The following is a 144179-nucleotide window of genomic DNA, read 5'->3' as shown; positions in this document are numbered from 1 at the left end:
TAAGACAGAGAAAAATGTTCAAGGCAATGATAATGTCCCACTTTAAAGTTCTTGCGTGTCTGCTTAAATAGTTATAATAACACATGCTGTAGACATTTCCTATATTTATTTTAGAATTACTGCTATGTGCATATGTATTATTCTTGGTAGGATGGGCATCTTCATATCTAGGGCATCCCACTCTGATGACTGATTATGTTCCAGCTGGTCTTTCTCTACTTCGGAATGAAATTTTTTACTGGAGTAAATTTAATCGGACAATCTTGTTAAACATGGCACTGGTCCCAATCAGTTGAGATTTTCAGAAAGAGAAAGTATAAAAAGAAAGACAAAAGCTACGGTCTTTAATAACCTATACTTCTCCAGTATGAGCTCTGAAGTTGGACAGTCTTTATTCCTATCCTGAATCCATCCTTACTAGCTCAACAAATTTCAAAATACTATAAAATCCCTCTAATGCTTGGTTTTCTGTTACTTGAAGTAATAGAATTAATAGCTACATTTTAGGCTTACTATAAGGGTAAAATGACATACTATGTGCATGCTTTTAGCCAAGTGGCTGTGTTTCCTTTTATTGTTACCATTATATATTACAATCAGTGTCAAAGAATGATTTGTAAACCATTTGCATTGTTATTGCTTGAAGTATTTATTAAAATAAAAATTCTGGGTTTCTCTCAGGAAAAATTGTTTCGAGATTTCTAGGATTGAGGCCCAGAAATCTGTATTTTTCACAAGAAGCCCAGCTTATTCTTATGTACATTAAAGTTTTTTTTCATTCTTAGTTTTTTTTTTTTTTAATTGGAGTAGAGTTGATTTACAGTGTCACATTAGTTTCAGGCATAGAGCAGTGATTCAATTGTATAGATACATATATGTTTGTTATCTATCTAATATTTTTTTCTTTTTAAGATTCTGTTCCATTATTGGTTATTACAAGACATTGAATATAGTTTCCTGTGGTATACAGTACATTCTTGTTGGTTATCTATTTTATATATAGCAGCACACGTATATGTTAATTCCAATTTATCCAACTTATCCCTTCTTTCCCCTTTCTTCTTTGGTAACCATAAGTTTGTTTTCTATGCCTGTGGGTCTATTTCCATTTTGTAAATAATTACATTTGTAACCTTTTTTTTAGATTTCATGCATAAGCAATATCATATTATACTTGTCTTCCTCTGTCTATTTTACTTGGCATGATAATTTCTAGGTTCATCCATGTTGCTGCAAGTGACATTATTTCATTAGTTTTGATGGCTGAGTAATATTCCACTGTATATATTTACCAATTCTTCTTTATCCATTCCTCTGTCTATGGACCCTTAGGCTTCTTCCATGTCATAGCCATTGTAAATAGTGCTGCCATGAATATTGGGGTGCATGTATCTCTGGGGATTATGGTTTGCTCTGGGTATATGCCCAGGAATGGGATTGCTGTATCAAATGGTAGCTCTATTAAGAAACCTCATACTATTCTCCATAGTAGTGGCACTAATTTACATTTCCACATAATAATGTAGGAGGGTTCCTTTTTCTCCACACCCTATCTAGCATTTATTATTCATAGACTTTTTTTTTTTTTGCTATTTCTTGGGCCGCTCCCACGGCATATGGAGGTTCCCAGGCTAGGGGTCGAATCGGAGCTGTAGCCACCGGCCTACGCCAGAGCCACAGCAACGCGGGATCCAAGCCGTGTCTGCAACCCACACCACAGCTCACGGCAATGCCGGATCGTTAACCCACTGAGCAAGGGCAGGGACCGAACCCGCAATCTCATGGTTCCTAGTCAGATTCGTTAACCACTGCGCCACAACAGGAACTCCTATTCATAGACTTTTTGATTATGGACATTCTCAATGGTGTGAGGTAACATCTCATTATAATTTCGACTTGCATTTCTCTAATAATTAGCAATGTTGAGCATCTTTTCATGTGCCTGTTGCCCATCTGTATATCTCCTTTGGAGAAATGTCTTTTTAGATCTTCTATCCATTTTTTGATTGGGTTGTTTGATATGGAGCTATATGAGTTTGTATATTTTAGATATTAACCCCTTGTTGGTGACCTCATTTGCAAGTATTTTCTCCTATTCTGTGGGTTGTCTTCTTGTTTTATTTATGGCTTCCTTAGCTGAGCAGAAGCTTTTAAATTTAGGTCCCATTTGTTTAGTTTTGTTTTTCTTTCCATTACTCCAGGAGACAGATCCAAAAAAATATTGCTGTGATTTTTGTCAGAGTGGTTTGCCTATGTTTTCCTCTAGGAGTTTTACAGTATCCAGTGTTACATGTAGGTATTTAGTCCATTTTGAGTTTATTTTTGTGTATGGTGTTTGAGAACATTCTAATTTCATTCTTTTCTATGTAGCTGTCCGGTTTTCCCAGCACCATTTATTGAAGAGACTGTCTTTTCGCCATTGTATATTCTTGTCTCCTTTGTCATAGATTAGTTGACTTCAGTGCATGAGTTTATTTCTGGGCCTTCTCTTTTGTTCCAATTATCTATATTTCTGTTTTTATGATAGTATCATACTGTTTCAATGACTATAGCTTTGAGGTATAGTCTGAAGTTGAAGGCCTGATTCTTCCAGCTCCATTTTTATTTCTCAAGAATACTTTGGTTGTTCAGGGTCTTTTTGCCTTAGTTTTGTGAAAAATATAATTGGTAATTTGATGGAAATTGCATTAAATCTGTGGATTGTCTTGAGTAGTATAGGCATTTTGACAATATTAATTCTTTCAATCCAAGGACTAGATTAGCATGTTTTAAAATATTGATGGATTTGGATTTTGTTTTCTGTTTGTACCAAACAGAAAAATTAAAATCTATACTTTTTAATCTGTAATAATAAAATTCATAAAAAAATTGCTTAAAAATCTGAATTTTTAATTTATTCAAGTTGACTTTGATGCATGCTACCCAAAATCAATTACAGTTAACACTTCCCTAAGAGGCAAACTTCATGGAACATGTTTATATAACTACTCTGTAGAATATTTTACACATTTAAAGTGACTTCCACAGTTCTGCTGTGGCTCAGCAGTAATGAACCCAACTAGTACCCATGAGGGTGTGGATTCAATCCCTGCCTTTGCTCAGTGGGTTAAGGATCTGGTGCTGCTGTGAGCCATGGTGTAGGTTGCAAACATGGCTCAGATCTGGCATTGCAGCAGCTGCAGATCCAATTCAATCCCTAGCCTGGGAACTTCCATATGCCTCAAGTGCAGCCCTAAAAAGACCAAAAGAAAGAAAAAAAAAAAGAAAAAGAAAAAAGTGTCTTCCATCTAAAAATGACATCCTTAAAAAAATTCAACATTTATTAATTTTACCAAATTCTAGCCTACTGAATGATTGCTAGTAATTGCCTATAGTCTAAGCAAGATATTATATAAGAAACAAAATATTATATATTATGCAATACTGCTTTAAAAAGCTTACTACTTTTCAAAAAGCCATGATACTTAGTAAGATCTATTACTATACATTTAGCTGTACTTTTTGTTAGTAATACTGAGATGGTCAAACAAATTTCTTTCATGCCTCATATAAAAGATTGAACAATTTTAGAAAGCTCAAAATAATGAGAATTTAGGGCTTAGTTAACTGGGTTTTTTCTTGGAAATTAATATACAACTAATAGCTATTATACAACAGTTATACTTATGATGAGTATTTGTTGCCAGGGGTGGAGTTGTGGGTGGGAGAGAAGGATGAACTGTTTGTTTGAGGGTTTTTTTAAGTTTATTCATTTATTTTTATTTTTTTATTTTTTGTCTTTTTGCCTTTTCTAGGGCCGCACCAGTGCCATATGGATGTTCCCAGGATAGGGGTCTAATTAGAGCTGTAACCGCCGGCCTACGCCAGAGCCACAGCAATGCGGGATCCGAGCCGCATCTGCAACCTACATCACAGCTCAAGGCAATGTTGGATCCTTAACCCACTAAGCAAGGCCAGGGATTGAACCCGCAACCTCATGGTTCCTAGTTGGATTCATTAACCACTGAGCCACAACGGGAACCCCAGAGGGTTTTTTTAAGTTTAAATAAATTGAATTAAAAAACAAAATAAAAAAATTAAAATGTACCTTATTTTTTGTGAAAAAAAAAAAATGTGGGCTTGGTTACTGAGCATATCATTAAAATCATGCTTGACTAAAGAACTGAGGCTCTTCCCCATTTTCCAGTCTTCATAAAACTTCTGCATTCTTGTGTGGTCCTAGAAAGGCAGGTGTATGGTGGCAGAATGACAGAACTTGGATCTCTTACCAGCCAAACAAGAAGATGGTTAGAGTCTGATTCAATTTGATTTAATGACAAAAAAGATAATGTATCATTTCTTGCTGGTGAGTTTAGAAACTGAAAATTATAATGGCAGCAAGTATTGAGCAATAAAATCTCCTTTGAAAATTAACTATAAACATAACTCCGAATAATTAAATTAGAATTACTTTCCTCTGTTGTAAACATCAAAAGGCAGAGTTCAAATATTATATATCAAATGGACATATATGTGCCAATAGAGTAAAAATATGTTTGTTAGAATGCATCACTGTGGGTATAAACTCTCTAGGACTTTTTTTTTTTTTGTCTTTTGTCTTTTTAGGGACGCACTCGTGGCATATGGAGGTTACCAGGCTAGGGGTCGAATGGGAGCTGTAGCCACTGGCCTACACCACAGCCACAGCAATGTAGGATCTGAGCCGCATCTGAGGCTCACACCACAGCTCACAGCAATGGCAGATCCTTAAACCACTGAGTGAGGCCAGGGATAGAACCCCCAACCTCATGGTTACTAGTCAGGTTCGTTAACCACTGAGCCACGACGGGAGCTCCTCTAGGACTTTTCAATGCACAGAAAATTTTAAAGATCTCAAATTTATTTTTACAAACCCAAGGGGTAAAACCTAACATAAAAGGAATACAGCGTTCTTTAGCCCTTATCTGCGAACATCACTACACAGTCAAGAAATTTGCCTCTACAGAGCTGTTATTTTGAGACACAGCCCAATGAACTTGTCACCATTCATGACGCAGTGTTGGGAAGAGAACTCCTCTGTGTGTCAAGTACCCTGAGAATAGTCCCAATTTCTGATTTTACATCTGTGGACTGGGTTAAATTGCTTAACTTCTTTGATTCTCAATGGTATCCTCTATAAGTTAAAAAGATTATATTGAGAGGCTCCAAAGCTTCAGCCAACCTGAATTTTCTCTTATGATAATTTTGCTAATTTTTTTTATTTCCCTGGACTTTAGCCAAATATCCTAAGTACTGCCATCTTCACTGCCATTCATGTATTAATGTTGCTTGTTAAAGGAGTTACTAAAATAATTCTTCTATCAGCTGACAATTTCAGAAGTCCCTTTTCTTATTGTCTTCAGAGGCTGAGTTACACAACAAAGTGAGACTCAATGCTCGCATGTTAAACTTGCATCAGTATTTGAACAAGAGTAAGATTACCCCACTCCGTTTTATTCACGAGATACCCTCCAAAAGGTTAAAGCTGTTTCAGAGAAAATCCGTATTCAAATACTTCCTTATATTAAAATTATTCAATAAGGTTATGCTTCCAGCATTGATGTCAGCTACACAAAATGAGATCTGTAAGTGTTTTAGGCAATGGCATTGTCTTTGAAGTAAATATCATCCCTTATTTTATATATTTAATTTAGTTCTCTAAATATAAGGAATGTATATTTGCCTTATTTATGATTTTCTTCAAGAAATGCCATTTTCTAGAGGCATCTGTTAGGCATGTGCCCCCTGCTACCCAAGATATAAGAGTGCCAGCATTCTTTTGAATTGAAAGATCTAGAAATCACTTCAATAACAGTACAATCACAATGTGCGTATTTCTTGCACCTAACCCTTTATCAATGGGAATTGTTTGCAATACTTTAATGAGACTAAAACAAAGGTATTCCTTTGAACTCTGAATAACTCAGGTAAGTCCACAGGATTTAAAGGCAGGAAAGAAAACAGAGAAAGGAGGTAATTCCACTTTATAGCTAGGAAAACTGAAGCAGATATAATTGAGTTCTAAAAGTTACAGAGTAGGCAATGTTAAATCTAGAACATAAAGATTTATTTTTTTGAGTCATCGCCAGTTTTATTGCAAAAGGATATCCTATATATATTTATCGGGTTCTAGTACTTTCATAGCTACCTAACAAGTCATTTCGGGGGGAAAAATATAAATATATAAATAACAAGAACATTTAAATTAATATAACTCTAATATTGACTAATCTCTTTCTATTTGACTTAAAGATCAATGTCCCAAGATACCCCAAATAAAATCCATGTAAGGAAGTATAATATGCATGTGAGACAAATGTAGCTGCATGTTCCATTGCTCTTCCTTTCAGCCAGGAAAGATAGTTGTCTGGTTGTTGCCTAGCACCCATTAAGAAATTCTAGAGCCCCCTTCACATATCAGGACCAAAATTAAAGATTGTGAGAAGTCAAAAGCAATCCATGTGGACTTAACACGTGGCATCAATAGAATTGCAGAAAATTTCAGTGGAAATATTACAAACATATTGTACAGCAACCATACTTCCAGTCCAGAAAAAAAGAATATCAAGGCATTTATCTTCTACTGCAATAAAATAAAATAAAATGATTAATTCTCTCAGTAAAACTTTCTGGCTACATTTTATACTTACTGAAGTATAAGAATATTTAGCCAACAAGACAAGTTTTTGCCCACTCCCTCAAGTAACAGTAATACAAATAACTAACACAAAATAGGTAATACAGGAAGTATAGGGGAATGCATTTTTACATCTAAACACCAAAGAAAATCATATCATCGTTTTTTTTTTAACACACACAAAATAAACAGTCAAATTGTAGGAACTTGTATGAATAGATAAATGTGTCATAAATATTTTTCTTCTCCCCATATTATAAAATGTATTTATACTTATATATTTATACACACATGGACTTACCCTAAATTACTCATATTTTCAACCCCTGATTTAAAATTCTCAACTGCTCCCTTTACAAACTTAAAAATTATGTCTGTATATATGATTTTAGTTGGAAAACAAGTCTTTTGTAATAGCATATATCTACCTGCTGATAATATTAGCAGCCACTTCCTAAATTCTATGCATTGTATTCATTTTACCAAACAGGAAATGCAAATGACTCTTCTTTGTTCTTGCATTAAAGATATGCCACTTCTTTGGATTGTAGACTTTTGTTGAGCATAAGCCAACCATTAAAATGAGATGATGAACATCAAACATACATATGCTGCAACACAAGACCCTTAACCCACTAGCCCTTAACCCAGGGATCAAACCTGCATCCTCATGGGTTCTTAACTTGCTGAGCCACACAACGGGAACTCTGAGAAAGAGAATTTTTTAATGATAAAAATGTTTTGTTTATTTTGAAGGATTTCCTTAGTTTCATATTTCCTTATGCTCTTTAGATCAAGGGATGAACAGGGGGCTACTCTTGGTTCTCCCCAAACCACAGCTGTCACTCCATAGAGTGGGGGCCATGAGGCCAACATTCTGGATTCCAAGAAAAGATGGTAGTAATAAGGGAGAACTAAGGTACAAAACAGCTGGTAGAAAGTTAACAATTAAAAATAATTGTTGATAGTATGTAGCTCCTATTATTAAGTGTATCATAAAATGGTCATTTAAACTAACAAAAACCTTATAAACTGGATGCTATTTTTATCCACATTTCAAAAATTTTGAAACAGAGCTTAGATTAAGCAACCTGGCCAAGATCACACACTATTAAACGACAGAAGCAAGTTCAGATTTGGGCAATCTAACCCCAGGAATTTCCTCCTCTCCCATCTTCTGTCAGCTAAATCCAATGTATTCTTTTATTATTTGTCTTCCTAGTCAAGGAGAAACCTGTTTCTCAACAGATTTCTTCAGCTCCAATATCAGCTCTTTTTAAAATAAGTTGGTGAAGTCTGCCAGAAAGTGAATGTGTCAAGCATTGATTTAAGCACATGACAAAAGATAATTCCTTTCATCAACTCTGTGATGGAGGTATCTTATTATCCCCATTTTTCAGGAGAACAGATAAAGGCATAGAAAAGTAAAGTAACTTGCCACAGGTAACACGGCTGCTAAATAGAGAAGCCAGGATTTGCAACAAGGCAGTTGGCTCCAGAACCTTCATTCCTAAACAGATCTGACTTCTCCTCTAGGCACATAAACTAAGTGCCAAGGGTTTGCCATATTTTAGAGGACCGTAAAAGAGTTTCATTTTAAGTTTCTTCTAAAATCAGAAGCAAGAAATGAATTTAATAATGTCAAATATATAATAAATATAAGTGATATAATAATATAGAATATATAGTGATGATTTCTTATGTCAACACAGTCTTAAAATATAATATAGTTATATTTTGTTATTATTAATTTTTAATGGAGGAAGGAGCCCATGAAAGCAAAGATATTCAGGATCCTCAGAAGTCAAATATAGCCACAATCTTAACCACTTTGCTATGCTGCCTCTCATTAATAAATAAACTTCACCGTCAAACACTCTCAAGTTAAGTTGTGGAAATAACTTTCCCCAATAGTCATCTGCTTATTATTTAGCATCTTTTGTATTTCCCAGACAATGGCATACCATTATCTCTTCCCAAGAAAAACACAGTAAGAAATAGGAAACTTCCTTTTCATGCAAATATCTCTTATTACTTCTAAACCCCATACTGGGAGTTCCTGTTGTGGCTCAGTGGTTAACGAACCTGACTAGTATTCATGAGGAAGTGGGTTCGATCCCTGGTCTCGCTCAGTGAGTTAAGGAACCCGCAATGGTGCGAACTGTGGTGTAGTTCACAGATGCGGCTTGGATCTGGCGTTGCTGTGGCTGTGACCTAGGCTGGCAGGTGCAGCTCCACTTGGACTCCTAGCCTGTGAACCTCCATGTGTCACAAGTGCGGCCCTAAAAAAAAAAAGACCAAAAAAAAAAAACAAAACTGAAAATTATAGGAAAAGTACCTCTAGACACAATAAAACACAGCTGAGATCATGTTCACAAAGCATAGGACTCAAGTCAAACACATGATTTTACAAGGCCTCATTAATTTAATGGAGATCCAGATTATTTTTTGAAAAAGAAGGATGGATGGTAGAAGTTTGAAAATATTCTGAAAACTAAAATGTAGCTTAGATGTTGCATCCTGATTGGCGGGCTTTGTTATAATCTATAATTATTTGATTTCTTTTGAGTTTATGAATATCCATGCTTTACTGTAGAAATGTACTATGTTAGATTCCAGGGTTCCACGCTCTTTGAGTATCATGCAATATACAGTACATTGTGATATGTATTTCTTCCCTATACCCTGAAAAATAACAAGGATTTCAAATAAGAGATTGTGGCCTCATTCTTTGGTTTGGGGATTCAGATTAGAATAGTATGTTCCCAATTCTTTCCTCCAGTTTAGTGCCTATACACAAAAATCTTTCCACAAGTTGTTATGCCTTGAATATTTACGTTGCCTCGAAAATCATATGTAGAAACCCTATCCACCAGAGTGATGACACTGAGGAAGGGCCTTTGAGAGAATTAGGATTTCATAAGGTCATGAGGGTGCAGCCCTCATGAATAGGATTAATGTCCTTATAAAAATCACAAGGAGATCTGTCATGGCTCAGTGGTAACAAACCTGACTAGGATCCATGAGGATTTGGGTTTGATCCCTGGCCTTGCTCAGTGGGTTAAGGACCCAACATTGTCATGAACCATAGTGTAGCTTGCAGATGCAGCTTGGATTTTGCATTGCTCTGTCTGTGGTATAGGTTGGAAGCTGTAGATCTGATTCTATCCCTAGTCTGGGAACTTCCATATGCCACAGGTATGGCCCTAAAAAGCAAAAAGAAAAAATCACAGAAATGCTTGCTTACTGTCTCTGCTCTCTGCTGCTATAAAGATACTAGGAGAAGCGGACAGTCTTATAATTCAAGAGAGGGCTCTGGAATTCCCATTGTGGCTCAACAGGTTAAGGACCCAATGTTGTCTCTGTGAGGATGTGGGTTTGATTCCTGGCCTCACTCAGTGGTTAATAATCTGAAGTTGCTGAGATGGTGGTATAGGCCTATAGCTGCAGCTCCGATTTGACCCCTGGCTGGCAAAGTACCATAAGCCACAAGTACAGCCATTAAAAATAAATAAAAATTTAAAAAGAAGTCTCTCACTGACATGATCATGTTGGAAGTTTAATCTCCAACTTCTAACATTCAGAACTGTGAGAAATAAATTTCTGTTGTTTATAAGCCACCCAATGCATGAGTTTGTTACAGCAGCCTGAACAGATTAAGAAAAAAAGCGTAAGACAAAGTGAAACACCCATATACATATTTAAATACCTAATACATAGTAGATGTTATGAGGTGATGATGTTTAATTTATAGACTTATTCTAAGTATATGCTCCTTATACCTAAAAATGTTTTTTTGTTGTTGCTAAAATATACTTTCCTTTTACAAAATAATTTAACAGTCAAAGTAAGTAGGACTCTTCCCCTTGATATCAAGCTCCTGCTTTTTTTGATATTATCTGGCAAAATAAAGAGCTGTTAGCTTTATGTTGATCCTAAAATAGTTTTTTGTTGTTGTTAACTTTATCAGTCCAAAATCTGAAGGACCTGATCAGCTTTACAAGAACCATTAAATCACTACAAAGGACACTCTCTCTGGCATTCTAAGTGAGAAACAATTTTTGCATTCCTGTGTCAACTCTTTAAGGCTATAGGAGCCTGATAGGTATGATGCAAAAGAAGAACAAAAAAAATAGAGAGATGGAAAAAAAGGGCTGGAGTTGGAGGGGGGAGTGGGGAGAGCTCCAACTATCAGCTCATTAATATTAATTGATACCAATTTTCTACTATTCTTTATTTTTTCTTTTTAGGGTGGCGCCTGTGGCATATGGAAGTTCCCAGGGTAGGGGTCAAATCAGAGCTAAAGCTGCCAGCCTACGCCACAGCAACGCCAGATCTGAGGCGTGTCTTTGACCTACACTGCAACTTTCAGTAATGCCGGATCCAATGCCCTGAGCGAGGTCAGGAATTGAACGTGCAACCTCATGGGAACTAGTCAGGTTCTTAACCCACTGAGCCACAATCCGAACTCCTCTACTATTCTTATCACAATCTTTTTTAAAGAAAGGCATCTTTTTTAAAAAAATTATTTTATTGAAGTATGATTTACAGTGTGTTAATTTCTGCTTTACAGCAAAGTGATTCAGTTAAATATATATTATAAATATATACACACACATTCTTTTTCATATTCTTTTCCATTATGGTTTATCACAGGATATTGAATATAGTTCCCTGTGCTATCCAGTAGGACCTTGTTGTTTTTCCACCCTATATATAATAGTTTGCTTGTGCTAATCCCAAACTCCCACTCCTTCCCTCCCCCACCCCCACCCACTTGGCAACCACAAGTCTCTTCTCTATGTCTCTGAGTCCATTTCTGTTCTGTAGATAAGTTCATTTGTGTCATATTTTAGATTCTACATATAAATGCTATCATATGATATTTTTCTTTCTCTTTCTGACTTACTTCACTTAGTATGAGACTCTCTAGTTGCATCCATGTAGCTGCAAATGGTATTATTTCATTTTTTTTGTATGGTTGAGTTGTACTCCATTGCATTTAGGTATGACATCTTCTTATCCATTCATCTGTAAGTGGACATTTAGATTGTTCCCATGTCTTGGCTATTGTGAATAGTGCTGCTGTGAGCATAGGGGTGCATATAACTTTTTGAATTATAGTTTGTTTGTTTGTTTGTTTGTTTTGCTTTTTAGGGCCACATCCATGGCATATGGAGTTTCCCAGGCTAGGGGTTGAGTCAGAGCTGTAGTCGCTGTAGCTGATCAAGCTGTGTCTGTGACCTACACCACAGCTCATGGCAACGCTGTATCCTTAACCCACTGAGTTAGGCCAGGGATCAAACCTATGTCCTCTTGGAGGCTAGTCAGATTAGTTTCCACTGAGCCACAGTGGAACTCCTGAATTACAGTTTTGTCTGGATATATGCACAGGAGTGAGATTGCTGGATTATATGGCAATTCTATTTTTAGTTTTTTGAGGAACCTCCTTACTGTCTTCCATAGTGATTATACCAACTGACATTCTCACCAACATTTGTAGGAGGGTTCAGAAAGGGCATCTTTTGTGTCCACATGGTAATATCTATCGAATTAGTATAACTAGAAGCCCTCATTTTAAACTCCTTCAAAATTGCTACTTTGATTTTGCAAGTATATTACAAACTGTAACCCAAAGAGCTTTAGTCCTATAAGATGTTCCAAGAGGGAAAAGTGTTAGGTGGTCAAATACTTTTGTAAAGTTTAGTGTACTGTCTCAATCCAGGCTGTTACCTACCCCATCTCTATGAGGCTCTAAACCACCTACTTTGAGATTTAATTCACAGGGAGCATTAGTATAGTGACGTGCCCAAGGGTTTTTTTGCTTTGTTTTATTTTAAAATAATTTGTGTTCCCCTCAGCATTTCTAAAACTTTCAAACCTACCCTGGGAAGTTTTTCTTGTCCAGATATCTATTAGTATTCCAAGGTAAAGTCCTTCCCTCAAGACAAACTTTGGGAAACTCAGTTCTGTTTACTGTGTAACCACATTTGTCCTCACTACCTGTATGAAAGTGCTTGAAATCAGTCTTGAGCAATTATTCACGGTCTTGAGGTGCACAGGTGTCATGTGAGCTATGGTTTGCCTCTCTCTTCCTCCCCTTGCTGGAGCTATGATTTTGGGTGAAATCTTTCACTTTTTTTTAAAAATCAGTTACCTAGACTGTAAAACAGAACACCAATATTGTTGTTGCAGTATTGTTCTTTACATCTAGTGAGAGAAATCACATAGTATACAATATGCCCAGTGCAGAGTGGCGTTTTTTGTTGTTGTTGTTGTTGTTGTTGTTGTTGTTTTAGGGCTGCATGCATGGCATATGGAAATTCCCAGGCTAGGGGTCAAATTGGAGCTGCAGCTACCAGCCACAACCACAGCCATAGCAATGCAGGATCCAAGCTACATCTGCAACCTATACCACAGCTCGTGGCAATGCTGGATCCTTAACCCACTGAGCAAGGTCAGGGATTGAATCTGCATCTTCATGGATACTAGTCAGGTTCATTTCCCCTGAGCCACAATGGAAACTCCCCATTGCACAATTTAGCATAGAGGAGAACTCAGTGGTTTTTTGTTTTTGTTTTTCAGATAAAAGCAGTTAGATATTAACCTAAAAATTCTAATTTAAAAAAAGCCCCTTTTATCCCAGTGTTTATAAATTCCTAGGAAATAATCTACTTTACTCAGGTTAGTAAGCTACCTTGTGATTCCCATGCCTACTGAAAAACACTTTTACTAATGCCAAAGCATATCAGTTTTAATAACAAATGCCCTTGAAAACATCTCTTTAACTTCTATTTAATTTGAACATATTCATTTGCAAAAGTCCCGTTGATATCACTGTGTTCTAAACTAAAGTAGGTGAGATAAATGATAAAGCATTATCACTGATCAGACACAAGAATATTGTGCTCATGTTGTAGTTCTTCAGCTTCAAAAGCTGGAAGAAGAGGACTCTGTGAAAGAACAAAACAATGATCAAAATGTTGAAAGGTCAGAACTTTCAACAAAATGTGAAAGTGTAAATGAACAAAGTAGAATTTTAGGCTTTGTCAAGGACAGTTGGAGATAGGATTTACAGAAAAAAAAGTAATAGATTCCATCTTAACGTGAACATACCTCCAGTTAGCTGTATTCATTCAATGTGTATTTGGTGAATCCTTAGTTTGAGCCAAGTCCAGTTCTAGGTGGGCTTGTAAATAATGAACAAGACCACCAGGCTCCACCCTACTTTCCTAGAGCTAACATTGTGTAGTGGGGAAGAAAGAGTCAGGAAACAAAAACCAGGGCACATAAGTAAATAAGTGGGAACATTTTAAATAAGTTAAATCCTGTGATGAGTAAAGCAGATTAATATTTTGGAGAGATGGTGAGTTGGGGCAAATATGGGGTGAGACCCTGAAGGCCCCTCTAAGAGGGTGCTTTGCTGTTATCTCAACATATGATTTCTCTCTTTTATACTTTCATTGGCAGGGGTGCTCTGGTAATTGTGTCTTCCTAGTATAATGCAGTGCCTGGTACTTTGTAATTCTCAATACCAAGTGCTGAGAACCACTGGTAGCAGCTGCACATCTCCATTTGCTGAATAGAGAATTTAATAGGAGGAAATAAGTTTCAACTTCAGCATAAGGGATTGAGTTTAGTTATTACTAAGCATAGCCCAATCCTGAAGTGTTAAACCCCTGAATGGTATTGTAACTTGAAATCTCAATTTCCTTTGGATTTTAGCTTGCTTGGGCTACCATATGAAATGCCACAGACTGGCTTAACAATCAAAATTTATTTTCTCACTGCTCTGAAGATTGGAAATCCAGCCAGGTCACATCCTGGTGAGAGCGTCCTTCCTGCCTTGGCTTTTCACTGTGTGCTCAGGTGGAGAGAGGGAGAGGTGAAAGGGGAGGGACAGGGAGAGACAACAACACAGAATCCCTCTTTCTCATCTTCCTCCTCTTATGGGGAACACTAAACCCATCATCAAGGCACTACCCTCATGAACTAATCTTTCCATAATTACTTCCCAATATCATCAGATTGGGGGTTAGAGCTTCAACAATTGGAATTAGGAGGAGGAGGGAACAGAACACAAACATTCAGTCCATACACTATTTTTTTTTTTAGCATCTTTAAAAATAGGATGTGCTTCATAAGTCCTTTAATAGTCATCCCTCAGCTAGGAGATAGGAATACAACCATGAGCAGGGTAAATTCCTTGTTCTTCTGGAAGCTTGGGTCTGATTGTGGAAACCATTTTGATGAATTAGAATGGCAAATAATTCAGTTCAATCTGTGATGGGTTGGACACTTAAAGAAGTTCTTGTAGTTAGCCTCTAATATAGCCCCCAGTGATCACAGCTTCCTGATAGCCACACTTTGTGCCATCCCTCCCTCACACTGTATTAGTCTGTTTGACCAATGGCCTATGGCAGAATTGATGGTTAGCCACTTCTAAGGGTAGGTTATAAAAGATGGTGATGCCCCTCTTGAGCTGTCTCTCTGGGATGATTTGCACTGGGAAGTCATGTCATCAGCAATCTGATGGAGGGACACACACCTGGTGAAAAACTGAGCTATGTGACCAAGAGTCATAAGGAACTGAGACCACTAGCCACCCACCACATGAGTGAGCTTGGAAGCAGATTTCCTAGCTCCAGATGATTGCAGCTCCAGCCCACAGCTTGACTACAACCTTAAGAGACCCTGAGCCAGAAACACCCAGCTAGGTTGCTTCTAGATTCCTGATTCATAGAAACTGTGAGATAATAAGTGTAGCTTGTCCTAAGCCACTAAATTTGAGGATAGTTTTTTAACTCAGTGATGGATCACTAATGCGGGACTTTCAGTGCAAATAATTTGAGAGACATTGATCTAGAGTATTCTTGATCAATGGTCAGATATGGAAAGCTTAAATGAGAATTGATAAGCTCTAAGTAAATATGGTTCTATGTGTTGGGAAATAAGAACAGTGGTGATGGCAAGGATAACAAATTAAATGCCTCTTCCAGCTATAAGATTGAATTTCTAGAATCCAAGCACTGATATCTTGCATTACATCACAAATGAGTCAAATAACAAGAGTTTTTTATAATGAATGTCGTGGCCTTTTCCTCTTTTTAAACTGATAACACTTATTAAGAATTCTGAGATTTCAGTAGGAGTAAGTGTGAGAACCTGTATATGTAGAGGAAAGAATATCTTTGTCTTAACTGTAAATGCAAAGATTATTTTTAGGTCTCATCCATACACAAACTTGCTTCCTGAATGCCATTCTGGTAATGTCTTCCTTTATTGACTCAAATGATGTCAAGAGTGTAAGATACAAGTCTTTCCTAACAAAGGTAAAGCTCTCATCATAAATCACTTATTTTTCTTGGTGGACAGTGTTGCTGCCAGATATATTTGATAAACCAATGAGCAGTCATATTATTTGACACAATAGAAATAGGAAGTAATTGCAATCTAGAATATAAAAGTGAACCAAGAATAAAAACCTGAAGTTGTATTTAGAGTGTGTCACACAGATACAAAGAAGATTTGTAGCTTTCTTTGATGTGCTCACTTGAAATGCCTGTAGTCAAAGGGCTATTTTTAAACTTGAGAAGAAATTCAGGACAAAAGGAACATTTTAAATATAAAAGAGAATTCAGGAAGATCACAAAGAAGTGAAATCACTATTACCACGTTCAAAGACAGCATTGTTCTTCAAATACCAAGACTTAAGTTTCATTGGTGACCCTCACTCAGGGGAGACTTTCTAGGTTTTTCAGGAAGTGATGGACGCGAGGCCATTCTTTTGCCCCCTTTTCAGAAACTGTTCTCTCTTGGACCACTTTTTGTTTTACTTTTTTGAGACTGATTTCTCTGTTGTGCATTGCTGTCAAACAACATTTTCTCTCTCCTTGAACTAACAATGCTATAGTGTTTGAACTCAGCAAGGAGATCTTAACTGCAAGGTTGTATCAGGCATCCAGTTGGCTGACCACCAGAGTCCAGGGAGAGGACTGTGACATGTCAGTCCCCTACTTGAACAGGATACGTCCTGGAGACCAGGAATTGCCCTCACATAGTTAGGAAGCAAGGAAATTATTTCGAACATGGATAGGAAGTCAGGTTGACTGTTCCCAGGTATTAAGGACAGTTCTAAAAGTCCGAGGGATAGATTTCTGACATCAGGCCAATGAGGACTGACCCAGGGAGAAGAGACCCATTGTCTTACGTCGGAAAGAAGCTCTAACAAACAGGACAAGAAAGGCAACTTCTATGAGCCTTCAACTCTGGGAGGGAGTTTAAATACATTAACTCATTTCTTTGTCATGGCAATTTTGGCAAATAGGTTTTATGCCCATCATATAAATGTGGAAACTGAGACTCAAAGAGATGAAGTAATTTGGCCTGTGTTGGAGCCAGCATTCAAATCCATGACTATCTGATGTCAAATCCTCTTTCCAATACACCACTTTTTTCTGTTTTTTTCTCTATGAGTGACTTTAACATAGTCAGAAAAATAAGAAAATCAGGGCACTTATTTTATGAGACATCTCAAAGGCATCTAGCACAAACCCTTTGCTTAATACATTTAAAAATGAAAGAAAGGTCACATTGGTACAAGTTATGATTCGGAATTAATATACTTCAGATACTTTGCTGTTGGTCACATAAGCATCAGGTCCTTAGAAATCACGAAGAATTTTCTGTGTGTCAAAAAAAAAAAAAAAAAGTGAAAGAAGCCTATACACCGGAGAAATATAATTAGCTCAGCACAGCTTTTAATTTTCTTTTTGACAATTTTAAGAACAAACTTGTATCTAAAAGCCATTTATACTTAAGTAATCAGCCCTTTTCAGTTGTCCAGTAAATTTTTGTTTTCAGAATAGTCATTGCCTATAACATAGCTTAGTTAATATTTGAAATGTATTTATATTTGTAGAGTAAGGCAGTTCAGTAACATGCTATCCATTGACTGATTCATTCCTCTTGAAACAAGCATTAAACCCTCCCCCCCCTTTTTTTTTCTTTTTAGGGCCACACCTGCATCATATGGATGTTCCCAGGTTGTGGGTCAAATTGGAGCTGCAACTGCTGGCCTATGCCACAGCAACAAAGATCCAAACCATGTCTGTGATCTACACCTCAGCTCAGGGCAACTCAGGATACTTAACCCACTGAATGAGGCCAGGGATTGAACATGCATCCTCATGGATACTAGTGGGATTGGTAATCTGCTGAGTCACAATGGGAAGTCCACATTAAATACCTTCTATATGCCAGTGGCTAAGAACACAATTGTAATCAAGGTCCTAAGGAGTTTATTGAAAGAAGGACTGTAATTAGCATTTACACAGGATTTAGAGCTATGAAAAAACACCAGGTCTGAGAGGCCACAAAAAGGAATTCTCCTAATGCTACCTTGGGGTTCAGAACTGGGGAAAACAAACTATTTGAGGATTTGACATCAGATAGTCATGTTTCCACATTTATATGATGGACATAAAACCTATTTGCCAAAATTGCCATGACAAAGAAATGAGTTAATGTATTTAAACTCCCTCCCAGAGTTGAAGGCTCATAGAAGTTGCCTTTCTTGTCCTGTTTGTTAGAGCTTCTTTCCGACGTAAGACAATGGGTCTCTTCTCCCTGGGTCAGTCCTCATTGGCCTGATGTCAGAAATCTATCCCTCGGACTTTTAGAACTGTCCTTAATACCTGGGAATAGGTACCCAGAGGAAATACTTTGGGAAATCAGCCTGGAAATATTCCTTCCAGTGTGTAATACACACAAAGATTCCCTTTATTGCTAGTGATTTAAAAGATTCTAAATCAAGTTGTGTCCCAGAAAATAAAATTCGGTTTCTAAAACAGACATTTAGGAGTTTCCGTCGTGGATCAGTGGTTGACAAAACCTACTAGCAACCGTGAGGACACGGGTTCGATCCCTGGCCTCACTCAGTGGGTTAAGGATCAGGCGTTGTCACAAACTTGGTGTCGGTTGCAGAAGAGGCTCAGGTCTGGCATTGCTGTGGCTGTGGTGTAGGCTGGCAGCTACAGCTCTGATTTGACCCCTAGCCTGGGAACTTCCATATGCCTCAGGTGTGGCCATAAAAAGAAATAAAAAAAATCACTATGATACATGCATGTTGTAACAAACCATTCCAAATGCTAGAAGAAAAATTTAATTATCTTTTGCTTCACAACGCAGTGAGACCTAATAGAGGCATATGTAACTGTTTTTAAAAGGTGGATGTATATTCTTCTTTTGGATGATTAAAAAAATCAATATTTATAGGTAAACATTATACCTATAGAAAGAAAAAAAAAGTATTCGTATATATTATACATTCTCAGTGGGGGTGATATTGCCCCATGTGTTGAGAATTGGTTCTTGGAGGGATAGATATTAGGTGTTACACTAATTTGTGACCTTCCAAAGGATTACAGGGCATAAACAGATATAGTACACCTGTGGTATTAAAGTTTAATGGGAGGAAGGTAGTTAGGAAGAAAAAATGCCCGCAAAGACTCTTTGGGGGGCAATTATGAAAAAATATTCATAAATACTGGTGTATAGGTATATATACATATGTCTCATATATGTGTATACAGGCCCCTTTATGCACACTGTTTTTTCTTTTGAACAAAAACAGAGTATGTGGTACTCTATATTCTGTTCCTTGCTTTTATTACTTAACATCCTATGTCACATATAAATCAGGATTAATGCATGTATATGCTTACTGGGGTCTGGTGGATGACAAAAAGAAGAAAAACAGGTATTAGGGGAGAGTGTAGACCATGGTAAATTTGAGAGCCATACTCCTTTACAAGAGATAGTGGTATTCAGCTCCAGCTGATGGTTGCTGAGTGGAAATTTGGTCTCAGTGTTTTCACATTCTCTGATTTGCCATGCAATAGTAGAAACTTGAATTTTAAACGTTGACAGTGAATCTTCCAAGTGCATCATCATGATGTGGGTCAGTCAAAACATGTCCAAACTAGTAAACATGGTAGGTCTCCCTTTGAATTTCTGGTAGAGGTACAACCTGGGGTTTCCCCAGAAAGATTCAGAGGGCAACTACAATAAAATCTTTTGCAACAAAATTTTTATGTGATGTACTTATTGGGCCCAAGTTCAGGCCTAACTGAATCAGAAATTCTCTGGGTCTATCCAGGAATCTGAATTTTTAACAAGGAGTTTCTTATGTAACTTCAAGTTTGAGAACCAAGAACATAGCATACTTTTTAACAGCTACAAAACCACCATAACTGAATTCCAAAGTATGAATGATCATACTATGTTAAAAATCATTTCCTTATTGGTGGATATTGAAGCTGCTTCTAAATTTTCCCATCTATAAATAATACTTCAGTCATTGTCCCTATGCACATTGCTTTTATTTTTATAAGATAGATTTACTAAGTCAGGATTATTGGATCTACTTTTTTTTTGTCTTTTGTCTCTTTAGGGCCGCACCTGTGGCATATGGATGTTACCAGGCTAGGGGTCTAATCAGAGCTGTAGCCACTAGCCTATGCCAGAGCCACAGCAACTTGGGATCCGAGTCGTGTCTGCGACCTACACCACAGCTCACGGCAACGCCGGATCCTTAACCCACTGAGCAAGGCCAGGGATTGAACCCGAAACCTTATGGTTCCTAGTCGGATTCGTTAACCACTGAGCCACGATGGGAGCTCCCTATTGGATCTAATTTTAAGATCTAACAGATATTGTACACTTTAGGGTCTAGGTGATGTTGTGAACAGACTTTAAAAAGGTTGCAAAAAGTCACATTTCAATCAGCAATATATGTGAGTGCCTTTATCCTAACACCAGCATCCCTGGACATTAGAATATTCTTTTCAGGAGTTCCTGTTGTGGCTCAGCTGGTTAAAAACCCAGTATAGCACCCACATATTTCTGTGAGGATGCAAGTTCAATCCCAGGCCTCACTCAGTGGGTATTGCTACAAGCTGCTGTGTAGGCCAGCAGCTATAGCTCAGATTAGACCCACCAACCCGGGAACCTCCATATGCCACAGGCGCGCCACCAAAAAGAAAAAAGAAAAACATTTACATTTTTTTTTTCTTTCCAGCTTGGGATAAAAACATTAAAAAAAAAAATTTAAAACACATAATACTCTGACTTCTAATGCAGTTAATTTTTTAAATCTCATGTTTGCATTTCCTCTCCTTGGGGAGTTTGGTGATATTCTTCTACTGACAAAGGCAGAGTTGGAGTCGGAGCTATGCCTTCTACACAGTGTGAGTCTACTTGGTACCCTTACCTTCTTCCTAGGGTTTACCCTCGGAAATCCCTGCTTCTCTTTCCACAGGGAGCCCACTAAAGCCACCGATTATCTTTCAGCATTCTGGCAGGTTTCTAAGTTTTCTTTTAAAATTATATTCACCTGTTCATCCTTATGCCCACTATTAGCTACTTAATAGTTTATCTTATCCTTTTTATGTAGCTCTGTGCAAACAAGGCCATTAACAATTGCTTTATAGAGTATTTTTAAAAATTATGAAAGTTACTATTCTCTTTAATAATCAACCTGATTTGAACACATTTTATTTAATTTTAATCACCTTAACCATTTAAAACCATAAGTACCACTTTAGTTTTTTTTTTTTTAGAAATGTACTTTCTTGAACATTATTCATTTTCAGTATAATGCTATAAGTTAATTTCAGAAGAGCCACTAATGAATATTATTTTATTGTATTAAATAACAGCAAAGGTACTATAAAGATTTAAATAGCTTTATGTGCAAGTTAAAAACTTTCCAAACTCAAAAGTGGATTTTTATGGGGGGCGGGGTGTGTGGGGGAGGGTAGAAGGAGGCTTTCTCTCAAGACCTCTAATTTCAAAACCCAAATGGAATTTCAAAATACAAGCAAATAAATGTCAAAGCCTCTTGGCCTCTGCTCTGCCATTCTATGCCTGAAATCTTGCCAAAATGAAATTTTCCATTCAAGAAGGACTGGCATTAACTAAGCTGATTTTAAAAGACTCACTTTCAGAAATAGTGGAAACTTTGTGCAACTTTTGAGGTTCCTCTCTGTGGATAGAAGTGCTGCCTCTGTAGACATTTTCCACAATGGTAATATTTTCTAAAAGAGAATTTTTAGCCTTTCCAATGTCTTTAGCCACTAGGTCTACTAGTTTTTCCCAGCACCAAGCAGAGAAGAGAAACAGCAGCCAAACTAAAAGCTGGTGTCTCACTAAGTATCAAGGCACAAAAAGGGACAGAAAGAGAAAAGATGGAAGAGAAATTGGGTGAGGGGAGGGAGTATGGTCTCCACTGATCACTTGCTAGAGGTAAACATTTATCTCAAAATTGGATGCTATTTCAACAAGACTGAGCTGTAGTGAGACTGGCTTGTCTGCTTATTCACACACCATCATGTTCAATTACAGCTAAGATTAAATAGTTGAAAGCTGAGTTCATTTAAAGACTCCAAAGGGGAAATAGGGGCCCCCTGCAATGTACAGTAAAATCCTAGAATTCTACTTCATCCTCTGCTAAAATTCTCTGCTTCAGTTTGTTAGTTCAACATTGGTGGAGAGAAGGGGCAGTGCTTTGGCGGCGGGTGTATGAGAAAGAGTAAAGACTTGGGAAATGGAAACTAAAACCGTCAGGCAGAGAAAACCTGCAGTGTTAAGAAGCTTTAAAAAGAAACGATGGATAAATCTAAGGTAGAAATGAAAATTACTGAATGTTGTGAAAAACTGAAATCCATTAACTCTGTGTCTAAAAGCAATGACTTCAAGCAGGAAGCAAAAAAAGTTCCTGTTTATCCTTAAAATGTTCTCCAATCTCCTTAATTTTCTTCCTTTCCTCTTTTGCAGTTTTACTCGTACGCAGTGCACCCTGGAATTAATCCCCTATGAGTCTTCCTTTAATTTCGGACTCATTTTTCTCTCCTCTTTTTGTTGCTCTCAGACCCAAGACTCCTTTTCCTCTTCTAGTATTTGTTCGTTGACGGGCCATAGAAGAGGTAGCGAGGCAGAAAAAAGTTTTGTAGTTTGGAAAACTTGGGCCTTTGTTGTGTCATTTCCCCTGCCCCTCCACGCCCCCAACCACGTGACCAAGACAGGGCGGAATTTTGTGAATGGAACTGAAAAGAGGCTGCAGGGGCGGGAGAGGCCCCGCCTCCTCCCCTAAAGCAGCCAATCTCCTAGTGGAGCGCTGCGGGGTCAGCAGTAAACAACAATGGGCTGGGAATATACGGTATGTTATTGGCTGCGGCGAGAACCTCGCGGGGGCCGAGCCTGAAGCTCCGCCCCCGCCTGGTTACCCTGGATACCCGTCGCAGAGAAGATCTCTGGAAACTGTTGCTCACATTACAGGGTCTGGGTTATCCTGAGAGTGCTGGGCGGCGGGACCCCGTTGCCATTGGCTCCCACCTGACTGCACCTTCAGAAATACCCTAGAGTCTCACTATGCCAAGCCTCCAGGCCAGGCTGCGCCCGAACCCTCTCCAGCAGGGGTAAACAAGCATTTCCCGCTCAAAATGCTTTTTCGTGCGCGCAACCCTGATGTACTACTTTCAGGGAATGCATGATGTGTGCCCTTGCTGTCCACAGTTATTGGGTGTTTCTCCAGTAATGAAAGTTTTTTTTTTTTTTAATTAAAAACTTTATGACCCGCAACCTCCAGGAATCCAGAATTGAATAACGTGCACTCACACTTTATTTTCATACGGGCACCATAACTTTGCATTTAAGGAAGGAAACTTTCAATTAGAAATTGAGCACTGCAGCACGTTTCCCAACCCGCAGAACAGCTGCCGGAAACGTCCTTTGGTCTCCAGCGCTTGTCGCCACCAGGATCACAAATGAATTTCAACATCACTGAGTTCCCGGTCCCATCCCCGAGGCCTCTTATCCCTGGTTGGGCCGAGGCTTCTTAAGTGACTCTCTACAGCTTTAAGTCCAGTAGGAGGGTCAGGGCATGTGGTTTCAGAATTGCAGCCTTCACTTTTTAACGTCCTAGTCATTGTCCTTGAAATCCGAACCTCTGGCCTCTCGCCCCCAACCCCCCGCTCTGGCTGTTTAAAAGCTGGAGAGGAAGTGAAAGCGTCAAGTACAGTAAGTGACACCCTCCGCCTCCGTGTATACATAACAAAAGCTCAGGAAACGTGCGGGTCCCTAGTATATCGGAGCCAACCTAACCAATCCCCTGCTCTTCCCCTCCTCCCTCGAGGACTGGAAACACCTTGTCCCAATGCACACGTGGGACAAATATTATTTTTATACATTTTCTCACCTAGACTGTAGTGTTGTTTTCCCAGTTCTCCCTTCCAACGCAACCTCGTCTAAGAAGCAATTCCTCTGCTTCTCCCAGGTGCTTTCTCCCTAGATTTTACTGTCCCATGAAAGATTTGAGGAAGACCGTCAAAAGAAAAAAAAAAAAAAAAAGGTTTTGATAAACTGTAATGGTGGTGGTGAGTGTTGAGAAACGAGAAGAGAACTTGGGTCAAAAGCTAGGGGGAAGTAAGTTATAGAGAGCAAAGTGGGCTCCTTGTCCGGTTTCAAGTCTAGGGGCTGGATATCTTGAGGGAGGAAGGTGGGGGACTAAAGAGGCACGGTCTCGGTGGATCGCGATTCACAAACGAAAAGAGGCACGGTCTCGGTGGATCGCGATCCACCAAACGAAAGTGCTTTAGGAAATCAGCCCAGTAGTGGACCAAACACACCAGTAAGGAGAACTCGAGACTAGGATACGCATGGCTTCGGTGTCCCTGGGCGCCTTGACAATAAGCAGCGGGTTATGAGGACAGTCGATTTGCTCTGTGGCATTTCCAGGCTGTGGACCCCGCGTCAGTCGCCAGAGCACAGCCTTGGGCAGAGGGGCGCGGGAGATTCACGAGAAGGGGCAGCAAGCTTCCTGATTGACAGCCCGAAATCTGATCTTGTGAAAGAGACGCGGAGCCAATGGGAGGCAGCGATCCATCAGTTTGGATTGGAGGCCCCTGGAGGAGAAGTAGAGGAAAAACCACCGAATTGAGCTCTGTCAGAGGCGCTTTCGGCTTCCAAGGGGAAGTGCTGGGCAATAATTAATGTTTTTATTAAAATTGGAGGGAATTTTTTGCAGCCGTTCGCCCAGCGTGGCCTTCAGGTGGGTCTTTCCAACAACTTTTTATGTCTCTCCAGATAATTGCATGGTTGTGGGTTGCAAAAACTATCCTTATGAAAGAGGTGTCTCCGTCTCTTTAGTCCCGTTAGGTGCAAAGCAAGTCTCGTTGATCGCCATTGCTAGTTTTGCACACGTTTGCGAATCAGAGCTGCCCGGGGTACACCGACCGTGCAGGGAAACATCGAGAGTGTAAATAAATACATCGCCTCTTGTTCGGATTTTTGCTACTGCCGAAAATATGTAAATTGTGAACTCTCTGGGCTCTCTTTGGATCCAGGTGAAGGAGGCGGTGTAGGGAGGGTTATTTTTGTGAATGGGACTGTCGGAGGGTAATTAGCTATGCAAATTCAAGAGCTTCATTCATGATTTTTTTTTTAAGTCTAAAAGCCATCTTGTTCCCCTCTAGGTTGATAGAAGTCCAGATCCCGAGGAAATCTCCAGCTAAATGCTCAAAATATAAAACACTGAGCTGAAATTTGCGAAGAGCAGCAGGATGGATGGATTTTATGACCAGCAAGTGCCTTACATGGTCACCAATGTGAGTGATCAGTTCGAAAGTTGCTGTTTATAAACTTGACTCCTACGGAGGGGGTGGGGGGAGGAGGGAGAGCATGAGCAGGGAGGGGGCAAGAGGGTTGGGATTGCAGATACTTTATCTGCTTTGTTGCCACTGTAGGGCGACTCTGCTTCTAGAAGCCCAATCTTCAAAATGAGCTTACCTTTCAGTGATTTGGATAAGGCATAGTTTTGTTTTTAAGACCCCTTTTTCTGATTAAAGTGCTCAGGATGAGCAGAAGAGGAGATGGAGGGCAGCAGCAGCTGCTGCACTCAAAGTTTTTGGCTGGGTTTGTCTGCCACATTGAAAAGAATGAAGTTGAGACAAAATGCTGACACTTTTTGTTTACATGGGGTGTTTTTGTTTCTTTTTTTTTCTCATTTTCTCTCGTGGTTTTTTTCATTTCACCACTCTCTTTTTGTTCTTTTTCTGGAGGGTAGTAGAGAGAAGAGGGAATAAAACTCATTGTGTTTTAATCTATCTTTGATCCAGCCTAAAAAACAACTTTAAGTATAATTGCTTAATGTTGTTTTGATGCTGAGATACCATGAATATATGACTGATAAACAGTAGTGTGTTCTGATTGGTGATGGGGAGCAATTCCCTCTGACTGTTGAATTCTCAGCATAAGCTTTCACTGTCAAGTGAATGCAGAAAATAAATATTAGAATAGATACTATGGACTTTTATTTTTCTATTTAGGGAGAGGATCCAGTAGACTTATGTATGCATGTGAGGTTTTTTGGTGTGTGTGACATTTGAGGTCTACATTCTTTTAAAGAATTTTATCTTTCCCTTTGTAGAATCAGCGTGGGAGAAATTGTAACGAGAAACCAACAAATGTCAGGAAAAGAAAATTCATTAACAGAGATCTGGCTCATGATTCAGAAGGTGAGGTTTGATTTTGAGCTGAATCCCCCGTCTTTACCTGTACTTCGCACCCTCATAAGAGAAGCACCTCAGTCTTACCTTAAGAGTAATAAACTTTCGAATTACTGCGTTTAGCCAAGACTTTTATTTGGAGCAATTAACATGATGTGACCGTTTGTGTTGGGGGATATATTATGGCCCTGTCACTAATGAAAGAAGGAAATAAAAACTTAACAGTGACTTCCTTCTTTTAATCATTTTTTATGTTTAATTACCTTTGTCCATATGGCATATAAGTAATCCATACACTAAGGTAACAATTTTAAAATATCTAACACAGTGGGACAAATTAGACAACTGTGTACACTACTTAATTTCTTCTCCTTTCTCCTATATTTTAAGTTGAGCAATATAAGTGATCGATTTCTCATCCCCTTACACTAAAGCCAAATACTATTATCAAACTTTTCAAGGATGATTTTGATGACTTCATGGTGAGGTCAGAAATATCTTTTTTTTTTTTAATAGGCCTTGAAGTGTTCACTGAATCATAATTAATTAATAATTATAACAGCTATTTGGGAAATTAGGATATAGGTTCTTTATATGAATTGTTAGTAGGAGGTCAGTATATTATAAATTACTCCAGCCATACGAGGGCATTTAAAATAAATTTAATATACTTAGAATTAATTATCAAAGTTCAGTTTGACGTCTAGATTAGGTATAGCGAACTCTGAAACTTCTTCAAATCTTTACATAAGAACAAATAGTTACACACCTCTTCCTCCCCTCTCTGACAGAAGATATAATTTTGGACTTGATAATAAACAGGTGCCGGGGAATTATCTCTCTGACTTTTGTAAACCTATTAATGCAAAACTTTTCCTCTAAAATTTTGTATTTAAAAAGTTGTCCCTTCTAGTTTTGAGGCATTCAACTTGAAGACATATAGTACTTTGAGACTCAGAAGATAAAATGATTTTTGGTCTTTTTTATTATTTCACTGCCACTATTTTAGTAAGAGTTGAATACATTTAAGAAAGGTTTCCACAGATGGACACACCTCCTCAGCCTTTTTGAGTTCTGGTGTATGTGTGTTGTTTGGTATCTCTGAGCTTATTTATTAAGCTATTTATTAAAGTGGGGGTGGGGAGAAGAAGATAATTGAGAAGTATTGCCTAATAGGTATCAAAATGGGCAGGATTATTGGTATAATGAAGTTATGAATCCTGTTTTCTTTTTATATTGACCACCCCCTCCCCCAATTAAGTTGATATTTAATACTGATTTCATGACAAACATTTCCATTTAATGAAGCCTAAAGGTTTGTAAATCTTTTATGTCTCTGACTTGTTTTTTAGAACTCTTTCAAGATCTAAGTCAATTACAGGAAACATGGCTTGCAGAAGGTAAGGCAAAAATTGCTTTCAAAGGAGGGGGAAAGCAACTCTAGAAGGGAAAAAAAAAAAAAAAAAAAAAGTCCTGAACTTGCTGTCTTAATGTTCAGCCCAATTAATTGAGCTCTAAAAGAGCCACCTCATGTGTCATGCATACATTAGAGCCTCTGATGAGTTTGTCTTTGGGGAATCTGGGACTGCACTACCCAGTGTCATCACAAATTACCAGGAGAAATTGCTTCCAGCTCACAATCACATCTGCTTTTGGCAAGAACTAATGCACCAAGACTTCAAGTTCTAAGCCTCTGTTCAGATTTTAATTGCAATTGATCAGGTTTATATTATTGTACCTCGAGAGACCTCCTAGAGCCAGAACCCGGCTTGCTGTTTCCTTTAGAGCAGCGCATATCATTATTTGGTGTTCTGGTGGAGGACTTTTCTGATGGCAGAAATTAGTTTCTCTGGGTTCATCAGGACGGGATGCTTCAAGATTTAAGTGCAAGTGGCTTCTTTCCACCTTGTTCAGAACACAGAACATTAGGTGTGTATCCAATGCTGAGGAAAACTCTGACTTTAAAATAAATCTTGGGCAATTCTAGGGTTTTTAAACTGTTTTCTGTTTGTTACTGTGATGTGATGTTTGTTGAAACTGACCTTTGCTGTTATGTCACTTTTATTAGGATTTATTTAAAATAGTAAGGAGACATTTAAAGGCATTACCTTTATTTTTGATTGCTTTTTGATGAAATTTCGTGTTGTAATCTGTTGTATTTTTTATTGTGTGAAACTTTATTTTATAGGAACAATGAGATATTTCTTCAGTGCAGCTTTATACAACTTGAGAAATTCCTAATGTGAGGGACTTTTTTTGGTGTCTGTAATTGGAATTTTTTTAATTTGTTATACTAAATGTGAAACATTAATTTTATCCTATGATGTGTTTTGTTGGAAACACAAAGAGATATTATAGATATTTAAGCATTGAGTATAATTGTGTTATTTCTGTCTTTATATGGGAAACATGCAGTTTTTGAAAGAGATTTTTTTTAGGTGGTTAAAGGAAGAGAGAGGGTCTCTTTAAATGGAACCCAAGTATTGCTATTGCTACCTTGAGGCAAACTGCTGGGTTTTTTTTTGGGTGGTCTGGCTTTAGTTGATCAAGTTGCTGTTAGCATGTAAAAGAAGTTTCTTTGTTTTGCTGATATTCTAGTTCTTCCAAAGGGCTTCAGCTATCTTTATGAACCTTGTAAGTTAAAGAGCTTTTCCCGTAGTCCTTTGAAAGGGTGATTGTATTTGTATGTTAATGAAGGGTAAGTATTAATGAAAGTTTTAGTTATATTTAAAGGTCATTTTGCTTGTCTCTGTAAATGAAACTTATTGCAATAAGTTACTTATTATTGCAACTTAAGCCACATAGTCAAACGTAACTTTCTCAAGAAAAATTTGTCCGGTGACTCTTGAATTAACTTTTATCTGTTAAGTTTTGCAAAGCTGAAGGTTGTGAGGACATTACATTTATGAGGGAATTTATTTGCTTATCCAAAACAACTTCAAATATCTATTTTAATTGTTCTGGAAGGTTTGTTGGTTCTTCAGATGTTTAAGTCTCATTGATTCCAAGTCAGTGCACTTGCTGGCAGATTTTGATTATGCATAGCAACTCTGTTCCTGGAATTAAAAAATGTGGAATCTGTGACAGACTCTTACCATTTTATAATCAGTTTCAATGCAGTGTTTTACTTTTGACTTGTTTGGCTTCTTTGTTGCTCATATAATTGATTTGGTAATTTATCTGAATTTATTTTAAAACTGCACAGAATATTCTTACCTGTGATAATTAACTTACCTGTAAATTAGGTCTGATGATTTATTTAGCTTTATATATAAAGTAAATGTAGAAAATGACTGATGTACTTGGAAGAACATGGACTTTGACTTAGAATTTATAAGCTTAAGTAAGTTGAGGAGTTATTCTTGAGGGTTTTATTGGGTACCCAGGTGGGCTGTTATTTACCAACTCTGAATAAGATTGCATTTTAGAATAATTTAAACATTTTTTCAGAGTGGTTTACATTAATGTCTCCTATCATGATATAAGCATAACATTAATTTAATTTTTAAAATCTAGTATGAAGAAGAGAGGTTTTTTTTTTTTTAAACTGTCCATGGATAGCACATTTATTTTTACTTTTAGCAATTTTATAGAATTATATTATTCGCATTAGCATTTTAACTTATCCCACATCTTGAGCAATATTAGCCAAGAAGAGATCTCAAAATTATAATAGTTTATTCACAGCTAGATTTGTCCATTTATGTCCTTCTGGACCTGCAGCAATTAAAACATGGCCAAACTGGCAGACTATGAACCGTTTACATATTTCTTTTCATAATGCTTTGTCGCCAAGAAAGGGACCATGAAATTTTAAGACGTCTTGATCCTTTTAAAAAAGATCATTGGCAATTAACCAAGTTTCTCCCGTGAATTAGAATCCCACTGGGAAGTTAAACAGGTCTAAAAATCTTATTAGACATGAGAGTCAAGTTAGTTGTAATGTGTCATATACATTTAAAAAAAATTATTGAAGTCCTTTAAATACTGGGGAAATGATATATATTCTAGCAGGTTTAATTTTTTTTTTTTTCCAGTAAGAATTTTTAGAAGGTAGATCCAGAGTGTAACAAGAATTAGTCATAGGTAAATTATTATGGATTATGAAGTGTGTTTTATGTCTAGGGAGAAATTTGAATAGGTAACACAGGACTAATTTGAAGGTGGGGTTGGAACCAGTATTTTCAATTCACTAAAATTCTCTCCAAAAAATATACTCCCCCCCCCTCCAAATTTCTAAAAAGAGATCAAAAATATGTTTTGGAAGAATATAACTTTATATTAGTATCATCATTTTTGAAGTACTAACACTGAAATTGAAAGGTTTTTAACATAATACATTACAATTTAAAATAATCACATCTCTTTCGGAAGCAAATTGAAAAAGGAATGTTTTCAGTGATCACAATAGCAGTTAAAAAAGTGGAAAATGTGCTTATTTAAATTTTGCCATAGCCACTTTATATTATAATTTTACTGTGTACAATTCTTTATTGATTCTTTGGCTTTTGAATTAGATTGACACTGACAGAAAGGCAATTCCAATTATTTGATCCCATGAAATAATGAGTTCAAATATAAATTCTATCAACATCATAGTTAACATCCTATTTTAAGTGGTGCTTTAAGGAGTGATGTCCTAATAATTCATAGTTAAAATGGAGCCTTTTTGTGTGTGGGGTGGGCTGAAATAGAGGATGTAAAAATGAGTTAAAAGAAGATTGCATTCTTCTAAAGCTTTTTATTAAAGCTTATCTGCTAACACAACTTAAAAGAAATGATACATCTCATATGTATCTGGTATAATACATAGTAGCTTTCGAGTGCTATTTTTGATGTGGGTCTAGATGTCCTTGAGGTTTCCTTTGATCAGCATTATTAAGAAAAAAACGTCGAAGGTGCTTCGCCAAGGTCAGGGTAAAAGTTTTTCAGTTGTGTTAGTTAAGTTTCATGCTGCCACCACACTTGGGTCAAAGTCTTGTCTCCAAGAACAACCTTTCTACCCCTAAGGTTATTGTCTCATGCCCTCATGCAGACAAGCTGTTTTTTGCTTGTTTTATGTGAGCTTCCAGTGACAGGTTGACTTAAAAATGGACATATCATTCTATCTCTTCAGATCACTTCAGGAGCTGACACTAAATTTATATTCAAAATTGTTTCTTATGAGTTTCCTTAAATAATATGTGATATTGTTACTCACCATACATAATGTGATCTACAATACACAGCAGTCATAATGTGCTCATTTTTATTTTTCAAAAGCTATTTTTAGGCTCTTTCTTTTTGAAATAGAGCATAAATTGGATAAGTACTGATGATTTTTTTTTTAATATGATGCAATAAGGAGAAAAGGCTTTACAAACTACATTATTTTATGTGGTTTAAATAAAAAAGTAATTGAGAATGAAGCATCAAATTACAGAAGTCCATACTATTTCTTAGAGTTGAGCAAGAGTCATTTTGTGGGTGGAAAGGGGGAGCTGCTCCCCATCTTTTTCTTATACCAGGAAATACTCTAAAATATGGAACAAAGACTTCCCATTTGGATTTGATTAAAGGCTAGCAGGTAGAGTAAATGTATTCTATTTCTAAACATTTATTGGAATTATGTAAATGCCTGTTCACTATGCTCTATTTGCAAAATAGAAAAATTTGTTAGAATTGGGATTTGGTGTCAACTAGATACAGTTTTTCCAGAGGGTCCTAAAGCGTGTTAATGAAATGTTGCTAAGCTTTTCTACTTCAGTTAAGGAAAATGTGTACTATCTTGAATTTCATAATAAAACTTTGTTTCCTTTGACTTGTGTGCAATATCGTAATTAGAGTAATAATGATAATAATAATATGTCACCTCTCAGCGTTAGAGAAAACATTTGGCTAGTAACAACAGCTCTGACCTACCCTTAAGTTTTCAAGTCACTGTATAGGCTAGTTAAGAGTTAGGAAATTGAAGTTGATTTGAGAACTTTGGACAACTAAACCTTACTGTTTTCTTTCTTCTGGGCCATTTAGAAAGAATGTGTTTCTCAAATATTAAAGATGTTCCTCTTATAGAGAAATAGCCTCCCCCCCCTTTTTTTTGTCTGTTTAAATATGTTTATACTACTGCTTTAATTAATGCTTTGACATTGTTACAATCATTTTAATGTTAAAAGCGGATGTGGTATAAAACCAGGCTTAGCTCTCATGATTATTTTGTTCCATGGCCTGAAGCTTCATTTTAGGATTAAACAAAATACCACTGTGTGAAGGTTGATTTTCTTGTTTTATTTAAGAGAAAATGTACATTTTTTTCAGAGAAACTTGTTTCTCACCCTGTGATTCAGTGTTAAATGCTACAAAGTTCAGCAGTAAACTATTATGATCTTAGAATAAAGAACGTTTGAATAATAGGCAAAAAAAATAAGGCATTTCTTTAATGGTTTTTCTTTTTCCTTCATCCCTTCTTCCTTCTCTCCAGTCTTCCGTCCTTCCCTTCCTTCCTTCTTTCTGTCCTATCCATCTATCCATCTTTCCTTCTTAGCTTGGCACAAATTTTTGTGACAAGTTACTCTATAAAGCAGGATGGGTTAAATATATGTAAATATATATGTGGATTTAATTTTGTTCTTTATTTAAACATGTAACTTAATGGATCTGAGCTGTGTTTGAGATAGAGCAATAAAATTGGTGTGTTTATATTGCAAGTTCAAGTTGACTTGCTTTAGCTCTCTGGAAGGGTGTGACATGAAAAGATTGCGGTTGGGCCACATGGCTCATGCTGGACCGTGTTTTTGTGAATGGAGGCAGAACTCCAGTTCTGCCTGCTTGTCTGGAGGAATTGCTGAGGAGATCAGCTGTCTCATTCACGGGCAGAAAGAATGACTCATACATCTTCCGCCTTGTTTGGCTCCAGGTCATTGTTACAGTGGATAGAACTGGTTTTAATTAAATATTAACCCCTTTCAAACTTGACATTTTGTTTCATGTGTAATTTTTCCACTTTTTCCCTAGCTTTAAAAGAAAACCTGACAGGCGCCAATTTGTAAGAAGAAGGGGGTTTTTACTTGCCTGCAGCCAAATTTGGAAAATATTTCACTATTTATCTTTTCTTAAATGATGATGATTATTTTATTTGGAGGCTTAAAAGATGCACAAAATAAAGCCAAACTCTGTTCAAAAATTGCCCAGTCCCCACACCTTCCACTGCCCAGGAAATGTTAGTTAAGAAAGTATATTTAAATTCAAAATGCAGATTAGTGATTCTGTGACATCCAGGCCGTGATTAATATTTCCATGAGTTTCTTTCTTATAAAAGTATTGCTATGTAGTAAAAAGAGAGAGAGAGAAACTTTGGATAATAATCAAGGTAAATCAAAATAGCTGAGAGTGCAGCAGATACTACCCTTTTAAAGCTGAAGTCCTGAGACTTGATGGCAACTTGTCTATTAATGTGCAGTGAGCTGATAGAAGTGCTCCAGCTATTACCAATAAAATCCACATGCTTCATCTTCTTGAAAGCCTTTTATTGGTCTTTTGGTATATACTTTCTCTTCTCCTTTCTTACTCTTCCCTTTCCTCTTTAATTACAGAGAGTGGGGAAACATTTTCATTCCCCAAAGGTGATTATCCCAAGCATAGTTTATAATAGTTAGCAGGGAAAAAAGTTTTTTTTTTTTTTAGATTGGCCTCTATTGTTAATTTTCCACATTGGAGTTGGTGTGGCTTGCCAGAGGCAGCTGCAGTTTGCTACTTCATAGAATTCCTGTGAATTGAGGGGAAAAAAAGGAAATGTATGATAGGAGTGTGGCAATCCTTTGTCATATTTTCCTAGCCCAGATCCAACTTGTGTTTTTCGTTAACTACTTTCCTTTTACTCTAACTTGAAATTAGAGGTATACTTAAGCCTTTGTCTATTTAAGTAGCATGCTGCTTCATTTGGTCTATTCAGTTTCTTAAGATTAGCTTCTGTGAAAATGTGAGTCATATGTTTTTTGTTAAAATTCTGTAATATGTTCAGGCATAAGTGTGAAGTATTTATTCAGTATGCTAAGGAGTTAGAACAGAAATAGCAACTCTTATTCTTTTTACAAATTATACGTAGCTATTTTCTGTATATTTGTGAGCTATAACTTCTGGTTTCTTCTGTTTCTAAAGTTTTGCCTTCTCTGCCCCACCCCACTCATATCCCAACATAAACCACTTATCCATCAGTGATTTTTATGCCTTGCAGTGATGTATATATCATGGAGCTGCAACTTTTTCTTTTGATAGTAAGAAAAAAAAAGAAAGTCTGGCCTTTAGGACATTCATACCGGCATATTCTGTTACAAATATATTTTTGTTACTCACCAGCTATTTTTAACTATTCCTGTAAAGGGGTATTACATTTTTATTAGATTCTTGTAAATGTTGGCTTTTTAAAAGCATAGTAATTGCTGTGGTTGATAATTTTGCATCTCAAAAGTTATATCGGTTTAGTTGTTAATTTAGAAGGGAAACCAAAACATGTGGATATGATGGAAACAATGTGTAGGATTTGATTTTGTCGGCCTGCTGTTATTTAGTAAATAGATAATAAAAACATTTTTATAATTTTTTTGGTGAAAAGACTTATTTTAAAGGATACTCCTCCACTTATCATTTGTGAGCTCTGAGAAAAATCAGGCTTACTGCAATGTCAAATGTTTATAGCAACGAGAATGCTAATGTACAAATTTTAGCTGTGATTTTTATCCATCCCAACTATAATTCATTAGAAGTAGAGATATTAAATTTGCATTGCAATGATTAGAGTAATTTTTTTTGTGTGAATTGGAAAATATGGGTGAGTGGTGGAGGTTTGGAATGAAGAAAGTACGTAACGTTTCTTGAGGATCTGGTATTGTGTTTGGCATTGTGTTTAGACTGTTTCATTTAATCCTTACGAAAAAACCTGTATTATCTCTGTTAAACTAAAGCGTAAATGGAGTTAAAAGAGGTTAAATAATGTTACACAGTTTACACAGCATAGCATAGAACAATGATTTGAAGTTTGCTTGACTTTGTTAACCTTGGTATCAGATGTTAGTAGAATCCTTTGAAAAAAGTACCTCTCACTCCAGTATAGGCTGATCAAATAGGCATCTGATCTAATTTGGCAAAAAAAGTTCTTGTTTGGTTTCATTTAGTGGAAGTAGATGGAATTTGTCTTTTATAAGCTTAAGTATTGATGTACAGAGGAAAGTTGTTACAAGATAGTTGAATGTCAAACTGCATGTATTTCGTTAATAGATAAGATTATCATTGTTTCTGTTCTTGATAATATGTTTTATTCAGCTAAATGTTTTTAAAAATATTATTAAATAAACTGATAAACGACATCTTAATTCTATATAGAATTACCCTTTTTATGTAGAATTTTTAAATATACAATTTCTTTTTATATGGATTTTTTAACTCATTCAACTGCCAAATCAAAACTTTTTCAACAGAAACTTATTATTGTAATAAGAATTCCCCATACAGAATACGCACTTAAAAATTAATTGACATCTGTTTTAATATGACACGATTGGGTAAGAAGTTTCTATATTAGATAATACTAGTAATGTAATACCAGCTAATCAGATTGTAGCTAAAGTTAATTAGGGTGATAACCCATTATATTTTTGCCACATTACAAGTAACCCCACTTCTATTTTATGTAGTTTGTATGTGTGTGTGTGTATTTGTTTGTGCACGTAGAAACTAGTTTTTGTAATATTCTCTCAACTTGAAATAAGTTATTTTGATGTCTACATCCCAACTGCGATGAAAATACTCTAGAATTGAAAAAAATACTTGTGCTTTTACTGACAAATACATTAAGTTCTTGCTATTCAGTATTTTTTTACTGTACTAAAAACAGGGAAGTTGTTTGACATTAGGACTGATGAAATAGTGATATTCTTTTTGTTAGTGCTGAAGAGTCACCAGGAAAATATTTTGTGTGAAAAGATGGAGTTTATTTTTATTATTGGGACCATAATCGTTGAGATAAAATATTTTATTATATATTTCCAGATCAATGACAATCTTTAATGTAAAAACTTTGTCACCTATTTTGGCTAAATTTAGGGCAAAGATTTTTAATTATGGTCATCTCATTTGCAATAGACAGAATACATCAACAGAAGACATTTCTAAAAAGCAGAGGGATGAGTGTAATAATTGCACAGCATTTGAAAGAAATGTGTGGCTAATTTAAATGGGCTGCTTAAGCACTGGCTAGGTGAATTGAAGTACTTCTTACTCCATTCTCACAAAAAGAAACACTGTAGCTAATAGAACTCCTGTAGCTTCTTTTATTTTGCATGTTTCTTTTATTTCCATCTGGCAGGTGGAATTCAGAGGTACTACAGCTGCCACCATTATATTTCTGAAATATGTGTTCTGATTGGCATTGACCGTCACTTCTATTTCTCCTCCTGAATATTGCTGTCAATACCATTTTAAATAGGAGCTCATTGGCAAATAATCAGAGGTTTGGTCTCAGCCTAAAAGGATCTTTCATGAAAGATCTTACTTGACCTTCCTTATGCCTTGGCAGTTTCTCTCTTAATTTTTTTTAAATTTTTCTTTTCTTCAGCTCAGGTACCTGACAATGATGAGCAGTTTGTGCCAGACTATCAGGCTGAAAGTTGTAAGTATAGTATGACTCATCTCTTGAGTTTTTCTTTGTTTTTGTTTCCTCCTTTCCTTCTTTCCCTTTGGTTGGTCTCCACTTCCAGTGTTTGTTCTTGCCTTGTGTCCTGGCCTTATAGTCACGAGGTGATGTTGTTTGTCAGGGTGTGGCATGAGTATGCCTGTATGATCTGAGCAGAGCTCCGAGTAGTGGCCACAGACAATGGATTTGATTAAAAGTTGGTCCTGTTGTCTATTTGGTTAAAATCCTTGGAGAAGAAACAGGGTGTGATCCATGAATGTGTGCAAGTGTTTACTTCCAATTTTTCAGTAGGTTTACCAGGAAAGGTCTAAATGATGATGGGAGGTAATATGTGGTTAAAATCCTTGTGAGACTACTTATTGTATAGCCTAAAAATCCCAGAGCTAACATTCTCTGGCATATTGTATTATTTTGCATCATGAACTTTCACCTGCTTTGATTTAATTTTCAGCCTCATTTTCTGCTTCCTGGTCGCAGTGACACAAGTTGAAGTAGCCGTTGGCTTCTCTTAACATCCCTTCTGTGTTGCTTTCCCTGAGCCTTGCTCCAGGGCCTGGCTGTCAAATGATGCATGATTCACAGGGACCCCCCTCCTCTAATTGCAGAGTGAGCATTTTGCCTGTGCAAACATGGTTGCCTTGGGGTTTACTTCTGAAATTTATGCTCTGCCTCTGTCAGCAAACTGCGGCTGTGGACCAGAGGTGTGAATGGTAAAGTAAAGGGTATCACTGCCACTCTAATTATAAGACTGACCTAATACATTTTTGTTAGCACCATTTAGAGCTCTAACTTGTTTCATTTTTCCAGGCCACTGACAGTTTCATAAGAGGCAATAGCAACAGCAACGATAGATGCTTAATACCTTGCCACTTATCAGACTCATATTTTCACACGTAATAGCGTAAATCTGATACAAATACCCACCTTCCTTGCGTAACAGATGTTTGTGAGCAATGTTGCCAATGTTTATGTTTGGTATCTTACATTTCCCAGGTGTCAAGGGTTGTAAGAGGTTTCTTCCAGATTCTCTCCCATGTTGTATATTTTAGTTTAGCGTCATTGAAAATTTTTCATTTGTGGTAAAATACACATTACAGAAATTCGATCATTGTAACCATTTCTAAGTGCACAGTTTGGTGGCTATCACATTGTTGTGCAAACATCAGCACTATCCATCTCCAGAACTTTTTCTTCATCCCACTGAAACTCAGTACTTAAAATTACTAAAAAAATAACTCCCCGTGTACCCCTGACCCCAGCCCCTGGTAACTGCTCTGCCAACCGTGTGGTTTTTGATCTGAGAAGGTAATTTTGTGTGCTGTTTGATGTCTGAATGTAGTTATTAGACATAGGATTTCAAGAAACCTATTAAGCCAGGGTACAGACCCTCATTAGAGACTCTTGGAAATTCCCGGAAGGATGCTGGCTAATGAGGACAGCTAGGTAAGGCCGCTCCTTCTTCAGTAAAGTGTGGGAAGAGAATGGTCATGATTCCACATTTCCCCTCCTGTGGGGCACTGATGTACTATCTAAAAATTAAGCCTGTCACCTGAATGGGAGAGTTAGTCTCGTTGAGTCATTTTTTTATCTGAAGAAATTGGTAATGATTTAATACTCTCCCACATGCCAAGGTTACTACCTCAGGGTAATTTTTTTGTTCCTTTTCTTAACTTGCCTGCTTTTGGGTTTTCCACGTTCTTGATTAATTTACCTCCTGAAAGTCATTTCTCTTGATTCACAGTTGATTTTTTTCTTTCTCTTCTTACTCCTTTGATTACTCCTTCTCACTTCACTCTGCTTCCTTCCCTCTGTTGCTTTCCTGTTCTTTTTCTTGTGCCATGCCAGTACAGTCCCATAGCACTTTCTGTGATAATGGGAATAATCTGTGTCTGCACTGTTCAATATAGTAGCCGATAACCACAGTCATCATTGAGCACTTGAACTGTGGCTAATGGGGCTGAAGAAATTAATTTTAATTTTATTTAACTTGTATAACTTTAAATTTATATGGACACACGTGGCTGTTTGGCCACTGCAGTGGTCAGCATGGTTCTATAGAGCTATGTCTCCTACATTATTTTCTGTAGTCTGTCCTGTCTTCTGAATATCTGCCCCCTGATCCACCACTAGGGTCCTTGTGCAAACGAGGACAATGCAGCATCTGGACTCACCACTTCAGCCCTTAGCTCAGGATCAGCATAAAGCACCATTTACACAGCACACCCAGTTTTCAATATGATGCTCCACAGACAGTTCACAGTATGGCCAATGTGGAAATCTTTATTTTTTCTGCCCAACATCTCTCTTCCTCCTCTGTTGTCTTTTTAAGTTGATGGCATCATTGAGACAAGCTTTAAAAACCTTTATCTTCAAGCCCTCCCAGTTCTTTACGATTAATTTCCAAGTTGTTTACCAAGTTATTGGTTCTACCTCTCAAAATATCTCAATTTTGTAGCCTTGCCTCCATGCCTGTTTCACTGCCTTAATTCACATGCATGTTCTGCCTCCAGTGAACTTGTGAATCAGCCTTTCCAGTGGTGTTCTTGCATTCAGTTCCTGGTCCTTCCAGTCTGCTCTTTGCAGTGATATTAACACAGAGCCATTTGACCTTGTGGATTTTCTCTTTAAACTTCCTTCAGGACAAAGTCCCAAGTCTTTAGTTGTTCAGAACATTATTTTGCAATCTGGGCCTTGACCACTGTTTCAGTTTTAACTCTTGCCATCCCAGTACCCTATCCATCCCTGTTTTCTCAACTTGAGCCTTTCTAATTTGTTAGTTCTCCAAACAGAGCAGCTTTTTTTGCCTCTTTACCTTTGCACAGGTTTATTTTGCTTTACATTTTTTTTTTAACTTTTTGCTTTGCAGTCTGGGGCATCTCCTACACCAGACTCAGCTGGACCTAACCACATTGAGGTCTTTCTTGACCTTACCCTGCAGAGCTAGACTCCATATCTTGTATTTATTATAACACTGTAGATACATGTCGGTAAGGCTTTGAAATTCTTGAAGATTAGGAGAGTGTCTGTATGCCTGGCATGTTTTAGAAGCACAGTCAGATTGTCATCATAACCGTGATCATCTACTTTGTGCTTATTCCTCCTAAGTATTATCAAAGTCCTAATTTCCTTTTTAAGGTAGAAACAGAATGATCATGCCTTAAAACAGTATGTATAGTCACCTTCTGGATCAACATGCTGAAACCACGAATGTTCAGCCAAGCATTTTCAGAATGCTGGAATTTTATTTTACTTCAATTCATGAATATTTACAGTTTAACAAATATGGCTCTGGGACTTGTGAGTAAAACACCTAATTATAAAGAAAACCTATAAGCAAAAGTGAAAATAAACCTGAAACAATCTAATAACATGAAAATGGAATAGTGATCTATTTTAAGTTTCCTTGACATAAAGGACTATTGTTCTGATTATTGTGACCAGCTAGTTTCAGTCTTCATTGAGGATAGAACAAGAGGGAAATAGTTTAAAAACAGGAGTAGGGCATATGGTTTAGATTCTAAGGGGAATTTCTGGATGAGGAAGATTATCAAATATTGGAACTGAAAGGCTATATTGTCTTCTAAATATTTGATATTTGTCTGTCTGGAAAAGCTTGGTAGGGCAGAGGGGTCCTATCTCTAGGAATAGAAAGAAACTCCTTCCTCCATGTGGTCTACCTATAACTTCTCTGGGGCTATTTTTTTCAAACGTGAATAATCAGATTTCCTTACATGCCTCAATCAAATAAAATGCTTCTGTTTTTGCTTTTATTGCTTTAGCCCTTTGGTAAATGTAGGTTAGGAGAATGAGGGGCAAATTTCTGCTCAACACTATAATATAGAACATACATTTGACTAACATGTCTACATATATGTCAAAGAGTAGTGAACAGAGCATTCCAAACTTGTGAAAAATGAGGTTAAATCATAACCTTTGGATATTTCCTAAAAATTTTCCTGATCATTCCTTATTTTTATCTATAAATTGTAAATCAGAAACCTGGAATTTTTTTTTTTTTGTCTTTTTGCCATTTCTTGGGCCGCTCCCGCGGCATATGGAGGTTCCCAGGCTAGGGGTCTAATCAGAGCTGCAGCCACCGGCCCACGCCAGAGCCACAGCAATGCAGGATCCGAGCCGCGTCTGCAACCTACACCACAGCTCACAGCAACGCCGGATCGTCAGCCCACTGAGCAAGGGCAGGGACCGAACCCGCAACCTCATGGTTCCTAGTTGGATTCGTTAACCACTGCGCCACGATGGGAACTCCAGAAACCTGAAATCTTAATGATGCTCTGTTATAGTTTGCTAACCTTTGATGGATGGTGACTTTTGAAGCATGCATAGACATTAAAAAGAAATGAAAACAAACAAAAAATGTCCTACAAGCCCATCCTAGGAAATGAATGGAGGCTAAGAAAAACAATTACGTGGCTCTAACAAATTGCTTCTTAGAAATTAATCTTTTCAGACTTTAGACACTGCTGAAAAAAAAATAGAATAACTTTAGGATATGCTTTAGTCTAGAGGAAGTAGAATTATAGCCCTTCAGAAAAGAGAATTTAAAGAGCATTTAGAATATTGATGAACCTTATCTTTATAGAGTACATACAAATTTATGTAGAAACTTATTTGTAAATCATGTGTTCTAAATTCAACACCAATAATCTTATATTTTAAATCATATACTATAAATTAAGTTATATCACTAATCTTTTAAAATCTACCACTTCTCATTTTCATTGCGAAGTTGTGTGTTATATTTTTATAACTAGTTTGTTTCCTTTTGATTACATTAGTTCCTTTACATGTTTTCACTACAGCGATTCACATGATAAATGATGTTCACATTTACATTTTAATTTCTCCCAGGACATCCCTGGGGGTATAGCCAGGGTTATACAGAATTCTCAGTAGAATAGAGCCCTGTACCTCCACTCCTTTCTCTTACATTTGAGAAAGAACACTGGAATGCAAGTCAATAAGAATGATGTCATTAGAGGAATGATAACCTTGACTCTTCTCTGATGTAGTTATGAAAGTAAACACAAAAAGTCTGCAAATTTCTGTATTTTAACTAAAATTTGTAATACAATGCTAGTGACCCATTCTGAAAATAATCAAGACAAACCAGTGTTTGGGGACTCAACTGTTTAAAGACACTATCACATGAGTGATGTTTTGTTTATGTAAATGAAACTCAGATCCTGCGCTTCATTTTCTTAGGAATTATTTTTTAAAAAAACAGCACTTTGAAGCTTTTTTGCGGTTAAGTGGAGGAAAAAAAATACCTTTTTTTTTTTTCTTTAGGGCCGCACTCGTGGCACATGGAGATTCCCAGGCTAGGAGTTGAATCTACACCACAGCCACAGCAACGAAGGACCCAAGCCGAGTCTGTGACCTACACCACAGCTCATGGCAACACCAGATCCTTAACCCACTGAGCGAGGCCAGGGATCCAACCTGAAACCTCATGGTTCCTAGTTGGATTCATTTCTGTTGTACCACGATGAGAACTCCAAGAAAAATACCTTAACATACTAATGTTACAAATCTGCTTCTGTAAAAAGCTGAGGTTAGACAGGTCTGTGCAGACCCTGAGTGAATAATTTCTTTTATATTAACATGCACTTGTCCCGGATCGTAAAGTTCCTTTTATGGTTTGTGTTTCTTAATTTTTTTGCCTTTCTACTAAGCAACTTTACTGCATTCTTTTCCTTTCTACACATACAGTGAGTACTTTTTAAAGTTTACGTTTTATAACTAATTTTGAAAGCTTTCTTACTTGATTAATTTTTTGGTTACGTCTGGTCAAAAAGTTTTTTTTTTTTTTTTTTTTAGGGCTGCCCCTGAGGCATACAGAGGTTCCCAGGCTAGTGGCTGAATCAGAGCTATAGCCACCAGCCTATACTATAGCCACAACAATGCCAGATCTGAGTCACGTCTGTAACCAACACCACAGCTCGTGGCAATGCCAGATCCTTCACCCACTGATCCAGGCCAGGGATCGAACCTTCGTCCTCGCGGATATTAGTCAGATTCATTTCCACTGAGCCACAACAGGAACTCCTGGTCAAGAAGATTTTGTCTTTTATTTCTGTGACTGCTTTTACCAGAAGGTGACCACATGTTTCTTAGATTTGAGAATATGAATTTGTTACTGTGTTTTGTCTTCTTTTTAAACATTTTCTGTGGCAGATTTAAGCATGTTACTGTAGTCAGACTCAAACGATCCATTTCAAGGATGAAGTGGCTCCTGCCTTTCTTATCTGAGATTGGATGTATGCCTAAGATCTAGCAATCACCAGCCCTTGAAGCTTGTTTCCTTTGTATATGATTTTTATTGTGGTTTTGGTTGGTTTGGGTCTATTTGTTACTTTGTTTTTGGCTTTTACCTTTTGCTTTTTTACAGTTGAAGTATTTTATCAAAGCAATATATTGACAGAGTAGAAAAAAAGCACAAATAAGATCACTCCCCATTTTTCACAGTCCTCTTTTTTAGAGGCAATCACTTTTTTCCCTTTGTAGTTGGCCCACATAGTAAATAATGTAATTGTACTATAACTTCTTGATTTATCAGTTTTAGATTTTTTTTTTCTGTCGCTCTGTTCAGATAGATAAGCATTTTGTATGTCTTAATTATTTTACTACAAGTAATTAGCTGTGCCATTTTACATGAGTCCAGCAGTCTTATTCACACTTGAGTATGATTATGAATCATTTGTAAATCTTGTTCAAATTCAGCATTATGTTCCCTATCCTGTGAGAGTTTGACTTTTAGGTCTGGAATTGGGCCCTGGGAGTTCTAAGGAGCTGTTAAGTGATTTCTGATGCAGACCTGCCCTGGAATGCGAGATTAGGTATTTTACCTATCCTGCCATATACTTTTTTATAGAATAAAGAGAGCAGCATAATGTTTTTGGCAATTATGTTGTAAGATGGACTCTGCTATTCACACATAATTCATTATGTAATAGATATAGTTTCTGAAAATGCTTGTAAGTAATATATTATTTTATTATTTAAATATACTGGAGAATGAATCTATTTAAAAATGATAATGTTGAATTGGTTCCTTCATTTTTATAATTTTTACTAGACTTCTTTGTGTTTTCCAGTTCTAAAGACTGTTTTCTACTTATTTTCTCTTACCTTTAAATAAAAGAAAGTCATTCTGATTATAGATCCCTGTCATACTTGAATCAATTCTACTTAGAAGGATACCTAGTAAATTGTGAATTTTCCCATTGTGTTTAGAGAGAACCAAGCATTGGGGGCCCTGCCCTATTCAGGTGCATCCATTATGGATTCTTCTTATCAGATAGTCTGCTCTTACATTGGTAGTGCACATCTGTCCTATATAAGTCTGTCACGATTTTGAGTCCAGCAGCTACAGTTTTAGCAAAACAAAAATTCTAGTTTGGTGCTTGATTGCTTCACAAGAAACATATTTTTCAAATCAGAATAGAAACCTAGAAAATAAGAAGCATCGTGTAAGAATCTTAGTTTTAGGTAACTACTTCTCTAGTAGATAGAACCTTTTCACAGTTTTTGATTTTACCAGTTTATTCTTCTGAAGGTGGATAGTTCAGACTCAATGCCAAAGCAGAAACCAACAGAACAAAGCAAAACAAATTCCCCTCCAAAAAAAAAAAAAAAAAATCGGGGTGTGTTGTTTCTTGTTATAGCTGCAAGCTAAAATTATCTATCTCAACCCAAGATTTTAGCTTTTTGTTTCCTGTTTTATTTATCCTTCTTTAATTTTGCCTTTAATATACAACTTATCCTAGAAATTAACTTAAGAAACATGCTCAAAGGGAGTATGTCAACAAATACTTTCCACTCTCCCTGCCTATAATTAGTAACAAATTATTTTGAGAAAAGTGACCTGTGCCTTCTTTGACTGAACTTTGCTTGATATTAAGTAAGAATATTGTTATGCAGTAACTGGACTCATTAGTTTAGGAACCAAACAGTATTGTTGAAAAATTTAGGGAAGAGATGAAGGTGGAAAATTATTTGCAGGACCAAAATTATATTCTTTGTTCTAGTATTTTAAATACATATACAGACACATGTGTATAGTAATGAAGAAAAAGCAAACACATTTGCTTTTTATAAGTATTTGCAAATAAAGCCAAAGCAGTCATGAAAATAAGTACAATTGGGGGCCATCAAATTTACATAGAATATGTAAATTTCATGAAATCAAATGGAAGAGATGAAGAGATAATCTGAGCTAAACTAGTACATGTGAATCTTTATGTCATTAGTGTGTGTTTAGTATTTTTATGGGTTTTTATTTATATCATTCTTTTTTCCATGTTTTCCCTTTTTTAACGTTAAACACCTACTTAATATGCACAGTGCATATTTGCTTCTGTCTGTTATTGAATTTTCTCCTAATGAGAGTTTGTGCTGTGTCTAAGTAAAAATGGTTGGTTTGATGTGGTTGCCTTTTTAAATCTAATGAATTGTACCCTAACACACATTATTTGCATTTGACATTAGCTGAGACTTTTGTTAACTCAAGAACTTATTTATCGACAGTTTATCCAGAATGTCTAAATTAAAAATCCTATTTATACCATGTCTGATTAAACTTTAAGAAAAACTACTTTTGTATAATGATTTTGTATGCCATTTTTAATCTTATTTCAATCAAAGGTTTAACAAAGAAATTCATTTTACTGTAGATGTCACATTGTTAAACTGTTCAGATTTGTTTGATAGTTACACCTAGTTGGATTTACAGTCCTGTTAACAGTGATTTTTAGATCCCATGGAAGATATTTGAATTGTGATTATTCCTTTATGTCTTGTAGGGAAATTTCATTTATGTTTGCAAAATTAGAGTGCTTATATATTCTTACAAATGTAAGCCATAACCATTATCTTCATTTTTATGATTTAAAATTTGCATTAATAAATCTTAGTGTTGTAGAAATTATTTTACTTATGAGACTGAGTTCTTTATTGGTATATACATCTATACAGTTGTGTAGTAAGGATGCTAAGTAGGTTTATAAGGCATTCAGATTTTATTGATGCAGCACATACCTTTTAAGCCTATTATATGCCATGCTTTGTTCTAGGCATCTTTAATACAGTGGTGGATGAACTTGTGGTGGAAAAATGCCTCTGTTCCCAGGAAGCTTTTGTTCTTACTGCATGTAATTGATAAAATTTTATTCATCCCATATTGAGGGATGTGACATTGTATCGGGGTCAGTGTGTATGCATATTCACTCTGATCTGTTACATTCTGAAGAAAATGTACTTAGGTTTTTTTTTTTTTTTTCCTAATGTTTATTTCTACAAAAAGCGCTCTGCCTAAAGGTGTACGTAGTAGCCATTGGATTTCCTAATGGGTGACTGTGTTCATACGTTTTTAGCCTAGGCCTAAATTCCTATGATGGTTGACTAAGAAGAATATTTTATGGCTTTTTAAAAATTATGTACTCAGTGCTAATGTATTAACCTCTACTTTTTGAGCTCATACTGGTTCTTTAAGATTCAGTTCATAATGTCCTTTATTCCTTGATTATCTTAGAGTTAATGCATTCTCTGTGCCCATCAATGCTTTATATACATCTCATTTTAAACACTGTTTTGATTGGCTTGTAGAAGATGGGTCATGTCTTCCTCATCTTTGTAAGGTTCGCATGTTGTGGATATTCAGTGAATATTGAATTGAACTGAATGAATAGCTTCTTGGGTGCTTAGAATCTTTTTTGAAAAACATATTCATACACAGGTGGCTTAAGTTGTTTGAAACCTAATGCAAATATCTGCTTTTAGTTTGCTGTGTTTCATATTTCTTCGAGGTTTAATGGAAAGCTGTTTGCATTTATGTAATCTTAGAGCTAAGTCTCAGTTATCAGCTTAGGGCTCTCTAATAAATATTATTTGAGACTCATATCTCACAATGCATTTCTCAGTAATCTCTATTTAGCATGAATACTCTGAAATAACTTGGTCTTGTTCCCATTTTACACAGAGAGAAATCTAAGATGTAAAATAATCAAATAATTAAGGCATGTGATGTCTGAAACTATGGAGCTCAGACCCCAGCTCATACCTGCTTTCTTTGTGGAGATCTCCCTTCCCCAGGAGCCATTCCTTGGCCCACTTGTGAAGATTTCAAAACTGCTACTACCCTTGGGAAAAAAAACTACATTGCCAACAAAGAATGTTGTTCATGTGAGAGAAACATCAGTATTTGAAAATTCTTTCTATTACGGTGTGATAAATTGAGAGATACCAAGAGAACCTTTTCACAGGGGTTTGTCTCAAGAAGGAGATTCTGTGAGCTGATGTGAGCTAATAGCTGCAAGAAAGCAAGAAGGGAGGACTCGATGTTTGGAAACTGTGCCAAATCTCCTCAAGGCCACTGTGCTTTTTTTTCTTCTTCCTCAAATATTTTATCTTACTTATCCAGCATTTGAGAGATTTATGACAACACTGTATATTTTTCATGTTGTTTATGTGTCGGTTTTGACTTTAGTAATGTTTCAGACATGGCATGTTTTCCTTGTTGGGGGGTGGGGAGGCAAAGGGAGAAGAACGGTTTAGGCAGTTAAGACAATAGCAGTAGTTAGCAGTAGCTGAATTGCTAGTAGTAGGGCTAGTTGCAAGAGTAGTATTCATGGAATTGCCAAAGTAGTAGTGAATATTCATAAAACTCCCAAAGCTGCAGCTTGAAGAGATGTTGTAAATTAATGGTAACAGTCTTATGTTAAAGATGAAGAACTGAAATCCAAAAATGTTATTGGGCCATGTCTGATTTTTTTTTTTTTCTTTTTCTTTTTAGGCCCGAACCTGTGGCATACGGACATTCCCAGGCTAGGGGCCAAGTCGGAGCTGTAGCTGCCGGCCTACACCAATGTGGGATCCGAGCTACGTCTGTGACCTACACCACAGCTCAAAGCCAATCCTTAACCCACTGAGCAAGGTCAGGGATTGAACCCGTGTCCTCATGGTTATTAGTCGGGTTTGTTACTGCTGAGCTATGACGGGAACTCCTAATTTTAAAAAGAAAGATTATATGCTCTTACTTGTGTGCTGGGAAAATAGCAAGTAAAAATTGTGAACCTACACACTTTCACCTATTAATAACATTTTCTTTACCATATTCTCTATTTTTCATACTGAGAAAAATATTTTTCTCAACCATTTTCTTAAAGGTGGTACCTTTAAACTCTGTGCTATATATATAGCACACATATTTGTTGGATGAAGGAATGAATTTAATTCAAGACATCTTTATGCCAGGCTTTTTGTTCATCTGCTTTACTAATTTTAGAGTTCTTAGTGTACTCTCATTTAGGTTTCTCTCATGAAGTATGATCAAGATCTGTAAACCAGTACAGAATTCTGGATCCATTTTGATCTGAAAGAAGTATATACCCCCCTTTGTCCATTTTTCCCTCTGAACTTTTCAACACTGACATTTAATCCTAAACCATAATATGCTCTTCTTAGATTGTCTTCAAGCCACAGTGCTACCAGCAGAAGTTCTGTCAGATACTCTCAAGGCCATTGGACTCAGTTAAAAGTGGCTCTTTCCTATCAAGATGTATGGGTAATATTGAAGCAAACCCTTCAGTAGCATTAGCTTTTCCTTTGAAATGGCGGTCATGCTGTGAGGTGAACTTTTACTGCTGTTTGAGGTTGTTTTTCTCCATCCTCGTGGATACAACAGCCTTATTATGTTGGTTTGATTTGATTCTCTCGTCCTTGGCACGGGCTAGAACGTCAGGTGACTCACTTGTCTTAGCTCATGGGGCTTCAGGGAAAGCCAAGTAACTGGATGCCATTGCTCTGTTTTTCTGAATATTTTTGCCTTTCTGAGTCTCTCCACATTCTTGTTTTCTTCTAGGATAATCAAACCTTGTTTTCCTTTCTGAAAGCTCTACCTTCATTCACTGTGTTATTGCAGATTAAAGGCTGGTACATTAGAAGGTTATCAGCTAATCAATAAACTTCAGTCATCCTATCTTGTGATAAAAACTGCTTCATTGATCAAAGTGGAAATTTAGGCCCTTAGCTCTTAAATGACATTTTCTGAATGTTTGGATAATGTGTGTAAGGAATGTATAGCCCTATCCTCTAATGTATATTTAGAGGTAGTCGTAGGAGTTTGTGTGTGATGTGCACCTAAGCAGATGCATAAATTAAAATGGTTCTATCTGTATTTTATTTAAAATGTTACATTCTCACTTGTCTTAAAATTTTTGTCAAACTCTAATCATCAATAAACCTCTCTGTCCCTTTCTCTCTAAATATGTAAAATCTTTTTTTGGTTAGGATTGGTATTAAAATGTCTTTTAAGTCCTCAAGGTAAAATTTCAGTACTTGTAAACATAATAAAAAAAAAAAGTACAAGTGCTGTAATTATGAGGTCAGAAGAAATATTCTTGTTTTCACATTAATCATATAGTTAAGTGGATAAATAGTTGAAGAATCTTAAGATTTGGCACCTTTATTTTGGTAAAACTCAGCTTGTTCTTTTGGTTGAGGTCCCACCATTGTTTTTTCTTTCCCTAATGAAAAATAAGTTTAGTCAATAAATAGGCATAATGCCAGACTTTATTCTAGATGCTATAGGGTGAAATTTAAAAACAATATTAGCAATGGTACTTATCTTGATATCTGTTTGGCCGTTTAGAATTCATAGATAATTTTCATACCCACATCTCATTTGTACCGCACAGTGGCCCTGGGAGGCTGGCAGAGCAGATAAAACTCATATTATCTTAGTGTGATTCCCAAAGTCTCCTAGGTCATGAATGGTAGAACCCAGACTCATCTTGTAGCATCTTCTCTTGTACACATCCCAGCAAAATGTGCCAACCTGTCATGCATTGTAATGCTATGACTGTACAATAAAATATGTGTATTTTGCCATATGCACATATACATACATACATTAATATTTGTATAATATAAACTAAAGGAAAAATGAAAACATTAGATTTCTTCTAATTTCTAACCTAATGTACAAAAGAACACATACATTGAAAGCAAAGATGGAGTAGAGAGCTCTTCAATTTCCCTGTTGCGCTATAAAATCTTTGTCCCATACTTTGAATTGTAGAAGTGTGGTTAAGTCCTGTGTATACATAAGCCTTCCGCATCAGGAATCCAAAATGTTTGCTTAACAAAATAATGAAGCTCTTGGAGGAGAATTTTTTTTTTTTTTTTTTTTTTAGGGCTGCACCCAGGGCATGTGGATGTTCCCAGGCTAGGGATTGGATCTGAGCTGTAGCTGCAGGCCTGCACCATAGCCACAGCAGCATGAGATCCAAGCCACATCTGCGAACTACATACACCATAGCTCATGGCAAAGCCGGATCCTTAACCCCCTGAGTGAGGCCAGGGATCAACCAGATTCATTTCCGCTGAACCACCATGGGAACTCCCAGAAGAGAATTTTTAAATTTTGGTTTGGGATTCTCTTTCTCTTTAAGCATTGTATGATTGGGCCAGAAATATTTTCTAATATTATGCTGATATTAAATGAACATTATATTTGGCATTTTGTCTGGTACAACTTTTTATATCGATTCACGCTATTTTATAGTATTAATGCTATAGACATTAAAGCCATATAATATAAACATGAAGGGGTTTTTTTAGGGGGCAGAGTGCAGCATCCTGCCTAAGAGCAAGGTACTGGACCTAGGATGCTTGAGTTCAAATCTGCTCTTTATTAGGTGTGTGACTTTGTTTAGGCAACTTAAGATCATTGTGCCTCAGTTTCCTATTTTTTAAAACCAGGATCATCCTCTAGCGTAACTTGAGTTTTAGGATAACTTGTTTATGTGTGTATAAAATGTGTAAGTAGTAAACAGTGAGTACTAAACTGTACTATGCCATTTTATGTAAGGGACTTGAGCATTAGGGATTTTGGTGTCCAGGGGTGGGGTGAGATCCCAGAACTAAGACCCTGAGGATGCCTAGGGATTACTGTATATGTCTGATGCATAGAAAGCCTTGTATAAGCTTTTATTTTATATATATATATATATATATATACAAATACATATGAAATATACAAAATATATAATTCATATGGTATTTCACAAATGCATTTATTTTGATCAAGTTACTTTCTGTGTTCTTTTTGCTTGTTGGTTTGCCATATTCAGAAGTTATACCTACACCTCCCAACTTAAAGACTTATCTACACATACTGTAAAAATAGTATAAGAATAATTTGACCATTCACTATTGGCCACAGTAAGCAGTTCAGTGCCTATCCACAGTGATACTTTCAGAGAAGATACTCAGAAGTGTTGTTTGCTCAAATCTACTGTCATTTTGACCGAAAGGATTCATAAGCTGGAAATATTCGGTACTTGAAAAGCAGGCCTGGTTATAGGATCAGTTAACATCTTATGTTTAAGATTATGGGTTATGCTTTCTGGTTGATCAAGGACACCCTAATTTGTGGGTCTAGTAGAATTGCCTGCATCTTCAATGTTTTCGTTGATTTTGAAGTTGATGTATTCATTGAAAGGGAAAAAAGTGTTGATTTTTCAATTAAGATGCAACCTTTACAATGCAAAGCAATAATAATTATAGTGTTCACTCAGCCTGAAGAAAAAATTTTACCAGTTAAATAGCAATAATCAAGATGAGAACTATATTAGAAGGGTGCTAATTTTATGATCATCTCTTATTTAAATAATAAAAATTAATCCCCAGGACCCTTGCTATAACACTGCTAGAAATGAAATGATATTCGGCTTCAGCTATGGCCTCTGGAAGCCCATTTAAAAGTAATTGATTACTTATGTTGGGAATGACCTAAAATCATCCTTATGAAATAGGATGAATGAACTAGCCCAGCAGGGGCTGGGCTTCTACCAGACTAGATGTGTTTGACCCAACAATTGGACTCTGCCTGCCAGATTTAAGAAAAGGTGATTCTAGCTGTACCTAAAAAAAAAAAAAAAAAAGGAGAATTACTAACATCAAATGATTGTTGAGTACTAAAGTAAAGATCTTAAAGTAGTTATAACCTCACAAGGCAACATGTTGGTTTTGGGGCCAAATGACTACAAAATAAATGAATGCTACATATACTATGGTTTATTTTTAAAGTAAGAGATTAATGTAAATTGGAATAGTCAAGAATGGCTTCATGAAGAAAATGAAACATGACCTGGAATTAGAAACCCAGACTTTTGGAATGAGATGACCTATGAATTGGAGTGGACCTGGAGATTATCTGCCTTTCACGGGCAGTCAGAGCAAATGCTTACTCAGTGCTCTCTGTGTGCAGGGTGCTCTTCTAAGCACTTGATGTGTGTCTTCATGCATCAGCCAATTTTCGCAGTAACCTTATGGAGTGGGGACTATTCTCTCTCTCTCTTTTTTTAAGCTGGGAAAATTGAGGGACAGAACAGTTAAGTGGATTTTTTCTGATCTTAAAGCGACCAAGTTGCAGATCTGACTCTACAATGCACATTCATAACCGCTATCCTGCATTGTTCCAGATAGAGCTGTGTGACAAAACTAAGATGGTCAGGGCAAAACAATTTGTCCAAAGTGACAAATAGTTAGTGCCCAAATGGTTAGTTTCAGAATTAGAACTTAATCCTCCTTAGTACCTAATTTTCAATATATCCGTGCTTCCAATACCTTCAATTGTCTCTTCATGGTTTGTGGCAGGTACCCAGTCATGTTGGGAGGGGCTGATAGGTGAGATGAAGGCCAGGTATCCGTTTCTGTGAAGTAGGCATGAGCATTTTCTCTCCCTCAGAGAGAAAGGCAGCAAGTATTTGGAGGTTAGATGTGTATCAGTTAGTGACAGAAAGAATGTTTGATGTGTCAAAGTCACGTCCAATTTTGTGAGTCAGCAAAAGTCAATCAGATCCAATTGGGATTTATTCCTAAGAACAAACAGGCCAGCCTGGAAATTTCTAAGCATGAAATTGATGTCAGGTTATTGAGGAAGAGAAAGTGGAGAGAAAAAACCAAAGGGGCATAATGTATAACCTGTATGTTTCAGCATATAGGTGGGCTGTAGTTAACCATATTTAAAACGAATACATGCTAAATAAGGCACCTATATCAGAAATGTTATTATTATGTCAGTGGAATCTAATGTGGTAAAAAAAAAAATGAAATGTGCAGTAGCTAAGAATTGATATATGTATGCATTGGAAGGGAAGAGGGTAATGATGTTTTTTCTGACTTAATATTTATCCCTGTGCACACCCGTAATTTACAAAGCTCCTCTTAACTTCAAAGAGGCGAGGTGAAGAATGCAAACCAGGCTTGTTATGTTTGTGATCAGACACTTGTTTTGCAGGTGGTATCCATGTGTTGTTTCTCCAAAGCTCATCTTTTCCGTTCGCATACATGGAAGAAGAGCTGACGAGTACTCTTTCATCTTCATCTTTTTCTAGTTTCTTGGAACTATCAAGTACAAAGGAGGGCTGTATAAATCTTCTTTGTGTGTTTAAGTGCTAATATAAGCTGCTGAATGTGTCAGCTGGCTGCAGCATTTGACACACCTCATAGTCACTTTACACCTGCAGTTAGAGCAGATGCACTTGGCAGAGCTCTGTGTTCTAAAGAATGAGATTATAGTTTCACAATACAACATAAAAAGGAAATAAAGAAAAGAAATCCATTCTACTCGTGAGTTTCCTACATTGTGCTATGTTGGTAAACCATTAAAGGGCTTGAAAGAACACTGTTGTCATTGTCTATCATCTGCTTTGATCACTAAGTTGTAGGAAAATGATTATTCCTGTATAACTTGTCATCTATCACAGGCATGGTAATATCCATTCATTCACGTGGGTATGCTCTTAACATCTAAGCATCTCAAAAGGCTAAATTTTAAATAGGTGCTTTAGGTTGACATAACAGTAAATATAGTTTTGGAAGTTTAAAAGAAAGCGGTTAAATGTTAGGATATGTTGGCTATACCTCATTTAAACAGGATACCGTACATCTTTAATTTTTAAAGACTACAGGGATTAGTAATTAATGTTTAAGTGAAATTTATTTAAAAATTTAATCCAGTGAAGAATTTATTTCCCAGTTAGTGCATCTTTATGTTATGAATAATCTAACAACTTGCATTGTACAAGGATTAGTATGATTTAGTATGTATTTAGATTTTACCACAAAATCCTTTGCCCAAAATAAAAATGAAGAGATTTGTCATATCCAAGTAGTGCCTGCGTGCTGTGATTTTTTTCAATTTCCAGTCACACCTGTACAATACTGCTACCTAGTTATGCTCCACATTTTATCTTGATTGTAATCTAATTTCCTTTTATTTATAGTTAGTCGAAGTAAAAAAAAAATATCCATTGGAATATTGCCATGACACTAATACTCTGGAGCACAGTTTAGTAACTGGTGAGATGTCTTGGTTCCTATCAGATAGAGTTGGTTCTTGAAGGATCAGAATGATCTTAGTGCACGGTCTTTCCCCTGTAATGGAGCCTCAAGGATGCACTTGTGGGATCCTGCAATAGGGAGGCTCTAACGTAGAAAAAAAGGAAAGAGGCATCCTTTGAACTAGCAGCTGGGAAGTTATGTCAACAACTCTAGGAAGTGTAAGAAAATTTAGGGATAATTTTCTACACACTTAAGAAGCCCTTCTGGAATACTGTAAATAGGGTGAGAATTAAGAAAATTTCTTAGGTTGTAAGTGTATATAATTAATGAATAGTTGCATGGTACTTGATTATATATTTTTAGCTCTTCTTACAATTTTATGCCCCTAGATCATATCAACTCTGTTATATATATTTGTGACTTTATATAAATGTCTTAATATAAATTGGGCTGCAGGGTATAGACATCAGATTAAACAAATTACATATTTGTGATTAAAGCGCTTCTCAATAACTGCGTTGTGAAGACTGTGGAAGTGGACAAGTATAATCTCTTATATGTGATACTGTAAACTACCTTGATTTATTTGTGATTCATAACTCCCAGCTATTATGCCAATTAAAAATTAGAGCTGTGTTCCTGTAGAAAAGCAACTTTAATCGAACATATAACGCATTTTTAAAAACCTTATATTCAAAGGAAGCAATCTATTAAAAATAAGTCTGTTAAGAAATCATGGAAGTCACTTACAGAATGCTAGTATAATTCTAAAACTCTTCATTCCATTTTCTTGAGATTACATTCTTTGGCTATAGAAAATGTGATGTGTGTATATACAGTGATCATTTACATTTACTTCCTGCAACCTGCCAAGTAAAATCAGCCCCTTATGTACCGTATCTTATGTGGTATCTCCGGACTATTTATTTTATGGCCATGGTTAAGCCTATCCAAGGCTCTCCAGGTTGGTTTTCTTTATCATCCTTTGGCTTGTTTGCTTCTTGGGTTTTTTTTATTTTTTTGCGAAGGCGGGATCTGTGTCAGTAGAGACATTTTATAGTTCATTATTCTGATCTCACTGTTGTGCTATAGATTTTTTTAAACTAATATTTATTGTTAAAAAATGACAAGGGCTTAATTGGCATCTGGAGGTGCTTGCTGATGGTATTGCCACAGTTTAGGAAGCAAACCTTGCTACTTATTTATGAGCTTATTTTCATAGAAAACCTTATAACACTATTATCTGCTGTAGGAAATATAATGTGCACTTTTCTAAATGTTTCTACATTATAGTGAAATATTTTTCTTCAAGCAGTCTATTTTGGGGTTAAAAATGTGGCTCTCCAATCAGAGTATTTACTTTTATATTTCATGCATCTCCCTTTTCTTAGGGAGGATTTTTAATCTGGTATAGTTAAATGAACATTGTTCAAGGTGGGCGGAATAGTTTGGTAAAAACTTTTCTGTAAGAATGGCTAATTTCTCATGGAAACTGTTCTTGTATACAATGAGTTATTGCAGGGCATATTTAAAGAAAATGCCCAAATTTATTTTGGGGAAGAAATTACAAAAATGTTGCCAAATTAGCAGTTGAAGTTAAATGTGTTTGCAGGATTTACCCTCGTTAGTATTAACAACTGTAACAATAGACGCCGCCAGGTGACAGATAATTTCTTTTTAAGAAGGTGTTTATTGTCAGGAATATTGCAAAGTTTCCTTTGTGATCGCTCTATCTTTGTTATTTTAGCAGCCTGTAAAGTTTTATTGGCATTTAGTGAAAGGAACTTTTTTTTGGCTATAGCTAGCTGGCTCTTTTAGGGGGCAAACTTTTCCAGCTCTGGTGGTCCGAACATATTTCTACTTTTGATTGACTACTGATGGGGTCTTTTTGAACAAGGAGCCAAGTGGCTAATAATGTCTGAATTGTTCTCAACCATGTCTTCAGGCGAGTGCCATCAGGATATGCAGGTATACTTCAGTCATTTGAGTGTTGCTTCCTACTTATCCAGTGTGTCATTTTGATACTGAAGTGGTCAGTTTAAGACCATGCAGATTACAGGTTCTTTTCACATACAACCGGGAGGAAAGATATGTTGAAATTATGAACTGAAAATGAGGATTCACTAACTTGAAAGAAAATAGATCTTTCAATAGTACACATTCACTAAATCAAAGCAGAAAGATTCTTTTCAGTAGGAGAATATTGAAACAAGGAAAGAACAAATATTTGAAGAAGTAGAGCAATAGTAGAATTTTGTTAGACTTGTAAATATGATATATAGGTTTGAAATTTCAGTTGTCTTGATGGTGGTTTTTACTTTGTAGTCCATGTACCATTTCTCTTACCTATGGGCTTATTTAAAGACTTTCTCCAGTTCATGCATGTGATATGAATTCTAAATTTGGAATTATACTGCTGTAGTTCTAAAGACCACAGAAATTAATTCATTTAAGCAAGTACTTGCATCACTAATTACTTACTACCTTGCTTTGAAAATAATACTGGAGGAAAGTATTATGCTTTATTTCATAAAATGTTACTTATTGACTACCTGCTCTTAGTGAGTAAAACTTAGAAATCATAGAAAACTAGTAGTCTATTTAATAATTATTATTCCAAAGCGATGACAGGCATATTAGTAATTGGCAGTCTTCTTTATCTTAATTTTGTTTTTCTATGTTACTATAGTCTATAGTGTAATAAATATAAAATTTTAGATTGGAGCTTCTGTGTTTGTGATTTAATAAAAAGGGAAAATTAAAGATCACATTTATCACTTTCTCCTTCTAAGTAAAATATCCTTAGATGCTACCATCTGTCTTGATTCTTTTCCATTGCCTATTTGCTTCCCCCCCCATCAGTAGGTCTGGATTTCTTTTATTTTTGTTTGTTTGTAATTTTTTAAAAATTACAGTATAGGAATTCCTGTTGTGGTTCAGCAGGTATCTGCTACTATCCACAAGGATGCGGGTTTGATCCCTGGCCTCTAAGTGGGTTAAGGATCCAGCATTGCTGCAAGCTTCAGTGTAGGTTGCAGATGCAGCTCAGATCTGGCATTGCTGTGGCTGTAGTATAGGCCAGCATCTGCAGCTCTGATTTGGCCCCTAGTCTGGGAATTTCCATATGCTGCAGATGCAGCCCTAAAAGGGAAAATTAATAAATTATATTACAGTATATTTGATTTACAATGTGCCAATTTCTGCTGTATAGAAAAGTGACCCAGTCATACATCTATATACATGCTTTTTCTCATATTATCTTCCAGCATGTTCTATCGCAAGAGATTGGATATAGTTCCTTGTGCTGTACAGTAGGACTTAATTGCTTATCCATTCCAAATGTAATAGTTTTCATCCTATCAGTGGATTTCAAAGAACACATTTACCCCCTTTTTTCCTGAACTATTTATTAGAGATATTTTCAGAGAGTCTGCAGAGGATGGCGCTCTGGGGTTTGTTCTGCAGAGCTGGAGGAGGCAGAGTGCGCAGGATAGAAGAAGCCTACTTTTTACATGTCCTTCGTGGTCACACAGGAGTGAGGACAGAGCACCTTTGGCGTCCGGGTATTCTGCAGGGCCCATCTGTCATAGCTTTCCTTAGAACTTCTTCATGCTAGACTGAGAAACACCAGGTAGTGTTGGGATTTTCCAGTTCAGCTAGGACTAAGAATAGATACTGGTCAGTCTTTTCCAAAATGGGGTTGTCCATTATTTGAAAGAACTACAGAATTATAAGGTAGAGAAGTAACACTTATTTTTAACTTTATAGGGCTTGACAAATATTGTATTAAAGCACAGTGGAACAATTTCTGCAGAAAAGGTGTTTTTGTTTTCCATATTTATAAAGGTCATAATTAGGTAATTTATGAAGAAGAGCAGTTTTTGACGGGTGTTTGGTTTGGGTGGGCATCTTGTTTCAGAACTTCATTTCAGTTTATTAGATCTGTTTCTCAAATAGCTGCAGCTTGTTCAGGTTTGATTTCTGCCAATTGGATATGAAGTACTCTATGTTTGGGCTCACTGTACAAAATTTGTTTCCAAAAAAATAGTGTCGTGCTGCTTTCCATCTACTGGACCAGTAGGGGTATGAAGATCTGATTTGAAGCCAGTGCAAAATGCAAAACTGATTAGATTTGGATTGTTCCTGCATTAGGCCTTCCTCTCCCTGTTCTTACCCTTTTCCAGATGGAAGAGCTGGTTTCCTCCCAGGGCACTTTCTCCTGGCAATTAGACTGTGAAGAAGAGGATCATTTAGCACCACTACTGCTTAAGTACTATTATAGTAGGATTAGGCTTTAAAATTTAGAGGAATGAATCAACACAGTTTGTATGTAGTTTCTTTATTTTTCAATTAATGGTGGTTGTGATGCTTTTAAATTAGAAATATCAGTTTTTGTCTTTTGATTCTGCTTTTGCTTTTATCAGTATGATAACATTACCTTCCAACATTAGCTGGAAAGTTGGTGGTCCATGAATGCCTTTTAAAGCATCATTTTAAACTGTTAACCGTGTGTACACCTTTCTAATGTGCATTATGTACCCTTCCTTCTTGAATATAGTGAATTACACCCAATTTTGCTTTTTTGTGGTGATTAAGGCTCATTATCAATTTCAGTGACCACCATTTGCTAAAATGCAGTTAATGCCCTCAGTTATTGAGGTACTTAGAGCTGTGTGGTCTCAGAATCGTATGCCCTCTGAATTCTTGTATCAGATCTTTATATTTTTCTTTGACATGAGTAAGCGGGTACTTACACCTAGAGTTATATTTTAGAACTATAAGGAAAGATTGCTTAGTTTGTTGCTTTCATTTTGTAGATGAGGAACAGAAGCCCAGAGAGGTTGCATAGTATGCCTGGGGTCACACAGCTAGTTTGCAGTGTAGTAGGAACTAGATTCAGATTACTTGACTCCTCATGAAGTGTTCTTTCTAACCAACCATGCTGTTTGCTTTATCCTTCTGTCAGGATGCCTTCCTTACAGATTCTTCTCCATGTGTACATTTTTTTTTGCTCTTAGTAAGTAGTTCTCTTGCCATAAAGTGAAATTGGAAACAAGATGAAATAGAAAAAGTAGTGCAGTGACAGTCTGACGGCTGAAATCCTGCTCCTAGTCATTTTATTTCCTTTAGTTTCAGTTTATCTTCTGTGAACGGAAGTGATTGTGATTATAATGGTTATAACTAACATTCCTGAGTACTTACCATGTCCCAGGTACTACTCTAAGGTCTCATTTGTGTTACCTCATTTAATTCTCACACAAACCCCATGAGAAAGGTCTGTGATAGCCTCATATTACATACGGAGAAACTGAATCTTTTAGCGGTTTCCTGGTTGACCAGAAGTCCTTTTGCTTGTAAGTAGCAAAGCAAAGATTCTATTCTATGCTCTTAACCACTGCTCTTACGTTTCTGGATGGTCTGCATGTTCTCTTTTAGCTGTAATGCCTAAATATTCTGGATTTGAATAATAGCACCACCAATAGCTAATATTATGCATAGTGTTTCATTTAATCCTATCAGCAACTTCATGAGGCAGGTGCTCTTATCATGCCCATTTTATAGAAAAGCAAACTGAATCACAGAGGTTTGCCCAGACTTATGGCTAGTAAGTGGTGGTGGCAAAATTTAAAATCAGGCAAATTTGAAGTACCTTTTCCACTATGCCTTATTGCCTGAGAATGAGTACTTGAGTATCGAAGCCACAGTGTGATGTGAGTTTTGTAGTACTTATTTGCTGATTTGAGGTGATTGTGTGTGTGTGTGTGTGTGTGCATGTGTATGTCTGTGTGGTGGAAAAACACTCACTAATGATTTCTTAGCTATGTGTTCCATAAGGTGTAGAAAACTCTCATGCCAAGCATAGACACAAGCTCAGTGAATTTAGTGCAGAAGATAATGGTGTGTAGAGTGGTAGTGATGGTGGGGACTATGGCAAATAGGAAAACACAAGTTGTGGCCAGAGGAGACTGCTGATAATGGGCTCAGCCAATTGCTGGACAGTGGATTCATTGTTGTTGGGTATTGTGTTTTTTCTAGAGAAGCCAGAATTTTGGATTTTTTTTTTTTTTTTTGTCTTTTTGCTATTTCGTGGGCCGCTCTCGCGGCATATGGAGGTTCCCAGGCTAGGGGTCGAATCGGAGCTACAGCTGCCAGCCTATGCCAGAGCCACAGCAACGCAGGATCCGAGCCGCGTCTGCGACCTACACCACAGCTCACGACAATGCCGGATTCTTAACCCACTGAGCAAGGGCAGGGATCGAACTCGAAACCTCATGGTTCCTAGCTGGATTCGTTAACCACTGAGCCACAGCGGGAACTCCAGAATTTTGGATTTTTAAACCAGAGAAAGATTTCAAATGTGATTTTGTGATCACAGCTAACTGCAATTATTTGAAACCACTATGTGAATCAGACAAACACTGGCAACCTCTGGTTTTAGATTATCAATACTGGTAGGTAAGTGACCCTCAGATAAGTGAGAGTTGCTTACATCTCAGTGTCACCACTGTTTTTTGAAGAGAGAAAGGGTCCAAATCCAGAGTACTTGTCTATTCTTTCCTGCCTGTTAAGATGGCATAATGGTACTCTGCAATGTAGGGAAAGTTTAATTATTAAGTGTATTTTTAAGAGATAACTATCTTGTGAGGCTATGGAACATTGTCAGAAGGCTGTACTCTGTAGACTGTGAGGATTCCTGGCTTCTGATTTCAGCCTTGTCCCCAGCACCAGTTTCCAAGTCTGTAGACACCTACACCCAATTCTGTATGGGATGTGAGGTGCAGCATAACCTCTGGGACTTATTCGAACTACATCCTCTTTGTTCAGGTACATACACCCAAGATAGGACCATTTAAGGAATCTCTGCTGTGGAGTGTACAGTCACTGTTACGGATAGGAGTTTGGTAATAGGGAAGAAAAGTTTGCTATCCCCTTCAGAGAAATGCATGGTTTCTCTGAGACTCTGTTCCATTTTCCAAATTGCCCAAGAAGTTCCTTGAAGGTGCCGAGTATTTACTTCCCGGAGTAAAGTAGGGGCAGGGTGAGAACTGTTTGCCTTCCTCTGATTAAAGTAGATTTTGTTAGTTATCTTTTCACCCATACAGCATCCACTTATGATTCCTTTAGCACAAAGGTTTCTAAGAACAAACACCAGCTCAGTCCTTAAAATTTAATCATATGTAATGTCTTCAATTCAAACATTCTGAGATTGATAACAAGGAGTGAGATTCCTCCTTACTTTACCTTTGTTATTGTTATGGAACAGCATCTTCCGTGTTGCCACATAATATCAAAGGACCAGCTAGGTATGGGATCTATCCCCATGGATAATATCCCTTTAAAAAAATATTCTATCATTTTTTTTTTATAACTGCTCTACTTAAAGAATATTATTTAAGAAAAAAATACATACCAACTTGCTGTGCTATGGTCTAAACTTTGGTCTCGGAAATGTTATAGGTGAATATATTTCCAGATGCTGCATCTAATGGAAAATCATGAAAACTGGAATCAGGGTCTCTGTCCTTAAATGTGTTTCAGTTTGCATTTTGATAGCAGTTTAGAAATGTTATCACTTGTTTTGTCACAGACATAATTCACATCTTTCTTCGGGCACTGTAAACAAGAGAAATGGTTTAATGGCCCCATAAAGGCACTCTGCTGATAGCTGAGATTAGGCCCTTTAGTAATGGATGTCGGTGTGTGTATGTGTGAGTGGTGTGTGTACACAATGGGGGTGGGGAGGGCTTGGAAGAGATAAATGTACTGGAAAAGAATCTTTGAGAGGCTCAGATGTAGCAGAAGTGCCTGCCGATTTTCTGTATGTCTTGGAAGATGGATTTGTGGAGCCTGTGACACTATTGTCTTTCATTGTTTACAAGCCTTCCCCTTTGCTTCTGGAATTTAACCGAATTCTAATTAAGGTCATTGCCACCCATTTATCACCTGAAATTGAAGCGATATTAACTTCAAGTGAGTGCTTTTCATCTAGTGAGTGTATTCCCAACTATATATATTTATATAAAAGACTGCATGCATTTTTCATGCCATACTTGTATCTGGTCTTAAATAATCTAATTTATGTATACCATTTACTTTTCCCCCTTTTTACAGAGAATTTTTTTTGAACCTGCTGCTCAAGCCAAGTGAAAAATTTTTCCAAGCACTTTAGTGTCCACAGAATGATTTGTTTTGACTTTCTCAGTTATATTTTGTAGACAAGTGTAAAAAATTCTCCACATTATATATAACCATGGTCTAAGTAAATGCCTTGAAATTCCTCAAAGCACGTAAATTTCTAGTGTTTTAGAGCCTTGGTATCATGTCATTTTTTTTCATCATCTTGTTTGTGTATATCCCTAAAAATTGGCTGCACAAGACTGTGCATTTGATTTTGAGAGTCAGGGTAAACACAGTGTTAATACTGCAAGATTAAATGTCCTTTGTTAACTAATTTAGCCTTACTTATCACTAGCAGGTGTCACTGTGCTGTTGATTCATGTTTTAAAATATTTTCTTTCTACTCTTTCATTAGGACCATAATTTAGACTAGGAATCAGCAAACTTTTTTTTTTTTTCTATAAAATATCAGATTGTGAATATTTCAGGCTCTGAGGGTCATAGGGTTTCTGTCACATATACCCCGCTGTAACTCAAGGTAGTCCTAGGCTACCTAAATGAATGGGTAGGGCAGTGTTCCAATAAAACTATATTTACCAAAACAGGTGGGTAGCTGGATTTGGCCCATGGGCTGCAATTTGCCAACCCCTGTTCTAGAACATCACAGCAGGCTCTTCTAAAACAGATGTTCATAGCAGGCCAGAAGTCTCAACATCACAATCAGGAGACTCCCATCCAGGCTCTGTATTTCCAGCTACTGTTGATTCAGAAATTATAGATGTGATTCAAAGACATAGTTTTATTTAGGGGAGAAGTAGTTAAAAATGTGATGTGCTTCTCTTCCTAGGGTAATTGTTTTGCATTCACAGAAATTGCGACTCTTTCACTCTTATGATAAGAGTTGGGAGGAAAGCTGAGTGAAAGGTCAGAGCCAAGACCACTTATCACTGTATTTATAATCACCGTCCACATGGAGAAGGGGACCCATCACTTGTGACATTTTGGTTATCAGAATCAGAGCAAGCTTTAGATGTTGGAGAGCAACATTTTTCCTTCAGTGGAATATAAGTGGTGTGAATTTTTAAATGCCTTTGGTCACAGCAGTAAATTGAAAGAAGGCAGAATGCCTTTAAGTAAGCATGAATGCTCTGAGAAGTGTTTTCATTTAGCTACAAGGGCCAAGAGTTATTATTATAAGTCATGTATCCAGAAATATGCATGCATTGCATTCACATGAATTAATCAAACTTAGAGAAGACTTAGAACTTTTCTTAAAAAATAAAAAACTAAATAAAGCTCTAATTGGACTTCTTTGAGCTCTTGATAGTAGGGCTGTGTCTTTTTCTCCTGCTTCTTCTTAGCTTCATATTCCCTGGCCCTCAGCACCTGGTGTAATGTCTGGGCCATAGTGAATGAATGAATTAATGAAGGAATGAATGGATAAAGAAACATCTGATATGATGTTACAGTAGTGCAGAGGCATGAAGGAAATCATCAGAGTTCTTACTCAAAGTAAATCTGAATTACATTCTCAAAGGTTCAAAAGGTGCTGTCAAAAGCCCAGGCTTTAATTCCTCGCCTGTTATAAGTTAGTCCTAGATCTTTAGTTAGACATAAAGCTTAGCTTTTTTATGCCTTTTTAAAATTTTTTACAAATTCGGAATGCTAATGTCCTTGTCTTGATGATGAGAATCAAGAGTTTGGTGGAGATTCTTTGAAGACTTTATAATATGTCAATCTGAGAGGTTTTGAAAAAGCATTATAGCTAGTGTTTTCTATCACTATACCAAAGTCAAACAGTTCAATATGTTGACACCTACAATTAAGCATGTTATCTTTCTTAAATTCACATTGTCATATTCACTACAGAAATATAAACAGAAACTCAGTTCAGATGTTTTATTGTTTATTCCATGGACTAACATGAACCAGTTATAACATGGTCTGTTTTCAATTTAATGGTACCAAAAAATACTCAAGTGTCATGATTGTTTAGGAAATTATTCTCCTATGAGCAATGTTTCAGATTCGTTATTTCCACCTATTTTTTAGGTGTTCAGATATGACTTATATATCTACTTTGCACCAAAGACGTGGTTGTATACCAGCATTGTTGCACTTGTAAAGTCGAGGGCACTTCTGTGTTCCAGGAGAATGAGAGCAAGATTGTGCTTTCATTCCAAAATGTAGACAGAAAAAAGTGAAGTAAGATGATGCCGCATAGTTTATAGTTCTAAAATGAAAACAGTCACTAATCTAACAAATACTTTATGATGAATACCATAACCCCAAGTAAACTTTGTTAATTAAGAAGTGGTTAAGTTTATTTTGGAAGAGCATTTTTTTTTAAAGTCCTGGTATTTTGGAACTCTGAAATTTAACCATTAGAAGAACTCAGTCATCATTAAGTCAGCCTTAAGATGTGGTTTTTCAAGGTCAAGCTTCCATCAAAGAAAACATGCAAGATGCAACTCTTGAGAGTTATTTTGGCTTCTTCTCTGAAAGATCTGATGGTCCAGAGGAGTTGTGGGTCATAAAAGTTTGCATGGAAACGTGTTTGAGGAAGAAGGCAGATTTCATAGATAAACTATCTGAACTGTCTAAAGTCAGGGATAAGTGTATAAATAATATCATTGGGAACCAATACTTCTTTGTAAATGAAATGAAGGAGTTAGCACACTTGATTTGATACACTTGAAGAAGGAAAGCTTTACTTTAATTAAAACTACAAACAATGCTGATGCCCGTAGCTCTCTGTTCCAAAACCAGCCAGGACAGTACAGTAAGCAAAATGAAATGTACCTAGCAGCCTCGGCAGCATGCTGGAGCCGTGTTCAGCGAAAGTAATTTAATTAGTGTTGATCATGACTCCAGATGATGGTGATTTGATAAGGAATAATTTAGTACTTAACAGCCTTTTACATGCACCAACTCCATGTGGGAAGGTAAAGCAAATTGCACAAAATGAATGTGCTGCTTTCACTTGTGCCTCTGCCAATGAGCTGGAAAACTGCCTGTTCACAGACGCTCAGGCTCTCAGCCCTATGATGAAATACCCAACACGGTCTCAGCTCAGCCCTCTCTGGAGGGAGCCTCTATACTACCCTTTCTGAAGAATAAATAAGAGAAGTCATTCTTGTGATCTCAAATCTTCAGGAAGCAGCAAAGTGAAAAATGAGGAAAATAAGTAACACGTGGTTCTTGGGCAAAATGTTGAAAATCTTAGGCTGGCTTATTTTTTTCTTCAACACAGCAATTAAAAAAAAAAGGAGGAGTTCCCGTCGTGGCGCAGTGGTTAACGAATCCGACTAGGAACCATGAGGTTGCGGGTTCGGTCCCTGCCCTTGCTCAGTGGGTTAACGATCCGGCGTTGCCGTAAGCTGTGGTGTAGATTGCAGACGCGGCTCGGATCCCGCGTTGCTGTGGCTCTGTCGTAGGCCGGTGGCTACAGCTCCGATTCGACCCCTAGCCTGGGAACCTCCATATGCCGCGGGAGCGGCCCAAGAAATAGCAACAATAACAACAACAACCACCAAAAAGACAAAAGACAAAAAAAAAAAAAAAAAAAAAAAAAAAAAAAAAAAAAAAAAAAAGGAGATCCTAGCATTTGGCTTATGATGAGAAAAAAAGTCAGGATTCCAAGAGCCCCACAGTGATTAAGAGGCCCACACACGTTGAAAATGAGACAGTAGGGGAGCCCTAAACTTCTTGGAGAACCTGTGAGAATCCTCCAGTATGGGCATCTAACAAAATGGAAGATGCTGTTAGTTTTTGTTGTTGTTGTTGTTGGTTTTTTTTTTTTTTTTTTTTTAGTATTTTCAAGTACTGGATCTATTTCAGTGCAGCACACACCAGATCCAGGCCAAGCATCATAGTGAATTTGAAATTTGCCCTGTTAGAGAATCACCTAGAAAACTGCATTAAGATACAGAATCCTGATCTAATTGTATAAGACACAGAATCCTTATCTACATCCCAGCCTTAGTAATGGGAGTTTCTGTGAGTGGTATAGTGGTTTGCTAGGGGCACCATACAAAGTACCACCTACTAGGTGGCTTAAGAAATGGAAATTCACTGTCTCACAGTTCTGGGGGCTAGAAGTCTGAGATGAAAGGGTTGGCAGGGTTCTGAAGGCTGTGTGAGAGAATCTTCTGTGTTTCTCTCCTCACTTCTCCTTGGTTTGCTGGCAATTATTGCCAATCCTTGGCTTCTCTAAGCATCACTCTAATCTCTGCCTTCATATTCATGTGACAGTCTTGCTGTGTGAGTGTCTTTGGGTCCCAAATCCCACCTTTTACAAGGACACCAGGAATACTGAGTTAAAAGCCACTCTAATCCCTGTGGTAACTAATTTTCCAGTTAAGGTCACATTTTGAGGTAATAGGGTTAGGACTTCAACCTATAATATGTGGAATTTGAGAAACTTTTTTTTCTCCCCAAAATTCCCCTGGGTATTTTGATGATTGGTCGAATTTGGGGGTCCTCTGTGTAGGGATCAGTGTGCCTCTGATAGCACTTTGGGAATCCTTACGTTCTTTGTTCTCAAGTTACTTGAGAAAGCTTGTGGGGCCAATCTGAAAGCACCAGATAGAGCTCCAGGAAGGGTATCTTCAAGGATGGGTCATGCTTTTTGCTTCCAGGTTGATATTGGACATTTTGATAAGAGGTTATTGTCATTGCTAGCAACCATTCCGATGGTGCCCCATGCTTGTTATTCCTCCCCTGACCCATCTGGAATTATTTATCCTATGAAGTTGAAGCACATTGCCAGATGTCTCTGCTGGAACAGGAGGCCAGACATTTTCAAACACTTTAATTTGTACAGCAGAACTAGATGCTCCTCATATTTTTACACCTTTTTGTGGAGATATCCATTCATTATAATGCAGATATCTTAAGTGCATAACTTGAGGAATTTTGCGTATGTATATAATCATATAACCACCACCCAGAGCCAGGTGTAAAACACTTACAACACTGTGGTAGATTACTGATGCCCTTTCTCAGTCATTAACACTCTCATCCACAAACAGAAGGTGATTCTCAGGATTGACTAGTTTGGTCTGTTCTTGAAATTCATATGCCATATACTCTTTTGTGTTTGTCTTCTTTTATTCAACTTCTGTGATACCATCTATGTTTCTGCATGTATTATAAATTTATTCCTTGTTATTACTGTAGGGTATGCCATTGTATGACTAAGCTACAACTTATACATTTTTCCGCTAATGAACTTTTCCAGTTTTTTGATATTATGATTAAAGCTGTTATTAATATTCTTTTTTTTCCTGTCTTTTTAGGGCTGCACCTGTGTCATATGGAAGTGCCCAGGCTAGGGGTCCAATTGGAGCTGTAGCTGCCAGCCTATGCCACAGCAACTTGAGATCTGAGCCACATCTGCGACCTACACCACATCTCATAGCAATGCTGGATCCTTAACCCGCTGAGCGAGGTCAGGGATCGAACCCTCGTCTTCATGGATGCTAGTCAGGCTTGTTACTGCTGATCCACAATGGGAACTCCCAGAGCATTCTTATACATGGCCTTTGATGAACGTATTTAGTCCTGTCTCTTTGATAACTACCTAAGAGTGTAGATACTGGATGATAGGGGAAATTTATATTGTGCCTTAGTAAATGTTGCCAAAAAGTTTTCCAAATTGTTTTTCTTTTTTATCAGTTTGTACTATTGGCAGCGTATATAAAAATTGTTGTTGCTTTAGGTCCTCTTCAGATCTTAGTAATGTAGTCTTTTGCAGTCTAGCCATTCTAGTGGATGTATAGTAACAGTCTCAAGTGGTTTTATTTGCAATTTCCTGATGAGTAAAGATCTTGAGTCCCTTTTCCTAACCTGCTTTGTTGTTCATTTGTTTGCTTTACCATTTGAAGATCTTCTTTTATGAATTGCTTGTTTAAGTATTTTGTGCATTTTTAATTTGGTCACTTGTTTTGTCATTAACTTGTAGCAATTCTTACTATGTTGAATACAATTTCTTTGTAAGATCTTTCTACAGCCAATATCTTCTTAGTGTCTATATATAGCTTTCTTTGCATTCTTTCAGTAGTGTCTTGATGAAGAAAAGTTCTTAATAATTAATTAGATTATTTTAATTCTATAGTTAATGCCTTTTGCATCCTGTTTACTAATCTTTCCTGACCTCATGGTCTCAAAGACTTCTAAAATATAGTAATTCTGAATATAGTAGTCTCTGATATGTCTGATATTTTGATAAATATAATAAACTTTGCATCATACTGCCAATTTATTAGCTTTTGAGGTCCTAATAAATTTTTATTCATGTAAATTACATCTGATCTTTCAGGGATAATGATTTGCTATTTGGTTGAATGGCAAACTGAGTTCCTTTTGTGTTGCTACTGCTTTTTCTTAGGAAAATATAAAATCCAGTACTTAAAGTGCTAAATATATATACACATTATATTGTGTTTGTTCATGTAGGTAATAGTTGAAAACTGTTAAGAAAGCAACACATGCATGGTTAGTGTATTATAAGATTGCATCACATAATATTTTTTACTATAATATTTTTTTTACTATAATATACATATAATATAATATAATATAATATTACATAATATTTTTTACACACAGAGGGAGAGAATTTTCTTAACAGAATATTACTTTAAATCGTTTGTGGGTTTTTCTCACATTTTAAAAATGCTTCAGAATAATGCCATTTGCATGGATGGACCTAGAGATTATCATAATAAGTGAAGTAAGGCAGAAAAAGACAAAAAAATATGATATCAGCTATACATGAAATCTAACAAAAAAATGAAATGAAAGAGCCTGTTTATAAAACAGAAATAAACTAACATAATTAAAATCAAACTTATGGTTATCCTAGGGGAAACTGTGGGGAATGGAGAGGGATAAATTAAGAGGATGGGAATAATATATACATACTATTATACATAAAATACTTAATTAGCAAGGAACTACTGTATAGCATAAGGAAGTCTACTCATTAGTCTGTAATAAACTATATTGGAAAAAAGAATGGATGTATTTATATGTATGACTGATTCACTTTGCTGAACACCTAAAACTAATACAACATTATGTCAACTATACACCAATAAAATTTAAAAACAAAACAAAGTTTCATCTTACCAATTTAGGACTTTGGTAAAAGTAAAGAGAATAATATAATGAACTCCCACCTACCTCATCAGTCAGCTTTTTACAGTTATCAACACTTTTTATTTGATTCTTTTCTGGAACATTTTTTTTCCTAGAGTATTTTAAAGAAAATCCTAGAGTTTATTATTAATCCGTAAATATTATGAATAGCTTTAGCTTTAAACTTTTTTTGGGATACAACTGCCATTTCATTATCACATCCAACAAAATTAACAATAAATTCTTTCTGTGGAATCTTTGGGATTCCTATATATAAGATGATACCATCTGTGAATAGAGATAATTTAACTTCTTTTCTAATTTGGATACCCTTTTCTTGTCTAATTGGCTAGAACTTTAAATATTGTATTGAATAGAAATGGTGAGAGTGGGTATCCTTCTTCCTTATCAAGAGGAAAATGTTTCAGTCTGTCATTATTAAGTATGCTGTTCACGCGGCTTTTCATATATGGCTTTTATTATGTTGAAGTAGTTTCCTTCTGTTCCTAGTTTGTCAAGTGTTTTTTTTTTTTTTTTTTAATCACAAAAGGATATTGAACATTGTCAATTGATTTTTTGCATTAATTGGGATCATCAAGTGGTTTTTCCTCCGTTTATTCTGGTAATGTGGTTGTGACAGTGATCAGTTTTCGTATGCGGAACCTTTTTTTCATTCCAGAAATAAAGCTCACTTTGTCATCATGTATCACCTTTTTTATATTCTACTGAATTTGGCTTGTTAGTATTTTTTTTGAGGATTTTGCATCACTCTTCGTGAGAGATAATGGTCTTCGGTTTTAACAATAATTTCATAAATATCTGATACTTAGTCCACATTCAAATGTCTTTTTTATTGCAGAGTTGTCTCTTTTAGTTGGTTTGTTCAAATCAGAATCCAAATAAGTCCTCATGTTATGATGGATTCTTGAGGTTCTTAAGTCTCTTCCCTCTTAACCATTTATAAATTATAACTTTCTGACTTGCTAAAGTTAATGAATGTGTACCCTTTGCATGTGAAGACATGTAATTTCTCCTTTGTTTCTACTCCTCTGCTTTCTACTTTGAGGCATATTTAACACACAATAAGTTTAAAAAATACTTTGAAATAGGCCACTCAGTGAACTAATTATATTATTACTAAGTTTCCCTTAGAAAACTGATTTCTTTTTTCTTTTTTAAAAAGTATTATTATTAAAATACAGTTGATTTACAAGTTTTCTGTTGTACAACAAATTGACCCAATCACACACATTTCCCTGTGTTGTACATTAGGATCCCATTGTCCATCCATTCTATTCCAAATATAACAGTTTACATCCCCAAAACCCACAAAATGCCCATTCATCCCACTTCCTCCTCTTCTCCCCTGCCTTGGAACCCCAAGTCTTCTCTTCTTGGCCATAATCTGTTTCTGTTGTTTGTTTGTTTGTTATTTTTAGATTGGATCATCTGTTCCATATTTTAGATTCCATAAATAAGTGATATCATATGGTATTTGTCTTTTTTTTCTGGCTTACTTCATTTAGTATGAGAGTCTCTAGATCTATCCATGTTGCTACAAATGGCATTAGTTTGTCTTTTTTATGATTGAGTAATATTCCATTGTATATATGTACTGTATCTTCTTAATCCATTCATCTGTCGATGGACATTTAGGTTGTTTCCATGTCTTGGCTATTGTGAATAGTGCTGCTATGAAAATAGGGGTGCACGTATCTTTTTCAATAAGTCTTGTCCAGATATATGCCCAGCAATGGAATTTCTGGATCATATGGTAGCTCTATATTTAGTTTCCTGAGGTAGCTCCATACTGTTTTCCATAGTGGTTGTACCAGTTTATATTCCCACCAACAGTGGAGGAGGGTACCTTTTTCTCTACACCCTCTCTAGCATTTGTTATTTGTTGACTTGTTAATGATGGCCATTCTGACTGGTGTAAAGTGGTACCTCATTGCAGTTTTGATTTACATTTCTCTAATAATTAGTGATATTAAGCATTTTTTCATATGCCTATTGGCCATTCGTAGGTCTTTGGAGAAATGTCTATTTAGGTCTTCTGCCCATTTTTCAATTGGGTTATTTGCTTTTTTGTTGAGTTGCATGAGTTGTTTATATATTTTGGAGATTAGGCCCTTGTCTGTTGCATCATTGGCAAAGATTTAGAAAACTGATTTAGGTGAAATTGTTTATTTCTATGACAAATTGGTTTTCTACAACATTTCAAATGGCTTTTGAGTACCACTGAACATTTCTGTCAAAATTATGTGCATATATAAACAGGTAGCATTTATTTTCCTGGATCCTGGTAGTTCTTGATATCAATTTCTTATATTAAAACTATATATGTCATTCTAGCCTAGTACAGGTTTATAACACCATAATAGCATAATCAGGATTGAGTGGTATCATAAACCACAAAGTTTTTCTTGTCATATCTTCCTTTATAGCATATACACTTAATATTTTGTGTTTTAATTCTAGGTTTTATAGGGGTTAGAATAAGCATCCACGGTCTGTCCTGCTTGTGTTTATCCTTGATTATTCATACTTGTGCATATTGTATGAATATAAAAAATTCATTCTCAGGTCTATTTTTCCTTATCTTTTAATTTATTTTTTTATTTATACTAAAACTTCAGTTATTCTGATAGAATCTCTAATATGTATTTTTTCAGCTTTAGAAGGAATAATAAAAACATATAATCTTATTTATTTAATGGTTTGAAAGCTATGATTCCACCCCAAACTTACATATTTCCTCATATTTTATGATGTGGTCTTTGTATTATATTTAATAGTAACGCCATATGACATTAAGTCATATGAGAAAGGATAAAACATCATTTGATATAGAATAATTTTTTATGGTAGATTATATGCAACAGATAACTTTAACATATTTCTCACAGTTTATCTTCACATTTCTGGTAAGTCATTATGCAGGTACTTTTATCTTTGTTTTTATATATGAGCATTGGCCTCACAGATGTTGTGTTTTTTGTCCTATTGTCCAAACTATCATTAGTTACCTTTAGAACTGCACCTGGATTTTCTTTTTCATAGTCCATTTATTCCATTAAACCATTACTATGGATCATATGAGATATTTTCCTTTCAATAATGGTTAAAATTATGTCCCATCTTCAGTTAATTCTTGGATAATCAGTTGTATTTTTTCTGCTTTAGTCATTAGAAGTCTTTCTGAAATGTTTTCAAACTTACTTTGTGAACACTGAGCTTCTAATATTGTTAATATCAGCTAAGCAAATTACAAGAAATTCACTTTAAGTAATTACGAGTTCAAGCATGGATTTTGTTATCCAACAAAGGCAAAAGATGAGTATATGGAGAGTCTCCAGAATCTTTTCTTGTATGAAATTCACCAAATATGATTTTTCTTATGTATGTAAATTAATATGAAATGTTAGTGATATTTTAACCAAGAGGAGTTGAACACATTAGTATACTTAATCCCTAACTGCATTTCATATTTGTGCATATTTTTGTTTTGTTTTCTAGTGGCTTTTCATGGCCTACCACTGAAAATCAAGAAAGAACCCCACAGTCCATGTTCAGAACTGGGCTCTGCCTGCAGTCAAGAACAGCCCTTTAAATTCAGCTATGGCGAAAAGTGCCTGTACAATGTCAGGTAAAGCCATCAGGTGTCTAGAGAGAGCTTGATGGTTTCTATGTTGAAACAAAATTCCTGATAATATAAAACCTGAAATCATACTTGAGAGTTACATCTTCAGAATATAATAAGCTAATTGTGTTTAGCAGAACTTTGAAGGACCATTTACTGTCTGATCACATACTTTTAGAATCATTTTGTTTTTTTTGTTTTTTTTTTTTTTTCTTTTCTTTTTATGGCCACACCTGTGGCATATGGAAATTCCTGGGCTGGGGTTGAATTGGAGCTGCAGCTGCTGGCCTGTACCACAGCCACAGCAACACAGGATCCAAGCTGCATCTGCGACCTATACCACAGCTTGTGGCAATGCCACATTCTTAACCCATTGAACAAGGCCAGGGATCGAACCCACATCCTCATGTACACTATGTCTGGATTCTTAACCCACTGAGTCACAATGGGAACACCCTAGAATCATCTTAAAGCAGGAATTTTTATCCAGATCATTAGTTACTTTTCTACTGTGGTGATGAATCCTGGGATTGAAAAGGGAGTCTCACTTGGCACGAACTGGTATTGAAATTCTCATTAGAAAGAATGCATTATGCACTTTAGATAGTTTTAGGTAGAGAAAAAAATGAAACATTTGGCAGGTCTAAGCAGTGCATTAGTTATCTGACAGGCTTTGCAGATGATCTATAAGATGCATTCATGAACAATTGCAGTAAAGTTAGAATTTTATAAGGCTTAGCAGAGGCTATTATCTATTAAAAAGCCAGTTGTTCCTCTTGATGATAATAAAGGGTGGGGCAATAGAAGTCCATTTTTCATTTGTTAGAAAATTTGCTAACATACATGTTCATTAAAAACCCTTCACAGTAAATTGCATCCTACTACTTTTCTTATTGGCCTCTAATTGCATAAGGAAAAGTTGGCTCTGTATACTGTATGATATTACTCTCAATTATAGTAGAAACTTAGTTCTTAAAAGGAGTTAGTTTAGAAATGTAGAAAAATGATTACAAATATTTGTGGTCTTAAAAATTATGTTCATTCGGGGAGTTCCTGTTGTGGCTCAGCAGGTTAAGAACTGGACTGGTATCCGTGAGGATGTAGGTTCAATCCCTGGCCTCACTCAGTGGGTAAGGCTTCAGTGTTTCTGCAAGCTGCAGTGTAGGTCACAGATGTGGCTCAGATCTGGTGTTACTGTGGCTGTGGTATATGACAGCAGCTGCAGCTCTGATTTGACCCCAAGTCTTGGAACTTCCATATGTTGCAGGCATGTCCCTAAAAAGAGAAAAGAACAAAAAATTTATGTTGATTCAAGTTCATTATGCCCCAAAGGAGTCTTCTATTTCCTTGGATGTTTTTTATATATGCTTTTTTTTTGGGGGGGGGGTCTCTTTTGTCTTTTCAGGGCTGTACCCACGCACGGCACACGGAGGTTCCCAGGCTAGGGGTCTAATCAGAGCTGTAGCCGCTGGCCTACACCACAGCCACAGCAATGTGGGATCCGAGCCGTGTCTGCGACCTACACCACAGCTCACAACAATGCTGGATCCCCAACCCACTGAGCAAGGCCAGGGGTTGAACATGCAACTTCATGGTTCCTAGTCAGATTCGTTAACCACTGCAAAGATTATACTCTGTTTACAGTTATGCTAAAATTTTGGCTGTAGTCCCTGTGTTGTACAGTGTATCCTTCTAGCTTATTTTATACCTAACACTTTGCACCTCTTAATTCTCTACCCTTATATTGTCTCCCCCACCAGTAGCTACTGGTTTGTTCTCTACAACTGTGAATCTGCTTACTTCTGTTATATTCACTAGTTTGTTGTTTAAGGTATTTAAGATTCAAGAAACTTCATTGTGTGCAATCTCATGGTACCTGACCAATGCTTGGATTCCTTATTAGTCTTCGTTCTTACAAACTTGTTTTTCATATCTCCCTTGCTAGGAGTTTCACCAGAGTCTGAAATGAACTACAGTTCATTCAGTTCAACTGCAAAGTTTTATAAAAAAGATCTCTTGTAGAAGCCAACTATTAAAGCCTACTGAGTTCAGACAAAACTGTATTTTATCAAATGTTTTTAATTTTTGCATTTTCCCCTTAAGAGTACTGTGTATTCACAGACTAATTATTTAACATATTGAAGAATTTTTAATTAATGACTCTAATAGGTGTAGAATTGTCATTGCGTTTTAGCATTGATCAGAAGTGTGACTATGAAATAATAGTGCTTTATGAACATATAAAAAAGAAAGACATATGTGACTTTCATAAATGGTAGAGGAATTGCCTGAATATTTGGAGGTTCTTCTTGAGGACCAAGAATTCCCACAATGATATATAGATGAAATTCTGTTATTTCCATTGCTGTAAAAACAATGAATACAACATTTCATAAGGAAAAAAAGTAATATGCTAGGACAAAAAATATATCATTTTTTTCTTTTTACATGGGAATTAGACAGGTGAGTCTAATAACAGAAGTGGGCCCTCATTAAGAAATACTGGTAAAATAGAATGAAATATAACATGGGGACCACTGACTTTGCTTTCAAGCAAGAGTAAATTTTGCTGCCCATACTCCTTCACTTCTCTGAAGTATTTTTGCACTTGGATGTACTTCTGTTGTATAGATGGAGCAATGGGATAAAATATTACATATGTCAATTTTCAAAAAACATTTTTTAAAGAAAAATATATAAATGAATCCTTTTTTATTTTAAAAGGAAATACCGTATTTTAACACAGATTTTTTTTGCTCAGAAATATAAGTTAAATTTGTTTTCAATAAAGTATTTTTTAGATTAGAAAACATTAGTTAAATCATTCCTAAGAGCTACAAAAAGAAAGCAACTAAAATTCAAACTGTGTATAAAAACAAGCTTATTTCTTTTATTCTTTTATAATTGTGTTTATAAGTTAGACTATGATAAGGTTTTATTCTTAAGAATATTATTTTGTACCTATTCTTATACACCAAGAAAGTTTAAATATATCAGAGATATTGTAATTTGCCTCATAAATCTTTATTATCCCATGTAAGGAAGTTGATCCCAGGCATCATTTATTTTACATTAAAATAATGACAATAAGGCAAAAACATTGCCTTCTTAGAATTCTACGACAAATAAAGGAAAGCCTGGTATGATCTTCATCTTGTTAAACTGATAATATTTCTTATTCTAAAATCTTATATGGTATAGAAGGATTATAATATCAGAAATATTTAATGATCTGGAAAAGATCTATGAAACTTGATTAAGGAAGACATATCAAGAACAGATGGAAAGAATGCCACTGCTTTCATTTTTCTTATACTCAGGTGTTTGTATGTATATTAAAAATATGTTTTATATTTATACTGTTACCAAGTTATATGTTAATTATCCTCTTTTCTGTTTAAGTGTGTGGCAATTACGAAGATGACACACTCTAGAATTGCAAAACCCCAAAACATCCAATTCTAACTTCTTTATGAATGGAGCCTACAATATTTCTTCCCTTCTGTTGGAAAGAAAAAGGTTTTAATCGCTCCCAAGAAATAATTGCTCTCTTTTCTTTGGTTCCTTGAGTAGTGCCTATGATCAGAAGCCACAAGTGGGAATGAGGCCCTCTAACCCCCCAACACCATCCAGCACGCCAGTGTCCCCACTGCATCATGCATCACCAAATTCAGCTCACACTTCGAAACCTGACCGCGCCTTCCCGGCTCACCTCCCTCCATCGCAGTCCATACAAGACAGCAGCTACCCCATGGATCACAGGTAACCTCCAAATACCTTTTCTTTAAAAAAAAAAATACAAAGCTGTTTTAGTATTCTTGGAGAACATTTCTATTACTAGTTCCTAAGACCTATAGTAAATTTACGATGAGCATATTAATTTTGCACATCTCTGCAAAATATTTTTAGAAAGGGCTTGATCTGTTGATAGCTATAAGTAAATTTGTGGAGAAAGTCATTTTATAAACATTCCTTTATAAACATTTAAATTGGTTGCTAAAATGGAAAATTAATCCATATACTGACATTTGAACATTTCCCTTTTGCTCTGCTTGAATTAAATTGCTTCACTTAAACTTTAAATCAGATCATCCCATTTTTATGAGCATATGTGTGTACTTGTTCTATAAAGTTAGGAAACTAATTTTAGTAGGTGGCTTATGGAATTAGGTTCTTTACCTTAGACTGAATGGTGTAGCCGTACATAGTTTTTGCCGAAGAGAACTTATTTGATAAAACTATCTTCCCTCCTTTCCAAGTGATGAATATTTATTATCAGTCAATGCATGACCCTGAACACTGAGAATACAAAGTTAAAGACATGGAGTCTGAATTAGAAGCACTTAGGAACAAGGCAAGATACAATGTTCTAGAGCTAGACAGAATGCTATGGTGGGTAATTCCTGACTCCTAGAGATGAAGAAAATTCATATTTATTTTTATTTTTATTTTTTGTCTTTTCGCTTTTTGTAAGGGCCACTTGCTGCAGCATATGGAGGTTCCCAGGCTAGGGGTTTAATCAGAGCTGTAGCCACCGGCCTACGCCAGAGCCACAGCAACGCAGGATCTGAGCTGCGTCTGTGACCCGCAGCACAGCTCACGGCAATGCTGGATCCTTAACCCACTGAGCAAGGCCAAGGATTGAACCCGCAACCTCATGGTTCCTATTCGGATTCGTTAACCACTGTGTCACTACAGGAACTTCAGAAAATTCATATTTAAATAAAATATTGGAGGACTTTTAGAGGCTTTACTAATACAACTTAAAACACAAATCAGTTATACACACCATGCTGTCTTCCCCTTCTACCTTGTACTTAAGAGTGAGTGGTGTGCTCATAAATGGTTAACAATAGGCTCTATGGGAGAAAAACCATAAAACTTTATCTGTAGCATTTGATGAGTTTGTGATGTAATATTGCTCCTATGGTGGACTCCACTTGATCAGCTTGACAGCCCTGAATGTGAATTTGGAAAGCTATGCAGTCGCATGTTATGAAATAGTATTTCTACCAAGCAGATACAATAGACATAACCTCAAGAGCATAACTAGTATAATTAGCAGTATAATGTAGTAAAATTATAAATTTACATAATTTAATTCTTAACAATGGCTATGTTTAAAAGTTGACTCACAACATTTTTGAAAACAAACAAGCTCTGACACAGCATTGCAAAAATAACTTGGCCCAACAAATCCTCCAGATCATCAGAGGAAACCAGAAGGTGTGCCACTGGCAACTTTATGAAAATAAGGGAATATTCCAATCTGTTTTTTATGGGTTATTTAATGGGACTCATCTCAAATTCAGTAACTCTTTTGTTATGATGGAGTAAGATGAAAGCATTCACTCCAGTGTGAAACCGTGTAGTAACGGCTACCTTGGTTTCTATCACTAAGTCCTCTTGAGCTTTAGTTATGAAATGCTTTCCATTCTCTTTCCCTTCTCACCCTGTGGACTTGGGACTGTGTCTGAGTGTAATGGTATGTGCATCTGTGTAAACAGTTTTGTAAATACAGATGAAAGAAATTTATTGCAGGGTGGGCTATTAAACAGATGCACTTTGTGCAGGACTCAGAGGGAAAAGGAGGACGAAAAAGAAGAGCCAGTTTTGTTTTGTCTACTTCTGGTGACTTCCCAGAGTTCTTGATACCAGAGATCCTCACATGTCAAATGAGGGTCAGAATATGTATAGTTGGCTCTCCGTGCAGAGTAGGGTTCTTTCTCATGGAAGGTGACTGCTGAACTAGCAGTGTGCTGTTTTCAGGTGACCTAACTGGAAATGCTGCAGCCAAGTCCATTTCAGTTTCTCTACTTGAAGTCAAATATTTGAGACTGAGAACAGCCGGCCCGGAACTCTAAGAGGGAAGCTCAGGGTCTTTTCCCACTGCCCCCTACTGAGTGTTGAGGGCAGTACCAGCTGGCCAATCCCAGGAAAATCTCTGAAGCCGTATGTTTCTGAGGAGGATTTCTTGGAGAGCTCCAGCCAACAAATGACAGTCCCTCAGTTATAAATGGCAAATCTGCTCTGGGAACAGATCCTTTCCCCAAATAGCCCCCTCCAGCCCAGGCACCCCACCTCTCTCTGGGAATGCTTCATGGCCAACTGGGCTGCACCCTGCTTCCTTTCCTCGGCCTCATTCTGCTCCTCGGGCCAGCCCTTTGGCACTTTTTCCTGAGCCTGCTGTGCAGGAGCCCTGTCTCTTTTTCTGAGTTTCACACCACTTAGACGCTTGTTTTTCTTTATCCAAGAGTTCATCAGCATGCTCTCCTTATCCATTAACTCTCTTCCAGAAGCTTCTTGAGTCACTTTCTCTTTATAGTCAGTCATAAGAATGACCCCACACACTTAATAGTTTCTGATGAAGCACATGTATTTGATATACACAGTCCTCGGCAGGGATCAACTGGAAAGCTGACTTGTAAAAACAACTGTCTTGATTTTTTTTTTTTTTTTTACAAAGCTTTTAGTAGAAGTATCACTAACTTCCTTTTAAGGCTTCACAAGTGAGCTGGTTTCTTATTTTAACTTCCAGTTACAATTTTCTGATTCACTCCTTGACAGTTCTTAATGATAATTTCTGTTTCTTTTTTTGGCTAATGAAATAAGCAAGAGAAGGGAAATGAATGCAGCGCCAGTCAGCCTAACTGTTTTGCAATACCCAAGATTCTAAGTTTATTTTCTGCAGGTGTAGGTGGAATTTCAGTGCTTTCCATGGCAGCCAGTGAGGCTAGAGTTAAATCACAGGATGGAGTGTTCTTAGAAATGCTAAAGCAATTGCTTTCCCATTCTTTAGCTTTTCCCTGATTTTCATTTAATGTTACCAAAATTAAATGTTACCTTTCCAAATTAAAGTCTTGGAAATGCTTTTAGGGGGATGCAGGGGAGTTAATTGGCTTATATTTGCTCATAGAGCTGTTGAATAGGTTATTTTTGAGCTCTACTGGGCATTTTTAGAGCACTTTTAAATCTTTAATTGGTCCATATCTTTGTGGTGGGTCAGTGATACTAGGCTGAGAAACACAGAACTGAATGGTTATGTTTTAGCCAATCAGCACACAGGTGACCAAGAAGGAGGGTGCACAGAGATTCTCCACCTTCTGCTGAAGCCTCAGAACTTCCTCTTGACCTCACAGCATGGGCCAAAATTTGTAATGCCTACACACTCTTTCCATCTTTGGAGGTCTCCTGTGTATTTGATGCTTCTTTATCAACCTGATATTTTGTTTGAAGCTGTTAGAAGCCCATGTGTTCTGTGTGGCTGTTTGACAGCAAAGAAGAGGTCTATTTTTTTTTTAATTGTTATTTCCCCAATACAATTTTTTTTTTCAACTGTACAGCATAGTGACCCAGTTACACATACATGTATGCATTCTTTTTTCTCCCATTATCGTGCTCCATCATAAGTGATTAGACACAGTTCTCAGTGCTACGCAGCAGGATCTCATTGCTAATCTATTCCAAAAGCAATAGTTTGCATCCATTAACCTCAAGTTCCCAATCCATCCCACTCCCTTCCTCTTCCCACTAGGCAACCACAAGTCTATTCTCCAAGTCCGTGATTTTCTTTTCTGTGGAAAGGTTCATTTGTGCCTTATATTAGATTCCAGATATAAGTGATATCATATGGTATTTGTCTTTCTCTTTCTGACTTACTTCACTCAGGATGAGAGTCTCTAGTTCCAACCATGTTGCTGCAAATGGCATTATTTTGTTCTTTTTATGGCTGAGTAAGTAGTATTCCATTGTGTGTATATATACCACATCGTCCTAATCCAATCATCCGTCGCTGGACATTTGGGTTGTTTCCTTGTCTTGGCTATTGTGAATAGTGTTGCAATGAACATGGGGGTGCGAGTGTTTTTTTCAAGGAAAGTTTTGTGTGGATATATGCCCAAGAATGGGGTTGCTGGGTCATATAGGAGTTCTATGTATAGTTTTCTAAGGTACCTCCATACTGTTCTCCATAGTGGTTGTACCAGCTTACATTCCCACCAGCAGTGCAGAAGGGTTCCCTTTTCTCCACACCCCCACCAGCATTTGCTATTTGTGGACTTATTAATGATGGCCATTCTGACTGGTGTGAGGCAGTATCTCATGGTAGTTTTGATTTGCATTTCGCTAATAATCAGGGATGTTGAGCATTTTTTCGTATGGTTTATGACCATTGGTATATCTTCCTGGAGAAATCTTCCCTTGGAGAAAGAAGATGTCTTTTAAAACCAGTTTAGATTTCACTTTCTATAATATTTCCCAGTTTAATTTCTCACTAGAATACAGTGTTCTTTATGACATTGCTCAAGCTTTAACAGTTCTGCTCATTAGAGAAGAAAGTCATTCATTTTTTTCTTGCTTCCTCAGAAACTGATGGTAAGAAAAGGAAAACCAATAAATAGTTTTTTATTTGGTTGAATTTTTTGTTTGTTGATTAGTTTGGTAATGGAATTAAAAGGAGAGGATGTAGGCGTTCCCATCGTGACGCAGTGGAAACCAATCCGACTAGGAACCATGAGGTTGCGGTTCGACCCCTGACCTCATTAGTGGGTTCAGGATCTGGCGTTGCCAAGAGCTGTGGTGTAGGTCACAGAGGCGGCTTGAATCTGGCGTTGCTGTGGCTCTGGTGTAGGCCGGCCGAAACAGCTCCGATTAGACCCCTAGCCTGGGAACCTCCATATGCCGTGGGTGCGGCCTTAAGAGGACAAAAGACAAATAAGTAAATAAAAGGAGAGGATGTAGTTTGAGATCAGATTTTTTCTGGTTTCCCTAATTTTTTTTTTCCTTCTTTGTCTGTAATTATTTGAGACCATCGTAATAAAATTTGGTAAATTATCCAATTGATTTAAAATTGGGGATTTTAACTGTTAGGGTGTGTATTTCTTGCAAATACTGCGTTGAATTCCTAGCCTCACTCAATGCACACCTTTAACTTTTTTGTAATGGACCAAAATGGTGCTAAATGAAACAAATTAGAAGGGGAATACAAGGTGTATTATGATGAAAAAGCACATGAAGGAGAAATCTAGTCTTTACTAAAGATTTAGACTTCAGGAGTTCCTGTTGTGGCACAGCAGAAACGATTCTGACTAGGAACTATGAGGTTGCTGGTTTGATCCCTGGCCTCACTCAGTCGGTTGGGGATCTGGTATTGCCATGAGCTGTGGTGTAGGTCGAAGATGCGGCTCAGAATCTGGTATTGCTGTGGATGTGGTGTAGGCTGGCAGCTGTAGCTCCGATTCAACCCCTGGCCTGAGAACCTCCACATGCTGCAGGTGCAGCCCTTAAAAAAAAAAAAAAAAAAAAAAAAAATTTACACTTCAGATCAGTGAGTATCATGTTCAGAAGGCAGTTAAAAATTGTGCCAGCATTTTAAAGGGTTGTCCTCATTACCATTTTGTTTGAAACATACTCTCTTTTTTCCCAGATTTCGCCGCCAACTTTCTGAACCCTGTAATTCCTTTCCTCCTTTGCCGGCCATGCCCAGGGAAGGACGTCCCATGTACCAACGGCAGATGTCTGAGCCAAACATTCCCTTCCCACCTCAAGGCTTTAAGCAGGAGTACCACGACCCAGTGTACGAACACAACACTATGGTTGGTGGTGCGGCCAGCCAAAGCTACCCCCCTCCTCTGATGATTAAACAGGAGCCCAGAGATTTTGCATATGATTCAGGTAGGCTCATGTTTTAAGTTCCATTCAAGAAATCTCACTTGCTTGTCACTTTGATTAGTGGCTCCTGGCCATTTTATGGTGGCATCTTTCTGATTTATCCCTTTGAATCTTTCTCGGTATGTGAAGAGTTCGCCTATCAAAACCATTTTGGTAGGAGCTGATGGTAGAAATAGTGTCTAGAAATAAAACCAGCCCCAAGAAAAGTATGATGTGTAAAATTAGGCACACTCTCAGTGCAGGAGTGTAACATTATCATTCTTTTCTTGATGCTGACTTTTCTTCCCATTTTGCTCTTGCAGCACGATTAAATAACAATATTTACAGAATGTAATATTCTTCTGTACTGACTTATTACTTATAACTGTGTGTTTGTGTGTTTTTCTTTTTTGGTGGCCAGATTTAAAGGATCCAGAAGTAAAGATTCTTCCATATTAGGAGAGGACTAGCAAAAATAGGTATATGGTTTATTTACAGAGTTTAGCTCTAACCTCACTGAGCTAGAAATGCCCCACAAAGCAGTAATATCCAGGTGGAGAAGGGGGGTGTTTCCTGAAAGTAAGGCGCACTTATGTCTAATGTTAATATTACCCATGTTTAACCATGAGACCTTAGAAAAATTAAGCACCTCATCTGTGCTCTCAAATTCAGGTCACCTGCTTTTTAGACATCTCAGGAATTTTGGAAAGAAATATGAAATGAAAACTAATGTGGGGGTTCCTGTCATGGCTCAGTGGTAATGAACCCAATTAGTATCCATGAGGATGTGGGTTTGATCCCTGGCCTTGCTCGGTGGGTTAAGGATCTGGTGTTGCCATGAGCTGTGGTGTAGGTTGCAGACGTGGCTTGGATTCCAGGTTGCTATGGCAGTGGTGTAGGCCAGCACTGAAGCTCCGATTCAACCCCTGGCCTGGGAACTTCCATATGCTGCAGGGGCAGCCCTAAAAAGATACAAACAAAGACAAACAAACAAACAAATCTAATGCTTATAAGGAGGACACCAGGTACCTGCACAATATTAACATTATTGTAATCATGACCTTTAGATGGTTGTGGACATGGAAATATTTGACAAAAGTGTGCCTTTCATTTGGATGCAAAGTTAGGGATGTTCTTTATGAAAGAACTAGTGCTTCTCTAGGCACAACTCTGCTGAGTTTCTCTCTCACTTCGACTTAGCAAAAGAACATTGTTTCCTGGTCTTACATTTCCTACTTGCATAAAGTTGCCTGTTTTATCACAAAGCAACCTTAAAGCTCAGTAAGAAGGAATCTGACAAGCGATAGTCTCCCTCTGGCCACCCTTCCTCACTGGACAAGAGGTTCAAAAAACTAAGAGGAATTGCCCACTGAGAGGTTGTGCCTCTGCTTCTAGAAAGTGCACCAGCTACCCAAGACCCATTTTCCTTGCCTGACCAGCCTCGAGTCCACTTCCATGTCCTGAGCAGTTCATCCCAGGCTTAGTTTCCTGAAGGCAGAGTACTTGCTCCTGTGTGTACCTTTAGGTCCAAGGAGGTCATGGGCAGCTGTTTATGGGAGGATGCGGATGGAGCTTGGTTGTGTCCATATGCCTAGTGTGTGAGGCTCTCCTGTCATGGAACATCATGGGGTTGAGGATAGGAAGAGAGGCAGGAGGAGGGAAGAGAGGCAGGAGGAGGGCTGGGCTGGGTAGGGTGTGAAGACCGAATACTGGCTCCATTCTAGATTTGACCCAGTCTTCCAGGTTGTTATGTTGTTATATTTTCAAGGATTAGAAGGGGAGGACATCTTTATTTCTAGCTGGTTTATAATTTAAGAAATTTAAGAGTTTGATCTGAGGGCCTTTATTTGAGTGCTTGTCCCAGGCCCTGTAATTTGGAGACCATTTCAGGATGGTCATAGTTTAGAACCTTTTATCTTCTATTATAGTTGTTACAGTTTAGAACCTTTTACACTTGTCTAGGATTTACATGCACAATTTAGAATCCTGTGCTACAATGGGCTTTATTGCAGATAAGATTCACTTTTCTCTGTACATTTCGAATCCTGATAAGTAATGTTATCCTTATTCTCTAAACTACATTTTAATATGCTGTACAGTTTTTTGAATTCACTATGAGTTCAGGAAACTTTACATGGAAATCATTTAAAATAGCCCAAGTAATTGGTTCAAAAGGACTCATAGGACATAGCATTTTAAAAAAATTTTATTTGTGTTTTCTAGAAATGTTTTTATATGTATAATCTCAGTAAGATGATCTTGGAAACCATAGTTTTGGTTCTTGATTTCGTGGTTTGCCATGTGTATGTATACATACACATACATATATATATCTCTCTTCTGATATTTATGTTATATGAAAAATTATATGTAACATGTTATTGAGGATGTATGAGAAACCATGTTCTTGTTTCTTGATTTTGTGGTTTGCCATGTGTATGTATACACACACACACACACACACACACACATCTTCCCATATTTATGTTATATATAAAATTATATGTAACATGTTATTGAAGTTGTATAATTTGAGATGTGAAGCAAACAAGAAGATTTATATAATCCAGTTAGGGCAAAAAATAGAAACTGGTGCTTTGAGATTTCATTCCGTTATATGTGGGCCATAGGTAAAATGAAGTTTAGAGTCAGTCTGACCCTCAGAAGCACAGATTCAGGCATTTTTCATAGTCATAGTCCGTGCCTTGGCTCAGACTACTATAATAAAATACTATGAAATGGAAAGCTTAAACACCAGACCTTTGATTGTCACAATTCTATAGGCTGGAAAGTCCAAGGTCAAGGTGCCAGCAGGTTCATTTCCTGGTGAGGGCTCTCTTCCTGGTTTGCAAATTGCCAGTTACTTGTTGTGCCTTCATGTCGCAGAAAGAGAGAGAGAGCTATGGTCTGTCTTCCTCTTCTTATAAGGACACTAATTCCATCATGGGAGCCCTACGCTCGTGACCTAATCTTACCCTAATTACCTCTCAAAGTCCCACCCCATGGAGTTCCCGTCCTGGTGCAGTGGTTAAAGAATCCGACTAAGAACCATGAGGTTGCGGGTTCGATCCCTGCCCTTGCTCAGTGGGTTAACGATCCGGTGTTGCCGTGAGCTGTGGTGTAGGTTGCAGACGTGGCTCGGATCCAGCGTTGCTGTGGCTCTGGTGTAGGCTGGTGGCTACAGCTCCGATTGGACCCTTAGTCTGTGAACCTCCATATGCCACGGGGGTGGCCCAAGAAATGGCAAAAAGACAAAAAAAAAAAAAAAAAGCCCCACCCCACTCACAAATACTATCACATTGAGCATTAGGGCTTCACAATGAATTCTGGGGGACACGAGCATTCAGTCCATAATGGTCCAGTGTCCTATTTTAAAGGTATACATAAGGCATCTCTTTTGTAAGTTACCCTGTACCTTGCAAATGACTTGTAGAGTATTGGTTTACTATTTGAAAATCTGTTCATTTATGTTAATTTCTCCATTTTAAACTATATTTCAGATTGTTAAAGTTGTACAACACCTTTGAATTCTAATTTCAATATTGCCAGTAAGATAACAGTTCAGTTTTGTTTGAATACTAAATAGTAAAGTTGTATCCAGAAGTTGTATCTTCTGGATGGATGTGGTCTCAAAAACTGTGGTAACTGTGTAACCAGGGCCAATAAAAAATTAATCTGTGCATTTCAAAATATGTTTTACTGGACATCAAATTGCAGCAATTAAGTTGATACATCTGTATACGTCATATATTGCCGTCAACAGGTATGATCTCCAGATATTTTGTTTTGTTGTCATTAGTTCTTTCATCCTTGCTGAGAGCTCATTAAATAACCTTTTTAGAAAATCTAATGTATTTATCAGTGAATCATTGTGTTCTTGGTTCACTTGTTGATGCTGAACAACTAGCATTAGAAAATACTTTATGTGATTTAAAAGCAATGCAAAAAGTGTTTCATAGTCCGTTTCCTCAGCATCTGTGATCCAAAGGTTGTCCTTTTAGAAGGCCTCTAGAACCCTTTATTGCTTAATTCAGTACAACATAAATGTTGTGAAAATAAAAGAAGCTTTGTAAGTGAAAAGGCAGCATGATTATGCTCTAATAAAACCTGACATTAATTATGACATGGGAAATGGAAGTTCTATTAGTTATAATTATAATTACAGGAATGCAATTTCAATTGCTGAGTATTTAAGCTAAAAATTGCAAAATATTATGTTGGTAGAGTAGAAATTTTTATTTGGGAAAAGGGGAAAAAAACTTGAAATAGAAGACACTAAGGAGATAAAAAATTGATATAGGGGGCCAGTGTGGTGAATGAGTACAGTGTGATCGTGATTATGTTGTGATAGTCAGTTCTCATCTAGCATAGTTGTTTTCCTTCTCTGTTTCTCTGGTTACATGGCACTGCCCAAGGCAGGACACAGGTTTTTTTCTTGGTTGGTTTTTCCTGAATCCTCTTTTTTCCCCCTGTGGCCAAATGACTACATAAAGAGTTGAATATGTGTTGAGTGCTTCTTGTGGAGTGTTGTATGCAGCTCTTCACTGTCATAAAATCATGGTTCTTTTCCCATTTTTTATGCTTGCATCTGAGATTTTGCAGATTCAGAATGCATAATGAGGTAAATATTGTAGATATAAGAATATATTAGAGTTGTATGTGTTATTTGATGGTCTTTTGTTTTTAGATAGCTTAGGGTAGTTCTTTTAGGGAAGGTAGTGGGTACATGAAGCTAAGTTTGACTCAAGAAAATATCTGCACACAATGTTCACTTGCTTTGATGATGTGTTTTCACTCACAGGAAATTATCTTAAAGAATGGGAGGCACAATGATTAATTTTTTGGGGGGATATTATAGAGTAATTGAATTGTAATATAAGTCATGACTATCTATAACAGAAATATAATGCAGTCATTAGAAGTCAGATTTTTAACAAATATTTAATGAAATGAGACTATTAAGTTAAAAAAAAATGATGTAAGACCTGACCGATGCAAAGTAAGACCCATACAGAAATAATGTGGTTATATATGTGGTGATATTATAGGCAATATCTATTTTGTCTTTAAGGGCTTTTATTTCAATAATGCTTATGTACTTCTTTCCTAATCAGAGTATTATAAAGTATCAACCAATTTAGTGTTGAAAAAGGAAAGTGTCCAAATTAATCACATCAGGCCTGTAAGTGGTGCCAAGTAAAGGATGACACTGTAGTCTCAGTTGTTGCAAACTTGAGTTTGTTCTCATTTGTTTCTGGGACAGCCTTAGAGATGGAGGAGAATTAATAGGCTACTTACTGGGTAGGTTTCAGGTTCATGTCTATGCTGTGGTTGCAGTCACACCACTTAATGCTATTAAGTTCCTTTGTACATTGGTGTGTATTAAACATCGTAAGAGTTGATTGGAAGGGTTAATTAATTAATAAGGTGTTTTTAACCCTCAGAGCCTATTCTCTTACTGTAATTAGTTTAAGAGATGCCCCCTGGCCAAGCGGTACAGCAGTTTAATCTAGGAACTGGGAATGAAGAGGGAAAAGAGAACTTTCAGGGACATGAAGAAGGTTTCTGAAATGAGAAAATGGGAGAAAGTGTATATTGGAGTTTTGAGGGAGGAGAAGTAGACATAGAGGGGAGGGGAGAAAGCTAAGATCAAGTTTTCTGAAGAAAATATTCCTGTATTTGTAATTGTGTTTTTTTAGAGCCATTACTCTTGCTGGTACTGATGAGATCTTTCAATTTGGAGGCATGTCAGGTTCATATGATAGCAAATGTTAGTATTATTTTAAATTGGGAAATTGACACAAATAGCTGTTGCATGGAATCATAAATCTTTAAACTCATGAAAGCTCTTGGGGATCATCTAGATCAGATTTCTTCTTTATGCCCCAGTTATACAAATAAAATGACCTGGGCTCGTTCAAGTTAACTTACTACCAGGTACACAGGTATTTTGTGAAACAGCTAAAATTGGAACCAAGTTTTTCTTGTTCTTCTCTTAGTGCATGGTTTCACAGTCTGTCTTTCTATATAATTGTCCAAAATAAAATACTTTAGTTCTCAATTTGTTAAATATATTATTGAGCATCTTTTCTAATTCTTAAACTAAGTGTTTTCTATGTTTTTTAAAAGCTCTACATGATCTAGGGCAATAAAAGCTTCTGCATTAAAATCTAAAATGTGCTTTTCTTGGAGTTTCCGGTGTGGCTCAGTGGTTAACAAATCTGACTAGGAACCATGAGGTTGCAGGTTCGATCCCTGGCCTTGCTCAGTGGGTTAAGGATCCAGTGTTGCCGTGAGCTGTGGTGTAGGTTGCAGATACAGCTCAGATCCTGTGTTGCTGTGGCTCTGGTGTAGGCCGGCAGCTACAGCTCCGACTGGACCCCTAGCCTGTGAACCTCCATATGCCGTGGGAGCGGACCAAGAAATGGCAAAAAAAAAAAAGGCACACACAAAAAAATGTGCCTTTCTTAATTCAAGGGTGTTTGTTTCTTATTAGGCAGTCCCCAAATTTTATTCTAATTATTAGGTGCTCAGTGTTGTAAGATAGGAAAATATAGACCCTTGAATGATTTATAGGATTAAAATGCATTGTATTTCCTTTTTAAAAATACACCATAAATATTATTAAAAGTTGAGATTGTCAAAGAAGTGACTTTTCCTAATAGTTCTTCTGGAAAAGGCTGAATGATGATTACAAGGAAAAATAGCAAATCAGTGGCCTTTCTAGCTCTAAAATTCTTTGATTATATGCACCTTGAATTTATCTGAGCCTTCTTTTCTTTCTTTGTTAAAATCCTTGATAACTTGATGGCTTAAAATTAACTAGAAGAAATATTTTTAAAATTTGTCAGCCAAATCCATTTTTCAGCAGAAAGCTTATAAAGGACTGCAATATATAAAAGAGATATAAAGAAATGTAAGCACGTTTGGAAAAATAAAATAGGTCTTTTTCTCTCTCTCTTTTTTTATATTTACAACATATTTAATAGTGAACAATTGTTCAGGCACACACAACACATGGGCCTTTTTGAACTTCCATTTTTAAATCCATTCCTTTTTGATCCAAGCAACCTTTTCCAAGTCTCCATATATACTTCATCATCACCTTGGGAGTTTGATGAAAGCCAGTAGACAGACCTTTAAATTTAGAGAATAATTATCTATCCTTCACATGTAGAAAAATTCTGTGTAAGCAGAGAAATGATGAAGTAACTGCAGAATAAATACCAACCTCATGTTAAGTATTTTAAAGATAGGAATACGTTTGACTTTCACCTGTTGGATCTGACACACTTATCTGGTATACACAGAAGCCCAAGCTGGCCTTAGTCATAAGAGTTAAACACTCTTGGGTTTCTGAAATGGCAAGAGAAGATTTTTTATGTTGTAAATCTTTTCTGTGTTTTGCTGTGTTGGTGGGTACTTATCTTAAAGAGTAGAGAAAGCGGTGAAGTAATTCCTACTGCTGCTCTTAGTAAGCATTGCTTGGGACTCCCTTTGCAGAATTTATAATATGCATTTAAAGTGAAAGCTATAGGATGCAATTGGTGGATAATAAAGCAAGAAAAACAGTTATATTTTGCAGCCACATGAAAAGATGAATAACTAGTGCTTTCTGTGTTTGGAGATGATTTGTCAGGGCCTCAAACACCTGGCTCAACTTGCACAAGATTAAAAAAACAAAAAAGCAAAATTCAGGCTAAATTTACTCAGTTGTTAATATCTAAACTGTTACTATTATGATTGTTACTACTATTGCTGTAATAATATCAGAAATTCTGTCATCAGAGTATATTATTTTTTAATGACATTATTTACAAGAGGAGAAAATATAAGAGAAATTGACCTCATGTATATTTTATAATAAATATTCTTACATACTTTCCGAATAGCTGAGTTATATGTAAGCAAACAACCAAAATTATTATTCTAGAAGTTCAAGGAATGAAAGCATTACAAAAGGAAACTGTTGAAAAAAATGCTAATTAAAGTTGGTTGGAGCTGAGAGTAGGGGCTGCTGATACTTATTTTCAACTTCCAGGCCCAGACTAAACTTGCTTCATCATTTCCTAAAGAGAAGGATTTCTTGTCATGCGCAGTGGAAACGAATCCGACTAGGAGCCATGAGGTTGTGGGTTCCATCCCTGGTCTTGCTCAGTGGGTTACGGATCCGGCGTTGCTGTGAGCTGTGGTGTAGGTCACAGACAAGGCTTGGATCTGACTTGGCCATGGCTGCGGCAGAGGCTAGCAGCTACAGCTCTGATTAAACCCATAGCCTGGGAACCTCCATATGCTGAGGATGCAGCCCTAAGATAGAGACAAAAAAGACAAAAAACACCCCACCAAAAATAAAATAGAAGGCCCCATGATTGATAATTATAACTTTAATTTTTAAAAATATGAATATAACATTTAGAAATACTCAGCTTTACTTTATCAATTTTACTTACATGTCTTTGAATCATCTTAAAAAACAATTATTAAAAGAATACTGAATTTTTTAAAGCCTTGAAAAAAGAATGTTATTTAGGAATTAATAATTGTACATGGATGCTTCAGTGGTCTGCTCAATTCCATATTTTCTTTGGATGGCAGATTATAGGATTCTTTATCCTCTCCCCGCCTGGCTATGTCAAGTACTTCAATTTTAGTTTAGAGTTAAATATGGTGGTATCTTTATTTATTCCCTACCATTTTATTTGCCAGATCTTAGAAATTAGAAGGTAAATATTAAATTGTCTTAAGGCCACAGACAGACAATCCTACATATGTTTAAAACCAAAGACCATGCATTTTCCCCGTTTCCTCTCATTCCTTCTTCTATAGGCATAGTAAAGATCCCATGACAAATTGTTTAGAGATATATTCAAGGGTTGTTGATTCAGCAAAACCCAGTGTGGCTTCAGTTCACTGGAAGAGAGAAGTATTTTCTTCCCTCTGGAGTCAAGGACCAAGTTACAGATGGCTGATAAAACCCATTATATATTTTAACGGTGTTTGGTATTGGATGGACTCTACAAATCATTCCTCTAAGCGCTCATAAATAGCATTTTCCCTGCTAAAAACTCCAGATATTTTTAAGCATTACCATCTTTAGTAATTTCCAACGCAGTGATGATTATAGTTTCATGAACTTTGGCTTTTTGTACCTGATATTTAACACTCCCAAAGGCCAAGCCTTGGCCCTACTCCATTACTAAACATCATTTGCTTATGGTTACATTTTTTTCTTGAAACATGGCAGCTCATTTTTTCCCTCTTAACTTTAAAACTATCGCTCCAAGAATTTCAAGTGGAGAATCACTTGGGGATTTAAAGGAATGAGCTATTTATTGATCTTTTAGAAAATGTTAACATCTTATCTATTTCTCTAACATCCAAAGATAATTTTCTTTTCCTCAGCCAGTGATTTGTGGACTACTAGATCGCTTAATCTCTGATTTTTAGGTGTTTCAATTGTGGAAAGTGACAGGGATGTCTTCTTAATTGATTTTGTTATTATAATAGAGGTCATGGATTGGCCTCACAATTTGACTTTGCTTTTTGTTGCTTAATGGATCTCCTATGAGTTTTCTTTATTCAGTTCTGAGTTAAAATAGCAAATCTCCCAAAACAGTACTTTGGTGTACTAGATCATTTTTTCTAAGAAATACTTAAATATACTCTAAATCTACAGTTACAGTAAGCGGCATTGTCTAGTGATTTGATTTGAGAATTGAGACTACGGTCTGGATTTACTCTTTATGCATTAACACAGGTCAAACGGACAGGGACTGCATTTTAAGTCAGTAATGGAAGGCTGAAAGCTGTCTTAAACCAATCATATCAGTTTTACCCATGACTGATTGATCCCGAGGGGCAGAGCCCTGTAAGCATTTCTCTTCCATGAATGGACTCTGTAGAGCCTGGAGTTTCATTCATAAAATGGAGACTGAAAGGACAGAGATGCACACGCGTGCGCGTGCACATGCGCACACAAACACACACGCACTCTTACTCTCTGGAATGTCCATTTATACAGAGCTGAAGGGTGTAGTGTTCCATCAGCTGCTGCTTTTGCCAGTTGACTGGAAGTAGTGATTAATGCTTATTGGTCCTTGCCTGCATGTAACCTGACACTATTTATGGCCTTGCAGTGTTCCTAATGTATAGTGAATGAGAAGACAACATTCTCAAATCAGAAACATAAACAGGAACTGGTGGTCTGAATTCCATTCAAATATGTCATTTCAGCCACACAGTGTTTGTCTAACTTGGATTTTACAGGCAGGAAAGGGGGGAGGGAGGGATAATCTGCTTGTGAGTTGTACTAGCATGAAAGAAGGGAATTAGAATAGGAAGGGTAACCGTGCTTTTTTAGGGTGGGATTTTTAGTTTCTTTTTAAAGAAAACACCCAGGATGCTTAGGCCCAGAACTACTCATTGCAAATGGATGAAATGAACATACAACTATTTTCGTATATGCAACTAAGATTTGCAATTAAATGAGACAGTTTAAGGATGCACATTTGGATATTTTCCCCTGTGTATCTGTGTTTCATAAATGTGAACAAGAAAGAGAAAATAATATTTATTTTTTAAAAGTGTATATTTGAAGATATATTTTACAGTTTACAATGTCACTATAGAAAATTTTTTTTTCATTTAATGGCTGTCTCTACTTAAGTGACTTAATAGTTTAGAGGAATGGGAGTTTTTTATTTCATAAAATATTTTTACCTAAAATATGCATAACTTAATTGAAACCCATTCCAGGAATTTCTGTCAGATTAAATAGATGATTATTGTTTTTATCGTGTGTGTAGATTTTCTATGAATTGTTTGTCATACAATCATGAAAAATTTTACAAGGATAGCTATTCATAGATAACATGTAAAAAACAAAACAAGGCAAAACTGAAAGAATGATATGCATGTGTCATTGTGATTTATTTACTCTTCTCTTACATTTAGAAAAGTATCTTTGGACATTTCATTCTGCTCACCCTTCTTTTCAGTGTTTGGGCCCTCACAGTGCACTGTTTCCATCCACATGTTTTTGTTATTTTTAGCATTAAAAAATAAAACCACCCACTTTGTAGGACACTGGAAACATTATACTGAATCCTGGACCTGATACCTACTTACTATTAGTGTCATTTGAAGTGTGTTTTATTACCTCTTTTATCCTGTTTCCTCATTCATAGAAAGCGATAAATAAACCCCTATATCTTTCATGTTTTTATAAGAATTAAATATGACTGTAAAATTACTAATAAAATATTAGGGTTCCAGGTAATTATAATAAGGATTTCTGTTGGTATGATTTTATGTTAATTTCTAGAAGTTTCCTCAAAGACTCTTGCTACTCCTTGAATAAAATGCCACTATTATTTCTAATATTTACAAATACACTTTGATCCTAAAGGCTAGGACAAAGTAAGATATTCTTAGGTTAAAGCAATCATTATGCATGGCCAACAAAGATACTGTACTATTACACTGTTTCTGACATAATGAAACAAAGATACTATACTCTTACGCTGTTTCTGACATAGTGAAACAGTCATACTGAACTTGTTACTAATATTATTCATGTTCAAAGCAAGTAGAATAAATCATCTGAATATTTTGGTGATCCAAGGAGAAATGAAAGTGAGAGGGCAAAGTGATTCATGATGTGTTTGTTTCAAATCACGTAGGTTACAGAAAGGGAGCAATTTAGCACTAAAGCTCATCATTAAAACTTATCTCACTTCAGAATTTTTTTGCGGCCTGTTTTGGCAACTAATGGCATCTTTTCTCATATTTTCTTTTAAACTTCTGTTAATTGTTGGAGTACAATAATATCTAATAAATAATCAAAGTTACATTTGAGCTTATGTTTCCGATCATTTCAACTTTATTTTGTACTCAAACTTAATAAAACCTCCACAGGCTTGTAAAATTGTGAGCCGACTAGATCCTAATAAGCTAACCCTGTTTAAATGTGGTTGTTATTTGTGTAGAATACTGTTCCCCCAAAACCCAGATGCTTACAAGAGAAGTTTCTGGCTTCTTAGGTAAAATTCCATACTGTTGTTTCAGGTTACGTAGCTTTTAAGTTTTGAAAGCATGTGAATGCAGATAACTGCGTGCCTTTTTTTTCTTTAGAGTTTTGCAAACACTATTCTAGGCATACAAAAACTAACGTAGTTCTCTTTATGTCCTCAAAGTCTGTCAACAGTAGTTCAGTACATCTGAGCTGTGGTAGAAGAAATATCTCTGCAGATTTTACATTATTTGTATTCACAGTTTAATAAAAATCCTAAGGAGAAAGCTCCCATCTAAGTGTGAATGAGGTAATACTAAAGCCATTGCTCTCTTAAGATTTCAGCCACTTGCAGCTTTTCTGCCTTCTTCATATGAGGTTCACTGAGATGTTATATTCACCTAGAGCTTTTTTGACTGATGATGAATAGGTCTTATTAAATCCGAGTCTTTTGCCTTCACACTTGCTTTCTTCCTCCAGTAAATTCAGACATACTAATACTGAGCCTTATGTTGAATTACTTTTAGGTTTGTTCTGTAATAGAAAGATTATTAAAAAAAAAAAAATCCTCGCAGTAGCATTCTTTTCAGAAAACTTTATAAAATATAGGTTTTTTTTTTGTTTTTTTTGTTTTGTTTTGTTTTGTTTTTAAGGGCCGCGCCCATGTCACATGGAAATTCCCAGGCTAGGGGTCAGATTGGACTTGCAGCTGCTGGCCTATGCCACAGACAGCAATATAGGATCCGAGCAGCATCTGCAACCTAAACCATAGCTCACGGCATTACCATATCGTTAACCCACCAAGCAGGGCCAGGGATTGAACGAATCCTCATGGATACTAGTTGGGTTCATTACTACTGACAGGCACCCCTAAAATATAGTTTTCTTGACTAGCTCCATGAAATCTATTCATGTGGCAAGTGGAAATGCAGAGCAAAAAGATGCTACCCTAGTATGTATGTGAATACGTTTGCATTTAAATATGTCTCCATGCAGCTTGTGTTGTTTATGCACATAGGAAAACCTTTGGACTAAACTGTGAGTTTGCCAGGAAATGAGAAGAAAAAAAAATTAAGCGTTAAGACAGATAAAACTGGAGTTCCCGTCGTGGCGCAGTGGTTAACGAATCCGACTAGGAACCATGAGGTTGCAGGTTCGGTCCCTGCCCTTGCTCAGTGGGTTAACGATCCGGCGTTGCCGTGAGCTGTGGTGTAGGTTGCAGACACGGCTCGGATCCAGCGTTGCTGTGGCTCTGGTGTAGGCCGGTGGCTACAGCTCCGATTCAACCCCTAGCCTGGGAGCCTCCATGTGCTGCGGGAGCGGCCCAAGAAATAGCAACAACAACAACAAAAGACCAAAAAAAAAAAAAAAAAAAAAGACAGATAAAACTTAGAGGCAACATTTGTCATAACGCTCATTTTTCTTCAGTGGGATTGATGTCATTAGTTCTTGGTACAGCTCAGTATTTCTTTAGATATTACATAAATGTTTTTGAAAAACTAGCTGTAACTCCCATGTATACATTGAAATATATACACACACACACTTTTCACCAATTACCTGTGAATTTCAGATGTATGTCCACACACATATTTTAGCCTTGGCCTTTTTTTAATGGGCGTATGGAGGTTGGGATTGATTCTGAGCCTCAGCTGCAAGCTGTGGCAGTGCTGAATCTTTTAACCCACTGAACTGGGCTGGAGATTGGACCTGCACCCATGCAGCAACCCCAGCCGCTGCAGTCAGCTTCTTAAGCCACTGTGCCACAGCAGGAACTCCTTAGCCTTGAACTTTTAATGTGCCAAGCTTTGTATCAGCATATAAGTGGACTTGATTTTGTTACACCACCTCCTCAGGGAGTTAGTCAGGTGTGTAGTCAATCCATCTTTGCATTGCACACTCACATGAAAGCACAATCACATTAAAATACAAGATTGAACTTACAGGTCTTTTACTGTGATTTCTCTTTTTTACTGCGATTTCTCGTTTACTCTCAGAGATTTGAATGCTTAATTACCACACTGATTATTTCTATAGGAATTTAACTAGAGGTCTCAAATGAAAGCAAGGTGTTTTTCTCCCTTGTTTAGAGTTTATAATCTGAAGTATTTCCAAGTTTGTACTCTATTTGATGACAGTTTCAGCAAATTGTAGGGGTGTCTCATACAATGGTGGCAAATAGTTTCTCTCTGCTCTGGCCTGTTGTAGCTCCTACAGACTTTAGGCAAACCATGCCCTGAAGAGGAACCTTCATTCTGTACTTCAGGGTGGCACATATGCAAATCAGAGAACTGCCTAGCAAATCCAAAACTGCACTTTATAGTCAGACCTTTGGTAAACCTTACCAAATCAGTATATTATTTCACAGCACAGATTTAAAATGCAAGTCAAAAAACAGAAAAACCAATTTTTAGGCTTCATACCAGCACATCTTAATTTAGAGGAAATTCGAAGTGTTGCCAAAGGTGAAGACTAATCAAATCAGGTAGTTTGAGAGAGTGTTAGTTTACACTTAACTTCCCCTACAGTGACTAGTGCATTAAAATGACAGCAGTGCTTTGCTGCTTTGAATTTTTGCAGTATATTGGATCAGCTTTCATCACCATAAACTCGTCTGTGACAAATTATAGGCAGTTTAGTTTCTGCAGGCTGATTTTGCCCCATACTTAATGTCACTTGTAGAACTCTTTGATCCATAGGTTTTAAAATTAAAAAAAAATCCTTTATCCTAAATTAAATTTACATAATTAAATTTACGGATTAAATTTAAAACTTTTTAAACTATGGTCATCTAGTACCAAATATCAGGGGGTAGTGCTGTAAAGAGAAGCTCAAAAGAGGGACCTCCAAATATTTTGAAAAGATAATGGAGCTTCTTGCTTAAACCTTGAAAATCATAAATGTATAGTGAATTTTAAAATCAATATATTTTAAATATAATAGGTAATAGATTTGTGAAGAATATAACTGAATAATTATGCTAATAAGTAGTGTTAACCATTTCAATAGATACAAATTAAGGGTAGAAAAATAATTTTGATAAGTAATTTTTCTAGTTTTAAGTGCTGTGGTTCATGCAGTTTAAATACTTGTGAGGTTCACTTAAAAATAGATTCTGTTGTTAATAATAAGCACTTTAGATCAAATTCTCACTGTTTGCTGATACTGGGCAAAATGCTGCCTGGCTCACCCCTTATGGTCTTCTAACAACCCTTTGAAGGAAATCAGTATTATTACCATTTCACGGATGTGGAGGTTGAGAATTAGAGATGTTAACTAATAAAATGTCATCCTCCCACAAAATATCAGAACTGAGATTCAAAGTCTTGAATGATGATTCAAAACCAGATGACATGGTGCACTTGGTAATGACTGTGCTGTCCTAATGATCCTAAGATTATAACCTATGGACCCATATTAGGACAGTGTAAATAGGCTGTCATCCTAACATTTATGCATAGGTTAAACTTCAGCTTATTATTGTTGCTGAATTATGTCAGTTTTATTTCATAAATAAACGTAAGTGAATACATATGGAATACCTCCATTCTCTGCCACAAAACATTGATTTGCCTTTGATGTTGCCTCTTACTTAGCTAGTTTGGCTCTGAGTTGAGCGTTTAGCAAAAGTTAAAATGTAATGCCAAACTTCATTGGTTGGATTTTTTTATTAGATAAGGTAGAAATGAAAGCAGCAGGCAATTTAATTAGCAGTAATTTTTCTGGGCAAGTCATTACTTTGATGAACTTCAGAGCAATGTTTATGGCTCCTAATTAACCATGTTAGTCATTTGATTGAATAATCACTTTGGAAATGTTTCTGCAATTTGATTAGAGTCTGACCCACTCTGATAGTCATAAATTAACTGATATCACTTTAGGATAACATGACTTTAGTTACTTTAGGGGAATAAACTCCTCTTAGCCATATTTTTTCAGGCTTCTCTGATCTGTGTAAAGGACACTGATTTTAAAGATAGACTGGATTTAAACAATGTTAGCCAAGTGCCTCAATTTCAAGAACTAGATGTTAATTTTATTTACTCTAGGGTGTAATAAATAGCATTAAGAGCTGGCATAAATACAAATATATCCTCACATATGCACTTTTTCCCCTAAATTGCTGTTTAGTGGATTTTTTTCCTAGGAACTTAGACCATAAATCGGGTCTTTGGAATATAGTGGAGGTTCTGGCTTTAAGACTTCTTCTTACATATCATTAATTTACTGTGAATTTTAAAAAAGTATCTTTAAGTATCATAGATTAATAAGTAGAAATGATGAAGAATTAAAGTACAACAAAAAAATGTAAAATAAGCCAATTCATTAAACATCTGAGTATTAGTGAAATTATCCATGGAATCTTATCTTTGATGTCAAATGTCTAGCCTTCCAGGATTAAGCTTATTTTGTATTAGGTTAGAGTACTTTTATAAGCTGTTCCTTCCACTTTGAGTAGCGGGTTTCTCAGAAATGCTTGCGTTTCCTTTTTTTCCTACTCTCTTGGGAGGAAAGACTTCATTTAGTCACACTTATATATAATAGAATTTAACCTATACGTTTCCTCTAGCTGCTTCCAGAGCCAGCCAGCTGTTTTTACAGCCACACTCCAGCTGGGCAGCAGTCAGTAAAAGTATTTTGTGGCAGGGTGTCAACATCAGTACAACAAAATGCTTGCCTCTAAGCAGCTGCTGAACTGATGGCAGAGTCATTACCACTCTCTCTTTCAGGCTCAGCTGCATGAGAGAACTTATGCCTTGGCTATAGATCAAAATAACATTAAAAATTCATTTGAAGTACCACTGGTTAAGAAGTTGGGAAAAAACGGATTGCTAATTATTTGGTAACCCAGAAGATCAACTCTGCTGCAGCCCTATTATAAGCACTGAAGTCAGAAAACAAGGTTTAACCTTACCTTTTGTTGGGTCAGAATTGTATACTACATAAAATGTAGAGAGAGCATTACATAATAAAATACTTGATAAAGAGTTTTACACTGTTTTCAGTTTGCAAGCTCTTGATTCCTACATATTTTTCAATGTTGTTGTGATTAGGATTGACATTAAGATACTTTTGACTAAAATCATGTAAGATAGATGTTTTTCTGTGAAATAACATCTCATATTTTGGTTGACATTCTTCACTAGGCAAATTTTTAGAAAATCAGATGGACTTTAAAAATGGAAGTTTCCAGACCAAGAAGGAATGACTTTTAAGCTAAAGAGTGCTCATAATCTCTTATAGCATGAAAGTCTACAGGTGGATAGTTAAAAAGAGATAATACCCTTTGAATTCCAATTCATTTAAGTATTACTACTTGTTCAGAAGTCACATGCTTACTGCAAGTGGTGGAAAGAAGGATGTACTCTTGTATTAAATAGCACAATTGTGATATTATTTTATAGTTATTTTTGTATGTGTTCTTTTAAAAACTTTAGTAATACAGAAGATAGAATCACCTTAATCACATGTTTATACACTCGTATTGAACCTGTATATATTAATATATTAATATATCATATACAGGGTTGGGTCTAGGTTTTTGATACCTAAAACATAAAATTTGGGGAAACTTCTACAAGAAAAAGAAAATGGACTTTTGTAAGTGGAGGGCCTTGAGGTTGAAACTTCACTGTTTTCACCACGAGTTGACCTCTGGTTATGTGAGTAAACATCTATATTCAGAATCAAAGAACTTGGGACTATAATAGACTTAGATAAGCTCTGACCCAGCCCTTTATTTCTTATAAATTTAGACACAAAATGGGCTTATCTAAAGTCATGTAGCTTTATTAGTAGTAAATGAGGACTTGGATTTTAATCTTCTGTCTCCTAATCTAGATTTCTTTGCTTTCCCCCATATCTAAGCTGCTAAACACATTAGATAGCACAGCCATCACTGTGACTCAAGTTTAACCATTAACCAAGCTTATTTTCTCAGGGATGAGTTAACTTGGTCACATAGGCAATGCCTTGTTCTTAGGGTAACAACGCTGTTTGCTGTAAGATTGTTGAATTTCTCTTTTATAGCCTCACTGCCTTTGAATAGGACTTGCATGCTTAACAAAACGAAAAACCAAGTCATGTTTTTATCAGAAGGAAAAAAATAGCAGTCACCTTAATAGGCCGGAGTCATTTTAAGAGAGATAACAATTTTGTGTCTTTATAATCATTTTTATCCAGTGTTCATTAAATAAACTCTGAATGAGCCTTTTATTGATCTTTGGTTTGGATGCCATTGGATATACAAATTTATTCCAAAAATGTCCTGAGACATCTTTTGACTCATGACACTGTTTTGCGGATATAATTACATTTATGTGGGGCTGCTGGTGGAGCCAACTTTTCTTTTAGTAAGGATGGTGTGGGTAAACCTTTGAATTCACATGCTTGTTCATGAGACTCAGTGTTTACCATGATATGCTTTTCATCCACACATTTCTTACGTGGCCCCTGCCGACTATGATAACTATGTGTTGAAAAGTTCCCTCAGGACACCTGTGTCAGTTTCTGTTACTCTCCATTCCTCATTCTCTTCTCTGATAACAGCACATTTTCAGCCCATGCTTCTCTTTGACCACTGTTGTTTTCTCTTTCAGAAGTGCCTAGCTGCCACTCCATTTATATGAGGCAAGAAGGCTTCCTGGCTCATCCCAGCAGAACAGAAGTTAAGTTTTCCATCACTGAGATTCTTGTAAATACCTGTCAACATAATCAGACAGCCTAAAAATGCTGTCACATAATCACTATACTATATGAAAAAAATCCCTTAGGTCTACTAAACCAGTATTTTCAAAGTTTTTTTTTCAAGTAAAAGGAAGACTTTTCAGGTCATGATGTCTTGTATTTGGGTTGTTAACATGAGTCCTGTGCACATAAACAGCTGAAAAGTGGATTTCTGTGTCCCTTTTTTTGCCAACAACCACATCCTTTTAAAAAAGAACATGTGCTTTATAGATCACTCACCTTACTGTTCTCTACTGAAATAGATCTTTGAGGAATTTTCAGTTTTGCTTTAGAGACCTAAGTCATTCTTTTGAAATAAAACATGGTAGATTTAAATGAACTCATCTGTAAATATCCTGGATTTTACATATTGGAACAAGGAATTGTTAAGAATAGACTTTCACATGAGAGGCCTATAGAAGGAGTTTTTGTTGTGGATGCATTATGGTAACCATAGAGGGAAAGTTTTATTCTAATGGATACAATAGTGATGAATAAAAATGATTTTATCTGGAAAGACTCCCCTTTAAAGTATTTTTGGAATTCTGTGCATGGTCCTGAAATAAATACTGTATATCTTCAGTGAAATGACTTAGATCCATTCTTCAATATTGATTGTTTTGTATATATGACATTAATAGAAGTACATCTCCATGTTTAAAGGATAGTATAATGAGATGGCAAATTCAGATACTTGAGACCAAAAATTTTGCACGAATGCAATGTAATTATTGTTGCTGTGGTTAATATTATGTACATACCACTGAGACCAATACATCTGAGGTATAAAACTGTGACCAAACTATATGAAATTTCTTCCTGGTGAGTAAAGATAACAGCAATTAAATGAAGATCCCACAGGCGAGGATATTTGGGGGAGAAAATGTTTGTGAAAAGCTGTCAATGTATTAGGCATTTTTTTCTGTGGACTTAGTGCTGTTAAAACAAAAAGGAAAGTTTTTTGTTTGTTTGTTTTTGTTTTTTTAGCTGCCTTGGCTATTGAAAATGAAAACATGAGCAGGTTTACCTAGCTAAGTATTTCTCAAACAAGTGAGGGGGTAAACTATTTCAGTTCATCAGGATAATAATGCAAAGGAAATTCAGTAACATTCCCTCTCATCTGAGTAAAAACTGAAACTGGGAAGAAAATGGAAAAGGAGATGATATGTTATAAATCTCCGGTTTTCCAGTGTTTTTATATGACCTCTGTGCTTGAGTTAGTAATAATATAAATAGCTAACTCTCATATTACTAAATGCTAGGCAGTGTTCTAAAGTTGCATCTATTAAATCATGTAATCCTCACAACAATTCTATAAGGTAGATGGTTTATTAGCATTCCCATTTTTCAGATGAGGAAACTGAGGCACAGAGGTTAAGTGTGTCCAAGGTCATGGAGTGGAAAAGTGGAGGAGGGCTTTTCTACCTCCATGTCTCCATTAATGCTTATATTTTGAATTGTGAGCTTTATTTCTGTCATGAATAAATGTATCCTTTCCACCCAACAGGTTGCATGTTTGAAAAGGGCCCCAGGCAGTTTTATGATGACACCTGTGTTGTCCCAGAGAAATTCGATGGTAGGTTTTTCATTGTGTCCAGGTTTCGATTTTTCTAAGAGGGAGTGGAGAGCTCACCTCTGCCTCTCCTGAAAAGTTCCCCTTGCTAGTTAAAGATTTTTATGCCCATCACTTATGATATATTCCAGTCTCACTCACCCTTAATTCTTATAAATTTCCTTTCCTTAGCCCATGTAAGGAGCTTTTTTCTTTTGTCCTTATAAGCGAACCCCTTTTTAGAAATAGAGTATCATTCTTACTGAGCTTTATGTAGAGGACTAGGGCCCTTTCCATTGCCTGGCTGAGCACAGGCAGCTTGTTGTTTGAGATTTACTGAAAGCTGATCCCATAATTAATGAAGCAGAGCAGAAAGCATGCTACTGTGGATGCACAGATGACTAATGCAGCCTCTTTTCCTTTTATTGTTCATGAAGTGATGCATTATGGAACACGGGAACAACATAGCTGCCCATTTAGTTAGTGATTGTGAGTCTTTCTTTTCTGTTTTTTTCCTGGGAACATGTTCATTCCTATGCGACATGGCTTTGCCATCGCTTCAAATGGAGTTGGGAAAACATTGCTTTTTAATAACACTTGGTATGGCAATAGAAATGGAAATGCCACTCCCACATGGTAAAAAGAGATGTCAAGTCAGAATCTTCTTTGCTTGACAAAGGTGGCAGAAGTCGGCATCTTCAAGGAGGCTTGGGTAAAAAGGGAAAAGTTAATTGACTCTGTGGTTCTTCAGGATGGTCTCCATATTTCCTGCTTTGATTGTTTAACAGGAAATGAGCAGGGGCCCTCTGATTAGCTGATTGCACAAACTTTGGGGATCACAGTTGTAATGACTTGGTAGCTCTCAGGAGTTTTTAATTGTCATTATTTAAACAGCAAAGTGGTACATGCTCAGATTGCTTCTCAATCTCTAATTAGTTGCTTGAAGAATACTGGTTTCTGAGATTTTTGCTTCTCTTAGACTTCTCAGAAGAGATGATATGTTTTGGGAAGATCTGTTTCCTTGGTCTCCCTTTAAATTGCTCAGTTCATGCCAAGGGCACAGGGGTAAAGTCCAATACAGATCATCTTTACAGCCTTATTCTCTAAAAGATGTTATTTTTAACCTTTGAGTTTCAGAGATGTGGTCTATGTTCTTTTATTTAGTGCCATTATTAGCAGAGCATCCAAATTCTTAAAATCCAGCTTTTTCTCTTAAGATAAAGCAGAAAGTCTACTTTTGGAATGACCTTCATGAGCTTAACATTTTAAGGAATCGTAGCAATTAGTATTGGCATAAAAGGAAGAAAAATAGCTTAAAACTCTAGTCAGAATTATGATATAATCTAACAGGGGAAAGTCAAAGTCACACTCATGTTTGTGGAAACTGTTCTGATTATTTTTTTCCCTTTGCTTTTTAAAATACTCCTCAGTTTTATACTAAGAAAATGTTTTTTAGCAACTAATATTAGGTTTACATTTTATAACGAATAGAGAAAGAATAGAAGAAAGAAAGGGTTATTTATTTATTTTTCATTGCACAAGACCAGTATGATCAGTGACATTTATAAGCAGGCGCAATCTAGAGGTTAGAAAATGTGTTTCACTCTGTCTGAGTAATTGCTCAGTTACCACCATAAAAATTGTAAAATTCAGAAGGAAAAACTGAGATAAATAAAACTGTCTTTGAAATCAATATGAAAAGACACTTGCGCATTATATAACTCAGACCAAAACAACATGCTTTTTATTTATTTATTTTTTTCTTGTCTTTTTGTTATTTCTTGGGCCACTCCCATGGCATATGGAGGTTCCCAGGCTAGGGGTCGAATCCGAGCTGTAGCCACCGGCCTACGCCAGAGCCACAGCAATGCGGGATCTGAGCCGCGCCTGCAACCTACACCACAGCTCACGGCAATGAGGGATCCTTAACCCTCTGAGCAAGGCCAGGGATCAAACCCACAACTTAATGGTTCCTAGTCGGATTCGTTAACCACTGCACCACGACGGGAACTCCAACAACATGCTTTTTAGCAACTATTGAGTGAACAATTTTATTTTGATTTAGGTTTTTAAAGTCTTGTTTTTTCTTTAATTATTTAAAGAGATATTTCTGTCTCCTGACCAAAGGAACATTTTTTGAAAGCTTGTGATTTGGACTGTTTTATAATTCACACTTAGTGTGAATTGATCAGCTTTAATATATTCTATCTGAATTGTTTCTTTAGAGGAGGAGAGAAATTCATGCATGAATAGTGATCTGCTTGTAGGGCCCTAGACATTCAATCCCCCATGTGAGCAGTTCCACATACTTTTGAGATGGTTTGCTGGACATAGAAATAGGTAATCTGTAGTTATGAAACTGAGTTGTGGGTTTTTTGTTTTGTTTTGGTATTGCTGCTTACTAGATTTTCATATTTTATGTGACTAGCAAATAAATGTTACCAAAAAAAACCTCTTGTTTAAAAATAGAGATTTACAAAAAGCTCTGGTATATACATTTTTATTTGTATATACATTTTTAAATTGGACTTTTACTAAAAGAGCAAGTAAATTTAAATGAGTACAATACAAACAAGAGATAAAGAAAAGTGAGAGAATTTTCGTTTGATGTCAGATGAGAAAGCATAGTTACCACCATGCCAATGTGAAGGTGTAGAAGAAAGATGGTATGTTGGTAATCCAGTATGCCCTGAATTACCCATGATATTTTCCTAATTTATATGAAGTGCAGATTACTTAACTAATAGAATTTAAGATGCTATTAAATTTGCTTTGAAATAGTTGCATTAAAATTTTCAGTAGTTTGTCATGTGCGGATCAATGAGGTATTTACATATTGTAGATTGTAGAATTTAATTTGTGCCAATAAAACACCCAGAGCTTAAAACTGATTTCTCCCTCTTCATCATTGCTTAGGGCAGTAAGTGATGGCATTAACAATGAAGCAAAGAAGAATAATTAGACACTATAGTTTTTAAAATAGTATCTAAAGAAAAAACAGAGGTGCAAAATTTTTATAATTGACATCTATGGATTTTTTCTGCCCTGTGTGCATTTATATTGACCCTTCTATATTATATATAGTTGTCTATATGTTTGGAGATGCCTGGTTTATATTCAACCTTTTATCTATTTTTTTTTAATAAACAAAGACTAGTTCTTTAATTTTTTAAAAATTTTTTTCCTTTTTTGCTGCCCCGAAGCACATGGGGTTCCTGGGCCAGGGATCAGATCCAAGCCGCAACTGCAGCAACACCAGATCCTCAATCCACTGTGCCAGGACTTGAACTTGCATCCATGCACTCCCAGGACACCTCCAATCCCATTGTGTCACAGCAGGAACTCTAACCTTTTATCTATTTAAAATCCCTATTTAATGGTAACAATATATTTCATAGAAACCCTTAAAGTGGTTATGGTTTAGACATTTTAGTAGTTGGTTTAATATAAATTTTACATAAATGTCATAATATTGCTAATAATAGGAACTTAATTTTTTTTTTTTTTTTTTTTTAATTTAGGAGACATAAAACAAGAGCCAGGAATGTATCGGGAAGGACCCACCTATCAGCGGCGGGGATCACTTCAGCTCTGGCAGTTTTTGGTAGCTCTTTTGGATGATCCTTCAAATTCTCATTTCATCGCCTGGACTGGGAGAGGCATGGAATTTAAACTGATTGAGCCTGAAGAGGTGAGTTTTGCAGATTCTAGGTAGTGAAATCAGATATGTTATAAAGTAAAGAAATATATATTTGATTAATGTGCCAAAAAGTATTTTTTTTTTTTAATTTTAAAACTTTAAGGAAATGTTTTTAATTAAAAGACGGGCCAAAAGGCAGGCACACATTTAAAATAAATGATTATGTTGCCAGCTCGTTGCAGCTAAATACCATCCTATAGAATTGAAGGAAGTCAACCAGAACATCATTAGCATAACCCTTTATTCAGGAATGCAGGGCTTGGGAAGTCTCTAAAGGTGCATTGAGATTGGGCATGTTTTATGGTCTTTGAGGAAGAGAGGATATGTTTATCAGCATTCAACTAGTTTGGGTATAGAGAAATTGTTCTTGAGAATGCTATTATTTGGACAATCTTGATTTTTGTCAAGAGGTTTAGAGAGGAACGTTTAGAGGACAGAGTCTTGTGTAAGAAGGTGTGGGAGAGACACAGCTCAGGGAGATAAAGGCACAGGAGAACCACAGTGGAAAATTCTCACCCCTTAAGTATTTCTTGGGAGACACAGACCTGCAGAACCATGGTTTCCCTTTGATTATTGATGACACCTGTTTCACATCAACTGGACAGGGTACACTCCTTTGGAAGGTAGAAACAGAGTATGAAATGTCACCATAATACCTAAGAAATTACCAAAATGAGAGGACTTTAGATAGAGATAACATGGGTAAATGGAAGACCTTTCAACTAACAGCTCAAATGTCTTACCCCCTCCAACTTACCCCCATATGCATACAAATGATGTATTTTCCTGAAAAGCTTCTCAGTCTAATTTTATTTTATTATTATTATTATTTTTACTCTTCCCAGGACTAGCTTTAGGCTTAAGCCTACCATTATTATTGCAGCATAACCTACCACATAGCATTTTGGACCTCAAAAGAAAGGGGTCTTTTATATGATGTTAATTTACATTAGCTGAGAAAGCAATGGAAGACTTAGCTAGCATGCCTATGACTAACCAAATGGGCTATAGGCTCTAAACACCTCAGAAAAGTAGAAACATTCAGAGAGATACTCAGCTATTTTTTAACTCAAAGGGACTGATTTCATGTAGACTAGACATCTAGAGTCTAGGCTATTGGGCTTATACATCTTAAATTTTCTGCTCTATGAGACCATGTAGTCAATCATAATCATATAACATACCCTAATTTGATATCCAAATGGTAAGGTGATGTTACCTATTAAGATGTAAGTGATGATCTGATTCAAATATGTATTAAATGAAGTATGAAATAAGAGTAGCTGGTTAGCACAGTTAAGTCTACTCCAGGTTATATCCATGTGCTGCAAACACAAAAGGATTATCTTTGCATTTCCCTCATCCCTCACCAAGCACATACATGTGCATGCCCACACACAGAGGGCTTGATATCAGAAACTGAAACCACCCATTATCAACTGTGGGCTAAATGTTTGGGTGTTTGAATTTTGTCGAAAACTAATGGCTGTCAAAGGAAATTCATTTTTATGTAGATGTACTTAAATGATGCCAGTGGCGGGAGGGGGTGGGGGGACCTGCAGAAATGTGAAGCACTCAAAATTGAGACTAGAAACACTTTACCGTAAGGTAATTTGAAAGCCCTTTAACATGATGGGAATGTGTGCGCTTTACCTTGTGAAAGATGTTAATAATCGCTATAAGAGTTGGTTGATGCTAGAACTGAGTACATTCAACAGGAATTTATTTCAAACAGGTACTCCCTTCCATCTGGGATTAAAATAAAGTTAGCAGAAAGAGAATTCTTTATTTTTTGCCATGTATTTGTTTAAGATAGGGGAAGTGACTAAATTCTATCAGTGATTATTGATCCACCCAGAAGTGTAAAAATTCTCAGGCAAGTGATCAAGTTCTTTATATAACAAGTATTGATTTTTAAGATGATCAAGCTTGAACAGGTAGAATAGGAGACTTGACCAGAGGACCATTAAGTTGCATCAAATTGTGAATTTCTATGATTTTTTAATACCAGGAAGGAATACAATTACATCTATTCCATACAACAAACCAACAATGAGACATCTTTTCTGTAGCAGACTCATAAAGTAAAAAAGGGCTGGGTAATTCAGAGTCAGCAGACCATATCCAAATAGTAACTAACTCTGTAGCAATTGTGCAATAAGCACTAAATGTTTCCTAAGGCCTTTTGTTCAAATTGAAACATTCCATTTCTGATTGCTGCATTGCTCACTGTTGCAATTGCTTCCATCAGCTATGACTGTGCTGTTTATGTTTAAATCTCTTCTTTGTAAAGTGTTTGTGAAATTTCTTTAGCCTTTGTGGCCCACGGTCACCCTCTTCTGTCACAGCCATATTTTGGGGACCTGTGACAGCACAGCTCATGAAAGGTGGCTCTGAAGCCATCCTTGTTGGAATTAACTTGCGGGTTCCACTTCTTTATATTTCATCTTGCAATTTAAAATGGTATTGAGTGAAACTGCAGTCTTGTGCCAATTTATCTGCTCAGTGTGTTTGGATAACTTTAGCAAACACATAATCTTTAACATCTCTCTTTTTGAGATATTTGTAATAATGATATACTATTTTTGAATTAATCCTAGATCCTAGAGAATTGTTCCAGAGAATAATTATTGACATAGCAGGACACAGAGTAGAGTCTTTTGATAATATTCAAGCCTATTGAACTGGAAGAATTATCAAGAACTCTGATAGCCAGGCCCTGAGTGTGGTTTCTGGGTTTACTGTTGCATAGTCAAGCATGATTTTTTAAATTAAATTGAATAATAATTGAACTATTAAATTTTCCTTTTTAATGGATCTGACAATAAGGGTAAATGCTATAGTGCCATGCTGTGATCTTTTCACTCACCTCACTAACAGCCAAAGTTTTAATTTGAAAGAGCATTATAAGGAAGTTACTGAAAGTATTGCCACCATGGTACCCACTCCATGTTGAACCTGGCACATTGTGGTGGTTGGTGGGTCCTGTATGAGGGCTAAACAGCTTGTGGGTGGTCTAACCTATTTTTGAAATTATTGTGTTATCTGTTACATTTCAGTCTTTTAAAAAATTTTTATCATGAAAAAGAGCACAACATGGGATCTGTCAGTTTTTCCCTTTTTTTAGCTGCACCTGTGGCCTCCCAGGCCAAGGATCAAACCCATGCCACAACAGTTACCCAAGCCACTGCAGTGCAAATGCTGGATCCTTAACCCATTGCACCACAAGAGAACTGCAGGTTCTATCTTATCAAATTTTTAAGTGTAGAATTCAGTATTGTTAACTATAGGCAGTGTTATACACCAGATTTCTGGATCTTGTTCTTTCATCTTGCATAACTTGCTATATCTCCTAAGTATACTGATATGTCCCATTTCCCTCAACATTATGATGAATGTGACACTGAAACAGCTCTAGGAGTTCCCGTCGTGGCACAGTGGTTAACGAATCCGACTAGGAACCGTGAGATTGAGGGTTCGGTCCCTGTCCTTGCTCAGTGGGTTAACGATCCGGCGTTGCCATGAGCTGTGGTGTAGGTTGCAGACGCGGCTCGGATCCCGCGTTGCTGTGGCTCTGGTGTAGGCCGGTGCCTACAGCTCCGATTCAACCCCTAGCCTGGGAACCTCCATATGCTGTGGGAGCAGCCCAAGAAATAGCAACAACAACAACAACAACAACAACAAAAAAGACAAAAGACAAAAAAAAAAAAGAAACAGCTCTAAGTTCCTGTTGTGGTTCAGCAGGTTAAGGACCTAACATTGTCTCCCTGAGGATGCATGTTCAATCCCTGGCCTCACTCAGCTGGATAAGGATCCAGCATTGCCACAAGCTGTGGTGCAGGATTTGGTGTGGCTGTCATGTAGGCTGGCAGCTGCAGCTCCAATTCAACCCTTAGCTTAGAAACTTCCACATGCCACGGGTACAGCTCTTAAAAAAAAAAGGAAACAGCTCTAAGAATAAATTTGATTGTTTTAAAATGTTCACTAATAACCCATAGTGCTGAGAATTAACTGGCATCGTAAAGGTCAAACTCTGCTTATGGTATTAAAAAAAAAATCATCTTTCTGTCTCTAGAAACTTCCACTGCGTTGTCTTAAAGTATGTTGCAAGTATTTTACTTTCTAGATGCATTCCTGGTGAGTTTTTAAAAAAGAATCATTTTTGAATATATAAGTTTTCATAAATTGTTGTTCAGAAAATTTAAGGAGATATTAATAATTTATTTTTACATCCACTGCAGATTTGCATGCTGTCCAGATGGTCAGTCTATTAAAACAGGTGTTAGCCTTTTTAAAAAACAAAAAAACAAAAAAAAAAACATTTTATTTAGAAAATAGTTTTCACTTCTTATCCCCATCCTGCCATTTCACTATTGCTCAGAATATTTACATTAAAAAGAAGTTTATATTTGGAGAATTAAGATGTATCTGCCACTTTGTCTACCTAGCTGTGATATAGTCACATCCCTGTGACATTGCATCTCTTTGCTCTTAAAAAAATATAGTGATGCATGTGAGTAAATTACATTGTATCTTCATTCAGGAAATACAAATTAGAGACTAGCAAAGGATCTGTGTTTTTAAAAGAAAAAAAAAAAAAACCTGGAGAAAAGTTATTGCTAATGAAATCAAGAATGATCTCTCTGTAAAGCATTCTATTTTAGCATATGTGACATAGCAACAACTTGGAATTCTGTCGACATGAAGAAAAACACTAACCCTATTAGAAAATGCTTTCGTGGAGTTGCCTAGGTTTGCATAGCAGCCAGTTTCTGCTCAGATTAAGCAAAAGGGGAAATTAATGAGAATGTGACTTTAGCTGGGGTTGCAGAAGCAGGCTACCCTTTTCTGGATAATGCCGCAGCTAGCCTGGGCTGGTGATGAGCTGGGGGAAAACCTACATGGAGGAAGAAGATTTTGCTAAAGATCTTTTGAAGAACTGTCTCTTTGCCAGAGAAGTTGCTCCTCCAAAGCCACATTATAAAAAGCTCAGAGATGGTTCACTAAACAACAAAGTGGATATTCTGCTCTAGGAATTGTTGTTTGTAGACTCATATACATGATGACCCTTTTCATTTCCTTCTTATTTTTAGCATCCAGTTACTGTTCTCTAAATGAATGCTTAATTCCCAAGTTTTGTATTGGCTACAATTTTCTTCTTCTTTTTTTTAAATTTTATTTATTTATCTTTTTGTCTTTTTGCTATTTCTTGGGCCGCTCCCGCGGCATATGGAGGTTCTCAGGCTAGGGGTCTAATCAGAGCTGTCTGTAGCCACCGACCTACGCCAGAGCCACAGCAACACAGGATCCAAGCCGCGTCTGCAACCTACATCACAGTTCACGGCAACGCCGGATCGTTAACCCACTGAGCAAGCGCAGGGACCGAACCCACAACCTCATGGTTCCTAGACGGACTCGTTAACCACTGCGCCACGACGGGAACTCCTACAATTTTATTCTGATGCTGCTTCAGGCAATAAAAATTATTTTGTAGTTCGGCTACTAATTTGTATACCATGTCCTATGCTCTACACACTACACCACACTTGTCCTGCTTTATTTAGCATTCTGTGGGATATCGTTTTTCCTTTGGTTTATCATAACCTCAAAAACACCTTTACAAAGAGATCACTAAGCTACTCTTGATATGTAGTTTTTATCTGAAAAGAAGAAATGAGAAGGAAAAACCAGGGTACCTCAGAATGGGAAATATGCCTCAATTTGGTGAATCTCAGCTATTCATCCTAGTTGTAAACACATTCCCTTATTTCCATTTAATTTTGTGTCCAAAACAATAATGACAAAAAATTATATTGTGATGCTTCAGAATGATCACTGGATGCCTGGTTCAAAAAGCAAACCAGGACACAGGAAATACAGAACATGATAGCTTTTGCCTCTTTACTGTGTCTTTCATTTGAATATGTTTGGGAGGGTTTGGAAGTAACTAATGACTTAAGTAATTTTCATGAAATACATTAATACCTAACAGTATAATATAATTTCTGTTTCTGTGGTAGGTGGCCCGGCGCTGGGGCATTCAGAAGAACAGGCCAGCTATGAACTATGACAAACTTAGCCGTTCACTCCGCTATTATTATGAGAAAGGAATCATGCAAAAGGTGAGCAGCTAATATAGCAGTAAAATTCATTGAAATGTTGAACATTCATCTGCATGTCATACTTTAAAACCACGTATTACTGTATTATCGAAGCAAGGTTTCACCCACTTTAATATACATTTAGCTCCTGGTTTTGCTATCCCAAGCCTTTCTATTTATAAATTCATGAACATTACAGAAAATGTGTAGTAATGGCATATACAAGTAGTAGACTTTCTGGAAGTCCCTACTTTGTTGTATTGGGTTAAAAAGTGTTTCAGTACCAGTATTGCCTGTTTATATCCCAAAAAGTCATGGATATTTTGCTACATTCTCCACAATTATATAATTTTTAACATTAACTAAATTCTTACTTTTTTCCTCTTGTTCTGAATCTTAAAACATTCAGAACATTTCTTGCTCTCATTCCGAAAAACATTTTTTCTTGGCTGATTTCATTTTATTTCAAATGAGCATCTCAATATTTCAAGGTAGCTGTTTTAACAAATGTGAGATAAATGATTTATACTTAGAACAAAATGTAAAATTTTTGAAGATAATAGATGAGTAAGTAAAGAGAACACTTGGGTATTTGTTATTGTTACATCCTTCAGCTTTGAATGCATGTTCAATCTAATTGTCTTGACAGTGAACTAAGTTTAGGATTTACCCATTGTGAACATTACAATTTTATTATGCTTCCTTTGTTTGTTTGAGGGGACATGGACAGTTATATATTACAGATTGTGGCATATTCTTTTGTCACCACAGTTATGTCAAGAAAAACTAGATCAATTGGTCCATGAAACTTACTAGAAGAGAGGGAAAGATTGTCATTAAATTTCCTAGACCAAAAGGGGTCAATACTCTGGAGCTGCCTAGCCTGAAATTTAGAACTTCTGAGATCCTTACAAGATAAGACTGATTGAGATTCTTAATTGCTTTCTCTTTCCCTGAATCTCACCTTCAAAATGTATGACCACTTACTACCTGCTTCTCCCATCTTCTCCATCTCAGTCCTGAAGTCTTTTTTTAATCCTCCCTGTCTCTCAGCCACCACTCCCACGAGCAGCCAACCCCTTTCAAATACATGCCATTTTTTTCATTTGCATCACCATCTTCCTAACTGGGCACATCTCATGGGCTGCACAGTAGGTGTTCAACCATCCCCCTGGGCAGTGTTACTTGGCAGTAAAGAAATGCATTAATGACTTAGGTTTGCTTGCAGCCTTCTCATTAGATCACCTTTTTGAACAAGTACTTCTGCTATTAAGGAGTAGTTTTTGTACTGTGACTATTAAATGAAATAATGTACTTAGGACACTTGCATTGTACCTGGCACAATAAAAAGTCATCAACAATGGTAGCTGTGAATGCATCTCATACCCTGAAGCCAAGATATATGTAGCTTGTGTGTCTTGACCCTTAAGTCCCTTAATAAAAGGAGCAATCACTATAGAGCTAAAGAGTATCTTATGATATCTAGGGAATTCCCATTGTGGCTCAGTGGGTTTAAGAACCTGACTGGTATCCATGAGGATTCAGATTCAGTCCCTGGCCTTGCTCAGTGGGTTAGGGATCCAGCATTGCCACAAGCTGTGGTGTAGGTTGCAGATGAGGCTCAAATCTGGTATTGCTGTGCCTTAGGCTGGCAGGTGTAGCTGTGACTTGACCCCTAGCCTGGGAACTTCCACATGCCACGGGCGTACTGCCCCCGCCTCCCCCGAAAAAAGTATCTTATGATATCTAATCATTCCTCAGCTTTTAGGCAGAGTATTTGAGGAGGTATCTCCAGGATGTCATATCTGGTCTTAAATGTTCTCAAAATAGTCAGATTTATGCTTATTACCAATATTACTACTTCCATGTTCCTATTTATCCAATTATAACATATCCCATTTGTTTGCCTCTTAGTTTAATAAATAAGGCAAGGAGTTCCCGTAGTGGCGCAGTGGTTAAAGAATCTGACTAGGAACCATGAGGTTGTGGGTTCGATCCCTGGCCTTGCTCAGTGGGTTAAGGATCCAGCGTTGCCGAGAGCTGTGGTATAGGTCACAGATGCGGCTTGGATCCTGTGTTGCTTTGGCTCTGGTGTAGGCTGGCAGCTACAGCTCCAATTAGACCCCTAGCCTGGGAGCCTCCATATGCCGCGGCAGCAGCCCAAGAAATGGCAAAAAAGACCAATAAATAAATAAATAAATAAATAAAATAAATAAGGCAAGATGCCAGCAGATGACCAAATGATGGTATAGATGTTGAAGTAAAGAGAAAAATCCTATTAGACTACAATTGCCAAAGGAAACTGTTAGCAACTATTTATTTACCAGTTAAGAGAGAATAGCAAAATGTATATTACAGACCTTTTGAGGTGCCACATATAATATAAGGAGGAACAGGTTGTTTAATCGTGGAAAATGGTGCAAAAGTTGAAATCCGCATATAACTAGCACAGTAATCAAGGCTTTTGACAAATTTTACAGACATATATACTTATTCTTCTTTAGACATGCTGAGCCAGTCTACTTGCTACTCTCTGACACACCTGTGACTTTCTTGTTTACTTCATACTATTTCCTCTTTCTAGAATGTCTTCCTTTCTTATCTTTATGAGATAACGTAAAGGTTAAGTAAGTTCTAGTATAGTCATTTAGAGGAAAATTATGTAGTCCTTTAAAAAAGAAAATTATGATATGAAATTATATATTTTAATATAGAGGGGGAAATATTTATATCACTACACTTTTCATAAACTATCTACCTGTAAATTGAAGATGAGGAAATACAATAAAAGTAAATTGAAAGATGAGGAATAAAAGCTAAGTGGATCTAAACATGATAAAACCTGACTGTTTTAGTAGCTTTGAAATAAGTAGGAAACGGTAGAATAATGATTATTATACCTGATAGACAGCACAGGTATGTATTTCTATTTCAAAATTTAGAAATGCCCTAAAAAGTACTTATCGAAATTTTAACAATGATTATTTCTGGATGATATAGTCATTGATCATTTTTTTTTTTTGCTTAATCTGTAATTTTTAATTTTCTTCCTGTATCCCTCTCTTACTTCTGAAATGTTAAAAGTTAACCTATAATATAAAATCTAGTCTTTCAAAGCACAGTTCAAAAGATACTTTCTTGTTTGACTCATCTTTCCTGCAAAATTCATGTTTTATCTGTCTTACATTGTAATTTGTGTATACTGAATGTACAGCATTTTCCATATTGTAATTGTATTACCAGTAACAGAAGATGTTCTGCCCCTTGCTTGGTAATCAGTCCTTATTCTAAACTCTATGTCATTTAAACATAGTCCAAGAAATATAGTAGTAGCCCTAAATATGTTTAGCCTTAAATAAGTTTGTTAAAGGAAAAATAAACAGTGAGTCAAGGTAGAGTCCTTAAGAGGTTTTATAATCTTGATTGCATGTTATACATTTTAATACTACATAGTGAGTTATCAAGCCATTTGTAATTAAAACCAATAGCAACAGGTTAGACAAAAAAAGTTCCATTAGCCTACAGCAAATGCCTACTTCTCGGCAGCCGCAAACAAAACAAAGCAGGTTATTAAATGCTCCCAGGTATGCAGGCTCTTTGTTTTACTTTTTTCCTCAAAATTCTTTGAACAAAGAAAAAAAGGGAAACTTGGATTTAGTATCTTTAGCTTTGTTTCTGACATGGCTTATTTTTACTTTTATGGCAGTTTCACCATTTCACCTCTGTGAACTTAATTTCCTTTTTATAAAGGACTAAAGTGAATCAATTTATGCCAGATCCCTCTGTCTGCCATACACTGTGCTAGAGACTTCCATTACAGTCTTGCAATAAGTTTTTAAGGAGCCATTCCTGCCTCCCTTTCAAAAAAAAGGAGAACTGAGGGCATTTTAAGAAACATGTCCAAATTCATAAAAACTAAGTATCGGCTGTTTTTAAGGCTAAGGATATTCAGAGTATTTGGATTCTCTAAATTGGTTCCTCTTGCAGAGTTAAAAAAAAAAAAGAAAATCAAGGCCAGAAAACGTTCTAAATCTGTTTCCATAACAGAAGTGCCCATTGGTAGTTGTTTCTTTTCTTTCCAAACATACACAGATAGTTTATAAGGAACTCACCATCCCCCGCATCACACAGCAACTAGCAGAGGAGTTGATTTTCACTTTCTAAAATTACTGAACTCTACATATACACAAAAAATTGCTACAAAGAACTGTATTTATCCTGCCCCATCCTCCCTCACCCCCCTGAGGTTTGGAGAAGCTCAGCATTGTCTGCTACTGCCAGCAGGGGTGGGGCAATATTTGTGTCACTCAGTTATTTCTAATTTCCTAGAGAAGCATTACTCTTCAAAATTTAAGTTTGGGGCATGTCATTTCCTACAAATTACACTATTTCTCCTTTTATTTCAGGCAGCTGTCATATTTCTTTTTCTTATTTCCTCCCTATGCCTTGTGTATTCTAAATTCACTTTTTTACACCTCTTGCTTCAATTTGACACTTTATACACATCCTTAACTTCTGTCTAATGCATCTTGCTTTCATTTTTTAAAGTGATGTACCCAAGATAATGCTACCCTCCTGATCCATCTTTCATTTAAATAAGGCTATGTATCTTTTTTTTAGCTGAGAATATACAGTGGAAATTTTTTAAAAAGTAAAGAAAAAGAACAGTTCACCCTGTGAATCAGTGAATCGACTAGCCTTATTAGGAACACAATACATTTTTCTTTTATGGTTGGGAAGTTTGGTTTTTCTGCAGTTTTAGAAATGTAATGTTAAGAGGGAGACACTACACTTTAAAGACCTGATTATTTTATCAGGTAATTTAGATATTACCCTTTAAAGCAGAGGGAAAGACATTTCAAAGTGAGATGCCTACATGAAATCATTGGTGTTTTCCCCCAGATAACAATGTAAGTTTACATTTGTATTGAAACAAGCAAACTGATAAGCTTTCTAGCTATATCTGGAATAAATGTAGTTATTACTTGAGCTCAACATTTTGCATTTGCCTGGATTGAACCATTTTACCCTACAAATAGAGGATTTTTTTCCCCCTATGTATCTCTGTTAGTGCTTAGTTACTTTGTTTTGTTAGCCATCCTTTCTGGTGTATTAAACTATGTTTTTGTTCATTTCTTTCCCTGCCCTTCCCCTAGGGATAGTGAATGTGAGGGTTTTTTTTTTTTTTTTTGAAGTATAATTGACATACAACCTTATAGTAGTTTCAGATGCACAACATAATGATTGGATATTTGTATCTATTGCAAAATGCTCACAACACTAAGTCTGGTTCCCAGCCAGCACCTACATAAGGATGGCTTTTCTGTTACATGTTTTCTGCAGGTGGCTGGAGAGAGATATGTCTACAAATTTGTGTGTGACCCCGAAGCCCTCTTCTCCATGGCCTTTCCAGATAATCAGCGCCCGCTGCTGAAGACGGACATGGAGCGTCATATCAATGAAGAGGACACGGTGCCTCTGTCTCACTTTGACGAGAGCATGGCCTACATGCCAGAAGGGGGCTGCTGCAACCCCCATCCCTACAACGAAGGCTACGTGTATTGACAGAAGTGACAGTCAGGGGCCTCCTCGCGCTTTTCCTCTCTTGCAAGATGCAGAGAATCTCTGAATTCTCTTCAATCTTTGTTTGATTTTTGTTGTTTGTATTTTATTTTTAAATAATAATACACAAAAAGGGGCTTTTCCTGTTGCATTATTCTATGGTCTGCCATGGACTGTGCACTTTATTTGAGGGTGGGTGGGAGTGATCTAAACATTTATTCTGTGTAACAGGAAGATAATGGGTGAATGGGAGGGGGGATTTGGGGATTACTTTTTACTTAGGCTTGGGATGGGGTCCTACAGGTTTTAAAGTATGATGAAGCTATATCATGTTTATTTGATTTCATAACAACATAGAAAATGTTCATTTCCTCTGGGTATCTATGGTACAGTTAATTCACATTGTGTAAATATCCACTTGGAGACTATTTGCCTTGGGCATTTTCCCCTGTCTTTTCTGAGTCTCCGCAAGGTATACAAATAAAAAAAAAAAAAAAAAAAAAGAAAAAAAAAAGAAAGAAAACAAAAAACAAACAAAAAAACTACTGTAAAAGGCAGTTTAATTGTTAGAAATGACTGTTTTTGAACCTCTTGTAAAAAGGTATTTAGAGATTGCATTTGCTGTTTTTTTGTTTTGTTTTGCTTTATGTATGACTCACAGAGGATAACCATAAAATGGGGTAATTCTCTCTGAAGTTGAAATAATTAACATGACTGTAAATGAGGGGCACAGTTTTGGACTCTGGCTCCCAACTGAGTCACAGGCCAGTAGCAGTACATGTATCTGGTGCCACCTTGCTGTTTAGATACAAATCATACTGTCGTTTAAATATTTTGAAGCCATTTCAATTAAGTAATGATATTTTTCCTGGTCCTTTGAGATTGTCATTTAAATGTTAAATCTGGGATCACAATGAAGTAAAAAATCTCTGTCTCCTTTCACTTCCTTCAGTACATAAAGACATTATTTAATCAATAAGAATTAACTGTACTAAATCACATAATATGCTGTTCTAGATACAGCAAGCACTCTTTAAGAAAAATATCCAATACACTAAATAGGTACTATAGTAATTTTTAGACATGGTACCCATTGATATGCATTTAAATCTTTTACTGCTGTGTTATGTTGATAACATATATAAATATTAGATAATGCTAATGCTTCTGCTGCTGTCTTTTCTGTAATACTCTCTTTCACGCTGAAATTACTATGACCATTTATAAGCAATGCAGTTAACTACAGGTAGCATTTCAGGACAAAATAGATGACTCGAACCATTTATTGCTTAAAAAGTAGCTTATGCCATGCTATGCTATAAGCAGCTTTTATACACATTGACAAAATGAAGAGTGAGCTTCAGTTTGCTAAGGGGAACTGTGGAAACTTTTGTAACTTTTGGTGAAATGGAAAATTATTCACAGACTGTCAAGGAATAAGTGGAAGTTGCTGTTATGACATAGTGCTGGCACTCATATTATCTACAGTCTTGTTTTGGACACTTGTGTAAATGTGACAGGATAGCTTGAAAGAAGATTTAAAGATTTAAAGTTTCAAAGGTTTTTGTTTTGGTTTGGTTTTGCATTTGGAGAAAATATTGAAAGGAGGATATGTTGTTCCATTCACCTTGAAAAAACCCAGAAGTAAATGGTGTTACAGTATCTCTGAATAGCTTGCTAAACGATTCAAGCAAGAAACATGAATTTTGTTCAATCCATCAGTATCTAGGAAAAACAAAAATTTTTAAAGAATCAATAGCAAAATGTTAAAAAAAAAAAGTCCTATACACAAAGCCAAAATCAAAACCAATGTTTAAAAAGTATTTCGTGATGAGCACAGGAAAAATTGTTGAAAAACCATCTCCTGGCAACCCATTTTCCAACATGACATAGTTCACAACTCATGTCTCTAAATTAAACAGTTATTGGGAAACCCACGTACCATAATTAATACTACTCACATTAATCCTACCAAAAAAAAAAATTCTAACAACATAACTATGTAACCTGTGATTTCAATGATTGTCCTATATATATGTTATATATCATTAGGCCCATTATGGGCTAATAATTATGCCTTAAAAAATCAGAACTTTTCCCCCCATTATACTGATGTGGCCATTTACAGCACTTAGAATAAAAAGAGATTCTAAAATATTCAGCTAAAGTTTTATTGGAAAGGGAATTGACATATTTTGAGAAATTGAAGGAGAAATTGAAAGTGGGTCTTTAAAATATGATCTAAATGAAAATTATTTGAGGATTCTTTTTCTGTTTTGTTCTCTTTTTCTTTTTTCTTTTAAATTTCTACTTCTAGTTTGGCAGTGGAAAAGAATTGGGCTGTGAATTATTTTAAGGGATCAAAGAATTGGTATTAATTATATGATATTTAAGGACAAATTATATATTTTGCTGTTTACAGTAGTGACTCACTGAATGAAAAAAGTAATTGGCCAACATTAAGGATATTTCCAGTACAGAAGGGTTCAAAACATTGCATTAAACTCTTTTGGGAAATGTATCTAAATTTTTTTTGAAATTCTGTTCTTATTCTACTTTTTGTTTGGTTGTATTTTATTTTCAGGTAGATTAATAAATCTGGCAGCTGATTTCTGCAATATTCTTGTGTTTTGAATTTCTAATTAAATTGGCTATTCAAACATAAACATCAATAATATAAGCTTTTCCTCCAACTAGATAAAAGAAATTAAGAGAAATATCTTCCTTTGTGTTTGCTGCCCCTTAATGCTAATACCCAACAGACTAATTATAACAAAGAATGTTATATCTCAAATAACTAATGAAAAAACTCCTTTTTATAGAATTTATCAGTTTCCTATAGATGCTGTAACAAGTTAACAGAAGTTGAATAGCTTAAAGCAACACAGATTTATCCTTTTGTCATTCTAGAGATCAGAAGTCCAGAATGAGTCTAGAGGGGCTAAAATCAAGGTGTCTGTCAGGCTTGCTCCTTCAGGAGGATCCAGGGAAGAATCCCATCCTCGCTTCTACTTTGAGAAGCTACTGTCATTTCTGGTTTCTGGCTTCTGGCTCCATCACTCCAATCTCTACTTCTGTGGTCATATGTTTCTTTACTGTGGTCAAACTCTCTCTTGCCTGTCTTTTCCAAGACACATTTAGGGCCCACCCAGATAACCCAGGATAATCTCCCCATCTTAAGATCTTTAATTTAATCACATCTTTAAAGTCCCTTTTGCCAAAAAACTTATAATTCATAGGGATCAGGACATGGATAAGGGGCATGGGAGCTAAAGAGGTGGCTGTATTCAGTTTACCACATATATGAAGATGCTAGTAAAAAAACAACAGCAACAACAAAAACAAAACTGATTGACTTACCTATGGACAAAAAAGTTTTTATTGATTAGAAATTACTGAAGAACACTTTTACCATTGAGGTGGTCTCACTTTATGCTGTATAAAAGATATTTAAAACATTCTGTGTTAAAGTTCACCCACTCCACTAAAGCATCTGGTAACCACATTGAGCTTTTTGATTATTTAATTCTCCCACATGTAAACATTATGTAAAGAAAGAAGAAAATTGTTGTGTGGTAATTACCGAGTAGTAGCATAGTTAACCACGTTGTCCAGGCCAGATTATGTTTTTTTAATACAAATTTCTTTTGGTGTTGGTATGAGCTGTTACTATGCAATCTTAGCATCTACAAGTTATTACTGTTTACGAAAGAGTAATAGAATTTGTTACTCAAAAGCAATTTTAAAATATTAGTCTACTTAGGTATATATGACAGAGAAAGAAATCTATTAACCCCTTGTTTATAGCATTTGGCCAGATCATAGGGTTTTCTAAATGAATATTCTATAAGGCAGCATTTCCAAAGCTTATAATGACAAAGCATTACAGAGGGGAAGACCATTTCAATATTTCTTACTTGCTTGGTGTCTTAAAAGAGAAAAACTAAAATTTAAAAATAAGAAACAAGTGAGCTGTTTTCCAGTTGCAATTTGATATGAGGAAAGTGAAAAATAGAAGGAATTTGAAGAAGGCAAATGGACATATTGAGCAATTGTGATAAGAATTTCATAAAAGCCAAGTTTCCATAAGGTTACAGGGTTGGACATGATAATGAAGAATTTGGCTCAATTTACTCAGAATTCAACTAGCAATTTTAGGATTTGGATTTTCTTTTTTAATATGAGGCCCCTTTGGTAAGATTTATTTATTTTTAAAAAGTCTATTGAAAAATATAGTTTAGGAAGAGGAGAATTTGATTAGAGTAGTGGATGCCTTTATAGAAAGAAATGATGATTTTAGAATGTTCCATTAAAGTTATATGTACAATAGCTAGGGCTTATAAATTCATATGTAAGATAGGGTAGTTTTCTTTTTTTTTTTTGCATATAGACTCCAATATTATTTAGTTCTAGTCTAAAATTATATTTATGTTTCTATGGGGAAGAAAATCTTAATTTACTTGGATGTATTAAAGTTATACTTATGATTGAGAAAACATTCTATGAAATTTATGTGATTATAGCAAATTAAATATGCTCAAAATTTAAATCTAAAATAAAAGCCCAGAAACTGAAAATATTGGACTATCGTGATCACTCTGGAAGGTGGCACATCTAAAACTGATAAATATCCTCTAAATTTTTGACTTACTTCTAATCCTCTGAATCACTTTAATCATTTCACTTATGACTGAGGCACTTGAGTGGTGTCTTTGGCCTCCTAGCCCTTCCTGTGTTACTCTTGTAACCTAGGTCCCAGGACACCTGATAAATCTTTTACTAGTTCTGTGCTCTAATCTTTTAAAATACATTATTTTAATACCTTTAGCAGCTATATCAGGAAGAAATTTTGGGAAAGAAATGATCTAAATTATTTCAATGACTCCCATGTGCCAGCCACCATTCTGCCTGGCAGATGTTACTGCCTCCGTCACTGATTGGCTTTTTCAAGCTGAGGCTAAAAACAAAACCAGAATGTCATTGTGTCATGCTGTCTTGTGACTACAGCCAAATCATAAACCCTACTTTTTTTGTGTAACCTGAACCTAGCTACATTCTTTTTTTTTTTATTTTTTAATGTTTTTAAATTGTTATTCCCTCAATACAGTTTTTTTTTCTACTGTACAGAATGGTGACCCAGTTACATATACATGTATACATTCTTTTTTTCCTCCCATTATCATGCTCCATCAACATTCTTGATCTAAATTTCTAATGGCTTAACTTAAAAAATATATTTAACAATGACTCGCATTTTGCTGAAATGCAGTCTTATTTAAAATGTATTATTTCTTTAGTGATTACTGATTTGTCTTTATAGAAAAATCTGAAAAATAAATCAAGTACCACTTAAACAACAGCAATATCAAAACATGATTTTTTTGTGTGTGTGTGTGAGTCTTTAGGCATTTAGAAATCAAAATGATTGAAGTACCGCTTTGGTATTTCCATTGGAGAAGGATAAATAAAGCTTAATGATCTAGAAAGAGATAGACCAACTTCTTCAGAAAGCTGTAAACACTGCCCCTATAACTTATGCTATTACACATGACTTCTGAAAGGAACAGATTTCCCAGAAAACTTTGATTAAAGTATGGTAGATTTGAAGTCATACAGTTTAGGAGTAACAAATGGATCTTTAAATTTGAAGGTAGAACTGAAATCATAGCAACTATTTTGTCAAGAAACGATTTTTAAAAAATATCACATTGCTTCAGAGGGACTGTGACATCTTACATACATTTACTGAATAGTCAGTAAAACTATTTGTCCTACTGAAAATTTAATGTGAATTTAATTGACAGAAGAAAAGTATGGTGGGGAAAAATGAGAAGAAAAAAAGATAATGAATGTGGCACTACTTTTTAAACTGCAAAATGCTATGTTACTTTTAATGTACAGAAATATTTTACCTCATTGAAAAATAATTTAAAATATTAAATTCTTTAAATGTTTTTCTGTTCAAAAAATGTTGCAGTAAAATATAACATAAGGTATGTCATTTTCACCATTGTAAGTGTACACTTCAGTGGCATTAATTGCATTCACAGTATTATGAAACCATCCACTAGTATTTCCAAAACATTTACATTATTTTGTTATTAAATTATTTTAAACGCTATAGGAGATTTTTAGAATGATAAATTTAAAACATGTAAACTTATGCCTTCTAATAATTCACATTACTTGTAGTTCCTTTATTAATAGGTTGGCCTTGATTTCATAATGCAGTGTAATAGCATTATTAAAGAAAAAAAAGAACTTTATGTATAAATACTGTTTTTACAAAGTCCTAATGATTATTTCAGGGAAAAAATTTCATTTAGATAGAAAGCTTATTGGGTGTTTTAAATATAACTCAGCTATTTACCTCTCTCTTAACATATAAAAACAGTTCAGCACATTAAAACAAAGGATATCAATTAGTGAACTGATATTTTGCACTCACGTTTCTTTAGTTTGAATGGAAAGATTTGATTAATGATATCATAAAGACACAAAAGTATCAAAGCTATGCTTAAACTCTTTAATACAGTGATATTTTCAGATAACTTTTTTTAGGAAAAAATTACCAAACAGAACCATGCTAGATTTAATGAAAATATTTAATTAATGTTAAATCAGGATATCAAGATAAATTTGACATTGCTCTACTAGTCCCTCACCATATTTTAGTTTAAACACTAAGAACTTTCTAAATTAAAATGGAAATTGAATATTTTCCTGTGACTTTACAATCTCATAGATTCCTTTCAAAATCAGTTCCCTGAAATATGGCACCGAATCACGTATAGGTTAAGGTGACGTTTAAAATCCTTCACTTGGAGTTCCCGTCGTGGCGCAGTGGTTAACGAATCCGACTAGGAACCATGAGGTTGCGGGTTCGGTCCCTGCCCTTGCTCAGTGGGTTAACGATCCGGTGTTGCCATGAGCTGTGGTGTAGGTTGCAGACGCGGCTCGGATCCTGCGTTGCTGTGGCTCTGGCGTAGGCCGGTGGCTACAGCTCCAATTCAACCCCTAGCCTGGGAACCTCCATATGCCGCGGGAGCGGCCCAAGAAATAGCAACAACAACAAAAGACAAAAAAAAAAAAATAAATAAGTAAAATAAAATCCTTCACTTATGGAGTAAATTTTCACTTACTATTGAAAGGGCAGCATCTGAAGAGGTAAGATCCTATCATTTATTTTTTTCTTAAATACATAATACCAGGCCCAAATGCGATAACATTCCAAATTTGTTTGTTGACTTGTTTGTTTCATGAAGAGCTTGTTTTGCATGTGTAACCAACAGCCCATAAAATTGGCATTTTAATTATTTCACATGCTAACCTCTGAAATCTATGAAATAGAATCAACTGAAAAGACTTCTCTAGAATTTACTGTTTACTTATTTTCATAACATTTGTGATCATGTAGAAACCCTGAGGCAGTGTTTCTAAAATCAAAACAAGGAGACATGAAAATAAATATTTGGATAATTTAGATTCCAGAGGAGAAATACAGTGCATACTGATTTATTCACTGAGTATTAATTTGCTCATATTAGAGCAGATTTTGGATTATTCATTTCCATTTGTCCTATGTTGGGAAATCCATTGATTTAATCCCTCGAAATCCCCAGTTCTGAATATTCTACAAATTAGTATTAAACATTGCTATCAAATCCATTGATTGTGTACTTTGCATCCAAATGAAATGCCTCACCCCATAGGTAGACTCTATGGAAGATAAAGTATATTATAAAAAGTGATCCCTGAACTCAAATTAAATAAGACTAACCCATATGAATCTGATCCCCATGTAGAGAACTGACATACAACATCGTATGTCAGTTGGGCTGCACTGATCTATTACTTAGTGCATTGACTATGGAAAAGGTGTATTATAAAGAAGTGGGCTCAAGAATGCTTGTGATGGTGGGAAGTAGGGATACTTTTATTCAAAGATAATGAATGTTCAAGTTCAATTATGCTTGTTACTATAAAATGAAGCATTTTATTAATCACTAAGTGTAAATCTGTGTAGTCCATCATGCAGAAGGACATTGAACATTTAAATAAAAATCAAGGCTGGGCAGACTACTGACTTATTAACTTTTAGGCTGCCTTGACCCTGAACATCTTGATTAAAAGCATTTCAATTACCTACTTGTAAGAGTGTGAATCCTCACTGTCTTGTGAAGGTGTCATTGCACTAATTTTTGGTGATTCTAAGCAACAATAACCAAGTGACTGGGAGGTTCTCAAAGTCAAGAAGCCTCATTTTGTAGATGCTGTAGGCATTCTTGGTACACAGTCTGGCCAACTGGACTCACCTACTACTGATGCTCAAAAAGAAGAGTATAGCATCCTTCTAATATTCAGTTACTCCAGTCTTTGAGCCATTCCATCCAATAGTTCATTGTAGTGCCCATTTTATAGCAGTAAGCTCATAAGCTAATACCTGCTTAAGTACCCCACTTTGCCTTGTATGGTCCCTGTTTGTCTAGGACAATGCACCTATTGGCCTTGCATATTATTAGCATGTCACTTTTAATGTCAAAGTTTGGAAAATAAATGTATTCTTTACCTGCACCCTAGATCAAAAAAGCCTGGTTGAAACACTCTACTGGGGTTGCCTTGCACCATGACTCTTTGTAATGGAATCATCACACCACGCTTCCAGGACAGATATCCCTGACAGGGAAAATTTTCCAGATCTGATAAAATTAATCTCTCCCCCTGCCCCATACCTGTAGTGGTCCACAACAGTTATCATAAATTTTATTTTTTAATATTACTGCATCTTATATTTTATCAGCCAAAGCATGGTGGATGTTTGTTGGAATTAGGGACCTAGCCATCTATCTGGGTTTTTGTAAGCTGAACTGGAGAGATTTTTAAATTTATAAACTTTATATGCTCATGAGTGAAGGCACCATAACTCTACCAATTTTAAGTGGAAAAGGAGATTAGTAGGATAGTGAGTGGAAGGCAAAACTGATGGAAATGCTAACGAACATAGCTTTAAAAAAAAATCCTAATAGCAAGAAGTAATCATCAATCTATTCAGATCACCATTACTGAAATCAATGATTACCAACTATTTTTCCATTCTAGCACTACTTCGCTCAAGATTCAGAGCCCTTGGTTTTTTTGTCCTCACTCTTTGAATGTAAACAGGTGTGGCATTTTACAGTCACATCAAGCCCCTCGCCTGCTGGATAAGAAGTAATTCCCTCAAGTGACTCAAAACTTAAGCAAGAAGTAGGATTGCCTGCTGGGAGTCCAGTCTTCATCAAAGTCCCTAAAAATAGTACTATCATTTTCAGAATGGTAACACTGCTGAATAGAGAATGTCCTTTTTATTCTTCCATTTTCCTTCAAGAGTGTTTTGATTCCTATAGGTCCTTAAAGCCTTCTGACATGGTAATGTGCATAAAAGCAGTGATAAGCAAGAAGTGGAAGAGTACAATCTAAGAAGAAAAATGAGAACCAAACAATTTGCATAGATACTGCATAGATATATATTAGTTTAAAGTAGTACCAACGGGGAGGCTTAAAGAGCAGAAATTTATTGTCTCAAGTTCTGAGACTAGATGTCCAAAATCAGGGTGTTGGCAGGATTGGTATCTTCTAAGGGCTGGATCTGTTCCAGGCCTCTTTGGCTCATAGCTGTTCTCCTTTTCCCTGTTTCTCTTCTTATCATCTTTCCTCTGCATCTACTTCTGGATCCAGTTTCTTCTTTTCAGGATACTAGTCATGTTTGGTTAGGGCCCATACTAATGACCTCATTTTAACTTAACCTCTGTAAAGACTCTAAAACATGGTTAAATCATTTCACCTGCCTTCACTAATAAAGATCATTTTAAGATTTGCCATGCTCTACAAGTGGCACGTGGTCTAAATAAGAAGATGCTTGCCTGAGCTGCTTTCTAGGAACTTGGAGTCAGCTGCGTCTAGGTGAATCTGAGTCAGTTGAAGACTGGCTCAGACCACCGACCCTCCAACTGGGCATATGTGAGCGTTCTCTCAGTGACCTCTTGACCCCAGAGGCCTGTAGCTTAATTACGCCAGCGCAGAACCACTATTACAGCATCTTTTTCCAATCACCTTACCCCACCCTTCCCAGCCCTGCTTTGTTATTTGCTATTTCCCAAAGTACCCAGAACCCCTTGCTTTTGGGGAAGGCAGATTTGAGGTTTGTTCTCCTGTCTCCTTACATGGCTGCCTTAGGAACTAACCGTCTCTGCTGCAAACCTTGGTGTCTCAGCGCTTTGACTTGCTGTCTAACAGGTAAGATGAACCTGGCTTGATAACAATCTTATCTGCAAATAAGATCATATTGTGAGCTGTTGCACTTAGGACTTCATATATCTTTGGTGGGGGGGAGGGGGTAGGACATGTTTCAATGCATAGCAAGTATTTAAGTTATGGTCAAGTAAAAGTGAAGAAATCTGTTAAAATGACATTATTATCATCCATTGCATGTGAGATTTAGGCTTATGAGAGAAACTACAACTGTATCTTTATTATATTTCATGACTAATTGGATAAAGACATTACATAAATATAACCAAAGCATTGCCTTTTATTCTCAATGGAAATGTTTAAAATAAATTTTGTTCTCATGGTCCTCTTGTCCCTCTACTCATGAACACTTTCCCTAAAAAGATGTTACAGGAAAATAGGAATAAAGGGATTACTCACATGTAATGAAAATTTAATAAGAAGTTGTAAGGATAATAAATGGGGAAAATAAGTAATATAAAGGCAAAAAAAAAAGAAAAAGTGGCAGCTAATACAATGGGTATGTTCTTTCTGTTCTCTGGTTTTTAGGACCTAGAAACTAGCTATATGCCAGGAGAAAAAAAAAAATCTATGAATAAAAACAGTATAGACTTTTCTGAGCTAAAGTGAGAAGTTAGATGAAGAAATTTGCACTGAGCACTACTTATCGTTTAAGCACCATTGAGCAATAAGCAGCTTGGGTTTACACAGAACAAATCATGCCAAACAAACCTGATGGCCTTTTTTTTTTTTTTTATTGAATGGCAAGATTAATGGATGAATGCAGTGTTGGAGATGTAGTACATTTGGATTTTAGCAAAACATTTTATACAGCATCTCATGAACTCTAACATGAATTCAAATAGTCAGGAATATTAACACTGAGGTAAGGAATGGAAGTTAAATGAAGGATTGCAAAGAAAAAGAAGTCATAATCAACCATGATATCGCAGCCTAGATACACATCATAAGGTGCTGCAGTGATCATAGGATTTATTCAGTCCATATTAACATTCACATGGCTTTCTTGAGCTTGTAAAAAGAAATGGAATAAAGGATTCAGAATGTACCCCAGGATATCACACAATACATACAGTCAAATCTAGATTTAGGGGAAGGAGAAAGACTCGGCCTCAAACATTTTTGATTCAATAGTTACTTATATCACTGGATCATTTAATTCACTTAATGCTCTAAGATTTTTGTCATGATGCTCTTATTTGACCTCTTTTCTATGTCTCAAGACAAGTCTATTCTTTATGTCATCCATATTCTTATATGTGGTAAGACATACTATAAGTCCTCCTGGCTTATGCTAAAGATTAATGAAGAAAATAGCACAAGCACTCTTGGTTACCCAATTTTTTAATGTTCAGGACACTTGAATCCCACCAACAAGTGTAGACTTCACAGTAGCTGCTGCCCTCCAGGTGCAAGTTGTAAGGACACCTAATTAGATAAATAGGAAGGAGTAGAACCATGCCAATGAAATTCACAGTTGATACTAAATTGAGAGGTGCTGCTAAAAACAGTGAGGACAGTAAAATTACAGTGGAGCCCTGGCACAGCTGAGAAATGCATATGTCAAATGCAAAGCACCAGAGTTGCTTGGAAAGGAGAAAAATACTCAGTGATGCCAGAGAATGCAATGAAGTGACAGGAAACAGAAATCTGCATGTGAGTTTACAAAGTCGGGTATCACCCAAGAGATTTAACAGGATATTTGATCTTTTAAATGAGTTTGAAAAAAATTCATCAGTTTCTAATATAATGCTAAAGTCACTTCTGGAAATCTGGGTTTATTGCCTTTGGAAACATCCTTTTCTATAATAATAAAAAGCATAGAGGGAAATTGGAGCATAGCAACAAAGAATGATTACAAAATGTCAGGATTGGCTCATGATGAAAGATCAAAATATGCATTGTTAAAAGGGAAAGGAATTGTAAAGTTAATCTTAAAATATTTAACATCTATTAAGGTAAGTAGCAAAAGAGAATCAGCATTTTCTAAAGAGCTGGAAAGACACTCAACTGAAAAAAAACCTGAGAACTAATAAATTTATAACCACATTAACCAAAAATTAAAATCCTGGGAAGGGGAGACTCTATACATCTAAGAGTCTTCAAATTTTACACTTTGATTAAAAAATTGACCTGAGAATGTGCCAAAAATTTAGAAAAGCAATGGTTTCTTATACAAGGGTTTGCCAAAAACTTAAGAACAGTCTTGACAAACTGATAGATTTGCTAACTTATTTAAATAAAAATGCAAATCCCAATACATACTTTTCATAATCCTTTATGACCATAACTACTCAATCTATGTGCCCCCATCTCTTTCTTCTTTCTCTCATATTTCTTGAGATATGATTAATCTGCATTTTTTAAAGTGGTTTATATAGTTCACTGTCTCCCCACAAGAACAGTGAGCATGTGGATCAATTCTGGAGCAAGACTCTCTCACGTGTTGTATGGCATCTGTGAGTAGGTCCTCTGGTGACGATAACAGCCAAATCCTTAGACACACACACATTTCTAAGTCCTCCCTAAGGTCACCTCTACCCCAGAAAAGTTCAAAAAAAATTTGAAATACACTCACCATAGCAAACTCAGTAATTAAGTTTTCCACATTCTGGTGTATTGCTATACCTGCTTAGGGAATTCAAGGGTGCAATGTCACAAAAGCCTTGAATTTGTCGGGATGTGTCAACTTGCGCAAAGTGGTTTACGAAAACACAGTTTATTTTTTTGTCTTCATATCCACCATGGGTCAGCTGCAGTCCTGCTTCAGGCTTTCTTTTGATGGCACAGTCTTCAGCCAGTATATTGATGATTGTTGGGGTCTAAGGAAAGAGAACATGGTAACCATCTGCTGGCTCTTAGTGCTTCTGCTCTGAAGTTAACCTAGCACTTCTGTTCATGGTCATTGGCCAAAGAATGTCTGTTGCCCAAACTTGAGTTCCACAGAGTGGGGATATTAACTTTTCTGCAGGGAGGGGCATTTAATATGAGTGAACAAACTGTCTTTGGCTCTTAATATCCTTTTTTGAATTTCAAGGAAAATAACATTTAAATTCATCCTAAAATTTCCCATAGTGGAAATGACAGCTTTAAACATGGCATTGGTCACTACGCTGATACTCATAGTAAAACAAGCAAACAAAACCTTAGGAAAACATGGAGCAAACCTGCTTTGCATCTGACCATACAGCATTTTCTAGAAGTGAGAGGGTCAAAACTGCCACTCTAGACCTTATCTCACTGACTTCCTTATCACCGTACTGAGATACCTTTTTGTTGTGTTTATAAAATGAATCATTCTTAATTACTTCAGCATATATTTATTGAATAAGCTCTGGAGATGACAAAAATAAAGGAGACACAGCTTCTCTTGAAGAACTCAGTGTCATAGGCAAGAAAGAGACAGATAACTGACTCTAACTCAGTGTGCAAAATTTTGCATTCTAAATATTCAATAAGTACCTGAGTCCAGTTATGAGAGCAGTTAATCTTGCTTGAATGTGGATGTGGAGACATCTTTATAGATGAAATGATGTATAACCCAAGCATATAAATCTGGTGGGAATTTCCAGGTAGAAAATAGGGACTGGCAAGTGAACAAGAGAGAAAGAGAGAAAATCTGGGATTGTCAGAATCTTCGGGAAAACTTTGTTAAGCTGTGCATTCTAATCCCTAACTCCCAGTGAAAAAAAAAAAAAAAAAAAAAAAAAAACAGAAAAAGGGAGAGGTGCCATGCTCCTTCTGATAAAGCTTCCAAAATGATTCTAATGCATGCTCAACCTGTATGAACAGCACTGCATATTTGACCTACCAGAGCTGGGTTCTTTAATATTGGAATCACATGGGATTTTGTTTTTAAAGATTCTGAGTTTCAGATTCAGTGGGCCTGGGAGAGGTCCCAGGAATCCTAATGCCATGTGCTTCTGCTATAAGTGGTCCACTGACCTCACTTAGGTGGGATAGAGGATAAGAAGGATGCCTGGGACTGAAATTATTGAGAGACTCTACAACTAGAGTTTCAAATTCTCCTGTGGAAAGATAAAGGGTTCAGAGGGGGTCTGTAAATTTGGGGGTCCACTATTCTGTTTATCATAATATGTAGGCATAGAAATGCATAAAATTCTTAGAATTGCAAACTAATTGAAAAAATGTTACATTTTACTGTTAATTTAATTATTAAGATAAGGCTCAAATGATTCTTAGTTTAAGGCAGACTTTAGAAACTCAGCTTTGGGTTAAGGTGAGTCATCACCAATCTATTAAGCAGAAGTGTGAAGAATGATATTTTCGTTTTAAAAAAAAGTTCTAGTGTAGATGTATGCAGGGTATATTGAGGTCTATCAAGAATGGATACGAGCTCATCAATTAGGAGGCAATTAGTTGAGGAAAGTGATGGGTGAGGATTGTAATTAGACCCTGGGGCTTCATTTTCTTGCAATTCTGAGTTCCTCTGGGAAGAGCCTAAGAAAAGGGCCCTGGGTTTATGCCCCTCCCCGACCCTACCCAGTATTAGTGTCTGCTTTCTATGTTGAGACCACAAGGAAATTGTGGAGAACACAAAGTTAATCATCTTCAAATATGTTCTCAAGAAGTTTAACATCTGACATTCCCAAATGATAAAAAAGAAATAAACCAAGAAAGGATGTGTGGAAGTTCTGAGTTCAGGCTTCGTCTGGAACAAGATCAGTAGTACTCCGGTGAGGAAAGAATGCTTTTAAATACAGTGCCATTGATGCTGTGAAGCTCAGCATCATACCCACATCTGCAACAAGCTGACTGGAGGGTCTTTTCAGTTCTGCCCCAGAGATCAGTTCAACAACAGCACCCTGGCTCAGTTATAAATGACAGAAAAGGAGTTTCTATTGTGGCTCAGCAGTTAACAAACCTAACGAGCATCCATGAGGATGTGGATTCAATCCCTGGCCTCACTCAGTGGGTTAAGGATCAGGCATTGCCATGAGTTGTGATGTGGTGATGAGGCCTGCTCATCAATCCAGGTCCCGAAGTCAGCGGTGCCACAAAAATAAGAAGAAAGAGACAAAGAAATAGAGTGGGGATCAGGGGGCTACTGCCTTCAGGAGGCAATAGCAACCCTCAGAGCCAACTCAAGGTATTTATTTACTATTTTCTACTTCCTTGTACATGCAGGGGATACATCGGTATTTTACTTCAAACAGATGGGAAGCAAGATATGCTAGGACAGGCATTCCTAAGCACATAAAGTAATCATAAGTGTTTTAGCCCTCCCAGGCCATAATTTGTTGTTTGCTTCAAGACATCTATGGCCTCTCCCAAAAATCCCCCAAGGCTCCAGTCCTGAGAATGTCAAAGCTGATGGTTTTCCTTCAGCAACATCAATACTTCAGCAATCTTGTTTTCAAGATGCCCTTCTTTGATGTTGTTCTAATTTGTTTTGCCTCAAGGGTCATGAGAGTGTCACAAGACTTTGTATAGACTGACCTCTACAGCCACTCTATGGCGCCAGTCTTTTCTTTCCATTCCTTGTCACATCGCATATTCATGCCTTCAACAATGTGGGTGGCAGAGGTGGCTCGGATCTAGTGTTGCTGTGGCTGTGGTGTAGGCCAGCAGCTGTAGCTCCGATTTGACCTCTAGCCTGGGAACCTCCATATGCTGAAGGTATGGCCCTAAAAAGACAGAAAAAATATAGCAGGAGAAACTAAAAGAAAGTCTATTTAAACTGTTACTTAGTGTTGCCTTTCATTGTAGAATACTCTATGGGCTTGAAGATTGGAGATTAGGGGTGGGCCAATCTTTCCATCATGATCGATCAATTCATGCTATTAAAAAATTCCAGCTTGAGGAAGATGGCACTTTATGCATTATTGATTAGGGTGTCTTTGAATGTATTTGCATGTGAATGTATTTGTATCTAGGCTAATGAGTCAACCTGGCTTCTATTAACAAGGCTCCCAGTTATCGGTCCTAAAGAGAAAAAGATTGAAAACAAAAAGTTAAACAAGTGAAAATAGCCCTATAATAGCTCAGACCTCCATCACTCAGGCCTGTTAGAATAGTAGGCCCTCAGAAACAGGGTATCTGAAAACTTGTGATGCTAGTAGAATCAGGTAAGAGGTAGATTCTGGTCTGGAGGCATTGGAGCATCAACAGGAGTGGATGAGGGCAGGATAAGGAATAAGAACAAGGAAAAAGAGGTAGTTGACCAAGGCCCGCTATCAAGGTGAGCAGGAGCTAGTGCAATAGGAAGGATCCTAACAGGACCTATAAAATTTAAGTACAGCCAGAGTCAACACACGTAGGTAGACTACATCAAGGAAAACTGGAAGGAAGGTGGGGTAAAAAAATGTAATTGTAATGTATACATGTAAGGATAACCTGACCCCCTTGCTGTACAGTGGAAAAATTAAAAAATTATAAAAAAAAAAAAGAATGGATAGGCAAAGAGGTCTTGCTGTGTAGCACAGGGAAATATATCCAGTCTCTTGTGAGAGACCATGATGGCAGACAATATAAGAAAGAACATGTACATGTGTGTGTGACTGGGTTACTCTATGCTATACAGCAGAAATTGGCACAACAGTGTCTATCACTATAATTTATAAAATTCAACAGAAAGTAAACATTAAAAAACTATAAAAAGAAAAAAAAACTGGAAGGAAGTTTTTGGTCATGCACTAGCTGCTTCTGGACAGAAGGAACAATTTCTCCTGTGCATAGAGAGGGCATGTTATGACATAAATATTTCTAGTATTTACAAAGATTGAGTTCTAGGTTGACTTGTGGGGGACTTTGCGACAAATAAAACTTGAGTAAAAATTGGCCACTTTCTCTGTCTTTAAGAGGCATCCAGATAATGCTCCGGCCTGCCGTTTTGCTCACTCCTATCTGTAACCTGTGTACTTGCTCTGCTGGCCCTCTTTGGCCTTTTTCTACTCTCACTTCATAGATTTTCCCTGGATTATTTCTTTGAATCCAGTGGTTCCAACTACCACTCACTCTGATGTATTCTAAGAGTCTAATTCTTAACCCCAACTCCAAATCCTCATTTCAGAGTTACTGTTGGACATCTCAAATTGGATATTCCAGAAGTCTCTTAAATGTAGTATGTCTCAATCCAAACCTAACACTAGACTTTCACAGGCCCTTTGTTCCCCTGCGCCAGTCCCCTGCCTCACCCTATAAATATTTACTCTGGAAAATCATCTAAAACTTATCCTCCAACTGTATCTCCTTGCTTATTCTATCTATATTTTGTATTAACTAATAGAAAACTCATATTGTAATAATAAATTAATAATTGTAATAATTAGCTGAATTTGAACTTGGATGAGATGATTTTACTAAAATATTGGGCAAGCATTGAATAAAAGTCATGTGTTATTGCTTGGTGAACACAGCAAGTACAATGGGGCAAAAGAATTTCAAACATCTTATGTGTGGGGACACGAAGAGGACCAGGGATGTGAATGAGCTGGGCAGCCTAGAACCAATATTTACCTCTACATGTGGCCCATGAGGGCACTATCCCCTTTCTCTAGAAGCAGAAGATAAATGCCATAAAGGTCTTGGGCAAAATCATTCTGGACTGTTTTGACTGGGTGTGACAGACCTGACTTGCTCTTTACCTTGTCCAGGATAACCAGCTGCAGAGTCTATAATACGTCTGTCCACTGTTTCCAGCTTTAAGGGAACTCAGTAATTTCGGTTCTGGCCTCAGGTATATTTCAACTTTGCCCATAGGCTGGAGGAAGGGAAAGGAAAAGTTGTGTTACATTATTTGCTGCACCGCTATACTTAGGCTGGATCACCAAAGTGCGTAAGAGAGTGATGGGTTAGAGAAGAGGAATATAAACTGTACACACTGCTGAGTCTGGTCCTCCCTCTGAGCTTGTTCAGGTCCTGGATTGAATCTTCTGTGACAGGCACAGAAGCTGAATATACAGATGCTCTGAAACTGACAGTCAAGTGGTCACGAGGGAGATATTCTTGTAAAGGTACAGGACTGTTAAAGGGTATTAATATGAAAATCACTGTATCAGGACTGACTGTGGCCCAGAAAATTCTTTTGGATTTCATATATTTGATCTACAGTTTCCCTCAAGAACATTTTTAGTTTTTGGTCTGTTTGCTTTTTGTCTTCAGAGTAAGAAATCTGGCATTGCCATGAGCTGTGGTGTAGGCTGCAGATGTGGCTTGGATCTGGTGTTGCTGTGGCTCTGGTGTAGGCCAGCAACTACAGTTCCGACTAGACCCCTAGCCTGGGAACCTCCATATGCCATGGATGAAGCCCTAAAAAGACAAAAGACAAAAAGAAAAAAAGAAATCTATCTAATCCCAACCTTTACTATCTAATCTGGGAGTAATTCTAGCATAATCAGTTCGTGGTCTGATTTACTGACTTGGACAACTTTCTGTGTTCTTGAGTATAATTGTACATTATGACTTTTTAAAGTTATGTTTGAAAGTTATATAATGCTTAATTGTGTAGATGTTCTATGATTTATTTAACCAGTTTTCAAATTTGGACACTTAGTTTCTCCTAGGGTTTTTTTTTTTTGTATTATTATAAATTCTAGATAGATTCATCTTTGTATTTTTATCTTAGAGTTTGTTGTTGTTAAACTCTTAGAAGTGAAAGTGCTGGGTCCTAGGATATACTGTTGGACCATTATTTTAACTTCTGCTAAAGTTTAATCAACCAGCAGGAAATCCATGTCAAGGTCATTTTTGAGAAAATAACAAAGCTATATTCCTGAATAAAAGGTAACCATGCAAAAACAAATCAATGAAATTTTTTCAGTTAAGGTAAGTGACTGGAAGTTCAGTGTAGTTTATAGAATATTAGAGTAACTGACTTATTTCTAGCTACAGGGGGATGTTAATATACTCTGGGCTTAGGAGGAACATTGTTTAATGACCTGAGAACACTGTCTCCTTTCTCTTTCTGAAGAGAAAAAAATTTTTTTCTCATCATGAATAACGTCTTATGGCCATAGAATCATAGAATCCCAAACTATATACAGACCTAGGCATAACTGTTGGCCTCAAAAGGGGATAAACAGAGCAGTGTAGGTCTAGAAGGCAGGAGAAAGGAGAAAATACCACTACCACTGTATATTTGGTTCTCATGGAGGCAACACAGAGAAGGAATGAGAGACGAAAACAGCAGAGAGCAACAAGAAGAAAGGCATGCAAAAGGTAGTCTACCATGGTACACAGGGGTTCAGAAAGTATAGGATCAAAAGGAGTTTGGATAGAAAAGAGGAACCTAAATATCCAACATCGGAAAACTCATTAAATACATTGAGATAGTTGATGAAATTTAACATAGATTGTGCACTATATAAAAGCATTGTATTGGTGTTAAATTTCCTGATGTTGGTAATTGTGCTGTAATGTATAAAAGAATGTCCTTGTACTTAGGAAATGAGTACTGAGAAGGGAAAAGGCCATGATGTTTGCAGTATACTTTGAGATGGGTTAGAAACAGACACATACATGACACACTTTATGAACATTACGATAAATTTTAAAGTGTGACCAAGTGTTAACAGTTAATAAATTTGGGTGAAGGAAATAGAGACGTTCATTATAACATTACTTCAATCTTTATGAAAATTTGAAATTATTTCCAAATGAAAAGTTGAAAGAGAAGAAAATAAACAGTATTCTCTATGCTCTTGACTAAAGGTATTCGAGGATGAATTTGTAGCGCAAGGTGGTCCAGTTACCACTTTTCTTGAAACTTTTCAATTATGATCCAGTATCAGGCTCTGTGTGGGATCACAATAGTGGAAGATGGAAGTTTAGAATTACTTATGCAGTCGTAGTAAACATTTTTATTTGGCAAACTCCTCTTTTGCTCTGCAGGATTTTAATTCAGCTGCATTAAGTTAGATATTAGAAGGAAATTTGACAGAACTAGGTATTTTACCCATCTTCCAGTCCTCAATATTTAATTTAGGGATTAGCCTGAGACCAAATCCAGGTCAATCAGAGTACTCCCTACATTTTTAGCAGGCACTACCATGGATGACTGTCTCTTGCCTTTGGAATTTCAGTGTTAGAATAATATATATTTAGAATTGCTTGAGTGCATATTACTAGGTCTCAAAAAGACAGCTTATTATGAACAGGAAGTAATGAAATCAAACAGTTAAGCCGAACTGAGCTAGGAATAAAAATGCAAAAAAAAAAAAAAAAATCCACCATGTGTTTTTGATCCTTGGTGCAGTGATGTTTGAAACATGAAGATCCATGCATAGTCTTCCCAGTTACAATGTTATAATAAACAGATTCCCTTGGATTTTAGCTTAAATTAGTCATATTATGCAGGTGTTAGGTTAGATATTCTATATTTGTCAATTATGTCAAATCAGTTAATTGTGTGGTTCAACCCTTCTTCCTGATTTATCTGCTTGTCCTATTAGTTGAGAGAATTGTTTGAAAATCTTTCAATATAATTGTGAAATTGACTATTTCTTCTTGCAGCCCTGTGAAATTGCTCATGATTTATCTTGAAGCTATGTTATTAGGTGTGTCCATGTTTAGAATTATTACAGTTTTGTAGTGGTTTTGCACTTTTATAATTGTGAGATGTCTCTCAGATCTTTATTTATCTTTCCTTAGAGTCTGCTTTGCATAATATTAATGTAGTTCCAAAGCTTCCTTTTATGTTGCTGGATAATTCTTTTTCATTTTTTTTTTTCTTTTTTAAGGCTGTACCTGTGACATTTGGAAGTTCACCAGCTTGGGGCCTAATCAGAGCTGCAGCTGCCGGTCTATGCTAAAGCCACAGCAAGGCCAGATCCAAGCCGTATCTGAGACCTACATCACAGCTCATGGCAACACTAGATCCTTTAACCCACTGAGCGAGGCTGGGGCTCAAACCTGCATCTTCATGGATACCAGTCAGGTTCTTAACCCCACTGAGCCACAATGGGAACCCCTCGATAATTCTTTTATTACACTTTTATTTTAAATTTTCTGAATTTTGATATTGAGGCTATGTCTCTTAGAAGCAACATTTATTTGAGTTTAGTCGTTTTAAAGTGTTTATATCATCTTTTAATTGTAATTTTATTTATATTTAATGTTTTTACTTATATCTTGGTGTTTAAATCTCCTATCTTGCAGTTTGTTTTCTGTTTCTTCTATCTGTCCTGTGTACATTGCTTCCTCCTTCTAAGTTCTGTTTGTGTTTAATTATTAAATTCCATACCCATTAGCTTGTTAGCTACACATTCTTGTACTGTTTTCACTATTACAACATACTTTGACACATTAACTCCACCCTAAAGATTACAACACTCTTTTTGTCTGATTAAAGACAGATATAAATTAACACCTTTACTGTTTTCCAGACAATGCAATGACCTTAAAACGCTGTGTACACACACACACACACACACACACACACACACACACACACATTTTTAAACCCAAAGCATCATATTCCTTTTATATTGTCAATAACTATTTAGGTTTGCCTATAACTTTCCAAATACATTGCTCTTTCAAATACTGTTTCTTCATTTATATGCTTCCCTCTTGTATCAATTTCATCTACCTGAAAATCTCCTCTTAGCATTTTTTGAGCAAAACATATGGATGTTGAAAGTGTCTGATCAGAGACAAATGTAAACTCGTCCCCCCCCCCCTTTTTTGAGATGCAGATCAGGGATAATATATAGTTATGTCTCATTCATTCCAATTGAAAAGTTGGCAGCAGCATGTAGGTGGCTGTTACAGCGAACAATCTCAGATCTCTCCTGGTTTTTGACTCTACAGCTCTCTGCTGTCTTAGAATTTTGGTCTTAGTTCCTAACATTAACTGTCAAACTTCCATATCTTTATTTTGAATGCACAACCTGAGAACCACATTGCTTTCTGTCTGGCAATTATCTGACTTCTCTTTGGCCAAAGCATTTACACAGGGACAAGATTAACCAGGGATTAATCTGGTTAAACTCAAACTCATGAGCCTGGATGTTTTCCTGAATGACACTTACTAGCTGATCTGTGTGAAGCAAATACTATTCCCTAAATTATGTGTTCTTCCCAACACCATGCAAATTACAAAATATCTTTATTTTTGTTTTATGCTCAATCATTCATGTAATTAATTTTCCATGAAAATACCAAGTTACACTGCTGGTTTTAAAAAATCAAGACCATTTAATATTTTTAACACTGAATTTCCAATCTGTTAATATATACACAATCTAGGTAAGTATGAAAAGTTACTGACAATTGTTCAATGGGTTTTGTCTGCATTGTTCAACTATATAACATTCTTTGATTAGAGAAGCATTCCATGTTCTCAGTATACATTTCTTAGTTCCTAAAAGCATGCCTTGTACCCCATCTGAACAGCCTGAATTGAATTTCATTTAGAATTTTGTACCTGCTTCAAAGATTGTTGGCATACAGGTAAAGCTTTATGAAAATACACGGAGTTTGTAAATGCCATGGAAATGCCACTTTTCTACTTTTGAAATATGTGATGATTATTGATTTGTTGGTAGAAAAAGTGCACAGAGTACCAAGACCTCACCCCATCTCCACTCAGAATCTCTCACATTTAGCAGAAAAATCAGAAATAATATGAACTTTTCGACGGGAGCTTTTAACAATGGATGGTGTCATGGCTCCCACAAGTCCCCCTATTTTGATTCTTCACCTAGTTTCATAAGTGGGTCCTTTATCAACTCTGACTCTCGCACATTCTTTGAACTGAAAACAGGTGAAATGATATTTTATAAAGGCTTATACTCGAAAGCCAAAAACTGTCCTTTTAACAAGTTGATCTGGAGGAAAACCAAATGCAACTTGCAGCAAAACACATCTTTATCTCTCTTAGTCCATCAGCGAAATGAAAGAACGGCAACCCTTTATACCTTTTACCTAATCAAAAGCTTGAATCTGTTCACAGGCTTTACAGCCCAGCATTGTGCTATTGTATATTGATTGTGCCTGAGGGCACCTCCTTGTGGAGAACAATTGATTTTTCTTTGTTAGCAAAGCGATTTTAATAGTCTTTTACAGGCTGTCATGTTTCAAGGCCCCAGAAGCAAGATGCACCTGTTACTAGAACTTAGTGATCAATTGCACAACCCACAGAAAATGTGCCTGTCTGCTGTGCTGAAACACCTCTACAGCAATTACTTAGAAGGTGATTTTAACTTGTTTTGATAAATATGCTGCCTGGGAGTCTCAGGTGGGTTATCTTGAGCAATTTTACCTCCGAGCCTGAAGTTGGGTGTTTTGTTAAACTGCCAATAAGAGAGGGTAGCTACAAGAACAGATTTTTGCTGTTTAATGTTACTTTGGTAGCTTCATGCCCAACTTCCTTGCCAAAGAAACTAGCCCAAAGTAAAGGTCACTTCTTTGAAGAGTGAGTGATGATAATAACTCTATTTGTATTGCCCTTGATATTTGCAAACAGCTCTTCTGGCGAATTGTATAGCAGGACTAAAAAGTCAAAGGTAGGATCTGGAGCTTAATTTGGTACAATCGCTGTCTGTTCTCCTTGACCAGTAGTGACCACTGTTTCCTTAATGTCATACAAAGTGCTCCTTCTTTTTTTCTTTTCTTTTTTTTTTTTCACTTCATGAATCTGGCTCAAAAGGTTTTTCTATGTGTGTATGGAAGCCTCTTCTATGATTTACAGTCAAGCTAAATTCTTAAAAATTTCTTATAAGTCTTGCAAAGTTGTGTCAGCACTGTAAGCTTATAGCTGTCCTTTCTATACAATAGTATTATCAGCTACTGTTATTTAGAACATTGGGTGTATTATCTTAACTTTCAGTGAGATCCTTCAAGGTATGGATTCAGATCATGCTTTATAAATGAGGAAATTTGAGGGACATTTGTGAGAGAGTAACATCATCAGGTTACATATATATATGTGACAAAATTGTTATTTGAACCAAGTCCAACCTCTTAACCACAAGATTCTGTTGTCTCTCAGCCAAATGGTGTAAATGTGTACTAGAAAACAAAGAGCTCTTGCCTGGGTCCCAGCCACATAAAAACCCCTGCCACCCTTAAGGGGTAAAAAACTTCTCTTCAGTTGTACAAATATTTTTGGAAAGTCTACTATATGTTCAACAGCATGACAGACTCTGAGGATAAAATAGCAAACTAAGAAAAACTCCACGCCTGATTTTAAGAGTCCTGTCAAAAAGTGGGGAGAGGGAATGGTCACTTATGGATTCATCAGGGGGACACATCCCTCAGCCTGGAGTCAGGGGAACATTAATGAAAGATACTGCTTTTGTATAAGGCCTAGAAATACATATGGGGTTGTTGTGAGTTTAATTGTGTCCCCCCAACAAATTCATACCTTAAAGTCCTAACTCTCTACTTAAGTGTGACATTATTTGGAAATAGGGTTTTGACAGATGTAGCCAAGTTAAGATGAGGACATTAGGATAGGTCCTGATCTGATATGATTCGTGTCTTTATAAAAAGGGAAAATTTGGACATGGAGACACAGGGAGAACACTATGTGAACACCGAGTTTATGCTGCCAAGGAAGGCTAAAGATTGTAGGCAAACCACCAGGAGCTGGGAGAGAGGCACCCAATGGATGCTCACTCAAGCCCTCATAAGGAACCACCCCTTCCCAATAGACTCCTGGTAATTTGCTAAGCTTGATTTTGGGCTTTTTAGCCTCCAGAACTGTGAGATAATACCTTTTGGTGGTTAGCTCCCAGTCTGTGGCACTTTGTAATAGCAGCCCTGGCAAACTAATACAAAGGTTTTGACCAGAATAATGGTAGAAAAAGAAAGAGATTTTTGTTTGTTTTTTTGGTAGTAGAAAAAAAAGGGGGAAAAAGTAAAATTTGAAGATTAGGAAATACTAGCTGTTTGAGGAAAAGTCCAAAACCTCTGAATGTCTCTGGAGCGAGTAGCAGAATGGCTCGTTGAGGACTGTGTTTTAGGAAGGTTATTCTCACATCATAGAAAAAGACTGAAAAGGACAGATGTAGCTGGCCCTGAAATTTTTTGCAGGTGAAAGTCGGTAAGAAGAGAAGGATGCTTAATTTGAGAAGATTATTTAAAAATAAACTTTCTTTAAAGGTGTAACTAACTCTAACTCCTATATTTGTAAATGAGGGAAGAAGCCCCTGTCATTTTTGCCTGAGAGAGTAGAACCAGGGATAATGATGCAATAGGTTAAATCGATAGAATGAAAAACATTTCTTTCTCTTTCCACATGTTCAGGTCTTAATGTGGGTAGCAACAAGTGCAGATGATCAATCTGTAGATATGAATTTAAAAGTAAGTTTTGCAGTAAACTGTATAACCAGATCAATACATTTCTCTCTCTCTTTTTTTTTTTCTCCCTTTTTAGGACCACACCTGCAGCAAATGGAAGTTCCCAGGCTAGGGGTAGAATCAGAGCTGCAGCTGCTGGCCTCCACCACAGCCACAGCAGTGCAAC

General features: G+C 36.5%; 1 protein-coding gene across 8 annotated transcripts; it reads left to right on the top strand.

Annotated features, from left to right (window-relative positions):
• Positions 1 to 24661: 24661 nt before the first annotated feature.
• ETV1 (ETS variant transcription factor 1) lies at positions 24662 to 121074 on the top strand. 8 transcript variants are annotated; one of them, XM_013979740.3, is made up of 14 exons: positions 24662 to 24764; positions 24863 to 25059; positions 25189 to 25320; positions 26142 to 26229; positions 27573 to 27620; positions 36809 to 36862; positions 73034 to 73163; positions 76731 to 76919; positions 82582 to 82829; positions 101415 to 101483; positions 103049 to 103117; positions 106615 to 106784; positions 112814 to 112915; positions 118238 to 121074. In XM_013979740.3, exons 3-14 carry the CDS (start codon positions 25276 to 25278, stop codon positions 118457 to 118459), a joined length of 1434 nt encoding a protein of 477 aa, XP_013835194.1. In that variant the 5' UTR covers positions 24662 to 24764; positions 24863 to 25059; positions 25189 to 25275; the 3' UTR covers positions 118460 to 121074. The 8 variants fall into 8 exon arrangements, with proteins under 8 accessions (XP_013835194.1, XP_013835193.1, XP_084833279.1 ...); XM_013979739.3 differs by lacking the exon at positions 24863 to 25059; XM_084977153.1 differs by lacking the exon at positions 82582 to 82829.
• The last annotated feature ends 23105 nt before the right edge of the window (positions 121075 to 144179 follow it).

This window comes from Sus scrofa, chromosome 9 (assembly GCF_054392235.1).
Source record: "Sus scrofa isolate SSC_HxYL_T2T_F1_AM1 chromosome 9, Sscrofa_HxYL_maternal_Yorkshire_Landrace_v2.0, whole genome shotgun sequence".
NCBI lineage: Eukaryota > Metazoa > Chordata > Mammalia > Artiodactyla > Suidae > Sus > Sus scrofa.
This window is presented reverse-complemented; position numbering and strand designations above follow the sequence as displayed.

What these genes read in the sequence shown, in the direction of transcription:
- ETV1 (XM_013979738.3), top strand. Translation starts at nt 25,569, where the DNA reads ATGAGCAGAAGAGGAGATGGAGGGCAGCAGCAGCTGCTGCACTCAAAG. An exon ending in AGACTATCAGGCTGAAAGTT is followed by an intron (nt 36,863 to 73,033) that starts GTAAGTATAGTA and finishes TTTGTTTTCTAG; the next exon opens with TGGCTTTTCATGGCCTACCA. An exon ending in AGCTACCCCATGGATCACAG is followed by an intron (nt 76,920 to 82,581) that starts GTAACCTCCAAA and finishes CTTTTTTCCCAG; the next exon opens with ATTTCGCCGCCAACTTTCTG.